General features: G+C 42.0%; 2 protein-coding genes across 2 annotated transcripts in view; both read left to right on the top strand.

The window, feature by feature from the left end:
• The first annotated feature begins 370 nt into the window (after positions 1 to 370).
• LOC133387858 (calcium-activated chloride channel regulator 1-like) lies at positions 371 to 62,637 on the top strand. Its single transcript, XM_061633560.1, has 14 exons — positions 371 to 541; positions 6,512 to 6,652; positions 7,063 to 7,213; positions 8,250 to 8,358; positions 9,244 to 9,412; positions 22,501 to 22,722; positions 30,815 to 31,039; positions 33,833 to 34,010; positions 36,975 to 37,081; positions 44,049 to 44,279; positions 45,757 to 46,027; positions 52,948 to 53,112; positions 56,080 to 56,325; positions 62,079 to 62,637. The coding sequence occupies exons 1-14, from the start codon at positions 386 to 388 to the stop codon at positions 62,522 to 62,524; spliced, it is 2,817 nt and encodes a 938-aa protein (XP_061489544.1). The 5' UTR covers positions 371 to 385; the 3' UTR covers positions 62,525 to 62,637.
• Positions 62,638 to 91,510: 28,873 nt separating this feature from the next.
• LOC133386878 (calcium-activated chloride channel regulator 1-like) overlaps positions 91,511 to 144,179 on the top strand; it is a 55,283-nt gene continuing 2,614 nt past the window's right edge. The window contains exons 1-13 of the mRNA XM_061630649.1: positions 91,511 to 91,666; positions 97,422 to 97,562; positions 97,970 to 98,120; positions 99,184 to 99,292; positions 100,200 to 100,368; positions 113,876 to 114,097; positions 116,043 to 116,270; positions 118,548 to 118,725; positions 120,715 to 120,821; positions 122,736 to 122,966; positions 124,444 to 124,714; positions 136,367 to 136,531; positions 143,202 to 143,447. Coding sequence (XP_061486633.1) covers positions 91,511 to 91,666; positions 97,422 to 97,562; positions 97,970 to 98,120; positions 99,184 to 99,292; positions 100,200 to 100,368; positions 113,876 to 114,097; positions 116,043 to 116,270; positions 118,548 to 118,725; positions 120,715 to 120,821; positions 122,736 to 122,966; positions 124,444 to 124,714; positions 136,367 to 136,531; positions 143,202 to 143,447 — 2,374 coding nt within the window. The remainder of the gene's footprint in view (positions 91,667 to 97,421; positions 97,563 to 97,969; positions 98,121 to 99,183; positions 99,293 to 100,199; positions 100,369 to 113,875; positions 114,098 to 116,042; positions 116,271 to 118,547; positions 118,726 to 120,714; positions 120,822 to 122,735; positions 122,967 to 124,443; positions 124,715 to 136,366; positions 136,532 to 143,201; positions 143,448 to 144,179) is intronic.

Below are 144,179 nucleotides of genomic sequence, written 5' to 3' on the forward strand. Positions count from 1 at the left end.
GCTGTGTGTGCAGGGTTTTTTTCTGTTCAGAAGTGCCTAGCTATAAGACAAATCAGACATTCCACAGTACGACCGTGATTCACTTTATTTTCAACATCTTCAGAAGTGTCTGCAATGTATTTGATGAGCAGAACGAGGAAATGCATGGTCAGATTAATTTACAACATTCTTTAAAGAATTCCCCAACTTGTTATCATGTAACCACAGATGGTATTAACAGTAAGAAACAGCAGAATTTCCTTGGCAGAACAAAGTCCTGTGACCTGTCATAAACCATACGGGGCTTTTCTCTCTGTATCTATCTGTCTATAAAAGCACTGGCATAAGTAACTCTTCTGTGCCATTATTTCTCTCCGTGAGGCTGGAGTAAGTGGCGCAAGAGAAGATGGTGTTTAATTGGTGGCTTCTTCTGTTGCTGTTACAAGTACTATGTGGGGTGATGGGCACCATGGTCAAGCTCAACAATGGTGGGTTTGAAGACATTGTCATTGCAATCAATCCTGGGGTACCTGAAGACAACAAAATTGTTAACAATATACAGGTAAGATTGTTCAATGTTTGTGAATATATTGAATTAGCATCTTATCCATTAGCGACTTTTTTTTCAAATTATGATATGCTAGAAAAATGCTACTAGAAATCTCACTCACTCACTCACACGGCTCATTCAAGTGTGCAAACAGGATCTGGAAGAAAATACTTGTAGAGTGCTTGTCTTCAGTGTTCCAATCTGCTATGCCCCTCTTCAGGATACTCCATTTTATTCCCTCTCCCCAGTACCTTCCCCACAACATTTAATCATCATTCTGCAGTCTGTGAGTACATTCCTCATTAGGCTATTTTTGAGGTGTGTCCCCTTAAGGTTCCCCCAAATTGTTTTATTTCTGCAAGGTTTGGATTGCCCCCAGGTCTGCTGACACCTTCCTCTTGTGAATGGGTGGTGCCATTTTGGCTGCTAAGCAATGACATTGGAAATGAAGGGAATGATAATGGTGAAACGGCAAAGGAACTCTCAAAGCCCAACATGCCGCCCTGTGTGTGGTTTGTTAGCTCTGTGCCAGAACGCTGGCCTATACACTGGGGCAAATTTTGAGCAAGATTTGATTAAAAGATGTAAAAGTCACATCTATAGGTTTCCTTAACTAATCAAAGTGTACTGAGTCTGTGAGCACCAAATTTCAGGATATTATGTGATATGGAAGTAAATTAACTTGAGGGGGGCACAAATCCCTTTCAAATGTCTAAAGTAACCATAGTATCTTACACCATATATTTAGTTTTTTCTTTTAAGACTTTAAAGGCCAGTCTTGAATAAAAATGTTTTTTTGCAAATAAAACAATACAATACAGAATAAAATACAAAGGGTTGGCTTCAAACTAAGTTAGGCTGCAGTCTATACACACTTCTGCATGTAACTCAATTGAACTTACTTCTGAGTGGACATTCACAAAAACATGCTGTTAGTTGCATTATTGAAATTAAAGGGACTTAAGTCATGACTAATTTGTTGCATTGATTTCAATGGGACCTAAGTTCAACAAACCTTGTCTGGATGTAACTCATTGTAAAAAAAAAATAAAAAAAAATCCAAAAACGAGAAGATCAAATCTGCAGAAAACAGCACAGATAAAATTAAGAAATAAATGACCATGGGAAATAAAAACGTATTTGTACGGCACTAAGAAGGTATTAGAGTAGGCACTGGGCAAGCTTTCTTGGGGAGATCATTCCAGAAGTGGGAAGAACCTCCTCCTGCACTTGACTCAGTTCAGATGGCAGTGGTCCCCCGAGGGGGGAGATGATTTCAGTGTACTAGTTTTCAGCTTCCTGCCTAGTGTTGCAGTAGTTCAACTGCTCTGGGATCTTCTTCTTTCTCTCCTGTTTTGTTTGGGATCTTCTTACTTTTTCTCTCCCCTTGCCACACTGACGGAGAAATATACAAATGTCCCACTTCAGACTTTTCTGTTAATCTTCTCTTAGGCTCAGTTGTGTAGTGGCAAATTTAGAACTGCAGGGTCTTTTCATGATAGTCACAGCCATGCCCCCTGCTTCTTTGCTGCTGGACTGAAATGAGATCCTTGTTAATGCCTTTTCCCACAACAACCGATGTCCCTAGGAACCAATAAGTATGACAAGGGTATTAGCTGATAAAAACGTCTTCTCAGTAGCTGACTCACCACCTTTCATTCTGATTGGCTCCAATCGGCAGAAAAGAAGGAAGCATGTTAGAAGACTCTTCTCAGTGGCTCACCCACTCCCCTTTCACGCTGATTGGCTCAGAGGATGTTGGACATATAGGGATCCTGCTGGGGCCCTGCTCCCAAAAAAGTAAAGGGTCTAAGACCCCCTGAGACCCTGGACAACTACACCCCTGCTTAGGCTGATTGAGCAATGCTGAGGAGCCTTTTCATTAAATAGGGCTGATTGTGCACTCTTCCACTGATGTTATTGCACAGGGTAAACTTCCATAAACAATATGGCTTTTTAAAAATGGCCTCATTCTAGACACAGCTTTCCCAACACTTTTCTCCATATCAGGAATATATGATATGCTTAATTCCTGTCAACGTCACACGGTGCTTAGTGACAAATGGGGATCCACAAAAAATGTGCCAGATGCAAGTATGTGGCACACATCTGCCAGCTTCTTGGAGAATGGGTTTAGGGAATTATGCTTCTCCCTCCAAATTCTTAAAGGAATATGCAAGACCTCCAGGTTCAGGAAAGGAGGGCAGAAAAGACCTAAGTGCACATTCTATAAACCTAAATGCACATGCTAGGCTGAAATTCAGTTCAGTTCACATTTAAAGGTAAATTTACCTAATTCACACTTTCTGAAACAATATGCAAATTGAAGCATCCTTCAAAATTTGCCCTTGACCAAATTTTACAATGCAATTCTCCAGCCAAGTAGTATGAATAAAAATGCATATAGCAAGGTAAAGTGTTCATATAAGGGCATATATTAGTTAAAATATATCCACCAGATATTTCTATCAAACTTGAAAAAGCAAGGAAATTGGGCAGCTATAGTGAATGCACCAGGGGAGCAGGAGACCTGAACTCCTCTCTGAGATATTGTACTGCCTTGCACATTTGTCAAAATGCAAACACCATTTGGGTTGGCCTTTCACAGTCCAATCCACTTCCTGTGTAGCTTGGAAGAATTTGGCAATATGTGCCTCTGAGCATATGGTGAGTGGTGGCAACACCTGCAATCAGTCCAAATAACAGAAACAAGACATGTGCTGTGCTGATCTTGTTTTAGCAAGGAGGAAGCAACAAGTTACCAAATTCTTCCAAGCTACACAGCAAGTGGATTGGACTGTGAAAGATCAACCTAAATGGTGTTTGCATTTTTACAAATTTGTAGGGCAGTACAATATCTCACAGAGGAGTTCAGGTCTCCTGCTCCCTTGGTGCATTCACTATAGCTGCCCAATTTCCCTGCTTTTTAAAGTTTGGTAGAAATATCTGTGGGCTATAGGTACATTCAGTGAATTTTTCTGCTTTTAAATCCGGGATGTAAGAAATGGGATCTTGTGCAAGTTTGCTAAGAATTGATTGATCGTTTGCATGTTTATTTAGTTCAGTGGGATTCACTCCCCAGCAATCATACTTAAGATAGGTGAAATTGACGACAGGGGATGGGTAGGGGTGGAGGAGGGAGGGGAGGAAGGGCAGAGGGGAGGAGGGGGATGGGAGCAGGCAGGATGGGGAGGGGAGGAGGAGGGCAGGTTTGATCATTTGTATGCTTATTGAGTTCATTGGGATTTACTCCCGTGCAATCATGCTTAGGATAGGTAAAACTGACCATGGGGAGGGGGGGAGGGCTGCAGGGGAGGAGGAAGAAGGAAGAGGGTAGGGGAAAAAGAATGGAGGAGGAAGGGAGAGGAGAGGGGAAGGAGGGTGTGGAAGGAAAAACCAAAGCCAATTGTGTCCAAGACTGCCAGAAGGACAGTTTATTCAAAGGCAAGAAAAACATACACTGATGTACATCAGGAGAGAGAGTCAGAGAGTCTCTCTCTCAAACCACAAATCTACAGGCTAGTAGGGCCCTGCTTCTTGGTGCCCCGCTTTTTGGCATTCCACTAATATGGTCCCTGCAGTCCAGCTGATCGCGCTGGAGGAGGGAAAGATCAGCTGTAGCGTGCTACAGCTGATCTTCTCTTCTGGTGCGAGCAGACTCTCCCACTCGAGCTGATCACGCCAGAGGAGGGGAAGATCAGCTGTAGTATGCTACAGCTAATCTTCTCCTCCTGGGGGTGGTCAGACTCCCGCACTCCAGCTGATCGCACCGGAGGAGGGGAAGATCAGCTGTAGCGTGCTACAGCTGATCTCCTCTTCTGGCATGATCAGACTCCCACTCGAGCTGATCACGCCTGAGGAGGGGAAGATTTGATCTTCTCCTCCTCTGGCGCAATCAGCGGGTTAGGTTCCAGACCCCCACGCTACAGCTGATCCACTTTCTGGCAGTTTTCGCTTTCCAGCGGGGGTCTGAAACCTAACCTGCCATATGAGTGGGGCCCTGCTGTAGTTATACATGCATTACATGGAACCTCCTAGCTCTATCCAATAGATGGAGAGGTGCTCAGGGCATGTGTTGAGTGCATGCATTCATCACACTCCTGGGTGGTTCTTTACACGTGTCAGGTGTTACATACTCCTAACCCACTGTTTTAGCTGGAAAATAACTCAAACTTTTAACAGAAAGAATTCACATATCTCCGTTGCCCACAGCTTCCCTTTTCCCCCTGCTAGCTGGCATCACACAGAACTTCATTATTTTCCTTTGTGAAGATGTACCTTAAAATGTGATATGAAGCCTCCCAGCTCTTATAAGCAGACATAAGCATATTGATTATAGAATCCTCCTTATCAGAAAGGTCCAAGTTCATTATGCTTTCACAAGGAGAAGGCAGGTCTGATCATTTGCATGCTTATTGAGTTCAATACTCCCATGCAATCATGATTAGGATAGGTAAAACTAACCATGGGGAGGAGGGAGGAGGGGAGAAGGAAGGACGAAGGGAGGGGAGAGGTGAACAGAAGGATGGGGTGGGGGAAGGAGGGAATTGGAAGAGGAGGGGGAAGGGGGAGGGAGGGGCAAAGGAAGGGGGTGGGAAGGAGCAAGAGGGGGTAGGAGGAAGGAGGGCAGGTTTGATAATTTGCATGTTTTTTGAATTCAGTGTGATTTACTCCTGTGCAGTCATGCTTAGGATAGGTGAAACTGACCTGGGGGAGGGACAGGAAGGGGAGGGGCAGGGAGGGGAGGGGAGGGGGAGGGGACTGGGTGGGTGAGCACTGGGCAGAGGGGAAGCCCTTTCCTTTCCAAAAAGAAAACATTGTGAACAGTATTATTGTTTTTCAGTGTTTCCCCCACCTTTTTATTCTACAATAGGCACATGTAGTCTCCCATCCAAATTTAAATCAAAGCTGTTCCTAGCCACATCCATACCAGACCTTTTCTCACTTTAGATAGTCATGGCTTCTCCCAAAGAATCCTGGGAAGTGTAGTTAGTGAAGGGTGCTGAGAGTTCCTACAGATGCCCTGTTGGTCTCAAAGAACTACAATCCATAGAAGAGGGGCTGACTGTTAAGCCATTCGGGCCACTGGAGCTCTGTCAGGCGAATAGGAGTCTCCTCTCAGCACCCTTCACAAACTACACTTCCCATGATTCCTTGGGGAAGCCATGACTGTCTCAAGTGAAAGAAATATCTGGTTGGGTGTGGCCCCCTGGTTAGCCAAGCCAAATAGCTGTGTGTCTGGCTTTTAGAACACTGGCAGTTGGTTCTTACTGAGCATGCCCAATGCTAAATTTCTTAAGTTAATTAAAAATCGGCCGGGCATTTTTTAAACTTTTAAACTGCAGACAATGAAGGCCAGAGTATGGGGCAAGGTCAGTAAAAGGATTAAATGTACTCTGTGAACATGGCTCATTTTTAATTAATTTCAACAAATTAGGAGACCACTAACAAAAAAATCCAACAGGGGTCTGGTTCCCCCCATCTTTTTACTCTTTGAACTCTCGATTCTCTCTGACTGTTTTGTGTATCGCCATGAAAATTTAGAGGGTTGTTAAGCAAAGCATTCCGAGTTCTGAGTCTGTCAGGTTTTGTTTTGAAATGAGCTTATGGGAAGCATCAGAATGGCATGGGGGGTATTTTCAATTTAACATTGCAGAATATGAAAAATCCATGCTGGCTATAGTATACAGCTACTCTTGTGGCTGTATTATAACATGCAAAATGTATCATATTATGCAAAATTGCTTTGCAAAAATGTGTATATTAGGCCAAATTGTTTACAACAATTTGTACATTAGCAGAAATCAACATGATGATTTCTTTTCAAGAGGACTGTTCAAAATAAAATCCATACATTTATGTGGAAATGTGGAGAACTGAAGAGTGGAAAAAATCAGAAACGGAGAGAAACCAAAATCAACATACTTGTCCATCTCTACTAGCCACTGAACACATCAGCATTTTCTTTACTTTTTCTGTTAGGATACGATTAAAGAGGCATCTAATTATCTCTTCAGTGCTACAAAGCAAAGATTTTATTTCAAGTCTGCAAAAGTTATAATTCCTTTAACATGGACACAGAAAGATGTATATAAGAGAGTAACTACAGAAACCTATGATAAGGTAAGTCTGGAATATACTTTAAGATTTAAATGTGCTTCTGGTATTTCAAAAACTATTGGGGCATATGCAAAAAAACTATTGGGGAAAAATTACAAAATAAGACTGTGATCTAATACATACTCACTGTGTTTGTACTCACTTTTGAATACAACTGGACTTTCTTTCAAGTAAACATGCATATTGTTAGGCTGTACACACTTTAATATTCTAGATGTGAGGATGACTATTAGCTTTAATGGCTTTAAAAGGGAATTAGACAAATTCATGGAGGACAGTACTAGCACTGACGATGAACCGTAACAGCTCAATGTAACCTCCAGGTTCTGGAGCAGTATACCTCTGAATATCAGTTTCTGCGTGTGTGTGTGTATGAGACGTGATCTGTTAAACCATGTTCTATTTTATTTTAGGCCGATATCATAGTAGCAGATCCTTACCTGAAATATGGTGATGATCCCTACACCTTGCAGTACGGTGGATGTGGGGAACGGGGGCGATACATTCATTTCACACCTAACTTCCTGACAAATGATAGTTTGCATGATGTTTATGGATCACGAGGTAGTATCTGTTAATTCAGATTAAATTGTCTGTTTTTATTATTAAAATGTTAAACAGCTATGGTTGAAAAGATGATAAAGAAAATAAGAAAAGTCCTGAGAAGCTATGAATAGTTTAATTTCATTTGCTGAATCTCTCTAAAGAATCCTACATTTAGATAACAAACCAGCAGTATTTCCAAGTCAGGTTCATGGTATATTTTCAACCCATAAAAGCTGTCTTGTTGAAGCTAGCTGAACAAGCTCCTGTTTCACTGCAGCAAGGTTACTGTATTCATGTATTTTCCATATCACCCCTTAATCTGAAGCCATTAACAATTGACTTAAAATGTACATAATCATTGAAAGTCCTCTTCTGTGAGAGATCAAGGCTCACAGGGGAAGCCCATCAGTGTTCCACCAAGAGGTCGATGGTATGAGTCAGGGATCCATAGCGCCCAGGGCACATGATCTCGGAGAGCTCCCAGGGTCCTGCTGAGACCTTTTGACTCTGCAGGCATCTATCCCCAAGTGAAGAACTGGCTGGCCGTTAAAGGGCCCTGACTTTATTTTCTTCTTCTTTTTGGCAGGCGTTGTCTTCTGTAGGTCTAGAGAGATATGGGTAATGTGGGAGATTCCTCTTCTGAATCAGAGGAGGGTGGCAGGGTTGTATCTCTGGCTGGGAGGGTCCCAAAGAAGCTCCTGGAAGTTCTTCCCTCAAGAATGGAGCTGGAGCCTCGTTGTCCTCTGAGCTGTCCATTACACAGTGTACTGTCCCCAGGTCTTGACAAGGAACGCTAAATTAAAACTGATCTGTCCGTTGAACAATAGAAATATAATTACTTCTTCAAACAGCAGCCCAACTATTAAAACTACAGCAATCCTCATATTGGAAAGTTGGCTATCCCTTTTATAGATATTTAATTGTTGGTGTGATTGCACAGCTTTTCAAATCTAATTTAGATTTTTTTTGGGGGGCGGGATGTTATAATCACTAAATGTATATTGTAAATTGAAATACTTTTGTCACAATTAGGCTTATTGCTGGCTTTCCACAGGCAGAGTTTTTGTCCATGAGTGGGCTCATCTCAGATGGGGTGTCTTTGATGAATATAACAACAATGCACCTTTCTATAATACTGGGCCACTTAAGGCTGAAGCAACAAGGTACCATCCCAAATGTATATCTCCAATTCATTTAACCAGTCTTTAATGGATGATGTTTGCCCTGGACTTGCTAGTTTGATTGTGGTGTGAACGGTTGTCCAGAGCAGGGATTCTCGAACTGTGGTCCACAAGCTTCGTTCAGGTGGGTTTGTGACTGAAGATGAGAGATGGCACATCCATTGCATTACATAGTCATACTTATTTTTGATTATATTTTATTGCTTCTTTTATTTCTTATGTTCTATATTCATTACAAACAAAGAATAAAATGCAACTAAAATCATACAGTATCAAGCACAGCACATTACAAGTGCTTCACAACAGGCAGAAAAATTATTAAATGGTTCACCAAGACCTTCAGCAATTTTCAAGTGGTCTGTGGGGAAGAAAAATTTGGGCACCACTGGTCCACAGGATTAATTTATGATGTAATAGTAAACAGGAGAGATTTCTCATTAGGGCAAAGTGAAGCAATGTTCTTCCTACCTGTCAGTCCCCCAGTTACTGCCTACTCTCTCTCTACCTTCCCACATAATCATCAATCAGCTCACTCACTCAGAGTGCAATGCCAATTCCACTCGCGCAGCACCAGGGCTTTGTAGAGATGCCACCACATATACAGCCCTGCTGCTCATGGCGGAAGGTGGGGAACAGGATATATATTGTATAATGTAGTATTTTCTTCCAAAACCATTTCCATGTTTTCTCTGGGATTCATCTGGTTAGTTTTGTTTGTCTTAACAGCTTCAAATATATTCTTCTATGAAGCCCTTGTGATTTCTTACAATCTGAAATTCTCAGATTTAGTACAGTCCCTAAGAGATCCATATTTTCTTAATAATTGGCTTTTTAACTAACTATCTCTGTTTCTATTATATTGATTAGATGCTCAGCTGGTGTTACTGGTCAATATATATTCCCACTTAGCCCAGGACAAAACAGAAAATGCAAAGTTGAACGCCGAACACAGCTGTATGAAGTCGGGTGCCAATTTATTCCAGACAAACAGCAAACTACTCCAGCATCTGTAATGTACATGCAAAGTCTCTCTCCTGTAAGTATCATTAATGTCAGTTGGAAGCTATAGGATTCATTCTTATCTGATATCTGCTGTCAAAAATGCAAGATATTCTCTGTGCCCACTTTTTGCTCAATTAAATATGTGTTTGGAGTTTAAATTCTGCCAGTAATAAAACCATAATTTCAAGGTCATGCTGATTATTTCACTAATAAGTGTCAATCTTTGCCGGCTGCACAAAAGTGATTGATGGCACTGTAAAACAATTAGCTGGCAGCTGACCAGGCAGAGGCTGAGTTGTAACTCAGTCAAGGCTTGAGGATAATGAGGGTAAGCAAGGAGGGGTGTAGGGTTTCAAGCTGAACATACCCATTCGTCTTCTAAAAACAAGGTCAGTAGTAAGTCAAGGGTTGAATATTCCAATAAAACAGGTTTCTAGATTCAACAGGGTCTGGCATGGTTGGCGAGGGTCTGACAATGGCATCTGACATTGCTTTCAGCAGGGGGCAAAAGGCCTCTCACTTCCTTTTAAGCTCCCCTCCCTGGTTCAGGTAATAGTAATCCGTCCTCCCAGGAGCTTGTAGCCTTAAATGGCCAGAACGCTTGTGTTGCTCTGCAAGGACAGAGGGGTCTCCTGTTAACTCTCTGAGTCTGACTGAGGGGTTCAGCTGTGTCCTGATTATGGGTACTTCTGAATCTGCTAGGAGGTCTGATGCCACTGAGTTGCTAAGTAACTCAAACTATAGAAGATGGTCCTTTCCGATGGAAATGCTATTGAATATTTTGGGATTAGCTTTTGTCCTCAAAGAATCAAGGCCAGTGGTGTCTGGAAAGAAACAAGATGAATAGGATACTGCAACAGGAAAGCCATGGGACACATATCTCTAGCTGTAAGTGATGATTTAGTTTACCATATTGAAGAAAGCAAACTGCAAGCAAAATGTGGGGAAGGTTACAGAATGAATACTTAAGTTTCCTTGATGCTAAAACTCTGTAACAAGAGGCTTAAAGATCTAAATAATCTCTCAGAACATAAAAGCTCTTTCTTGGGAACAATAAGAGAACTGGAGCAACAGGAGATAAATTTAACTGAGGCAGCTAAGATTGGCCTTTTGCTCAATACTCTGCCTCCAGAATATGAAAGAATAATTAATTTACTTCAGGTTAAGGGAAATGTAAGTTTGAGTTATGTCCAGGAACATTTGCAAGAAAATAATCTAAGAAAACAGATACAAAAAGAGGAAACTAAAAACCAAGCCTACAGACTGACTCAAGGAAAGCAGTGTTTCATTTGTGGAAGTAATCAGCATTGGCTTGTCCTCACCTGAGAAAACAAATTAAGGGCAAATTCCAAGGGAATGAGTCAGCAAGACCAAAAGACAAAGGAGTAAGGGAGAATGCCTCCTCAGGAAGTAATTTTGAAAAAAGTAAAATATGTACTGCAAAAGAAAGAATTTGTAGAGTTTATTTAAACCAAACCCACCACAAGATTTACATAGGCAGTGGGGCAACTTTACATTTCTTCAACAATGTGGATGTTTTCTCAGATATAGATATGGACTGTAAAGTCTCAATTTATCTTGCTGATGAACAATGTATTTATACACAAAGAAAAGGGACAGTTCATTTAAAATGTAAACTGGGTGAGCTGGAGAGCACCAGCGAGGTGTGCATTCCTGGAGCTTACTATGTGCCATCTCTACAGAACAATTTAATGAGTGTAAAAACAGCTACAAGGCAAAGATGCAGAGTTTTATTTAGGAGAGATTTTTGTGTGTGTTCAAAGGCAGAGAATTACTTATGAGAGGACTTTTAAGTAATGAAGATCTTTATGAAGTAGAATATGTGAGACAGCAAGCTAATGCTACTAAAGAATTCTTCATAAAGACTGCATGGGGTTGTGGCATCACAGATTTGTCCACAGAAATGTTGAAAGCATTTCAAAACTTGTGAAAGACAATTTAACAACGAATTTAGACATAAAAATGTGCAAATCGGAGTTCAAGTGTGTTGGTTGTGTTAAAGCAAATGCAGCTAGAGCCACCTACAGGCCATCTGCTGAAGTGCAATAAGAAAACCCCTGGATTTAATCCACAGTGACAACTGTGGATCCTCACCTGTAATGACAATAGGAAGGAATGTTTATTCCTTACTTTTACAGATGATTTTTCAAAAAATGTCTACACTTCCTTGAAGAGAAAAATGAAGTGTTACAAAAACTTGAAGAGTATGTGGCCAGAGTGAGCAATAAATTTGGAAAAAAGCCCAAGACTCTATGCACTGACAATGGCAGTGAATACACAGGGAAAGATATTGAAGAATACCTTAAAGGAACAAGGTATTAAACGTGAAAAAAACAATTCCTTATATCCCAGAACAAAATGGAATGTTAGAAAGGAAAACTAGAAGACTGTTAGAAATAACAAGAAGTAGGCTTCTTCATACAGGATTTCAGAACAAATATTGGGGGAAGCAATCATGACAGCCATTTACGTGCAAATCAGGTTACCTACTAAAGGCAGAGAAGCAATACCATTGGAACTATGGAATGGAACCAAATGAAGTGTAAGGCATATTAGAGAGTTTGGATATAGGGTGTATGCTTACATTCCCAAAGAAAAGAGAGGCAAACTGGACTGCAGAAGTAAAGAAGGAATATTTGTTGGCTATTGATCCTGCCACAGAAACAATCAAGATGTGTAGTATTGCATACTTCAGTGAGAAACAAAAACCAAATACCAGTAAAATGTCAGAAATCAAGCTAGTCATCCCAACAGGAGAAGAAATAGTGCAGCAGTTGCAGCAAAAAGAAGCTGTGACCATTTATTTATTTATTATTTGATTGGTATCGTGCCTTTCCTCCCAGCAGGAGCCCAGGGCGGCAAACCAAATCACTAGAAATACTTTAAAACATCATAAAAACAGACTTTAAAATACATTAAAACAAGCTAGTTTTAAAAACATTTTTAAAAGCTTTGAAGACATCTTTAAAAAAGAAAAAAAGGTTAAAAACATTGTTTTTTAAAAAAAGGTTTAAAAGCATATTAAAAAGCAATTCCAACACAGATGCAGAGTGGGATAAGGTCTCAACTTAAAAGGCTTGTTGAAAGAGGAAGGTCTTCAATAGGTGCCAAAAACAGAGATAGAGCCTAATATTCAAAGGGAGGGAATTCCACAGGGTAGGTGCCACCACACTAAAGGTCCATTTCCTATGTTGTGCAGCATGGAGCTCCTGATAAGATGGTATCTGCAGGAGGCCCTCACCAGCAGAGCGCAGTGATCAACTGGGTATATAAGGGATAAAATGGTCTTTCAGGTATCCTGGTCCCAAGCTGTATAGGGCTTTGTACACCAAAACTAGAACCTTGAACTTGGCCCGGTAGCAAATGGGCAGCCAGTGCAATTCTTTCAGCAGCGGGGTGACATGTTGGCAATACCCTGCCCCAGTGAGCAGTCTCGCCGCCGCATTTTGAAACTTCAAGTGAACCTGAGCAAGAAGGGTGTGCAAGAGCTGATCAAGAGATGAGCTGCTCAAGCAGACCTAACATATGGATGCCACCCAATAGGCTGTCTCTTCTAACCAGAGTGGAGGAGACTCCAGTTGATGAGACACTGAAGGGATGCCAGATACTGAAACAGGTAAATGGCTGCAAGCTGCTGGAGAAGAAACAGAATCTCTTCACAAAAATAAAATATGGACTCTTATAGAGCTACCAAAAGGGAGAAGACCACTGGATGTAAATGGGTCTTTACAACCAAATGAAGTGCAGAAGGAGATATCCAATGCTACAAAGCTCAGCTAGTTGCTACGGGATGCTCCCAAAAGTACAATGAAGATAATTAGAACACTTTTGCACCTTTGGTCCAACATACTTCTATAAGGACATGCCTCAGTATTGCCACCTCAAGGAAGATGCAGGTTCAACATCTGGACGTAAAGACAGCCTTCCTATATGGAGACATTTAAGTGTGCCCTTCTTTCTTGGGGTGGTCATGGTCCCCCTCTTTTGTTTTCACCCTGGGGGGGCAGATTAGGCTGAGAGATGATGCGCAACCTATGGTCACCCAGTAAACTTTGTAGCTTATCTCCATTTTAAAATTTAATTAAAATGATCAGGCAAAGGTTATGAAGTAATGCAGATCCAGATAATAGATTTAAAGCACATCCATGGACTGCCTTTAAGTCGATCCCAATTTTTGGCGACCCTACGAATAGGGTTTTCATGATGAGCGGTATTTAGATGGGGTTTACCAATGCCTTTCTCTGAGGGTAGTGCTCCCCAGCTGGCTAGGGCCTGTTCAGCTTACCACAGCTGCACAAGCCAGCCCCTTCCTTGTCTGCAACTGCCAGCTGGGGGGCAACTGGGCTCCTTGGGACTATGCAGCTTGCCCACATCTGCACAGGTGGCAGGGCACATAACCCCTGAGCCACTCACTGTGGGGGTGATCTTTAGCTGGCCCTTGACACCTAGGAGACACGAGCGGGGATTTGAACTCCCAGACTCTGGACTCCCAGCCAGGCTCTCCTCCCAACTGACCCAACTCACATTTAAAGCACATGACTTACCCCAAAGAATCCTGGGAAGTGTAGTTATAGTTAGTTATAGTTCCCACCACCCTTAACAAACTACAGTTCCCATGATTGTGTGGTGGGATTGATGTGTTTCATAGCTTCAGCTATGGGGCAGTATAGAAATGTAATAAATAAATAAACAAACAAACAAATAAATAAATGCTGAATGTGCTTTAAATGCATGGTGTGGATCTGCCCTAGTATGCATGCATTCATTAGTGAATTGAAAAGAACAATTTTAAAAGATTTTTTTTAAATAGGAGAAGGGTTGTAGCTCAGTGGTAGGGCACATGCTTTGCATGCAAAGGTCCAAAATGCAATCTCTGGAAGAGACTATTGCCTGGAATCCTGGAGAGCCAATGCTAGTCCATGTCATCAGTGCTGAGCTAGATAGTATGAAATGGCCTAAGTCTGTATAAGGCAGATTCCTTCGTGCCTAAAATTGGAAAGAGAACCAAGGGCACAGTGACTCCAAACTGTATTTATGTATTTTATAAACAACATTTATATACTGCTTTATTGTAAAAAAAACCTCAAAGAGGTTTATAGAGGGAATTAAAACAATAAAATTATTGGCAAAAACAGTTAAAGACAGTTAATATAAAACATTCAAAATAATGAAGCCAACAGTGAATTAAAAAAAGATAAAAAACATAGTGGGTTTTTGCAGGTGCCAAAATGAGTACAATGAAGTGCATGTCTCATGTACAGCCTAGGTACTGCCACACTAAAGGATAGATTTCTTACAAGAGCAGAATAGGTACTATCTGTAACATGGAAAACACACCTTGAACTTGGCCTGGTAGCAAATTGGTCAGGCTGGGCTGCATGGGGATTTCTGCAAACTTGGGTGATTGGCTGCCAGGGGTTTTTTAGTTTTGGTTTTTGTGCAGAGCTTGGAAAAGTTACTTTTTTGAACTACAACTCCCATCAGCCCCAGCCAGCATGGTCACTGGATTGGGGTGATGGGAGCTGTAGTTCAAAAAAGTAACTTTTCCAAGCTCTGGGTTTTGGTTAGGAATCCTGACTGGTTGTGGGATGATGAGTTTTCTGCCTTACTCAAAGGAATCTTGTTGTGGTTGGTATGGTATTGCATTTAGGAAATCATCACTATTTTGTTTTTGTTTTTCTGATTGCATTTCATTACCTTTGACCTTACTCCCTTACATCATAGAAGCAACAACAGTGCTTCCAGGCCCTCAGCTCAACCCCCTTAAACCCACTGATGATACACTTTGTTGGTTGCATGATGGTTTGCTTCTTGCCCAATAGTGGTAAAAGAGAATTCACATACTGGGAAATGGCTTTGTTCCAAAGTTGCTGCCTGTGAATTTAGACCAAACCATGTGTGTTTTCTCTGTCAATTATTATTCACTGGAATTGGATTGGCTGTCAAGGTGAGTTTATAGCAGCCCACAGGTTAGACAGAAAGGGTAGAGAATCTTCTTACTCTTACTCATTTCTCAAACCTCTTTCTGAAGTGAAGGGTCAAATATGTAAAGAAGTTTGGAGCAGTCGTGTTAAAAGGTAGGGACAGGGCATTCCAGGCAGGGGGTTGCCAACCCTGCTTGGATATGGGTATCTTTGCTGAGGATCCCTAGTCAAGTTTTACCAACAGGACAATCCAAACCATATCTACCCAGAAGTAGGTCCTATTGAGTTCTTAGTCCCTTAGTAAGTGTGTTTAGAACTGCAGCCTTCAGGGACATCCATCTTTACTGAGTGCTCCCATCTAACATCTCCACAACACTAGGCTCCTTTCTTTCTGCTATGGCCTTCTGGTGCCTGGCCTGGCCTGAGGGCACTTAAGCCCTTCTTGCCACAATCAAGTAGGATAAATTAAATGTTCCCTACCCAGGCTCCACCTTTTAGCTAAGATTGCAATATTAATTTCCAATCGGAGAAATGTTTTTGTTTGAAATGTATGCGCCAAGCAACTTTGATTGGTGCTCCATGTATCATGCATCACTAGGGCCTGCCCCATGACATCACTAGGGCCCACCCCATGACATCACTAGGGGCAATCCCTGAAATCTCAGGCTTTGGGATGCCTCTGACCTGGCAACCCTAACTGCATTCCTTCTCCCCCTGAGCGTGAACTCAGAAATACCATTTCAGAGCAGAGTGAGGCACATATGCTTAGCTTGTCTGTACCCATTTTTTGGCTTTTTAAAGCTTTTTTTTCTTCCAGAGATTCCTCAAGTCATTCTATATCTTCCTCTTGTGTGTGGCTGTTGCCATTTTGGCTACATAAGCATTGGTGCTCTCCTTTGCAATGTGAGATAGAAACAGAGACTGATGGTATGGGAGATAGCCCTGGGAGCAGTGAATAAACAGGAAACAGACAGTGGTATCCGATTAATACATGCCATCAGTGCAAGGATTTCCATTTGTGCAGTGGGACTTCTCCCCTCTCCTCCTCCCCCGTACAACTTCCCCAAATCTGCTCCAGAGGGGGACACAGGGAGATGAGGAGGAAGAGAAGTCCCATTGGACAAGCAGAAATCCTTGTGCTGATGGGATGTGGTTCTTGATGCTAGTTTGGATAAATCCATACTCTTTGGAGATCCTTGTCATTACATTTTTGTGAGGTAAAGGGCAATGTATATCTAGAACTAAAAACACACATAACACTGTGATCTTTTTTGTGTGGCAAACAAAGCTCACCTTGCAACAGCACTTCATAAGGAATGGCTGTCATGAAGTAGGAATTGCTAAGAAGATTGTGATTGTGACCTAATTTTCTTATCTTAAAGCTGTTTGGAAGCTTAAAAGAAATAACAAGCTGTTCTCCCGACCAGAAGCAGTTTGGACACCAAATGAATCAGCCTAAAGAGGCCTTTAAAAGAAATATTTAGAACTCAGCTGTGGATTCCACAAAGCCACGAGCCTTGTAATTGGCATCAGCTTACACCTGGTCATAGAGCTCTACAATGATATTTACAAGGAAAAAATGCCAAGAGCTGGGTATAGCTCCAGGGGATGAGGGAAATTCTCCAGAAACTACCCAAGCTAAAATAACTCAATTTTTTTCTGAAAACCTGATGCCTCTCAATCCATGTCTGCATCATTAAGCGCTCCAAAGGCAAATTCTCACCATCCAAGCCTCCATGATTGGTCATTAGATCGCCAACTAAAAATCAACCCATCTAAGGACGACTTACATGTTAGAAACCTTGCGGAAGAACTTCAGGATGCTGGCTTCAATTGCTCCACAGGCTCAAGGGCTAATAAGTACCCCTCGGAATTAATCACCCTTGATTCCTTCACTGAGCCGCAGGAACAAAATGCCTCACTTTTAGAAAGACCAACTATAAAAGATTCTCCAAATTATTCAGACGCCATTGGCCTCAACTTGCCGTCCCTAGGCTGGGGCATAGCAGTTACAGAAGAACTAGGCCAAATAAAAGTGTTTATTTCCGAAATGAACAACTTACTAACCACCCTAATTAAGGCTATGAGATTGTTTCTATCAGAGAATTTGAATCCTACAGATACTCCTATCTGCGTTCATAGCACTCAGGAAAATTCGCCTCACATGCCTAAATCAAAAGCCAAGGGTACTAAAACTAAAACTAGATGTTCGGCAACACAGAGGAAACAAAAACCTAAAAAAACGAAGAATATCAAAAACCCCAAATTTGTCACAAAAAGGAAGCTGAATTTCAAACCCTTATTCAAACTATTGGAGGCGCCACCTAAAACGCATCAACCATTATCGCCTGAAACAAAAAAAAAACAAAACAACTAATAGTTCTGGACCTTCGAGCCTTAATCTTTCGTGTACTATCTCGAAAAGAGAAATGCCTTCAGCTGAATCTCCTCCTATGCAAGGGAGTAGAGGTCCCCCAGCTCATGTTTCTATTAATTATAAGCAGGCACTATATCTTCCAGCTAGTCCAAATAAGAAATCGGACTGGAAATTACAACTGCTGAGTGATAAACTGGTGGCAACAACTATATTCAAGTCGTCGGAATTTGGACCAACTTTTTCATTAAAAAAGCACCTTGATTCTTGCTTCCAGTTACATCTACCTGATATTTACCAGGAAAGCTATATTAAGCACATGACTAACTTGTTTGCACCGATACCGGATAGACGAGCTATTCTCACCTTTTATTCTGCACATATTGTGGAGCGGATTTATGAGAGAAGAGATGAACTGTTTACCTGTGGTATCAAGCTACAACGATATTTTGTTAACAAGGCTTCACCTAACCCGCTCTTCAACCATCCTCTTCTACAGTTAAAATCTGAAAGGCAAAGGATCCAGGAATGTCACAATGACCAAAGAAGCCAGGTGCATTTATCCGCCCCTGCTTTACACACACAAGGCCAACACAGGGAAACAAAAACATCCCCAGAGAGAAAGTCCCTAAGCCAGGAGGGATTCGTCCCGGAAGAGCATCTCCTCTTAGAATCGTATGGCCGCCTCTCCAAATCTGAACAGGAGGAAATAATTACTGAACTAGGGCAACTTATTCAAATCTTAACCATGGACAGTTTAAACGAGAATGGCGTAGTCTGCCAGACAAGCTCCACATCTAACGCATTAGACTCTACTTACTGTTTACTTACAAAAACGGCCTTCCCCAGCCCCCGAAAATTGACAACACTAAGTAATAAAAATGCTCCCCCATTCAACGATAAAAAATCGAGCCCATCCAGAACCCAACATAGCCTAACGACTTCGGGTTCAGTGACGTCAACGCCTCGCCCTTCTTGGCTAGAGATGCGAATGCTACATCCTGAGGAACAGGGCTCTCCAGACAAAATTTTTAAGACCAAACCCGATCATTCTGAACGAGAAACCGACACTTTCCGAGTCATCTCCAATGTCAGCACACTTACCACACTAGTAAATATCATTACCTCAAGTCCTTGACAGCAGCTACCAATAACAGTCAATTCTGATGCAATCTTGCCTAGTGCCAGACCTGTTATAAGAGATAATACACGGACAACTCTGATAAGGAACTCCTCCCCTCCCCTTTCTATACTTTCTTGGAATATAGCTGGCTGGAAAAGCAAGCTCCGGGACTTGGCCCTCATGCAGTTTCTACAATCCTTTGATGTCATCCTTCTTCAGGAAACCTGGCTAATAGCCGGTGAGGCAATGGTGCTCAAAGGCTATAAATCCTGGCTAAAACCGGCCAATAAAATTGCAGTTAAAGGTAGAGCTAGTGGTGGCTTGGCCATATTGATAGCGTCTAACCTAAACTGCCAAATAATTGATCTTAATATAGAGCCCCCGGGTCCTGCCTTAGCCATGGGCCTGAAGATCCCTGGACTACCGCCCTTCATTTGTGTAAACATTTATATTCCACCTGCAAACTCTATTCACCAAGATTCTCCTTGGCCACTCCTGGAATCATTCTTGGAAGTACTCCAAGATAAGTTTCCATCATATGAGCTTCTCCTTGGGGGAGATTTCAACGCAAGAATGGGCCCAAGCTTCCCAAATGGTATAGATTCTAGTAGTGAGCTAATTGAGGGCCTCCCTATTTCGAACAGACATGCTAGAGACCAATCAATAAATAGATACGGTCTAGCTCTTTTTCAGCTAATTCAAAAATTTGTTTTGATCTGCTTAAACGGCTCCCCTCTGGATAGCTCTTGTGGTTCCTTTACTTATCTGACAGGTGCTGGGGCTAGTTTAGTGGATTATTTTCTAGGCTCCCCTCTCATAATAAACAGAGTCAAAGAATTTAATGTCATTTCACGCCCAGAAAGTGACCATTTCCCCTTAAAGGTTACCTTCTCGGCCACCACAAACAGAAGCCTCCATCCTTCAAAGGAACCTCGTAAAGGTCGCAAACGCCGCAAATGGTCTCAAGAAATAGGGATAAAAGCTCACTGCTTGCTTTCATCAAATCTATTCTCCAATCTACGCCATTTGGCCATAACAAATCCACAGGAGAGCTTAAAGGCGTATGAATTAATAATAGTAGAACTTAGTCCCCAAATCGCGGATTTAACTGTGGTATTAGCCCCTCTTCATCCAAAATCCTGGTTTGATAAAGAATGTAAGATCACTAAAAATCTTCTGATTAAGCAAATTAACTCATTTCGTGCTAATAACTGCCCGGCTACCTTTAAACAGTTAATAACACGTAAAAGAGCTTATAAAATGTTAATTAAATCTAAGAAGCAACTCTTTTACCAGTCAAACTGGAGGGCTCTAGAAAGAGCTACTTGAGAGGGGAACGAGACTGAATTTTGGAGACTCCTGCAGGGGAATTTGGATCCAAGAAATTTTACCCCCATTCCTCCTATTATGCAAGAGGAATGGCTACTGCATTTTAGTTCGATTTTTGGGAGCTTGTCTCCTCCAAAACCTATAGTTATAGCAAAGGTGCTGAATGGTCTTCCATCATGGCCACCGGTCACTACTGATGAGGTCGAAGAGCTGATGTCCCACCTGAGAGCAGGAAAAGCCCCTGGAGAGGACATGATCCCCCCCAATTTCTTAAAACAGGATTCATCCTGGTGGGCCCCTCTTTTTGCCACCCTGTTCACTTATATAAATAATACTGGCAGCATACCACAGGGCTGGTTATCCAGTATTGTCATTCCAATTTTTAAAAAAGGTGATCCAAAGAAACCGGCAAAGTATCGCGCTATAAGCCTCTTAGATGTAGCATCGAAGCTGTATAGTCGACTGCTTCTTAATAAGTTAAGGGAATGGGACCAGGCCAATTCGATAATCTGTAAAGAACAGGCCGGCTTTAGATCTAATATGAGCACAATTGACCAGGTCCTTTTGCTCCACCACTTAATTAAGAAAACAAGATCCAAAGCCTCTCAATCTTTATATATTGCCTTCATTGATTTCTCTGCGGCTTTTGATTCAGTCGACAGGGATCTCCTTTGGCAAAAATTGGCACAAACAAACATAGACCAAAGGTTGTACTGGCTAATTAGGGCCCTTTACCAGTCAAATTACATACAGGTACGAATTGGGACAGATGGCACTCTCTCTACTAGTATCCCAGTGCATAGGGGTGTCAAGCAGGGATGCCTGCTGGCTCCCTTCTTATTTAATTTCTTTATAAATAATATAGTAGAGTCTTTATCATCGCCTTCCTTTTCCCCCCCTCAATTGGTGCTAATAAGATTTCTATTCTTTTATATGCCGACAATGTGGCCTTATGCTCCCTAACAAAGATTGGATTTAGGCAGATGATTCAAAAGCTAGAGGAATATTGTCACAACCAAAATTTAATGATCAACCAAATCAAAAATTATGGTATGTGGCAAATTTAGTAAATCAAAAAACAACTGGTCTATTAATGGGGTCCCAATAGAACAGGTCTCCACCTTCAAATATCTAGGTATCCATCTTTCAAATAACCACTCCTGGACCCCCCAGATTAAGGCGGCGGCGTTGCTCGGCACGCGAGCCCTAAATTTAGCAAAAAGATTCTTCTTTTCTCATGGGGGTCAACTTGTTCCCCCCATGATTAAAATATTAAAAGCCAAAATACTTCCAAAGATGCTGTATGGCGTTGAATTATGGGGAGTCCCAATGCAATCAAATTTGGACTCTATACAGAATGGTTTTATGAAGTATATCCTTGGCCTTCCCAAGAGATCTCCGGCAGACCATATCAGAGCCGAGCTTGGGTTGCCCTCTGTGGTGGCCTGTATTGATTTAATTTTCTTACGATACTGGCTCCGAATCTCCAATATGGATGACACAGCCCTAGCAAAACAATGTTGGCAGGAACAATTGCGATCGGGTGGGTGGGCGATGAATGGACAATCGATTTTATCTAAATATAATCTCACACTAACCGAATTAAAGGATTTAAGTAATGCTGCTCTCCGTAAATGGATTTTCATCGTGCATCCATAATATCGGCCCCATTCTCAATTTGGTTCCCATGTATCAAACTTAACCATCAGTTGTCAAACTACCTAGATAAAATCAATAGAATCCAAATTAGATGAGCTTTTACAGCCCTTCATTTTCAACTAATTCCCACAGCCTATTTAGAAGGCCGGTTCCGTGGCATTCCTAAGACCCAGCGCCTATGTATATTCGGATGCGAGGCAATTGAGGAGATTGTCCACTATCTATTTCATTGTCCGCTATACGCAGAGCCAAGGCAGAAATTTTTATCTCACTTTTTAACTTCTTTAGATTATTTATCTGAAAGCGAATTGGTCATTTCGCTCCTAATTGATAATTTTAACTCAGTGACCTTAGCGGTCGCCAATTTTGCCTTGGCAGCTCAAAAGCTGAGAGAGTCCTTTGTAAAAGGGCTAGAAGCGTTGCCTTAGATCTAATGATACAGCTCCTTTTGTATGTATGTTCTTTTAAACTATTTATATATGTTGGTATGTCTTTTGCACAAGGCTTATGGCTAAATATGCAATAAATTATGTACATGTATATCTAGAACTAAAAACACACATAACACTGGTCTTTTTTGTGTGGCAAACAAAGCTCACCTTGCAACAGCACTTCATAAGGAATGGCTGTCATGAAGTAGGAATTGCTAAGAAGATTGTGATTGTGACCTAATTTTCTTCTCTTTTCCTTAGGTTACTCAGTTCTGTGATGAAAGTAACCATAATATTAAAGCAACAAATATGCAGAATAAGCTGTGCAATTACAGGAGCACATGGGAAGTAATTATGAACTCCACTGACTTTGTCAGTTCATCTCCAATAAATGTTTCTCCGCCCAACCCCACCATCTCCTTGCTGCAAACACGGGACAGAGCTCTGTGTCTGGTTCTTGATGTTTCTGGAAGTATGAGTTCGGTAAGTCTGTGTTTCCCATGTCCAGAAGAAATATTTCCAGATAGCTCCAAAATGATGGAATTAATGTCAGTAGTCAAAACAAATGTTAAAACAGAATTAGCGATTCTGTAATAAATGGTATTCTTTGTTAGAAATAGTGAGGCTAAATTTTGCTTTATCTGATCAGATATTTACCTGCTCTACCTGATTTGCATATTTATCAATCTACAGTAACTAATTCACCCTGGAGAAATGTTCTAGGGGAGGGGTGGCACCCTGCAGTGCAGGGGTGGGAAACCTACCTCCGGGCCAATTGTGGCCCTTCAAGTGGTCCCATTTGACCCTTGAGGCCATTTCTCCCAAACCAGGCCCATCTGCCCATAAACAACAACAAAAACAATCTTCCGGGGTTCTCATATTGCAGGAAGCTTTATCAGATGCACATGGCTGCCTGCTGCAAACCTTCACAGTAAAGACATGGCAGATCTGGAGGAGTTACACAGCTCCTGGGAGGGTAGGGCTAAATGTGTGTTCCTACAGTCCTGCTCTACCCATGTTCCATGTAACTAAATAACTGCTGTGTGTGTTATGTGCCTTCAAGTCAAGAGCACAGTGGGGAGGAGACCCCTCTCATAGGGTAGCCATAAATCGGGATCGACTTGAAGGCAGTCCATTTCCATTCAGGAATCATCAAGATCCAATAGCATTTTTTATAAACTACCCTGTTCAGATCTTGTAAGTTCAGGTCTGTGGCTTCCTTTATGGAATCAGTCCAACTCTTGTTTGGCCTACCTCTTTTTCTACTCCATTCCGTTTTTCCCAGCATTATTGTCTTTTCTAGTAAATCATGTCTTCTCATTATATGTCCAAAGTATGATAATCTCAGTTTCATGGTTTTAGGTTCTAGTGACAGTTCTGGTTTAATTTGTTCTCACACCCAATTATTTGTCTTTTTCGCGGTCCATGGTATCCGCAAAGCTCTCCTCAAACACCATATTACAAATGAGTTTATTTTTCTCTTATCCACTTTTTTCACTGTCTAACTTTCACACATCCATATATAGAGATCGGGAATACCATGGTCTGAATGATCTTGACTTTGGTGTTCAGTGATACACCTTTGCATTTGAGGACCTTTTCTAGTTCTCTCATAGCTGCCCTCCCCAGTCCTAGCCTTCTTCTGATTTCTTGACTATTGCCTTCATTTTGGTTAAGGACTGTGCAAAAGTACTGATTATCCTTGACAAGTTCAATGTTCTCGTTGTCAACTTTAAAGTTACATCAATCTTCTGTTGTCATTACTTTAGTGTTTTTGACATTCAGCTGTAGTCCTGCTTTTGTGCTTTCCTCTTTAACTTTCATCAGCATTTGTTACTAATATTTCTCCCTCCAATTTTCACACTTCCTTCATCCAATCCTGCTTTCTGTATGATATGTTCTGCATATAGATTAAACAAATAAGGTGATAAAATACACCCCTGTCTCACACCCTTTCCGATAGGGAACCAATTGGTTTCTCCATATTCTGTCCTTACAGTAGCCTCTTGTCCAGAGTATAGGTTGAGCATCAGAACAATTAGATCCTGTGGCACCCCCATTTCTTTTACAGCATTCCATAGTTTTTTGTGACCTACACAATCAAAGGCTTTGTTGTAATCTATAAAGCACAGGGTGATTTTCTTCTGAAATTCCTTGGTCCATTCCATTATCTAACGTATGCTTGCAGTATGATCTCTGGTACCTCTTCCCTTTCTAAACCCAGCTTGGACATCTGGCATTTCTCACTCCATATATCTTAAGAGCCTTTGTTGTAGAATCTTGAGCATTACTTTACTTGCATATTAAGGCAATAGCTTGATAATTACTGCATTCCCTGGGATCCCCTTTCTTTGGAATTGGAATGTATATTGAACATTTCCAGTCTGTGGGCCATTGTTTTATTTTCCATATTTGTTGACAAACTTTTGTCAAACTTTAGACAGACTCAGTCTCAGTAACTTGTAGCAACTCTATTGGTATGCCATCTGTTCCTGGTGATTTGTTTCTTCCAAGTATTTTAAGAGCTGCTTTCACCTCATTTCTGGTTCTTCATCATACGCTTCCTCTGTGAATGAATCTGTCGTTCTTGCATCTCATTTATATAGTTCTTCAGTGTATTGCTTCCGTCTTCCTTTTGTTTTATCTTGGTCAATCAGTGTGTTCCCCTGTTGATTATTCAACATCCCTACTCTTGGTTTGAATTTCCATTTCATTTCTCTAATCTTTTGGAATAGGGCTCTTGTTCTACCTTTTTTGTTATCCTCTGCTATTTCTATATAATAACTATTGTAATAGTTCTCTTTGTCCCTATGTACTAGTCGCTGTATAGTTGCATTTAGGGTTCTAACTGCTAAAAACTATCTGTTCACCTGTTGTGAAACAGTCAACTCAGAAGGAACAGGAAAGGGGGAGGCATGAGTTTCAAGCACCTCTGCAGTCAGAAGGAGCAGAGTTGGAGATTGTTGTGTCTGAGCGGGATAGTGGAGGAGAGGAACAGCCTGCTCTTCAGCCAGTTCCCATGAGCAACGCTCTTGCAGAGGAGCAGATCGTGCCGTCCCCAGTCGATGCACAGGACCAGGGGGAGGAAGCTTCAGAGTTAGAACCAGCTCCTCCTTTCCCAAGCAGTTCCCATGAGGAATCCAGTGTGGCGCCGCCCGCTGACCTCGAGCCTATTGCTCAAGAGCAGGTGTCTTCTGATGAGCAGTTGGAGGTGCGCCCCCTATCCCCCCATTCCTGTCGCCGCGAGAAACGGACAGGGCAGAGACAGGAATTACGAAGGAGTCAGAGATTACGTTCGAAGACATTTCCTATTTAAGCCAGCCGCTTTCAGTGGGGGGTCGTTGCGTCAACTTCCTTCACACGTTGCAGAGCATGCCTAAAGTATAGTTAGGGACTTTAGTAAGTTAGTGTAGGTTTTCCTATGAAGCGCAATGCTTTTGATGTATCTATTACTCTAATAAAATGAGATTTACTCACACACACGCACCCGCCTCATTCTTTCGGCTCTGGACGGGACAGATTGACGCAACCACCATCCCTACTCAAAGCTGTTCCCATGGCAGATGACATGGACCAGAACGGAGCAAGAGGGGGAGTACCTATCACCATGGAAGCCTTGTATGCCGAGATCCAGAACCTCCGAGTGACTACACAAGCCCTACAAGCCGAGAACCAAAACCTCAGAACCGTAACACAAGCCTTGCAAGTGGATAACCAGAATCTCCGTGCCTTGGTTGCTCAAGTCCAGGCTGCGCCTCTCGGGGTGGCAGCCCCTGTGAAATCTCCAGTGGGGCTCCCCATGCGATACGGGGGCCCAATGTGAGTTGTACATTCAAGTGCGCAGAGCTGAGTTCCCATCGAATGATGCGAAGGTGGCGTTCATCATCAGTTTATTGGAAGGGGAAGCGGCAAAATGGGCCACCCTGTATTTGATTCGCAACGACCAGATATTGCGCCAGTTGGACGCTTTCAAGAATGCTATGGGGGACATGTGCCGAGACCCTCAGAGGAAGGAGACGGTGGCTCGCCAGTTAGGAACCCTGAGACAAGGGAAGGGGTCTGTAGGACAATACACAAATGCTTTTCGAGTTTTGTCTCAGGAGACGGAGTACAATGACCCAGCCTTGATGTACTTCTACAGAAATGGACTGAGTCCCGAAGTGTTGGATGAACTGGCATGTGCCACACACCCCGACTCACTGAGGGGTTTGATTTAACTGAGTTTGCAGATAGACAGCCGCTTAGAAGGAAGAAAGTTGGAGCAAAGAATGGAGCCATCTCGAAGTCAGGTTGCTGCTCCACTGCCTCGCGCGTGCCCCGTGCCCAATCCTGGCATCCCTACTGTCATGGGAGAGGAGCCCATGCAGATTGGGGGGGCTAAACCGCGATTGACAGAGGGGGAGATGGAAAGACGCTGAAGGGAAGGACTGTGTCTCTATTGCGGAAAGTCGGGACACCTTGCCAGAAATTGTGCAGCCAAAACCGGAAAACCCCAGCCGCCGGAAAACTTCAAACCCCAGCTCTCGTAGAGGCTAGAGAGTTGGGGGGAGCTACAAACACTGAGCCTCCGTTATGACCCCTTCCCTCCCAAGGGGCCCTTCTGTTGCCCATTTGCATCACTCTACCCTCAGGCGCGAAGTTCTCAGCCAAGGTGATGATCGACAGCGGAGCATCCTCCTGTTTCATAGATCGAGAGTTGGCACTGCACCACGCTATTCCCACAAGAGAACTGGATCAGCCGTTGGTGGTAGAAACTGTAGATGGCCGGCCCCTGAAGTCTGGGGGGGTGACTCGGGTGACTGAGTCAGTGGAGGTGAAGATCCCCGGGCATCGAGAAGATCTGTCGTTCTATGTGGCGTCCTTGCTGTGTTTTCCGGTGGTGCTGGGTATGCCTTGGCTGGTTAGGCACAACCCCACAATTTTTTGGGATGAAGCTGTGGTGGTTTTTACCTCCAAGTACTGCCATCAACATTGCCAGCCTGAAGGAGAGCCACAGGTGTTGGCAGGGACCTCACCCTCAGGGGAGATATCCTTACCGGCCAAGTATGAGAGTTTTCGAGACGTCTTCGATAAAAAGGAAGCGGAGCAACTCCCTCCACACCGGCCCTATGATTGTACTATCCATTTAGTGCCTGGAGCACGCATCCCCGCCGGGCGGATTTACTCGCTATCTTAACCAGAGTTGGCAGCGTTAAGAGAGTTTCTGGACGCTAATTTGAAGAAAGGCTTCATTCACCCTTCACAGTCCCCAGCTGGTGCACCCCTGCTGTTTGTGAAGAAAAAAGGGGGGGAACTCCATCCCTGTAATGATTATCGAGCCTTAAACCAGCTCACCATCCCTAATAGCTACCAGCTGCCGCTCATTAGGGAAATGTTGGAGAGGTTGCGTTCCGCCAAAATTTTCACGAAACTGGACTTGAGAGGAGCTTACAACTTGGTGAGGATTAAGGCGGGCCATGAATGGAAAATGGCTTTTAAGACCCGTTACGGTCAATTTGAGTATCTAGTAATGCCCTATGGGCTGTCGGGAGCACCTGGAGTCTTCCAAAATTTCATGAATGACGTATTCCGGGACTTTGTGGACCATTTCATGATAGTTTATCTGGATGATATTTTGATTTACTCAAATACTCTTGAAGAACACGACTCACACGTGCACGCAGTGCTACAGAAGTTGCGAGAACACTGTCTTTATGCGAAGCTGGAAAAGTGTGGGTTTGACCTAACAACGTTGGACTTTCTGGGATATAGGATCTCTCCAACAGGAATAGAAATGGACCCAGACAAAGTTCGTTGTGTGCTCACGTGGCAACCCCCCAAGACAAAGAAGGATTGCAATGCTTCTTGGGCTTTGCAAATTACTACCGTTGTTTCATAGCCAGCTACTCCCATCAGACCGCACCACTCACGGATTGCCTGAAGGGCTCAGGGCCTTTCCAATGGACAGAAGCTGCACAAGAGGCTTTTGAAAGCCCGAAGAGACGGTTTGCTACCGAACCCATTCTACAGCATGCTGACCCGGCGCTCCCTTTTGTGGTTGAATCTGATGCGTCAGACGTAGCGCTCGGAGCGGTTTTGTTACAACAGAGTCAAAAAGGGGGAGAGCTGATGCCTTGTGCCTACTTTTCCCGAAAGTTAACAGACTCTGAACAAAACTACACTGTGTGGGAAAAGGAGTTGTTAGCCATTAGAGATGCCTTTGAAGCCTGGAGACATCATCTGGAGGGAGCGCAGCATGAAATTGAGGTGCGCATAGACCATCGTGATCTGGAGAGTCTTCATACCGCCCAAAAACTTAATCAGAGGCAAGTGCGCTGGGCTCAGTTCTTTGCGCGGTTCCATTTCAAAATCCATTACATCTCCCAAGCACAGAATAAGCGGGCTGATGCCCTCTCGAGGAAGCCAGAATTTCTGAGGAACCCCACCCCAAAACCTTTACAGTACATAATCCCTCCCGAGCAGGCAGTAGTAGGAGCCTGCCAAGACTCTTGGGAAGCTGAAGTGCGGGAAGCGCAGCAACAGGACCCTTTCGCACAGGAGCAGCGGGTCGGAGAGAGCGTGTTACCCCAGGCAGAACAGAAAGACCTTATATGGAAGGATGGCATACTGCACCATCAGGAAGCTATTTATGTGCCCCCCGGAGAACTGCGAGTGAGGATATTACGCCAGTGCCATGACGCCCCCACAGCAGGCCACTTTGGGGTTTTAAAGACCATTCAAGCTGTCACGCGGGAGTTCTGGTGGCCCAAAGTGAAGAAGGATGTGGAGCATTACGTTCGCTCTTGCCCCACTTGCATGAGGGCGAAACATGCCACTGGGAAGCCGCCGGGGCTACTGGAACCCCTCCCTTCTCCCGAGGGACCTTGGCGAATGATTACTATGGATTTTATAACAGACCTTCCACCCTCGCAGGGGAAAATCACAGTTTTGGTGGTTGTTGATGCCTTTTCAAAAATGGCACACTTCATTCCGTGTGTGGGGCTCCCAAGTGCTCAAGACACGGCCAAGTTATATGTGCAACATGTGTATCAGCTGTACAGTCTGCCAGACAGCCTGGTTTCGGATCGGGGCACACAATTCACCTCCTGTTTCTGGCAAGCGTTGTGGAAGTTACTGCAAAGTGAGCTGAGAATGTCCTCTGCCCATCATCCCCAAACGGACGGGCAGTCCGAGAGGGTCAATGCAGTGTTGCAACAATATTTACGTTGTTTTGTGGGGTATCAGCAGGACAACTGGATGTCTTACCTACATTTAGCAGAATTTGCCTATAATAATGCTGTGCATTCGCACACACAGCAGACTCCCTTCTTCGCCAATTTTGGATACCACCTCCGAGCCTTCCCTACCCCAAAAGAGTCTCCCAGTCCCTGCCGCTGAGGATTACTTGCAGGAACTGCACGCTATGCAACAGATACTCCAGGAACAATTAGAACAGGCCAAAGTGGATTACAAGCACTCAGCTGATCAGCATCGGAGGGAGGGAGGGAGCGCTCAGCTGATCAGCACTCTATGTGGGGTTACCCTTGAAAACGGTTCGGAAGTTACAACTGGTACAGAATGCAGCGGCGCGTCTGATTGCAGGCAGCCGCCGTAGAGATCACATCACTCCTGTGTTGAAGGAGTTGCATTGGTTACCGGTTGTGTACCGAACCCAATTCAAGGTGTTGGTTTTAACCTTTAAAACCCTATACGGTTGTGGCCCAGCCTATCTGAAGGAGCGCCTCCAGCATCAACAGGAATGCCGCTCAACAAGATCAACCTCAGAGGGCCTTCTCTGGATCCCACCAGTCAAAACAGCTAGGCTGGTGAGGACTCGAGAGAGGGCCTTCTCAATAGTGGCCCCCGCCCTCTGGAACTCTCTCCCTAGTGACCTACGCCATGCCCCGTCTATAATGAGCTTCCGCAGGACCCTGAAGACTTGGCTTTTTAGGCGGGCGTGTGAGATGGGCTAGTTTTCTACTGTTTTTAAATTTTAATTGTTTTATATACTGTTTTATCTTGTACGTCGCCCAGAGTGGCTGGACAACCAGCCGGATGGGCGACTAACAAATTTAATAATAAAAAAATAAAATAATAAAACGAGATTTACTCACACACACTCACCCGCCTCATTCTTTCGGCTCTGGACGGGACATCACCACAGCATTGGCACAGGATATTAGGGGTTAGGGTTCTAACTGCTAAATAACTGCTAAGCAAATAAAAACACTAGCTCAAGATTCTGGGATCGAGTTGATATTTGATTAGCAGAAAACAACATATAGACATCTATAAAATAGCAACAAAAATATAAATATTATCCAAGAACATAATCCATGGGGCAAGCACCCTTGAAATGGACAGTGGTCTTGCTTACCTCCCTTTCATTTCTATGGAGCCTGTGCAGGATAACTTCCAGATGGATTGTGCCCCACATCACAACCTGGCTGAGGTTCTTTAGGAAACTCATAGATATTATGGACTTGCCTATATTGTATTCATAGATGTTTATCAACCTGTATTTTCAAGTATAATGATCTATTTATATTTGCTTTCTGGAATGCATTGACAGTGCATGTTTTTTATTCATATGCAGTCTGATCGCATTGGTCGACTGAAGCAAGCTGCAGAAATATTCCTCCTACAGATTATTGAAATGGGCTCCTGGGTTGGAATTGTCACATTCAATGGTGCAGCAAACATTCAGACTTATCTGCGACAAATCACCAGTGACAGTGAGCGGCAAACACTTGCAGCCTATCTGCCTACCACAGCTAGTGGAGGAACTAGCATATGTTCTGGAGTGCGGACAGGATTTCAGGTGAAGTAGAAATTTTCTGCTTTGTACTTTCTTTGGGTGATGCAATGGGAAGGATTGGGCCCACCAGAGGCATCCAGAGTGAGCAAGAAAGGCAGCAAATATGCTCTGCTTCTGCAGCAGCAAAACTATCCCTTCACTACAGCATTGGCACAGGATATTAGGCTCTTGATACTGAATCATAATTAGTGCTAATATTGTGTTTTTTAAAAATTAGGATAAAAACTTTTTATCACTTTTTGAGCTAATGCACAGTCTCTCCAAACCCAAACGTTACTCAGTCTTAGACTAAGGCTGCAATCCTACAATACAGGTCAGAGTAGGGAACCTCCAGCCTGTGGACCAAATTTGGCCCGGCATTGGTCCCAATTTGACCCGTAAGGCCATTTTCTTCCAAACCATGCCCACCTGCTCCACGCTTGCCATCATCAGTAATATAGTGGCAAATTCAGAGGCAGAAGGTCCATTCATGATAGTCACACCATGCCCCCTCACAGTCATGCCCCCTTTTCCACTTTCCCTTGTCTCCCTTGCTCTCCATGTCATCTTGCAAATCCACATTCCATTACAACAGATGTCCCTAGGACTAGGAGCCAATCAGCATGAAAAGGGAGGCTGTATGTTAACTACTGAAAAGGGCCTTCCCAGTAGCTGACTCACCTCCTTTCACTCTGATTGGCCCCAGTCAGCACAAAACAACCTTCTCAATGACTAATATGGTCCCCTTTCATACATAGGGACATGGCTGGGACCCTGCTCCCTCCAAAAGTAAATGTCTATGATCCCCATGACCCCGACTACACCCAGGACTACATCATATGGGACATCAGGTGTGAGGTAGAGAGACACGGCTAGATTTGGCTGCACAATCAGGTTTCCCACAGGCAACTTGATTGTATAGCCAATGGCTGTAGAAAACAGGTTTGCCAGATGGCTGTTGAGCTCTTGGAAAGCACTGTGCAAAAGACTTTGACTGTTCGGCGGGACATCAGGTGATGGACAGGTAGGCTGTCCTGCCCACCAGTCAAAGTTGCACATGGGGAAGGGACCAATAAGGATCTGGCTGCCAAGCCAAAAAGGTTCCCCACACCTGCTATAATACTTACCTGGGAGTAAATCTCACTGAACTCAATGAGATTTACTTTTGAGTAGATATATACTGGATTGCATCTTGTAGAATGGAGAATTTCTTTTATAAAAACAAACAATTATTATTATTTCCTTGATTGAACTAGTTCCGTTATCACTAGGGATGTAATTCACTCTCATATTTTGTGCAGCTGTTCGACTATTACTGTTACTGTAACGATGGTGTAATGGTCTGTTACATAGTTAATTTCATTATGCTTTTATATTTTATATTATTTACAATACTGTTGATGTTATCTCCATGTTTCCTGGTTGTTTTTATTCACATGTTTATGAGCCAGGCCACTTCCCATGAAGTAGCCATCTGTCCTCAGGGTTATTTTCTATCTCAGACATGAACAATGAAAGGACAGGTTTTTTTCCCCTGCAACACAATGAGGCTTGAACAGAATTTTGTTTTAATATTTTGCTATGATATGGTGATGAAGCTGAATGCAATGATCCCATGCGGTGTTCATGTTAGGGGTCAAATCACCATTTAGAATGTCACTTGTGCATCTTTCTCGTAACAATCCTGCAAGGTAGCATTGTATGTTTCAGTTCAGAAGTTGAACTGAGCATCATGGTCGTATGTATATTTCTTATATCAAACTACCTACTCTCTTAGCACACACTGGTTATTTTGGGTAAAGCAGGTATTTCTTTTTTTTTAAAGGAATGAATCAAAAAGTGATTATGCTTGGTGCATTTCTTTTAATTTTGCTTCCATGCCTCCCCTTCTACACCTTACCCTAGCGTGCTCAAATGTTTTACTTCAGACAACAGACTTCTAACCATCTTTGATTGTGAAGCAAATACATGAGCCATTTCATTGACTGAATTAGCAAAACAAAGAAATTAATGTTAATGGAATAAAGTTATCATTATAGATGGTCTCAGTTCATTAACAACGTCATAAAGTTCACCAGGATTTTTTTTAAAAGGTATCAACGAAAGCTGTAGCAGCTGCAGTACTGACATCTGATCCACGCAGATGGCGAATGATTACATCTGAATCAGCACCCATGCCCAAAACTTTCAGAATACTTCTCAATCCCAAGTTGTCACCCAACTTACTCAGAAGACAGGGACACCCAGAGGAGAACCCCCTAGTGATGACCTCAGTGACCACCAGGCAGGCTGATGTGTGGGTCCTAAGCTGTGAAGGTTGGCTGGAAGAAGCTATAGCATGTCACTGTGTATTCCCAGCAATGGTAGTACTATGGAAGCTGTCTGCCTTCTCTCCCTCTTCATACCGAGGCCTACTGCAGACATTATTTCCAGGGGAATGGAGCTGCTATGGCTGTTGTAATGGAAGACCATCTAGAGAGAGGAGTGAGCCAGCCACTTTGCACAGACCACTTTGCACCAACTGCTTCAGCCCATATTCTCTACCTATTTAAAGTAGTGAAGTAGCAAATGCTAATGCTTCCCTTAACAATACATACTGCACCCATCTCACCAAAGTCTGCTTCTGTCACAAGTAGGAAATTAGTCCATGTGTATGTTGTACAAAAACAACACACCTGCTGAGCTTTTACAGATGTTTCTCCTGCAGTTTAAGCCCAAACAGTTGGTGATCATTATAAGCCCAAACAGTATTTCGTGGCTTCTACATGACTTGTTCTAATATTCCTGCTAACATTTTAAATGCTTTTTTCCACACAGGTGTTTAAACAAAAGTATCAAAGTACCGAAGGCTGTGAAATTGTGCTCTTGACAGATGGAGAAGACGCAGGCATTGGCTCTTGCTTTAAAGAAGTTGAAAGTAGTGGGTCTATCATTCACACTATTGCTTTGGGACCAAGTGCTGCAAAAGAACTAGAAGCGTTGGCTGACGTGACAGGTATGTGAGTAAGCAAAATGTCAAAATCTTTCAAGACTCTTTTTTGCTGCATAGTGGCAGCTGGTGTCTTCCAAAAAAAGTAAGTTTACTACAAGGCCCAGCTACCCTGCCAAGCTACTCTCATCTACAATATTCCTTTTGCCTACTCCACCAATGGAAACTCTTATTTCAGCCATGACAACTAAATGAGATCTTCCTATTCAGAAGCATTATATGCCTGAGTACTCAGGGAAAACCTTTCCACATCATGTTCTACTTGGAAGATTCCAAAAGGCATTTGGATGACCATTGCTGGAAACAGAATGTGGGCTTAGATGGAGGCAAGTGATTGCGCAAGGACGTAAACTGAGGGCCAAACTAGATGCTGTTACTGAGAAGCCTGCCCCTGGCCTCCATATAGAAAACTCTCTGCCTTCTGTCTCTCCTCCTTTGGCTGTGTCCACACAACAGCATTAATGCAGACACGGGTCACTATTGCTGTGTGCAAGTTTGCATGCATTCGCCCACACGAGCACTTGCAATCTTATGCCTCCAAAATCTATATCGATGTTTCCTGTCCACACTAGTGAATGGTGCTTGATGGGATGTATTTGCAGTGTGTTGTCGCCCCCTCCCCTCAATTAGTACTTGGAAACCTGAGGTCCATTGTGGGCATACATGCAGGTATTTACCTGTGCATGTACACCTTTTAACTTTTTTAAAAATACAAGTTTTAGATTTGCACAAAAGAACAGGAACTTTTTTTATATATATATAGAAAATAAGGGTTGCCGCTTCCATTTCTGAGAGAGAGACAGGAAGAGAAGGGGAGGCCCTGCTTTGACTTGGGATTTGTAGATTGAGTAATTGAAAACTGGTCACATCTATGTAAGCTGTATAACTGGGGAGGGGAACCTCTAATGTGTGGGCCACCCTTGGCCCACCAAGCCTCTCCATTTGCCCTGTGAGACCATATTCCTGAAACCATACACACCTGTCTACACCTGACATCACATCAGCCATGGAACAGGTAGAGATGTGGCAGCAGAAAGCAGGATTGAACTCCCCATACATCAGGTGAGTTCAATCCTGCTTGGGCAGCATCCCTTCCACCCACGTTGGTGTTGCCCAACTGTCAAAGTTGGCCTGCCAGGCTGGGGGAGAGAAAGATGTGGTCTGTTTGGCCAAAAATGTTCCCTACCTGTTGTATACTGCAGTCATTTCCAGGATGGCTTATTCCCCCTCCCCCTCTGCACTCCAAGCCTGTGCTAAGCAGGCATCTATAGTGCTCTTGCTTGCTCTGATGCACAAAGCTATGCAGGCTGCGTTGTTTGAACTGGTGAGGTTAAATCTAGCTAGAAAGAGAGGGGGCTTTTATTTTGTTTTTGAAACACGATATACCAGATTTACACATGAGAGCCGTCATAATTTTTTTAAAAAAATGGGTGTTGCTCCAAGTCAGGCATGGATTTGGAGTCGTTCCTACCTCCTGTACTTGCAAGGGCAAATTTTATTTTTAATACAGCTGTTATTTGCAAGAGCAGTTCGGCATAAAAGAGCTGATAGACTGTGAACCTGCCTTTAGCAACAAGGGGGAAAAAGGCAGGCTGCATCTTTTTCTTTGGGCTGATGGAAATGAAATGGAAGTAGGAGGTGTGGCGTTAGATGGTACCCAGCAAAACGTCACCACACATGTAAATAAACCTGCCCACACAATGTTTTTCAGTGCATCCACAGTAAGCTAATTTGTGATTTACACTGGATTTTCGTCCCTTACTGGATTATCTATGGATTCGGAAAATCCAAATTTGGCAGGGGAAAGTGTAATCTGCTACATAGATGAGGATGATGTTGTGTGAATACCACACACAACTTCAAATCCATATTAAACTCTAAAATGGATGACCCTCTATCTCTGCATTCGTAATTAAGCTGTTGGTTCCAGCAGCAAGGGTGTGGTGGCCTGTGTTTTGCCTATCTTTTAACTAACTGCTTTTACCATTTTGTAACCTTGCATACGGACAACCATTCAATTGAATATAGAATTGTGCGCTAAATAGTTTTCCCAGAGTGGCTTAGAATCAAAATAAAGATTCAACAAAACAATAGTAACACATTTAAATGTTATTTATTTCTGCATTATTACAATGAAAAACAGCAGCAAAAACTCAGTTCACTTTCTTTAACTCACACACAGCACATTTATTTAACCCATGGAGCCAAGTCATATACATGTTAGTTAAGGAGTGAATTTGAAGGACAATAAATTGGGGGAGTGATGTTAGTAAGGATATTAATTTGGGGAAATTAATTAATTTAAAATGCCTTTATATAGAGATTATTTGGTAATAAATAAGGAGAACTGAAGTGATTTGGATCAGGATCTATTTGGAAATTAACTGAGGGTGAATTAATTGAAGACGTGGGGTGATCTGGGGTAGGGTGCAAAGTAATTCAACAACCTATCTGGGATGACTTGGATGGGAAACTAGTTGGCTTGTCTTTTGGGACATTTAAAGTCTAAATTTACTTCTATGCATATGAATTAGCATTGGCAAATTTGTATCTAAGGGCCTGTCCCCCAAATCTGTTAAGTACCTAGCAGTACCCCTGACCTCTCTTTTAAATAATCCATACCTAAGATTTCAAATAAAAGTTTCTTCTAACCTTTGAATGTCTTGCCAGTTATAACAACTCATTTAGAGGAGCTGAGAAAGTGAGGTTTCTGATACCTTTTATTACATACTTCAGTAAAGGAAAATATAATTCTGTTCTCAAAAAAATCACAGCCCCTGATCCAACTATAGATATGTGCAGTAATAGGTTGCTAGATATTTACAGTCCCTAACATTAAAAACCTGCACATACCACTCAGAACTGTACTTGTGCAACCACACAATAGTGTACTATTACAAAATATAAAAATGTATCACATTTTATCCCACCTGACAGATTATTATAATTATTCTTTGAATCACATTTCAGGAGGTTTGAAATTTTCTGCCACTGACAAATTGGATTCCAACAGTCTCATAAATGCTTTCACTGGAATTGCTTCGGGAAGTGGAGATTTCAGTCAACAATCTATTCAGGTTTGCATTGTGAAGATTTGAGCACAATAATAATTGCTATAATTAGTCACTGTTGAAAATTAAAAACAGCACAGAGTGAAATCAGTTCTAAAGTCCATATTTTGCTGCTATTGTGCAGGGAGAGACCCAGTCTGAATTAGGGTTGCCAGGTCGGAGCCATCCAAAAACCTGAGAAAATGGGGGTGGGCCCTAGTGATGTCACGGGGCGGGCCCTAGTGATGTCACGGGGCGGGCCCTAGTGATATCATTAAGCATGATACATTGTATCAACCACAGTTGCTTGGAGCATGCCATTCAAAAAAAATTCTCTGGAGATTAAAATAGAAATCTTACCTAAAATAGGGTGTAAAATAAGGTCATTCTTTCTCACAAGCTTAGGGTGATGCAAAATGGAAATGGACTGCCTTCAAGTTGATCCCAGATAGGGTCTTCATGGTAAGCAGTATTCAGACAGAGATGGTTTACTATTGCCTTCCTCTGAGTCTGAGAGGCAGTGACTGGCCCAAGGTCACCCAGTGAGCTTCATGGCTGTGTGGGGATTTGAACCCTGGTCTCCCAAGTCACAGTTCAACACCTTTAGGGAACATTTAATCTAGCTTCCTTGCTTCTGGCAAGAAGGGTTTACGTGCCCTCAGGCCAGGCCATTATTGGAAGAAAGGAGCCTAGTGTTGCAGAGATGTTAGATGGGAGCACAGATGGATGCTCCTGAAGGCAGCAATTATAAATATGCTTATTAAGGAACTAAGCCCCATAGAACTCAACAGGACTTACTTCTGAGTAGATAGTTTGGATTGTGCTGTTAGTAATGCTTGACTAGGGATCCTCTGCAAAGACATCCATATCCAAGCAGGGTTGACAACCCCCTGCCTGGAATGCCCTGCCCTTATCTTTTAATGTGGCTGCTCCAAACTTCTTTACAGATTTGACCCTTCACTTCAGAAAGAGGTCTGAGAAATGTGTAAGAGAAAGAAGATTCTCTACCCTTTCTGTCTACTCTGTGGGATGCTATAAACTCACTTGGACAGCAATCCAATTCCAGTGAGTAATAATTGACAGAGAAAAAACACCCATGGTTTGGTCTACCTTCACAGGCAGCAGCTTGGGAACAACAACTGCAGCCACACTTTCAAATATGTGAATTCTCTTTTACCATTAGTGGGCAAAAAACAAACCATCATGCAACCAACAAGGCACATCATCAATGGGTTTTAGGGGTTTAGTTGACCACATGGAACCACTGTTGTTGCTTCTATGGATGTAAGGGAGGAGTGTCAAAGGTACATGAAATGCAAACAGAAAATGAAAAAAGACAGTGATGCTTCCCTAAATGCAATACCATACCAACCACAGCAACACATACCAAAGGGTCAGCGTAACCCTTCAACTTCTAGGTAGAACTCTTACTAGGACATTAGGGACATTTCTTGGGAGGTGCAGTTCTGATGCCTTCTAGTTTACTTGCTTCGGGCAAGAAGGGTTTACGTGCCCTCAGACTTGGCCATTATTGGAAGAAAGGAGTTTAGTGTTGCAGAGATGTTACATGGGAGCACAGATAGATGCCCCTGAAGGCAGCAACTGTAAACATGCTTATTAAGGAACTAAGCCCCATAGAACTCAATAGGCCTTACTTCTGAGTAGATAAGGTTGCAGCCATGTTAAGAACAAGGGAGGACATTCTAGGCAAAACAGACAAATAATTGGGTGTCCGAACAAATTAAACCAGAACTATCACTAGAAGCTAAAATGATGAAACTGAGGTTATCATACTTTGGACACATAATGAGAAGACACGATTCACTAGAAAAGACAATAATGCTGGGAAAAACAGAAGGGAGTACAAAAAGAGGAAGGCCAAACAAGAGATGGATTGATTCCATAAAGGAAGCCATAGACCTGAACTTACAAGATCTGAACTAAATAGGACTTACTTCTGAGTAGATAAGGTTGCAGCCATGTTAAGAACAAGGGAGGACATTCTAGGCAAAACAGACAAATAATTGGGTGTCCGAACAAATTAAACCAGAACTATCACTAGAAGCTAAAATGATGAAACTGAGGTTATCATACTTTGGACACATAATGAGAAGACACGATTCACTAGAAAAGACAATAATGCTGGGAAAAACAGAAGGGAGTACAAAAAGAGGAAGGCCAAACAAGAGATGGATTGATTCCATAAAGGAAGCCATAGACCTGAACTTACAAGATCTGAACTAAATAGGACTTACTTCTGAGTAGATACGGTTGCAGCCATGTTAAGGACAAGGGAGGGCATTCTAGGCAAGCAGTTGGCAATCACAATTATACAATTACTTCTAGTATTAAGGTAAAGGTAAAAATGTGACAGAAATAAAACCAATAGCACCAGGTTATAAACAATTTTTTTATTAACAAACACTATCTTTAAGAGAACAAAGGCAGGTTACATCACCAATCAATCTAGTCCCAACTAGAGTAGAGACCCACTGAAACAATGAAATTGCAGCTGGTTTTAGACATTTATCTCTCTTACAAAAGAGAAGTGGATGACATCCAAGGGATGTTTTCAACCATTATAAACATTATAAACAGTATTACTCTTTATAAAAGAAAAACAGAAAGAATGAACAAGGTGCTTTCACTGTAGGAACTGGTGTTAAATAACTAAACAGGCTGAGTTTAGAATTTGTACTTCTCATTTGAAACACAAGCTTTAAGCAACCTTTGTTCTTCCTTCACATATTTAAAAAACTCAGCACAGTTCACGCCGAAGTTTAATTTGACACAAAGCTCTGCTTTAACAAGGTAAGGTAACATACGGTTCCTGTTGTCAGTCCATACATTGCCCATTAGTGAAAACGCTCTCTCCACGAAAGCATTGCTTACTGGGATGGCAAACACTGCACTGACAACCTTCACCAGAATTCTTGATCTGATGCTCTTTAGCAACTGCACCCATTTCTCATCCAGAGGAAGATCAGATGTTCTGACCTCAGGCACAAACTTTTTAACCAGGCAAAGTTCATCAAAAAGTCCATCAACAGCCGAAGCTCTCTGGGAGGTTTACAGTAACTAAAAACATTAAAAACAAATATACAAATTTAAAACACATCTTTTAAAAACAATTTAAAACACAATTTAAAAAATTTAAAACAATTTATAAGCAAAAGTTATTATTAGACAAAAATTACTAAAGAAATTGAATATGGTTTATCAACAATGAGCATTTGACAGCTTTTATAGTAGTGTCAGTCTCACAATTAACCAGTATAGTTGTCTAAACAAGTCTACCTTCTGAGACTTTTGAAACTACATCATGCAAGAGACAAAAGTAGGGCACATACATTGACCATGGTGGGGGATGCTGAAGCTGAACTCAACATTACTCTTCATTTAACATGGATTCCACCTAGTTTGGAGTATGGTGAAACTCAGTGGGATCACATGGCAGGTAAGTAAACTGACTCCTTCCTTCCCTGGTCAATGAACAAATTGTTCAAGAAGCAGTGTATCATCATGTTTTGGGATGTTTTATTACAATGCCCAATACTAAGGTTGTAACCATATGTAACAACTACTTTTGAATAAAAGTGGAGAGGATTGAGGTGTATGTCATCCTATGTGCTAGCCTGCAGACTTAAAGATGTACTTTTAACTCGCCAACAATTAACTTTAGACCAGAAAAAGATCGTTCAATTTACTTTTTTATGGTTAAAGTATGTAGAAACCGCAATTAAAAAATAAGAAAAAAAGGGGTGGGGGAATGTTGCCAAAGCCATATTGCTCTAATAAAATTATGGCTCTATAAAAATGCAGCTTTCAAACAGGCCAGTTTCTTTCTGTTTTGATAATATTGAACATCTGACAGCTGGTAGTACACATGCTGTCATCATTCAGGGTTTGCAGACAGCAACAGATAACAGAAAGCTTTTTAAAAAAAAAGAAGGGGAGAAGAAAACACAGACTATAGACTGTCTTGCAAAGTTTAATACATGAATTCAGATATGAAGCTAAAGTGGGGAATTCTACAGCCAGATTTAAATCTAACCTGGCAAGAAATAATTAAGTCCCTGGAGGATGGAAGCACTTAAAAACACACAGTAACACAAAGAGGAGAGAAGAACACAGGAGTCCTGCAGAAACAAATCCTTTCTGCCCTTAACTCTACTCTTCTTATGGCCCATGTATTTGTATGGAGGCAGCCCCGAGCTAACAAATCCCCAATTTTAGTTTAAGGCAAGGGTCAAGCACAGTAATACCCCAAGAAACATGCTTTCACCACCACGGCTCAGCCCAGAAATGAAGAAGTAAAGACAGTATCGCCGAGCATGTGCAAAGTTATTTCAATAAACAGCGCTTCAAGCACCTGAGATTAAGTTAAAGAGTTGCAGGTGCGAGAGTGTGACATCCAAACAGGCCCTCAAAGCCTTTCAGCACGCTTCCTTAACAGACGTACCAGAAGTGGGCCGGTCAGCCTACCTCCGAACCGGCTGGACTAAGGAGGAGGAGCCGGCCCAGCCTGCCCTCCACGGCTCCTGCTGAGGCTGAGCCTGCAGGCCGCCGCGTCGGCCCTGTCTCGGCAGCGGTTGCTAGGAGACGGGCATCGCGGCTTGTCAGCCTCAGCAGGAGCCATGGAGGGCAGGCCGGGCCGGCTCCTTTTTAGCCCCGGAGCCGGTTCCTCTGCTCTGGAAAGGACAGCTGCCGGCTTCACCCCTCCTGCTGTGGGCACCCCTGGGCAGCAGCGGCCGCAATGGGCCCCCCCAGCGGCGCCAACAGCAGGAGGGATGAAGCAGCCGGCTGTCCTTTCTGGAGCAGGAGAACCGGCTGGACTAAGGAGGAGGAGCCGCCCCGGCCTGCCCTCCACGGCTCCTGCGCTGAGGCTGCCAGGCAGGCCGCAAGCCGCATGGGATGGGCCCCAGCCCCCGTCTTGGCCGGGGCTAAGAGGGAGCCGGCCCAGCCTGGGCTCCACTGCCACCCCACCACTCGCCTCAGTCCACCCACGGCAGCGGCTGCGGCTGCGGCCGCGATCACGATCCCCCCCACCAGAGACTTCAGCAGCCTGAGCCCCAGGGCGGGGAACTGGCTCCGGGCCGGCCGGGGCTAAGAAAGATGGAGCCAGGCCGGCCCAGCCTAGCCTCCGCTGCTGCCACCGCTCGCCTCCACCCACCCATGGGCCATCAGATCACCCTCACACGCCCGGGCCCCAGCCACCTGTATGTTCTCTCTGGGTGGTGGCGGGAGCGGGGAGGGGCTGCTGCTGGAGGAGTCCCTCCCTCACTGTGTCGGCTGCTCAAGTCCTGCCTGCGGCCTGCCTGCCTGAAATTGTAAAGAGCGGAAGTTGGCCTGCCGCAGCCCAACGTATGTGTGGTCAATCGCGCATGCGTGGCTGAGGGGGCCAATAAAAAGCCGGAGATCCACCTTTTAAATTGAAGTATAGCCGGAGGCCGGACACGGCCCCCTTTTGCCGGACTCTCCGGCAGATTGCCGGAGACCTGGCAAGCCTAGTCTGAATTCATAAAGAAGAACAAACTGCAGAGGCAGATTTTGGCAGAGTTGCAACAACATTTTAAAATTTACTGATCTCATTTCAATTGAATGTGTAACCGTACTTAATTTTTCTCTATTTTTCACTTTCCCCCCTCTATTTGAGCAAATACCAGATTGAGGAATGGATTTCATCAGGAAATCGCTTAAGAGGAAAGGTCTGAAAAACACACATCCCAGCACAATCTTCCCAGTCCAGATTGTATCTCACTGGCTACTCTGCTAAGTAAAGTGGCAGAGCAATCCAAACTATAGGAAGCTAATGTAATTTGTGCTGCCCTAAACTAAGCCAGAGTACATTGCTCCTATTCCAAACACCTTTCAGGAGCAGGCTATTGCCAGATTAGCCGGCCCCCGAGCTTTGCGGAGGGAAAATGAGTCTTTAAAATGGAATTTCACTTACACCACCTTTTTGCCAGTGTAACTTCCACTGGGTTTCTAGATGATCATGGGACTCAGTTGAAAGGGGTGTGCAATGGGGATAAGTCTATCCTGCCCCGCCTCTGTCACAACTCCAGAATCCCCCTTTTTCTGGAGTTACCCTGGCCTCAGCTGAGCCTTGGCTGAGGCCCAACTGAGCCAGGATGGAGGATTTACACTGGTGTATCTCCAGCTGAGCTGGGATGAGGGACTTTGCCAGCATAGCTAGAAATCTGCCAATTCCACACACACACACACCCCATCCTGGCGGATCTTGGGTTTGGATTGCTCTCCACATTAGGAGATCTTATCAGGGATCTAACTTGCCTTATCTAGTGTGGTCCTAAAAGTCTTACAGCATACTGAGTGCACATTTACTTCTGCTTGTGGAATTAGATTTGCGTCTTCCAGTTTCAACCTTTTGATTGCATTTGGTCAGAGTCTGTTCTAGTTTCTTATGTGCTACTGCTAATGAAAGTGCTTCATGTAGAATCCAAACATCGCATTGAACATGCTGCAAAACTGTACCTGTTTTTTACACAGGACTTTTGTATATTTGTTTTAAATATTTTTATCTGCCTTTCAGTGTAAAACCTCCGTTGTGGTATGGAGTGGGTAATGTTGTTGAGCTGGACTTGCAATTGCTCCCAGCTGTTTAGATGTAGCTGCTCCTCTACCTTCCTCTCTGCCTTTGTGAACAATGAGATTGTGTAGAAAACAGTTTTCTCATCGTTGCACAAATGAAGGTCTGTATGGGACAAGGCAAATCTCCTCCAGGCTATATTTGCATTCTTAGTCATGGCTGAGTACTATTTATTTATTTATTATTTGATTTATATCCCGCTCTTCCTCCCAGCAGGACCCCAGTATTATGCATTTTTTGCTCAGCAGAACTATCCACTGTGAATGCAGCTGATTGACACAGAATTCTTTACATTTTATGAAATGAAATAAGCCATTTGCTTTGAATTGATAAAACCTTTCTGATACATCAGAGTGCTTACTTTCTCCTTTTCCCCAACAGCTTGAAAGTCAAGGACAAAGCATTGGTTCCCTGATGGCGCTGAATGGTGTAGTATCTATTGATAAAACGGTGGGAAATGACACTTTCTTCGTAGTTTCATGGAGTGTGGCCATATATCCTCCAATGATTATTCTGACAGATCCCAAAGGAAAAAACTATGTTAATCAAGACTTTGTAATTGATAGCACCAACCGCGGAACAGCACGACTCAACATTGCTGGAACTGCAAAGGTAAAAACTGAGCTCTCTTTAAACTTCTCTAGGCATCTAACCCTACAGAAGGAACGTGGGAGAAATTTGATTCAGTTCTCATTTAAAGGTGAATTTACCTAATTCACACTTTCTGAAACAATATGTGAACCAAAACACAGCCATCCTTCAAAATGTGCACTTCTCATGAACTTTGCAATGCAGTTCTTCAGCCAAGTAAGGTGTCTGAAAATGTGTATATTAGGCAAAATTGCATACAAACATGTATATTAGGAGAAAGTCACACTAAGATACAGATGAATTTTCATGCAGACTTCTTGTAAAAAAAGATTTTTGTTATATTTATTTGTTGCTTACTACAAATGTTTTTGTCTCAAAGTGACTTACAATTTTAAAAATAATCCAATACAAAATTTAACATACATCAAAAAATAAAAGAATATTATTAACTAAAAGTGCGCATCTTACAATAACATAAAAAGGGACACATCCTACCCCACCCAACTAAAAGATAGACACCAATTAGGAGCAAAATGCCTGGGTGAATAAAAATGTCTTGATAGCAATGGTGCCAGGTACTCCTATCTGGGAAGAGCATTCCACAGTTGGGGAGTCACCACTGAAAAGACCCAATCTTCTGTTACCACCCTCCACACCTCCCTCGCAGGGGGCACACAAAGAACAGCTTCAGATGACAAACCCAGGGTCCAGGTAGGTTCATGTCAAGAGAGGTGATTCCTAAGGTATTGGGGTCCTGAGCCACATAAGGCTTTATAGAAAACCAGAACTTTGAATTGAACCTGGAAATTAACTGGCAGCCAAAGCAGTCAGGCCAGGATCAGTGTTAGAATCATAGAATAGTAGAGTTGGAAGAACATAAGAACATAAGAAGAGCCTGCTGGATCAGGCCAGTGGCCCATCTAGTCCAGCATCCTGTTCTCACAGTGGCCAACCACGTGCCTGGGGGAAGCCCACAAGTAGGACCCGAGTGCAAGAACACTCTCCCTCCTGAAGCTTCCGGCAACTGGTTTTCAGAAGCATGCTGCCTCTGACTAGGGTGGCAGAGCACAGCCATCATGGCTAGTAGCCATTGATAGCCCTGTCCTCCATGAATTTGTCTAATCTTCTTTTAAAGCCATCCAAGCTGGTGGCCATTACTGCATCTTGTGGGAGCAAATTCCATACTTTAACTATGCGCTGAGTAAAGAAGTACTTCCTTTTGTCTGTCCTGAATCTGCCAACATTCAGCTTCTTTGAATATCCAAGAGGAAACCCTGCCCTTCTTCCCTTTGACCTTGCCTTTTTGCAAAGCTGGGGATTTAAGATAATCGTATGCCCAGCATAGCACTGTTTCCAGTGCCCACTCTTTTTGGTATCTTAAAAAAACCCAAACTGTATCTTGATCAAAAGATAATCATAAATAAAAGCAATAAAACTGCATTTATAAAAATGACTTAAATATTGAATATTCTTCTCTATTTCAACACTTGATTTGCAGACAGGAGACTGGGTTTACACAATTAAGAATACCCATTCAGCAGCTCAAGTCCTATCCATAGTAGTCACCACTCGAGCAGCATCTGCATCTGTGCCTCCAGTGACTGTGAAGCCCTATATGAATAGGGATACCAATAACTATCCTAATCCAATGGTTATTTATGCAGAAGTCAGCCAAGGATTCTTGCCTGTTGTTGGTGTAAATGTCACAGCCACAGTTGAACCAGAGACTGGAACACCTGTAGAGCTAGAGCTTCATGACAATGGTTCAGGTAAGTTTATTTTGAAGCATTTATGGCAGAATGCATTTTAGAATTTTTTCAAAAGTCAGTTTAGCATATAAAATTGTCTTACACTGAATCAGAATATTGGTTCATGCAGCCCAATATTGTCTAATCTGACTGGTAGTGGCTCCACGAGATCTCTGATAACGATCTCTTCAAAAGAAGCTGCTTTTCTTTATTTATGCTCTTTATGAACCCACCCTATGCCAAAAAGAGACCCAGAGAAGGGTAAGCACAGAGCATAGATAAAATCCACGCAAACAACCAATATGAAATAATCAGCTTCTTAAATGAGTCTCTATGCTATATTTTTGTAAGATGTTATGCTGTGACGCTGTCATGAGATTATGCTGCTTGACATGCGGGCATGATGGCAAAGCATCTTACCCCCAAAAAAGAGATGGTGATGTAAATGGCAGCAGTGACAGGAGGAGTGGCAATGGGGCAGGAGCGGCGGTGGGGGGCGAGCAAGCAGCAGCAGGAGCGGCAAGGGAAGCAGTGGATACGGGGCTGCGGTGAATGTCTGGGAGGGCAGTTGGGAGAACTGCCAGTGGGTGGGGGGAGCTTTGGTGACCCATGGGGGAGAGAAGGGGGGAGCGCTTTGGCAACCTGTGGGGGGAGAGAAGGGGAACACTTTGAAGTGCTATTGTCTCCTCCATTACCTTTTATCGTGTGCCATTCCGTCCTTGAGAGAAAACAAAAAGATGTAATTCCTCCCAGGCCTGCTTCCTGAAGTACAAGCAGCGAATAGCCCCATTTGTATGTTCTAATTTTCCACGCACAATTAGAACTGCATGAAGAACTGAGGAAACAAGTGCGCTAGCACTGCCCCATGGTCATCCTCTCCATCAGCCATGAGTTGGTGGCACACATCTGCGGCAGGGCTCTTCTTCTGCTTGTGTAGGCTCCTCGCACATTTTAAAACCCTGGAAGATCAGAGTTCTAAATTGTGCAGGAAGCCTGCACTAGGAGAAAAGGCTCCCCACTTATTTATTTATTATTTGATTTGTATCCCGCCCTTCCTGGTAGGAGACCAGGGCAGCAAACAAAAGCACTAAAACACTTTAAAATATCTTTAAAACATCTTTAAAAACTTCTAAAAAGCTTTAAAACATCTTTTTTTAAAAAAAAATCCTTTTTAAAAAAGAAAAGAAATAACTTCAGAAGTTATTGCCCTAACAGAGGGCAACTGAAGGGTGGAGCTAGCACACTTGCCCCTGCTCTACTTTACCACATGAATAGACCTAATCCTGGAGACAAATGGGGCATCTAGACCATTGGTATGGTACTACTTTATGACTTGCTTCTTTCTACAGTTATTGTGTGCACATTAATCTGCTTTAACCTCTTTAATTACCTATAAACAAAGTGGTTTAGACAGACCAAGGGTCATGAATGCTAGCATTCATGGCATTCAAAGAGGTTTAGGCATAAGAACATAAGAAGAGCCTGCTGGATCAGGCCAGTGGTCCATCTAGTCCAGCATCCTGTTCTCACAGTGGCCAACTAGGTGCCTGGGGGAAGCCCGCAAGCAGGACCCGAGTGCAAGAACACTCTCCCCTCCTGAGGCTTCCGGCAACTGGTTTTCAGAAGCATGCTGCCTCCGACTAGGGTGGCAGAGCACAGCCATCACGGCTAGTAGCCATTGATAGCCCTGTCCTCCATGAATTTGTCTAATCTTCTTTTAAAGCCATCCAAGGTGGTGGCCATTACTGCATCTTGTGGGAGCAAATTCCATACTTTAACTATGCGCTGAGTAAAGAAGTACTTCCTTTTCTCTGTCCTGAATCTGCCAACATTCAGCTTCTTTGAATGTCCACGAGTTCTAGTATTATGAGAGAGGGAGAAGAACTTTTCTCTATCCACTTTCTCAATGCCATGCATAATTTTATACACTTCTATCATGTCTCCTATGACCCGTCTTTTCTCTAAACTAAAAAGCCCCAAATGCTGCAACCTTTCCTCGTAAGGGAGTCGCTCCATCCCCTTGATCATTCTGGTTGCCCTCTTCTGAACCTTTTCCAACTCTATAATATCCTTTTTGAGATGAGGCGACCAGAACTGTACACAGTATTCCAAATGCGGCCGCACCATAGATTTATACAACGGCATTATGATATTGGCTGTTTTATTTTCAATACCTTTCCTAATTATCCCAAGCATGGAATTTGCCTTTTTCACAGCTGCCGCACACTGGGTCGACATTTTCATCGTGCTGTCCACTACAACCCCGAGGTCTCTCTCCTGGTCGGTCACCGCCAGTTCAGACCCCATGAGCGTATATGTGAAATTCAGATTTTTTGCTCCAATATGCATAATTTTACACTTGTTTATATTGAATTGCATTTGCCATTTTTCCGCCCATTCACTCAGTTTGGAGAGGTCTTTTTGGAGCTCTTCGCAATCCCTTTTTGTTTTAACAACCCTGAACAATTTAGTATCGTCAGCAAACTTGGCCACTTCACTGCTCACTCCTAATTCTAGGTCATTAATGAACAAGTTGAAAAGTACAGGTCCCAATACCGATCCTTGAGGGACTCCACTTTCTACAGCCCTCCATTGGGAGAACTGTCAGTTTATTCCTACTCTCTGCTTTCTGCTTCTTAACCAATTCCTTATCCACAAGAGGACCTCTCCTCTTATTCCATGACTGCTAAGCTTCCTCAGAAGCCTTTGGTGAGGTACGTTGTCAAACGCTTTTTGAAAGTCTAAGTACACTATGTCCACTGGATCACATCTATCTATATGCTTGTTGACACTCTCAAAGAATTCTAATAGGTTACTGAGACAGGACTTTCCCTTGCAGAAGCCATGCTGGCTCTGCTTCAGCAAGGCTTGTTCTTCTATGTGCTTAGTTAATCTAGCTTTAATCATACTTTCTACCAGTTTTCCAGGGACAGAAGTTAAGCTAACTGGCCTGTAATTTCCGGGATCCCCTCTGGATCCCTTTTTGAAGATTGGTGTTACATTTGCCACTTTCCAGTCCTCAGGCACGGAGGAGGACCCGAGGGACAAGTTACATATTTTAGTTAGCAGATCAGCAATTTCACATTTGAGTTCTTTGAGAACTCTCGGGTGGATGCCATCCGGGCCCGGTGATTTGTCAGTTTTTATATTGTCCATTAAGCTTAGAACTTCCTCTCTCGTTACCACTATTTGTCTTAGTTCCTCAGAATCCCTTCCTGCAAATGTTAGTTCAGGTTCAGGGATCTGCCCTATATCTTCCACTGTGAAGACAGATGCAAAGAATTCATTTAGCTTCTCTGCAATCTCCTTATCGTTCTTTAGTACACCTTTGACTCCCTTATCATCCAAGGGTCCAATTGTCTCCCTAGATGGTCTCCTGCTTTGAATGTATTTATAGAATTTTTTGTTGTTGGTTTTTATGTTCTTAGCAATGTGCTCCTCAAATTCTTTTTTAGCATCCCTTATTGTCTTCTTGCATTTCTTTTGCCAGAGTTTGTGTTCTTTTTTATTTTCTTCATTCGGACAAGACTTCCATTTTCTGAAGGAAGACTTTTTGCCTCTAAGAGCTTCCTTGACTTTGCTTGTTAACCATGGTGGCATCTTCTTGGCCCTGGCGGTACCTTTTCTGATCTGTGGTATGCACTCCAGTTGAGCTTCTAATAGAGTGTTTTTAAACAACTTCCAAGCATTTTTGAGTGATGTGACCCTCTGGACTTTGTTTTTCAGCTTTCTTTTTACCTATCCCCTCATTTTTGTGAAGTTTCCTCTTTTGAAGTCAAATGTGACCGTGTTGGATTTTCTTGGCAATTGGCCATTTACATGTATGTTTAATTTAATAGCACTGTGGTCACTGCTCCCAATCGGTTCAACAACACTTACATCTCGCACCAGGTCCCGGTCCCCACTGAGGATTAAGTCCAGGGTTGCCGTCCCTCTGGTTAGTTCCATGACCAACTGGTCTAGGGCATAGTCATGAAGAATATCTAGAAATTTTGCTTCTTTGTCGTGACTGGAACACATATGCAGCCAGTCTATGTCTGGGTGGTTGAAGTCACCCATTACTACCATATTTCCTAGTTTGAATGCTTCCTCAATTTCATATCTCATCCCCAGGTCTCCCTGAGCATTTTGATCAGGGGGACGATAGATTGTTCCCAGTATTAAATCACTCCTGGGGCATGGTATCACCACCCACAACGATTCTGTGGAGGAGTTCGCCTCTTTTGGGGTTTCGAGCTTGCTGGATTCAATGCCTTCTTTCACGTATAGAGCGACTCCGCCACCAATACGTCCTTCCCTGTCCTTCCGATATAGTTTATATCCAGGGATAACCGTATCCCACTGGTTTTCTCCATTCCACCAGGTCTCTGTTATGCTCACTATATCAATGCTCTTCTCTAAGACCAAGCACTCCAGTTCTCCCATCTTGGTTCGCAGGCTCCTAGCATTAGCATACAGGCACTTGTAAGCAGTGTCTCTCTTCAAGTGTCTTTGGCACTTGTGGTTAGGCCTGTGGTAATTTTGCTCTTCTGAATTTATATCCTGTGCCCCTGCTCTCACAATGCCTACTTCTAGGCCTACCCCTTTTAAAATTTCATCATTTCTTTGGTTTTTATCCCAGGGGGAGGTTTATTCCGAACCGGACCTTTCTCAGCTCCTGTCGGGTTTCCCCCCTCAGTCAGTTTAAAAGCTGCTCTGCTACCTTTTTAATTTTAAGTGCCAGCAGTCTGGTTCCATTCTGGTTCAAGTGGAGCCCGTCCCTTTTGTACAGGCCCGGCTTGTCCCAAAATGTTCCCCAGTGCCTAACAAATCCGAACCCTTCCACCCGACACCATCATCTCATCCACGCATTGAGACTGCGAAGCTGGGCCTGTCTGGCTGGTCCTATACGTGGAACCGGTAGCATTTCAGAGAAAGCCACCTTGGAGGTCCTGGCTTTCAGCATCCTACCTAGCAACCTAAATTTTGCTTCCAGGACCTCACGGCTGCATTTCCCCATGTCGTTGGTGCCAACGTGCACCACGACCACTGACTCCTTCCCAGCACTGTCTACCAAACTATCTAAACGACGGGCGATATCCGCAACCTTCGCACCAGGCAGGCAAAACACCTTGCGGTCTACACGCCCATCACACACCCCACTGTCTATGTTCCTAATGATCGAATCACCCACTACAAGGATCCCTCCACCCCCTGGAGATATATCCTCGGCACGAGAGGATAGCTGCTCATCCCCCAAGGAATGGGTCCCTTCTAAGGGATCGTTTCCCTCTTCCTCAACTGGATGCTCTCCTTCCCCGAGACCATCGTTCTCCATGATAGCAGGAGAGCTATCGTCGTTGGAGTGGGACACAGCTATAATGTCCCTGAAGGCCTCCTCCACACACCTCTCTGCCTCTCTCAGTTTTTCCAGGTCCGCCACCTTGGCCTCAAGGAAATGAAGTCGTTCCCGGAGAGCCAGGAGCTCATTGCACCGAGAGCACACCCACGACTTCTGTCCAACAGGCAGATAGTCGTACATGCTGCAGGCAGTGCAAAACACTGGAAAGCCCCCACACCCCTGCTGGCTTCTTACCTGCATAGTTTTGTTTAAGGTTTATTACGTCAATGGGTTGGAGACTGCGGTTTAGTTGAGGTCAGGGAACAGACGGGCAGAGTGGGAGGCCCTGGCCTCCTCGCCCTGCTGCCGAACTCGCTCTGCTGCTTAACTCGCCTTGACGCTTTGTCAGCTGGGGCCTTGACGCTTTGTCAGCTGGGGCTGACCATCATGAATGCTAATTCAAACCTTAACAATATTACCTGGCTTACCTTGCAGCTGTCCCTATTAGCTGAGATTAAATCTTCTCCTTGGTATACCTTTCCTCTCCAACAATCTTGTTTTTAAAGCAGCAACCGGACATTTTTTGTTTTGCACTACTCTGCTATCTCTGCTATGGATTCACCAACTGAATTAGGATAATCACTTTTTGCAGTGGCTCAGTGTTCCTCAGGTGTAAAAGGATCTCTACATGATATAAATTCATTCTCTATGTGGCATAAATTCATAATTCCTTAAATATACAGTGCATATGTTTATGTATTATATGTATTTGACTTACCTTGTAGCATGCCGTTTGCCTGGAGCCATTGTATATCAGGCTACATACTAATTCCATGCATAGAATGTCTGTGAAATGTTGGACAGTATGGTGCCTACCAATCTCAACAGAGGGTTAGTTATAGGCTTATTAAATGTATACATTAGGACTTTTTTAGTGGGAAGCAAAATGATTTACATCCAAAGTAAAACATGTACTTATAAAACTACATAAACATTAAAAACAGATTTAACAGTACAACAGCATATCATTGTGCTGCACCAATGTCAGGGAAAACAAAAACTTCTTTGCCTCAAACTGAAATAATGACAAGGTTGGTGCCAGGTAGGCCTCCCTGGGAAGAGCATTTCATAAATGAAAGCAGCTACAGAGAAGGCCCATTCCTCTTGTTGCCAGCCTCTGGACCTCTCTCAGGTATGCCACAAAGAGAAAGACCTCAGGAGATGATCTCAGGATATGGGCACATACATATGGGAAAGGCATTTTCTAAAATATATTTATCAATGGCACCCACCAAGAGTGGTTGATAAATCTCCTGATTTTGCTAACTACCTGTGACTGCACAAAATACAGCTTGTCAAGCATGTGGCAGGCCACAATACATGTTAATATGTGATGTTTGTTTTGGTGGATCATAAGTTGAGTTGGTCTGTGCTGTACAGATACACACTGGTCCCGGATGACTATATTACCACATTCAGAATCAGATATTCATTTATTTCCATAAAAACAGGAGCAAATACTCTGATACAAACACCTCCTACATAGGTTATGTAGTGGTTTTTAATGACCAGCAGTGAGATGTTTGCTTTGGATGTTAAGTTTTAATATTTATGTACTCAGGTGCTGATATTATCAAGAATGACGGAATCTACTCCAGGTATTTCACATCATTCAAAGTAAGTGGCAGATACAACATCAAAGTGCAGGTCCAAGGGAAAGACAAGACTGTCCGACGGGGCCGTAGGCAGAATCAAGCTCTCTACGTACCAGGTTATGTAGAAAATGGTAAGGATTCATTATGACATAGCATTATGGTGATATGTTAGCTCCAGATATTTTAGAGCATGACACGTACATCTTAAGAGGAACACAGCCCTGTTTCTGCCATCCTCCTCCCCATCATTGTCTTTATGTAGATCTCGATTTAATATGGACACCTCTCTGTCACACTCACACACATGTATGTCCACATCCTTGTCTCCAACAATATTCTAATTATCTGTGTGATTCCTACCTTGCTGGGTTTATGAATGTGTTATTGGATTAATGAAACAACTCCCCAAATTCTTGAAAGTCTTTAAAATATTACTATGGCCTCCCTCTTTTGTCTAACTTACACTTCTGGTGTTTTACATTCCCTTCTGTTTCCATTATTTGCCAGCTCAAAATCTAGATAAAGTTGCCTTTGTTCTGCCATAGGAACTCTAGGCAATCATATGTAGCACAGCCTAGTGATATGCTATGTGTAGTGGTGGTTGGGCAGGAAACAGTCATATGATTGGTTGGCCCACACAGTTGTGGTATTTATATCCAAACAGTAGCTGCAGGGGGATAACAGAATGCGGAAATGGCTCAGTGTATGAACTGGTCCATGCTGAGAAGGTAAGCATAAAATGGTGATTTTAATGCATTTTCGTGATCTTGGGGTTGGATGGAGAACCAAGAAGTATCTGTCCATTGTTATTGTTGGTTGTTTATTCTGAACCTATTACTAGGCAACACACAAAAATCTAAGACATGGCCTTTGATGACTATAGGCTTAAAATCTAATGAGGCAAACCTGCAAGAAAAGGGAATTTTAAGGGAAGAGCTGTAATACACCAAATGCTGATCAGGAAGAACAAAAAAGGCACCATTACAAAGGAAGAGAAAAAGGCTATGTTAATTTCTGGAACATAGATTCAAAAGGCGCCAAACATATTAAAGTAGTGCCTTCCATGCATATTGTAATAGGAAGATCCAGATAATGGCTTAAAATATGCATACAATGTGCAAAAACCATTTACATATGTTTAAATGTGCTTAGAAGATGCTTAAAAATTAATGACATGGTCTATAAGTCTGCTGTATGCATAAGAGCCAAACAGTAAAACAGGAGTAGTTTGAAACTGCCCCCCCTTCCCCCCCTCTTCTCCTGACTAAAGCTGTAATTTTCCTGAGAAACAACTGGAATAGACAAAGCATTACTTTCTCATGAAATTGAGTACAGTACAAGACAACAGGTCTGGGCAGATAATTAGTATGTCAGATAAATAGTCGAAGTGAAGGAAGAGGAAATCTTTATATGGTGAAGTTCAGCTGACTAGTTGAGAAGGAAACACTCTTTTGGAACTTCTGATGAGAGCCGGATTAGAAGTAGCAAAAAGCAGATAGACCATGGGAACATGCCTTCCTATAGAAAAGAAAGTGTATAAAAAGTCAGGTTTCATAGCACTCAGGGCCCCTCAGCTCGCTAGAGTGGGGGGTCAAAGAAAGCAGGGGAACCATCCATCTGTGCCATCCATAACATCTGATGGGTAATGTATCATGACATTCCTATGTCCTTTGTACTTTGGCTCTGTTTAACTCAGTCCTTCAACAATTGCAACTTGTTTTAATTAAGATGTGCCTTTAGCGTCTTATACTTTGATGTTCAATGGATATCCAGCAATTTGTTTTATGCTAATATATATATTTCTATTTTTCTGTTTCTGCAATGATGGCTGCAGCCACCTAGAATGCATTTTATTAGTTGCAGTGTGCAAGATATGAATAAATAGCATCTATTATAAACACCATTCTGCTGTCTGAAGTCTGACTCGCAAATAGAAAATTTCTGGTACCTCCCAAGACTCAAAAATTCTTGAGTGAGGTCTCCTCTTTTCTTTTCTCCGCCTACACTAAACTACTGCTGTTGATAATCTGTGATCTTAGGCAGAGCTTGGAAAAGTTACTTTTTTGAACTACAACTCCCATCAGCCCCAGCCAGCGTGGCTACTGGATTGGGCTGATGGGTGTTGTAGTTCAAAAAAGTAACTTTTCCTAGGTGACCTAACGTTCGACATACAAGGACTCTGTGTAGATACGGGGGTAGGGAGAAAGCAAGAACCCTCGACCCTGTGCATTCACTGACAAGGGTGTAGCCTTACCGGTAACAATATGGAGCAGCAAAGTAAAAATTCAGTGAGTTATATTCAGTTGGTGTTCCAACGCTGGAAAAAGGCACAAAAATGTAGCTTTTCCCAATATGGAATCATTGATGTTTTACATCATAGTAATAATTTGACACGAATGCTGATGAAAGTAAAAGAGGAAAGCACAAAAGCAGGACTACAGCTGAACGTCAAAAAGAGTAAAGTAATGACAACATAATATTTATGTAACTTTAAAGTTGACAATGAGGACATTGAACTTGTCAAGGATTAACAATACCTTGGCACAGTCATTAACCACAATGGAGACAACAGTCAAGAAATCAGAAGAAGGCTAGGACTGGGGAGGGCAGCTATGAGAGAACTAGAAAATGTCCTCAAATGCAAAGATGTATCACTGAACACTAAAGTCAGGATCATTCAGACATGGTATTCCCAATGTCTATGTATGAATGTGAAAGTTGGACAGTGAAAAAAGCAGATAAGAAAAAAATCAGCTGATTTGAAATGTGGTGTTGGAGGAGATACCATGGACTACGAAAAAGACAAATAATTGGGTGTTAGAACAGATCAAACCAGAACTATCACTAGAAGCTAAAATGATGAAACTGAGGTTATACTTTGGACACATAATGAGAAGACATGGTTCACTAGAAGAGACAATAATGCTAGGAAAAACAGAAGGGGGTAGAAAAATAGGAAGGCCAAACAAGAGATGGATTGTTTTGTGTTTGCACAGAAGGAAATAAATCAAACAGACTTTCAGAATAATGAGAAAGTTGGAGGACTATATAGTCACATTATATGACACAGCTTTTTTCCCTTTTCATATTTTTTGTAGGCGTAATAAAAATGAACCCCCCAAGACCTGAAGTCAGTGAGGATGAAATCCAAGCAAACCTAGGGAATTTCAGCAGAGTAGCATCAGGTGGTTCTTTTGTAGTAGCAGGCGTTCCTCCTGCAGGTAGTCCCTCAGATGTCTTTCCACCTTGTAGAATCACTGACCTTGAGGTAGAGCTAGCGGATGATGATGATGAATTCCTTTTGTCATGGACAGCTCCTGGAAATGACTATGATACAGGAAAAGGTAAGTGTGAAATTCTGCTTTAATCAACCAATACGAATCCTTTGCTTAGAGAAATATGTATTTTTGGAATAATAAGGTGGAGAAGCCAACCACCAGTTTTATTTACACTAATATTATCTCCCTGCTAATGAAAATGGCTTTCATCCCAGAGGAAAATTGGGTTATTTTTGTTTGTCTGTGAAGTTTTGGTTTGTGCTGTACTCTGTTTATGTTTCTTAGTAAGTTTAAACAATATCAGCCTAGCATTAGAAGGCATCATCTCAAAGCCAAACTAGATGTGATATTTGTCACATAGTTTACCCTAGTTATTATTTCACAAATAGCTGGAGTTTGAGAGAGGGAAGTTGAATTGGAACCATAGTGTGTACATGTGGATGTGTGTGGAAGTATTTTCTTTAACCCTTTGCAGTCCATATCAGTATCAGCACCCCCCCCCATCCTGTACCTATTATCCACAATGGAAAGAAAGCTCCCATTGGTTTCAGATTAGAATTAAATTAGCAGAAATCTCAAGGGTACACCAGGATCAAGAGAAATATATCTTCATGGTCTCCCAGTGGAAGGATAGGCCAGAATGAACCCCACAGGAAACAAGTTTCTGGGAAAGTTTCTGCTCTGAATTTTAAAAGGCAGGAAATACATTTGCAGGGGGGAAAGAAAGTTTATCTATCTGTTATTTCCTCCTTTTATTATCAGATGTGAAACATTAAATTTTTGCTTAATTGTCTTGTACTTTTTAGAATAGTCATATATGGTCAATTAATTTTCATTTATGCAAAAAGAAATATCCAGTTTGGCTGCAGGCCTGGTGCAAGACATTGCACCGAGGCAAGTGGGGCCTCTGTTTCTACCAACTCCCTTCTCCTTTTCCCACCCCCATCCTCCTCTTTGCAGACACAGAGCTGCCATTCTCCTTCTTGCCCCATGTCCACCATTCCTGCACCTTCTCTCCTCCTTCCTCCCTCCCCCCTTTTGCTGTTGCATTAGCAACAGCAGCAGCACCAACAGCTTCTCCTCCCTGCCCTCCCCTCCCCTCCCAACACACTTTGAGAAAGGGCCCAGGGGGACCTTCTCCAGAGCCAGGCATTCTGAGTGAGATGACCAAGAGAATGCCTGTGCTGCCATCCTGCAGTTTGCAGCATCTAGAACAGGACATTTTTAAAGGAATTGTTACTAGGTATCCATTTCTACATTCAAATGACTTGCACTGACATTTGGCTTGAGGCCAAAGTGGTTCAAACTAACAACAGGGAGTGAATACAACCTCACAAGTGCACTTACACAAGTTACTACCCTAGAAAAACTATTACTAGCCTGCCCACCCACCAGTAAACACATGAATGAAAAAGCACGTTAAAATTAAAAATGGCTGCTTATGATCCATGCCCTAGTGTAGCAGAAATCCTGTAAAAAAAAAAGAATGAAGATGGAGAATCAGACATCACAGTGAGAGAGATTTTGTTAAGAACCCTAAGAATTATTGTGTAATGTGCCCCTATGTTCTACTGTTTCTATTCAAGTTCTATTCTGTTCTATTTCACACATCTTGTCAGTGTTTCAGTGGCTTCCAATCTGAATTTGTGTTCTTATTTATTTATTTATTTTATTTATTTATATCTCACCCTTCCTCCCAGCAGGAGCCCAGGGCAGCGAACAAAGCACCAAATACACCATAAAAACAGACCTTAAAATACATTAAAACAAAATGTTAAAAACATTTTTTAAAAAAAGCTTTAAAAACATCTTTTAAAAAGGGTTAAAAACATATTGTTAAATATATATATATTAAAAAGCAATTCCAGCACAGACGCAGACTAGAATAGGTCTCAACTTAAAAGGCTTGTTATAAGAGGAAAGTCTTCAAAAGGCGCTGAAAAGATTTAATCAATCTTGATACGTTGATTAAATTTTATGTGTCCGTTTGTGTTCACTGGGTGTCCAAAAGCTAGGACTGGGTGTCCCTTTGGACACACAAGTATTAGTTGAAAAATGCCTTGAGCTACGAAGGCTTTTAAAACTTTTTTTTTAAAAAAAGCTTTGCAACATGTTCTAAATTTAAAAGTCTTTCAGCCCACTGCAGCAGTGGTGGCACAGACATTCATCCAGCCACTTCACCCAGATGATCTGGCTCTGAAGAAAAAATAAAGCCCTTAACACTTTCTAAGAACAAGGCAGGTTTGGCAGGGAGGGAGATATGAAAGCAGCCGTGGAGAGCTTTGCCTTGCCAGGTGGGCAATAATGAGGCAAGGAGGGTGCTGCCAGGTTTGTGTGTCACAATTTACCACCCATCCCAACACCAGCCACTTGAGACAACTGTCTTATTTCCCCTTATTATTGACCTGGCCCTGTCTGCAATTCTATTTTTTTTACTTTCTGCAATCCCAGAGGTGCCTGGTACACAGAACTCAGTAATGAGGAGAGAAAAAAGCCTGCTTTGTTGTAATTGTGTAGGATCTGTGCCCATTGCATAAGTGGAATGGGAAGACTAAGAGATTCACTGGAAGGCAATGAACACTACATATTCTTAAAATGAAAAGGTTAAACATACAGAGCATTTAGCTGAAATTTCCACATTGGTTTTCTCTTATTAAAGTAAGAGTGCCAGTCTTCTACTAATAATGATGGAGTAGGATTGGGGAGTGGGGGGTATGAAAATCCCACTTCTTGAAATCTCTAAGTTTTAGTCTGTCTGGATTTTTTCTATGCATCTAAAACTTAGGTGAATAGAATTTGTTTTACCACATAAACCCAACATGGCACCCATGGTATCATGCCCCCCTCCGCCTCTTCCACTGTTTTATTAAAATTGAGGTGTTAGACCTTTTTTGTTGTTGATGGGGTGTTGCCTGATTGGGGGGGAGGGAGAGGGATTTTGCCTGCCTTTTTGGTCTGCCTGGTTTTTAGGTATGTAGGTGCTTTGCCTGTTTTGCTGAGGGGGGATGGATTAAACAGTGCCAGGTTTTTTTCCCTGTGGAATGGGCGCTTTCTGGTGCCCATGACGGTGTTTCTTAAGCTTCCAAGTGTGTCCCTGGGCCCAAAAAAGGTTGCGGGAATCCCTGACATAAGCCGTGCTTTTACACTAACATGGAATTACAGCTAATCTCAACAAGTCTACTGGTAGCCCACATAAACCAGGAGCATGCCCTGAACATTCTCTAGTATTGTTTGCAACATGCAAAAATGCAATGACAAATGTGCATTCCAAACCAATGTGGAGAGATAGGAAGTCTGAAATGCGCTGAAAGAGATTCTTGTCACTAGGGATGGAAAAATCTCTCTGTTTTTGTTCAATTAGTTTCTCATATTTCCAAGCTTAAATTCAGTTTGCCACATTTCTGCAGTACTCTTTTTTTAAGTCCTAATGAAAATTCTTCAGCATTTTATTGCAAATTTCTCCTAACACACACATTTTATATGCCACATTTTTCAATAGATTTCTCCTAATATAATGCATTTTTCTATGTTATTTTCAGATATTCATTGTTATGCATACTTTCCCTTAATATATGCCTTGTTGTAAACATTTAGTTGGAGAACTGCATTGCAACATTTTGATAAGTGTGACTTTCAAAGGATGAAAGGATGGCTGTGTTTTGGTTCTCAGATTGTTTCAGAAAGTGTGCATTTGATAGATTCAGATATAAATCATCATCATCATCATGGTTTATTTGTATGCTGCCTTTCCATAGTAATCTATACTCGAGGTAGGGATGGGGTTCGCTGCATGGTGCCGATCTGCAGCATTTCGATAGTCCATTGTTTCTTTACTGGTCCTTTTTTTACCAGTCCTTTTTTTGTTTCTGCTTTCTCTGGCACTTGCCGATTCGATCTGTTGCGCGCATTTTGGGTGATTCGATCCGCAGGGGTTTTTTTTCAGGTTGCAAAGATTACATAATTGTTTTTGTAGATTGTAGAGCCACGAGAGTGTTTTTATACTATAGTAAGCATGGGTTTTTCACATCCTGCAATGTTAAGTTGAAAATACCCCCATGCCATTCTGATGCTTCCCATAAACTCATTTCAAAACAAAACCTTACAAAATGTATAGTCCTAAACTCAGAAACGCTTGCTTAACACCCTCTAAATTTTCATGGCAATACACAAAACAGTCAGAGAATCGACAGTCCAAAACTTAAAAAGAGAGGGGGGGGGGAAACCAGACCCACTTTTGGACTTTTTTCTGTCAGAGTTCTTATAATTTGTTGAAATTAATTAGAAATCAGCCATGTTCACAGAGTACTTGTAATCCTGTTACTGACCTTGCCCCATACTCTGACCTTCATCTTCTGCAGTTTAAAAGTTAAAAAGAATGCCTGGCTGATTTTTAATTAATTTAAGAAATTTAGCATTGAACTTAATCATAATGTTCGCCATGCTCAGTAAGAACCAACTGTCAGTGTTCTAAAAGCCAGACTCACAGCTGCTTGGCTTCCCTAATCAGGATGTCACACCCACACCAGACTTTTATTTCACTTTAGACAGTCATGGCTTCCCCCAAAGAATCCTGGGAAGTGTAGTTTGTGAAGGGTGCTGAGAGGAGTCTCCTATTCTCCTGACAGAGCTCCACTGGCCAGAGAGATTTAACAGTCAGCTACTATGATTGAAGCTCTGTGAGGGGAATAGGGCATCTCCTAGCAACTCTCAACACCCTTCACTAACTACACTTCCCAGGATTCTTTGGGAGAAGCCATGACTGTCTAAAGTGAAATAAACATCTGGTGTGAATGTGTGGCCAGGGACAGCTTTGGTTTAAATTGGGTTGAGAGGCTACATGTGCCTGCTGTAGAATAAAAAGTTGGGGGAAATGCTGAAAGCAATGATACTGTTCCCGTCTTTCCCCTCCTTCCCCTCTCCTTTCCTGCTCCCTTCTTCCTCTCCTCCCCCTTCCTTCTTCCTCCTCCCCTGCCCACTCCAGGCCTCCGTCCCCATGGTCAGTTTCACCTATCCCAAGCATGATTGCATGGGAGTAAATCCCACTGAACTCAATAAGCATGCGAATGATCAATCCATTCTCAGCAAACTTGCATGGGATCCCATTTCTTACCTCTCAGATTAAAAAGCAGAGAAATTCACTAACGAGCAAAAAACCTTGCAGTTTAAGAATGTACCTATAGCCAACAGATATTTCTATCTAAAAAGCAGGGAAATTGGGCAGCTATAGTGAATGCACTAGGGGAGCAGGAGACCTCACTCTGAGGTATTGTACTGCCCTACAAATGTGTCAAAATGCAAACACAATTTGGGTTGGTCTTTCACAGACCAATCCACAGCTTTGAAGAATGTGGTAAGATGTGCCTCTGAGCATATGGTGAGTGGTGGCAATACATAATTCATTGTTGTAAAGCAAAACTCAAGTAGTCCAATCATAAGTTAAAGAAAACATTATAAGAAACATACAATAAATTGAAACACCAGTATAATTCCTAATAAGATCCAACAATACAATACAAAAACATAACAGCCCAATAACAGCAAAATATCCCAATAACAGCAAAGATAACTGACCAGCAGAATTACACTTTGGCCCAAACAGAAGCCCCTAAACAACACCCCTCAGTCAAGATGGTCTCTGGCAACTTCAGGTAGTAGTAGCTTTTATAGCTGCAGCCAGTCAGGGCCCCATCCTCCCAAGGTGGTCTCTGTAACTATGAACTGAATCAAATGTCTCCCTTGTTCCTGTTGCTGTTAGCTTTGATCCATGACTGAAGACAGAGATCCTAATGCATGCCTGTTGTGTGTGCTTTACTTTGCAGCTGAAAGATATGAAATAAAAATGAGTGAAAATCCCTTGGAATTAAGAGACGCAACTTTTCACACTGCCACTTCTGTGAATACTACTGATTTGACAACTGAAGTCGCTGGGGTCAAACAATCCTTTCGGTATAAGCCAGAAAACTTTGCAAAAGAAAATGGCACCTCAATCTACTTTGCGATTCGTGCCATGGATGACAGCAACAATGTTGGAGAAGCATCTAATATAGCAAGAGCAGTTGTGCTTCTTTCTGCACTGCCAAGTACTCCCTCTAGTCCTTCTACTACTCACACTACTTCCTCTAATGCAAAAACCAGTGTGTTAAATACTATTACTATAATTACGATCATTGTATGTGTTTCTGTAATTATTATTTGTGCAATTGTTAGTATAACAATTTGTGTTTTACATAAGCGAAGAAACAGAAGTCCTGAGACTGGAATGTAATGCTGCTGCTGCTGCCGCTACCTTAACTTTAAACAACAAATTATTAATTTTTTCAGGAAAAATTCACAGTACATCTAACTGCATTGATACAAATACAAAGAAAATAAATGAAAAGTACAAAATACTTCTGTGATATGAACATATCATTACCAGAGCAGGCGCTGAGGGCCCTGTGGTCCACAGGGGCCCCTGAAGGGCCCCTCATTAGGGTGGGGGAGTAGCACTCCCCTTCTGCAATGTGTGGCAGGGTCCCTGTCGCAGATCGCAGGGTGGGAGCTGCCCGCCTGCCCGCCCACACCTGCTCGCTCATTCACTCGCTGGCCACCCCCACTGAATTGCACCCTTAGTTTTCCCCCACTGATTTATAAGATCGTATTCTTTATATAACTTTTCATAATTATTCTTATGAAGTTTGTCCAATTTAATAATTATTTTAATACCAAGATGCCTTATTGCAGGGATTCCCAAACAGTTTTAAAAGGGGTAGGCCTAGAAGTAGACATTGTGAGAGCAGGGGCACAGGATATAAATTCAGAAGAGCAAAATTACCACAGGCCTAACCACAAGTGCCAAAGACACTTGAAGAGAGACACTGTTTACAAGTGCCTGTACGCTAATGCTAGGAGCCTCCGAACCAAGACGGGAGAACTGGAGTGCTTGGTCTTAGAGGAGAGCATTGATATAGTGAGCATAATGGAGACCTGGTGGAATGGAGAAAACCAGTGGGATATGGTTATCCCTGGATATAAACTATATCGGAAGGACAGGGAAGGACGTATTGGTGGCGGAGTCGCTCTATACGTGAAAGAAGGCATTGAATCCAGCAAGCTCGAAACCCCAAAAGAGGCAGACTCCTCCACAGAATCGTTGTGGGTGGTGATACCATGCCCCAGGAGGGACTTAATACTGGGAACGATCTATCGTCCCCCTGATCAAAATGCTCAGGGAGACCTTGAGATGAGATATGAAATTGAGGAAGCATCCAAACTAGGAAATGTGGTAGTAATGGGTGACTTCAACTACCCGGACATAGACTGGCCGCATATGTGTTCCAGTCATGACAAAGAAGCAAAGTTTCTAGATATTCTAAATGACTATTCCCTAGACCAGTTGGTCATGGAACCGACCAGACTTAATCCTCAGTGGGGACAGGGACCTGGTGCGAGATGTAAGTGTTGTTGAACCAATTGGGAGCAGTGACCACAGTGCTATTAAATTAAACATACATGTAACTGGCCAATTGCCAAGAAAATCCAACACGGTCACATTTGACTTCAAAAGAGGAAACTTCACAAAAATGAGGGGATTGGTAAAAAGAAAGCTGAAAAACAAAGTCCAGAGGGTCACATCACTCAAAAATGCTTGGAAGTTGTTTAAAAACACTCTATTAGAAGCTCAACTGGAGTGCATACCGCAGATCAGAAAAGGTACCGCCAGGGCCAAGAAGATGCCAGCATGGTTAACGAGCAAAGTCAAGGAAGCTCTTAGAGGCAAAAAGTCTTCCTTCAGAAAATGGAAGTCTTGTCCGAATGAAGAAAATAAAAAAGAACACAAACTCTGGCAAAAGAAATGCAAGAAGACAATAAGGGATGCTAAAAAAGAATTTGACGAGCACATTGCTAAGAACATAAAAACCAACAACAAAAAATTCTATAAATACATTCAAAGCAGGAGACCATCTAGGGAGACAATTGGACCCTTGGGTTATAAGGGAATCAAAGGTGTACTAAAGAACGATAAGGAGATTGCAGAGAAGCTAAATGAATTCTTTGCATCTGTCTTCACAGTGGAAGATATAGGGCAGATCCCTGAACCTGAACTAACATTTGCAGGAAGGGATTCTGAGGAACTGAGACAAATAGTGGTAACGAGAGAGGAAGTTCTAAGCTTAATGGACAATATAAAAACTGACAAACCACCAGGCCCGGATGGCATCCACCCGAGAGTTCTCAAAGAACTCAAATGTGAAATTGCTGATCTGCTAACTAAAATATGTAACTTGTCCCTCAGGTCCTCCTCCGTGCCTGAGGACTGGAAAGTGGCAAATGTGACGCCAATCTTCAAAAAGGGATCCAGAGGGGATCCTGGAAATTACAGGCCAGTTAGCTTAACTTCTGTCCCTGGAAAACTGGTAGAAAGTATTATTAAAGCTAGATTAACCAAGCACATAGAAGAACAAGCCTTGCTGAAGCAGAGCCAGCATGGCTTCTGCAAGGGAAAGTCCTGTCTCAGTAACCTATTAGAATTCTTTGAGAGTGTCAACAGGCATATAGATAGAGGTGATCCAGTGGACATAGTGTACTTAGACTTTCAAAAAGCGTTTGACAAGGTACCTCACCAAAGGCTTCTGAGGAAGCTTAGCAGTCATGGAATAAGAGGAGAGGTCCTCTTGTGGATAAGGAATTGGTTAAGAAGCAGAAAGCAGAGAGTAGGAATAAATGGACAGTTCTCCCAATGGAGGGCTGTAGAAAGTGGAGTCCCTCAAGGATCGGTATTGGGACCTGTACTTTTCAACTTGTTCATTAATGACCTAGAATTAGGAGTGAGCAGTGAAGTGGCCAAGTTTGCTGACGACACTAAATTGTTCAGGGTTGTTAAAACAAAAAGGGATTGCGAAGAGCTCCAAAAAGACCTCTCCAAACTGAGTGAATGGGCGGAAAAATGGCAAATGCAATTCAATATAAACCAGTGTAAAATTATGCATATTGGAGCAAAAAATCTGAATTTCACATATACGCTCATGGGGTCTGAACTGGCGGTGACCGACCAGGAGAGAGACCGCGGGGTTGTAGTGGACAGCACGATGAAAATGTCGACCCAGTGTGCGGCAGCTGTGAAAAAGGCAAATTCCATGCTAGGGATAATTAGGAAAGGAACTGAAAATAAAACAGCCGATATCATAATGCCGTTGTATAAATCTATGGTGCGGCCACATTTGGAATACTGTGTACAGTTCTGGTTGCCTCATCTCAAAAAGGATATTATAGAGTTGGAAAAGGTTCAGAAGAAGGCAACCAGAATGATCAAGGGGATGGAGCGACTCCCTTACGAGGAAAGGTTGCAGCATTTGGGGCTTTTTAGTTTAGAGAAAAGGCGGGCCAGAGGAGACATGATAGAAGTGTATAAAATTATGCATGGCATTGAGAAAGTGGATAGAGAAAAGTTCTTCTCCCTCTCTCATAATACTAGAACTCGTGGACATTCAAAGAAGCTGAATGTTGGCAGATTCAGGACAGAGAAAAGGAAGTACTTCTTTACTCAGCGCATAGTTAAAGTATGGAATTTGCTCCCACAAGATGCAGTAATGGCCACCAGCTTGGATGGCTTTAAAAGAAGATTAGACAAATTCATGGAGGACAGGGCTATCAATGGCTACTAGCCATGATGGCTGTGCTCTGCCACCCTAGTCAGAGGCAGCATGCTTCTGAAAACCAGTTGCCGGAAGCCTCAGGAGGGGAGAGTGTTCTTGCACTCGGGTCCTGCTTGCGGGCTTCCCCCAGGCACCTGGTTGGCCACTGTGAGAACAGGATGCTGGACTAGACGGGCCACTGGCCTGATCCAGCAGGCTCTTCTTATGTTCTTATGTTCTTATTAGGTGATCCACAGCATGACCAAACATTAAATATTTATATTGATTTTAATTGTATTTTTATTGCTTTTATTTCTTATGTAAGTGATAACCAGCCTTTTTGGACCATGGGGCACATTTCAAATTTTGAGAGAGTCCCAAGGCTACCAGTCACAAAATAGCTGCCATGGGGATGTGGCATTGCATTCTGTGAAATGCAAATTGTAATACGTTAAAATACAATATAGAAAATAAAAGAAGCAATAAAAATACAATGCAAGATCATGTTGCATCTAGCACAGCACATTATAATTGCTACAATGGGCAGATAAATCATAGTCTTCCTCAGCAATTTTCAAGTGGCCCATGGGGAACAGGTTTGGGAACCACTGCCTTGTTGGATTTTGTTGCCAACTGTATGAAAAATTCTGTCAACGCTATTTTCAGATTTTATCTTAAGTTTTTATTATCCTCTGAGTTTACCTGTTATTCCTTTCTTGAGGGGAAAAATGTGCTTTAAAGGTATAGTGAGTATGCTGCCTATCTCTCTAGCACAGGGGTGGGGAACCTTTTTTCAGCCCAAAGGCTGCATTCCCTCATGGATCACAGGCCAGCGGTGGGCGGAACAAGAGGCAAAAAATGGGTAGAGCAACACATGTAATGTATACCTTGGTACACTAGGCTGTATTCCAGCCACACAAAAGCCAGTAGGTTTTTCTGCAAAAATACCTGTTATCTTCATCCTCCATCAAAGCAAGCAAGAGCCATTGTCATAGTTCAAGGACATATCTTAGCCAGGCAAAAGCACTTGAGGAAGGCATGGAGCAGGCTGGTGAACAGTATGGCCTGAGGAGGAGCCATGGCCTAGGGAAGAGTCCCAAAGGATGTATACAGAGGTCTGGAGGGTCACATTTTGCCCTCAACCCTGAGCTTCTCCAGTCCTGGTCTACTGTTGATGCCCCAGGAATGGTACTGCTGTTGATGCCCCAGGAACACCCAGATCTGATGCCCATATTCTCCATGTTTGCATGCATGAAGCTTTGGCATAAACAAAGTATGAGGAAAGAAATGGAGCATCCTATAGTTAGCCTATGCCCACTTTCCTCATGCCCACCTCACTCTAATTTCCAAGTGGCAGTGCAATAATGCACAAATGTTCCAGAAAGCAAATGCACACTGGGAAATAATTACACAAGCCTATTACAAAAGTTATAAAAATCATGATTTTTTAAAAAAGGATTTCTGACGATGCTCCTACTTTGAAGACCAGCTACAAGGCACATTCACCTCTTACTATAAACATTAACTATAAATCACAATATTTGACAACTGTGACAATCTGGTAGGCTGGACTGGACTGGACTGCCTACAAGTCGATCCTGATTTATGGCGACCCTATGAATAGGGTTTTCATGGTAAGCGGTATTCAGAGGTGGTTTACCATTGACTTCCTCTGAGGCTGAGAGGCAGTGACTGGCCCAAGGTCACCCAGTGAGCTTCATGGCTGTTTGGGGATTCGAACCCTGGTCTTCCAGGTTGTAGTCCAACTGTGATAATCTGGTAAGCAATTATACTATATTTCTATAGAGGAGAGTTTTAGAAGCCTTTACCAAGCTTAGCTTCTGTATGAGAATCTTCATAACTCATAGGCTGTCCTATCAGGGTTTCTACGTGCCTTAACCCAGGTACAGTGGTAATATACAAACCAAAACTGGGTTAGACCTGTGAGTTTGATAATGGTACTTCAATCTAGCAGCCCCCACCATTCAAACATATTAACAGAGGCAGCTGGAGCAGGAAGAGAATGAATGAAGTCTGTAGGATAACTAAGACTGCTGACTCGTTCCTGCAAACTCCAGCAGTACTAAAATATATGTTTTTCTTTTTGCCCACATTTCGTATTTCATCAAATAAAGCTAGTAGAGAAACTCAGTCTGACCACTTGGATTAGTCTGAATTTCTTTTGTTTCCTACCTATAAGGCAAGTTTGAAACTGCTACTGTGACAACAGAAGCTGCTAGAGTCTAACAATCCTTTCAGTAGAAGCCAGAAAAATTCACAAAAGAAAATGGCACCTCAATCTACTTTGCGTTTTGTGCCATCAATGACAGCAACAATGTTGGAAAAGCATCTAATATAGCAAGACCAGTTATGTTTGATTCCCCATATCCTAGTACTACTCCAGTTCTGGCCTACGTTTACACAACTTCCTCTAATGTGTTCTATTGTTCGTAATAATGTCACTGTATTTGTGTGATAATAGTATGTGCTTCTGCAATTATTATTTGTGCTACTATTATAAATATAAGCAAAAAACAGAAGCCCAGCAGTTCTGAGACAGGGATGTAATAATAATAATACCTTAACTTTTAAGAGTTGTGTATATGTGTTATGTACCTTCGATTATGACTTATGGCAACCCTATGAATCAGCGACCTCCAAATAGCATCTGTTGTAAACCACCCTGTTCGGGTCTTGTAAGTTCAGGTCTGTGGCTTCCTTTATAGAATCAATCCATCCCTGGTTTGGTCTTCCTCTTTCCCTACTCCCTTCTAGTGAATCATGTCTTCTCATTGTGTCCAAAGTATGATAACCTCAGTTTCATCATTTTAGCTTCTAGTGATAGTTCTAGTTTAATTTGTTCTTACCCCCAATTATTTGTATTTTCACAGTCCATGGTATCTGCAAACCTCTCCTCCAACACCACATTTCAAATGAGTTGATTCTTCTCTTATCCTCTTTTTTCACTGTCCAGCTTTCACATCCGTACATAGAGATCGGGAATACCATGGTCTGAATGATCCTGACTTTGGTGTTCAGTGATACATATTTGCATTTGAAGACCTTTTCCAGTTCTCGCATAGCTGCCCTCTCCAGTCATACCTTTCTTCTGATTTCTTGACTATTGTCTCCATTGTGGTTTATGACTGTGCCAAGGTATTGATAAATCCTTTACAAGTTCAATGTCCTCATTGTCAACTTTAAAGTTACATAAATCTTCTGTGGCCATTACTTTAGTCTTCTTGACGTTCAGCTGTAGTCCTGCTTTTGTGCTTTCCTCTTTAACTTTCATCAGCATTCGTTTCAAATCATTATTGGTTTCTGCTAAGAATATGGTATCATCTGCATATCTTAAATTATTGATATTTCTCCCCCCAATTTTCACATCTCCTTCATCTTGGTCCAATCCCACTTTCCATATGATATGTTCTGTGTATAGATTAAACAAACAGAGTGATAGAATATACCCCTGTCTCACACCCTTTCCAATGGGGAACCAATCGGTTTCTCCATATTCTGTCCTTACAGGAGCCTCTTGTCCAGAGTATAGGTTGCACATCAGGACAATCAGATGCTGTGGCACCCTCATTTCTTTTAAAGTATTCCATAGTTTTTCATGATTTACACAATCAATGGCTTTGCTGTAATCTATAAAGCATAGAGTGATTTCCTTCTGAAATTTCTTGGTCTGTTCCATTATCCAACGTATGTTTGCAGTATGAATCCAGCTTGGATGTCTGGCATTTCTTGCTCCATATATGATAAGAGCCTTTGTTGTAGAATCTTGAGCATTACTTTACTTGCCTGGGATATCAAGGCAATAGTTCAATAATTACTGCATTCCCTGGGATTCCATTTCTTTGGATGTATATTGAACTCTTCCAGTCTGTGGGCCATTGTTTAGTTTTCCATATTTCTTGACAAATTTTTGTCAAAATTTAGACAGATGGAGTCTCAGTAGCTTGTAGCAATTCTATTGGTATGCCATCTGTTCCTGGTGATTTGTTTCTTCCAAGTATTTTAAGAGCAGCTTTCACCTCACATTCTAAAATTTCTGGTTCTTCATCATATGATTCCTCCATGAATGAATCTGTCATCTTTGCATCTATTTTATAGAGTTCTTCAGTGTATTGCTTCCACCATCCTTTTATTTCATCTCGGTTAGTCAGTGTGTTCCCCTGTTGATTATTTAACATCCCTACCCTTGGTTTAAATTTCCCTTTAATTTCTCTAATCTTTTGGAATAGGGCTCTTGTTCTACCCTTTTTGTTGTCCTCTTCTATTTCTATACAATAACCATTGTAATAGTTCCGTTTGTCCCTACGTACTAGTCGCTGTATTGTTGCATTTAGGGTTCTGACTGTGCTTCTATCTCCTTTTGCTTTTGCTTTCTTCTCTCTTTAACCATTTTAAGAGTTTCTTCAGTCATCCATGGAAGTCTTTCTCTCTTTTTAACGAGAGATATTGTCTTTTTGCATTCTTCCCTGATAATGTCTCTGACTTCTCTCCATAGTTCTACTGGTTCTCTATCAGCTAAGTTTAAAGCCTCCAATCTGTTCATTATTTTATTATTATTACTATTATTATTATTATTAGTAGTAGTAGTAGTAGTAGTATTTTATTTGTATCCCGTCGTTCCTCCCAGCAGGAGCCCAGGGCGGCAAACAAAGCGCTAAAAATACTTTAAAACATCATAAAAACAGATCTTAAAATACATTAAAACAAAACAGCATTAAAAACATTTTAAAAAACAACTTTAAAAAAGTGTTAAAATATTAAAAACATATTAAGCAATTCTAACACAGACGCAGACTGGGATAGGTCTCAACTTAAAAGGCTTGTTGAAAGAGGAAAGTCTTCAAAAGTCGCCAAAAAGATAACAGAGATGGAGCCTGCCTAATATTCAAAGGGAGGGAATTGATCTTATTTGATCTTTAAATTCTTCTGGGATGTTATTTAGATTGTATTTTGGCATTATGATTGCTTTGTTCTTCTTCTTTAGCTTTACTCTGATTTTCAATATGACCAGTTCATGATCTGTACCGCAGTCTGCTCCTGGTCTTGTTTTTGCAGAAAGTATGGAACTTCTGCTTCCAATTATATAATCAGTTTGATTCTCATGTTGACCATTTCTTATATTGACCATTTGGTGATGTCCACGTATACCATCGTTACATGAATATTAAAACAATCTCCTTCAATAGATTATGGTCTATTTCATGCTTTTCAAAAATTCTAAACGATATTATATACATACATAGCTTGAATAATAGAATAATATTCTCTGTGGTAAACACACTGAAGGCTAGGTTACTTTATTGTTGTATGTTAATACTCTTCTCTCATATTTTACTAATGAAAATTAGAACAGTTTTCTGTTTTTCACATCAAGGATCATTGCCACCCTCTGCCAAACACAATGCCATATGATTGCACATGATAGAATCTACCAATTTAATCCAAGCTTTAGTAGCAATAAATAAATGTATAGCATATTGTGATTTTATAGACCAATATCTTTGCTTTAAAAAGCTTTAAGTACTTGTCAAGCTAAATTATTGCAGTAGAAGATTAGCTAGATGACTATATAAAAGTAATGTAGAGGTAGATTAGTATGTCAAATGTCTTGTTATTTCAATGATCAATTGTTTAAACAAAATTTTAAACCTGATCACTTCTAATTATTTGGGAGGACGGAATCTCATACATATCAGACTTAACCAGCATCAAGGAAATGTCTGGGCAAAAGCGGCGGGACATAGTTTTCTTGAACTGAAGCATTAAAATATATATACAAATTCCAAATTGGCAGTAAGCAGCCTGGTCAGCTTTGCACCTCATGATCTAAAAGGAGATGTGGATTAGAGAAAGCAGAAACAGAAAGTAAGGGAAAGGAAGGAGAGTGTGTGAGGCTATCTAAGAGAAATGAACAGTACCCCATCCTTAACATTACAACTCAATTGTTTCTTAATCCAGAAAATGTAACACCCACCATGTCTTGCTCATTGCCATTAATGCAGGACTGTGCATTCTACACAGAAGTAAGTATCATTGTCTTCAGTAGGACTTAGTCCCAGGTTAGTGATTGCTGTTTAAAACTGATTAGAAACCCTAGTCCACCTATAAAAATGCACTGTAAAAGTTGTGTTGCTGCTCTTTTTTTACTTTTTTGACAGACCCCCTGACAAATTGGTTAGGGGAGGATGGTGAAAGATGATTAAAGAAAGCGATAGAAAGGGGAAGACTAGGATAAACAGAAGGGGGAGACTGCCAGATTTCTGCAATATTATCAATGCTTGCTTTATTATAAAAGGAAAAGAAACTGAAGGTTACACACACACACACAAATATTTAGTGGAAAGGGAGAGACTCAAGAAAAAGTTTGTCAGAGATACAATTTCCAGAGGGGTAGCTAGCTGTGTTAGTCTGTTGCAGCAAAATATAAACAAAATTTTCAGTTGTAATTAGTGAAGAGGGGAGGACTGGTTCCAGTTCTGCAAATACAGTCCAGTCTTATATATTTCTTTTGCCTATTACATGTTGTTAAATATTTTTTTAAAAAAAACACACACCCAACATTTGTCGTTCACTACAGTTTAGAAAACACTGCCTTGCTTTCCTCCTGAAAAGTGTACAAACTTTTAGGCACATCTCAGTCATCCTAAACACACATACTTGAAAGTAAGCCCCACTGAAGTCAGCAGGACTTGTTTCAGAGTAAATGTGCATAAGATAGCAATGCTAGCAATAATATTTTCACTGGTTTTATATATAAATTGGATATTATGGATTTATCCAGGGACATTATCTTTAGATCTGATATTCTGTGTGTTTAATCTTGTGCCAACGTCATGCAGGATGGCTAGTATTTATACTTCACTCATTTCTGAGATAGCAGGGACTAAATAATGGAACAAATAATGGAAACCCAATGCAGTTGCTAAACATTAATCCATGTACAAATATAGCCTTAATAAAATCTTAATACAATATAATGCTTCCTGGCTTCTTGATAGCCTATTTCAATATAATGGTATAAAAATACGATTCTGGGCGGCTGTGACTTCCCTGTGCCTTCGTGTAACAGGTCCTGGAGAAACTAACAAATGAAATAGCCCCAAATTTTGGCAATCTTATTATTTTGCAGGTGATGAAACAGATGCAAAGATTAATTATGCTACAACAGGAATATTTTGTAGATTCACTAACAGGCAAAAAACCTTGTGGTCTAAGAACATACCTCTAGCCAAAAAATTTCCCTGCTTTTTAAAGTATGATAGAAATATCTGTTGGCTGTAGATATTGCTTGTTAGTGAATTTCTCTACTTTTTACTCGAGGAGGTAAGAAATGGGATTCTGTGCAAGTTTGCTGAGAATGGATCATTTGTATGCTTATTGAGTTCAGTGGGATTTATTCCCCTGCAATCATGCTTGGGATAGGTGAAACTGACCACAGGGGATGGGGAGGGGAGGAGGGGAAGTGGAGCATGCGGGAGGGGGAGGAAGAAGGCAGGTTTGATCATTTGCATATTTATTGAGTTCAGTGGGATTTACTCCCATGCAATCATGCTTAGGATGGGTAAAACTGACCATGGGGAGGGAGGTCTGGAGTGGGCAGAGGAGGAAGAAAAAGGACCAGGGAAGGGGAGGAGAGGGAAAAGAGGGGAAAGGCAGGTCTGAACATTTGCATGCTTATTGAGTTCAGTGGGATTTACTCCCATGCAATCATGGCTAGGATAGGTAAAACTGTCCACGGGGGGGAGGAGGGGGGATGGGAGAATAGAGGGAAGGAGGAAGGGGAGGAGAGGGGAGCAGAAGGAGGGGAAGGGGGAAGGAGGGTATTGGAAGGGGAGGGGGAAGGGGTGAAGGAAGGGGGAGGGAAGGTGCAAAAAGGAGGTGATGGGAGGGAGGAGGAGGGCAGGGCAGGTTTGATAATGAACAAAAAAGAAACTAACTGAGGAAAGACAGCATTTGACTGGAGATCTAAGGCAACCATGCCAGAAATAAAGCCTTCTCACAAAGAACTTTATTTATAAGACCCAGTGAAAGGGGATAAATTGTGTGACCTGAGAAGAAGCAACTGTTACTGGAGAACTTGACATCTAATAGCAAAGAACAACAAGAAGTTCAGGAACTTGCAACTACCCAGCCAGAGAGTGTCAGTGAGTTAGCTAAGCAAAGAATACATTTGACTGCAGATCTTGAGGCAACTTTGGATGATATTCAAAATGTATATTGTTGTGCTTCAGAAGGACCTCTGTTTGTACAACCTGGTGGTCCCTATCTCCACCATCTTAAGGTCTCCTGCTCCCTCAAAGTACCCTACAATTGCTACGCCATATGCTTGAAGCTGCCTTCCAGTAGACCCTGTGATGCTACCTTTCATTCTTCCTTCATATCCCTCCTCAAATCCCACCTCTTCCATAAAGGCTTTGACACCACCCCCTAGTTCTTCCATGCTCTTCTGTAACTAAGCTTAAGCAGGTGTAACTGAAACAACTGCATATTGCTTTCCTGTTTACCCCTGCCTTCACTTTCTTTTCATTCTTCTGTTGTTTTCCCTGTGCTTAATTTTAAATTGTAAGCTCCTTGGGGCAGGGACCTACCACTTCCACTCTATAAAGCACCTCCATGCACACCAACGGTGCTGTGATAATACATAACAATTTATGCAATGTTGTTTAATTTAAGATGTTAAATTAGGTTAGCTTATTTGTATTGTTTTACATAATGCTCTATAGATTGCGTTTTTGTACTTATTGATATGATTATTTCTACTGGTTTCTAATATGTTTTGAGTTGTTATTGTTCATTTGACATGTTGTGAGCCACTTTGGGCACAATGTTGTGAAATAAACAGATGATGATGATGATTTGCATGCTTGTTGAGTTCAGTGGGATTTACTCATGTGTAATAATGCTTACAATAGATAAAACTGACCATGGGGAAGGGGACAGGGAGGGGGGAGGGGAAGGAGGAGGAGGGGGAAGGAGGGGATTGCAAGAGGATGGTACAGGGGAAGGGAGGAGTGATAGAAGGGAGGGAAGGGGCAAGAGGGAGGGGATAGGAGGGAGGAGAAGAGGAGGGCAGGTTTGATCATTTGCATGCTTTTTGAGTTCATTGGGATTTACTCCTGTGCAATCATGCTTAGGATAGGTAAAATTGATCTGGGGGAGGGGAGAGGAGAGAGGAGGAGGTTGGGTGGGTGGTCAGCACTGGGCATAAGGGAAGCATTGTGAACAGTATCATTTTTTTTCAGGGTTTCCCGCACCTTTTTATTCTACAGCAGGCAGCCTTCCACCCAAATTTAAACCAAAGCTGTCCCTTGCCACATTCACACCAGACCTTTATTTCACTTTAGATAGTCATGGTTTCACCCGAAGAATCCTGAGAAGTGTAGTTAGTGAAAGGTGCTGAGAGTTGCTAGGAGATGCCCTGTTCTCCTCACAGAGCTTCAATCATAGCAGCTGACTGTTAAATCACTCTGGCCAGTGGAGCTCTGTCAGGAGAATAGGAGACTCCTCTCAGCACCCTTCACAAACTACACTTCCCAGGATTCTTTGGGGGAAGCCATGACTGTCTAAAGTGAAATAAAAGTCTGGTGTGGGTGTGACACTCTGATTAGGGAAGCCAAGCAGCTGTGAGTCTGGCTTTTAGAACACTGACAGTTAGTACTTGGTGAGCATGGCCAACGTTATGATTAAGTTCAATGCTAAATTTCTTAAATTAATTAAAAATCAATCAGGCATTTTTTTAACTTTTAAACTGCAGAAGATGAAGGTCAGAGTATGGGGCAAGGTCAGTAATAGGATTACAGGTACTCTGTGAACATGGCTGATATTTAGTTAATTTCAACAGATTATGAGAACTCTGTCAGAAGAAAGTCAAAAAGGGGGTCTGTTTTTTCTCTCTCCTTTTACACTTTGAACTTTTGATTCTCTCTGACAGTTTTGTGTATCACCATGAAAATTTACAGGGTTCTTAAGCAAGCATTTCTGAGTTTCTATAAACTATAAGTTTTGTAAGTTTTTGTTTTGAAATGAGCTTCTGGAAGCATCAGAATGGCATGGGGGTATTTTCAATTTAACATTGTGGAATGCAAAAAATGCATGCTGACTATAGTATACAGCCACTTTTGTGGCTGTATAATTCATATCTGCATTCAAATATTGAACATGGTAGAAAACACCCTCAGTGTTTTTTTTTGTGGCTGGTTGTCTTTGGACTAAACACATTGCTTTTGCAAAAGCTATCTTGGTTGCTAGTATTAACTCATTTTTGTTGGCAAATAGAAAAATCACTCCCCCCTTCTGCCTGGCTTGGGGAGAATGGAGGTGTTGTCCCACTAGAACACAGCATCTCTCCAGTGGGGCCAACTTCCACCTTCTTGCCACCAAACATGCAGGCAGGCACATAGCTTGGAAGTAACTCGTTACAAATAACGAGTTACTCGTAATGTATTACTTTTTTGAGTAATGCATGGGTGACTTCATTACATTTTACTTAAGAACATAAGAAGAGCGACTTCCGGGAAGGGTGACTTAGCCTGTGCCTGCTTTTGAGACGGGCTCCTGCCTCAAAAGAAGCTTATTCAGATATATCAGTCAGATTTTTTTTTTTTTTTTGACTGATTAAACTTCTCCCGGGTAGGGAGAAACGAAGAGATTAACCTCAAAGCCTATTTTTGTTGGGACGACCAGATCTCATTAATTTATGGGACGAGGTCCAGCCGACGAAGGTGGGACGGATTTTCAACAACAAGCTCTATCTGATAAAGCGAACGTTCATCTTATCTTCTAAGAGAGAACGCACTAACAGGCAAGCACCCTTCTTTCTATATTTTTCTTTTACTTGACTTAAATTGTTGCTGTTTAAAAGAGATTTGCCAGATTGATCGGTTTTTGACATCTCACTGGGGAGCCATAACTTCTCTCTGCTACTCACTAATTAATAGCTTATCTCTGTTTTTGTTGCAAAAAGCTGTCCTGGATTTGCATTTTAAAGATATACACAGAAGAGGGATTTCTATTCCAGATTTTTATTTTGAAGAATATTATATTGTCTGAGACTACTCTCTTTTTGGTCTATTTTATTTTGACGAATCTGTTTCCTGACGACCGCCATTAATTGTTTCGATCCTGGGAACTGCATTTTGTTTACTTAAGCATGGAGAGATAAGGCTGTCTGCTCTGTTTATACTGTGATGTCACCAAGTTTGGAGTATTAACCCAATTGTTGCTGAAATAAGAAGTGGTTTTCCTATATTTTTCTTTTAAAATGGCAATTAAGAAAGTGGCTGAGAATCTGGAAATAACTATGTTTCAGAAAATAATGGATGAGATTGAGATAACGAAACAAAACCTGCGACAGGGTTGTAAGGAGCTGAAAATTGAATTGAGTAAAATGAAGCAGGAGATTAAAGATATAGGGGTCCCTGTGAGAGAGGTGACCCTGGAAGGGGTCCCTGTGAGAGAGGAGACCCCGGAGATTGGAACAAACGTGGAACAGGAAAAAGATTTGGAGTCTATGGACTTTAGAAACAAAATCTATTGCTTGGAGACACAGGAGATTAAAGACATAGGGGTCCTTGTGAGAGAGGAGACCCTGGAGACTGGAACAGGGGTCCCTGTGAGAGAGGAGACCCTGGAGACTGGAACAGGGGTCCCTGTGAGAGAGGAGATCCCGGAGATTGGAACAAACGTGGAACAGGAACAAGATTTGGAGTCTATGGACTTTAGAAATAAAATCTATTGTTTGGAACTCAATGTTATCTCTGAAGAAATTAATGAAGATTCTAGAGATAAAGTTATCAATGGCATGGATAATCTTCTGGACTGGATTGATGTGATGGAGCCCAATATAGAGAAAATCTATGGAATTAACTGCAGCCATGTGACAATGGAAAAACTTTCAAGAGATGACCCAGTGTATTTTGAAAAAAAGAACAGAGATATGATTTTACAGCAGTATTTCAGCAACCTATTCAGAATGGATGGCAAGAAAATATTTGGGATAGAGGTAATTCCCATCAGACTCTTACTATATGACTATGGTTTTGACAGCAAGATTATTATGGAATACTGATAATGGAAGATTGGATACTGAAATTACTGGACTTAACAAGACTACTGAAGATGGAAGATGGAAAATGGAACTAATAGGGATAATAGAACAATGGCTACTGAAATTACTGAACCTAACAGATTCTGATGTGATGGATTAATTGAAATGTTTATTTTGACTATGGTTATGACAATAAGATTATCATAATTAGTAATGAGATGGATTAATCGATATGCTTATCTGGAAAAAAAATTGATAGATATATTTCTTAAAGAATTGAAACCTCTCTTTGACTTTTTGTGGAAAGAATAAAGTAATGTTTATGAGATTTGATGATTAAGTAAGATAACTACTGGAGGAAAGTGATTTTATAATATGACTTAAGAGACAGGATTGTTATATATTATAGACTTATAACTGATTTGATCTTTGACAAATGGGAAGTCAATATTTTACTCTTTATTTTTTATTTTTGTTTTTTTTTCTTTTTTTTTTTTTTGTTTAACTATTTTTGATTTTGTTTTTTGTCTTTGAATGTTTTATGATTTCGTCTTGTATGTTTTATGAAAATCTGAATAAAAATTATTGAAAAAAAAAAAAAGAACATAAGAAGAGCCTGCTGGATCAGGCCAGTGGCCCATCTAGTCCAGCATCCTGTTCTCACAGTGGCCAACCACGTGCCTGGGGGAAGCCTGCAAGCAGGACCCGAGTGCAAGAACACTCTCCCATCCTGAGGCTTCCGGCAACTCGTTTTCAGAAGCATGCTGCCTCTGACTAGGGTGGCAGAGCACAGCCATCATGGCTAGTAGCCATTGATAGCCCTGTCCTCCATGAATTTGTCTAATCTTCTTTTAAAGCCATCCAAGCTGGTGGCCATTACTGCATCTTGTGGGAGCAAATTCCATACTTTAACTATGCGCTGAGTAAAGAAGTACTTCCTTTTGTCTGTCCGGAATCTGCCAACATTCAGCTTCTTTGAATGTCCATGAGTTCTAGTATTATGAGAGAGGGAGAAGAACTTTTCTCTATCCACTTTCTCAATGCCATGCATAATTTTATACACTTCTATCATGTCTCCTCTGGCCCACCTTTTCTCTAAACTAAAAAGCCCCAAATGCTGCAACCTCTACTCATAAGGGAGTTGCTCCATCCCCTTGATCATTCTGGTTGCCTTCTTCTGAACCTTTTCCAACTCTATAATATCCTTTTTGAGATGAGGCAACCAGAACTGTACACAGTATTCCAAATATGGCCGCACCATAGATTTATACAACGGCATTATGATATCGGCTGTTTTATTTTCAGTTCCTTTCCTAATTATTGCTAGCATGGAATTTGCCTTTTTCACAGCTGCCACACACTGGGTTGACATTTTCATCGTGCTGTCCACTACAACCCCGAGGTCTCTCTCCTGGTCGGTCACCGCCAGTTCAGACCCCATGAGTGTATATGTGAAATTCAGATTCTTTGCTCTAATATGCATAATTTTACACTGGTTTATATTGAATTGCATTTGCCATTTTTCCACCCATTCACTCAGTTTGGAGAGATCTTTTTGGAGCTCTTCGCAATCCCTTTTTGTTTTAACAACCCTGAACAATTTAGTATCGTCAGCAAACTTGGCCACTTCACTGCTCACTCCTAACTCTAGGTCATTAATGAACAAGTTGAAAAGTACAGGTCCCAATACCGATCCTTGAGGGACTCCACTTTCTACAGCCCTCCATTGGGAGAACTGTCCATTTATTCCTACTCTCATTCTTAACCAATTCCTTATCCACAAGAGGACCTCTCCTCTTATTCCATGACTGCTAAGCTTCCTCAGAAGTCTTTGGTGAGGTACCTTGTCAAACGCTTTTTGAAAGTCTAAGTACACTATGTCCACTGGATCACCTCTATCTATATGCTTGTTGACACTCTCAAAGAATTCTAATAGGTTACTGAGACAGGACTTTCCCTTGCAGAAGCCATGCTGGCTCTGCTTCAGCAAGGCTTCTTATTCTATGTGATTAGTTATTCGAGCTTTAATAATACTTTCTACCAGTTTTCCAGGGACAGAAGTTAAGCTAACTGGCCTGTAATTTCTGGGATCCCCGCTGGATCCCTTTTTGAAGATTGGCGTCACATTTGCCACTTTCCAGTCCTCAGGCACGGAGGAGGACCTGAGGGACAAGTTACATATTTTAGTTAGCAGATCAGCAATTTCACATTTGAGTTCTTTGAGAACTCTCAGGTGGATGCCACCCGGGCCTGGTGATTTGTCAGTTTTTATATTGTCTGTTAAGCTTAGAACTTCCTCTCTCGTTCTGCCCTATATCATCTACTGTGAAGACAGATGCAAAGAATTCATTTAGCTTCTCTGCAATCTCCTTATCGTTCTTTAGTACACCTTTGATTCCCTTATCATCCAAGGGTCCAATTGCCTCCCTATATGGTCTCCTGCTTTGAATGTATTTATAGAATTTTTTGTTGTTGGTTTTTATGTTCTTAGCAATGTGCTCCTCAAATTCTTTTTTAGCATCCCTTATTGTCTTCTTGCATTTCTTTTGCCAGAGTTTGTGTTCTTTTTTATTTTCTTCATTCGGACAAGATTTCCATTTCCTGAAGGAAGACTTTTTGCCTCTAAGAGCTTCCTTGACTTTGCTCGTTAACCATGCTGGCATCTTCTTGGCCCTGGCGGTATCTTTTCTGATCTGCGGTATGCACTCCAGTTGAGCTTCTAATATAGTGTTTTTAAACAACTTCCAAGCATTTTCGAGTGATGTGACCCTCTGGACTTTATTTTTCAGCTTTCTTTTTACCGGTCCCCTCATTTTTGTAAAGTTTCCTCTTTTGAAGTCAAATGTGACCGTGTTGGATTTTCTTGACAATTGGCCATTTACATGTATGTTTAATTTAATAGCACTATGGTCACTGCCCCCAATCGGTTCAACAACACTTACGTCTCGCACCAGGTCCCTGTCCCCACTGAGGATTAAGTCCAGGGTTGCCGTCCCTCTGGTTAGTTCCATGACCAACTGGTCTAGGGCATAGTCATTAAGAATATCTAGAAATTTTGCTTCTTTGTTGTGACTGGAACACATATGCAGCCAGTCTATGTCTGGGTGGTTGAAGTCACCCATTACTACCATATTTCCTAGTTTGGATGCTTCCTCAATTTCATATCTCATCCCCAGGTCTCCCTGAGCATTTTGATCAGGGGGACGATAGATTGTTCCCAGTATTAAATCACTCCTGGGGCATGGTATCACCACCCACAACGATTCTGTGGAGGAGTTCGCCTCTTTTGGGGTTTTGAGCTTGCTGGATTCAATGCCTTCTTTCACGTATAGAGCGACACCACCACCAATACGTCCTTCCCTGTCCTTCCAATATAGTTTATATCCAGGGATAACGCCCACCACCCCCTGCTCTCTTGCCCTCACCTGCCCCCCTGCTCACTCCCTCACTCGCTCTATTATCCCTCACTCCCCCCGCTCTCTCACTTTATGTATTTTTTTTTAAAAAAAGTGGTCTTTAGTTGTGACTATTAGTTTAGGTGGCTGACCCAGTAGGGCAAATCCTAGTTTTCTTTGTATAATTTGAGGTTCAAGTTTGTTTTTAAAACTTATATGGATATATGGAAAGATCCCACACCAAATCATTTCTTGAAGAAATGACTACAGTTTCAGAACACACACACATCTTAATTAGAGCAAATTGTCCCTGATAGAACAAACATTCTGCTAAAGATTGGAGTGGGAAGGGAGAGTTTAATTTCCAATGCCATGAAGAGGGGAAGGCTATTCAAAAACTGTCTTCAAATCACACGTTTGAAGTGGTAAACTAATAGGATTGGGCAGGAAATAAGCCTGATTAGCATTTTGCAAGTAATAGTGAGCACAAAAGATATATTAACAATAAAAGTCAAGATTTATTGTCTACAATGGAAGTTGACATTTGTGTAGGGGGGAAAAGGTAAATTGAATCCATTAAAATGACATTAAATAAATTAGGATACTTGTTCGCTTGTAGATTGCTTATCACTTTGTTTTTAGGAAATATGGGTGAAGCACTCAAGAACACAGTTGGTGTGGAGGGATAACAAAGATTTTGATGGCCTATGACATGTTTATGTGTGTTATCCTCTTGCTGTTTTTAATTCACATCACAGCAGTCTCCTCTTGTAAAAAAGAGGAATATGTTAGGTTGTCTCAGACAATTTATATTAATATCCTAAGGGGCTTTCGTGTGCAAGATTCAGTTGCATTCTTTTGTAGTGCATATGGAAGGCTTGTGGCTTTTGTTTCTTTGCTTTCTGGAAAAATGAAAAATGCAATTGACTGGGCTATGAAGCTACTTTCCCACAGACGCACACACACACGAGATCAGAGTAGTGTGTTTGGTCTGCTGCTACTTCCATATTGGTCAAGACAAGAATGAGCACATTTTGTTTGTCTTAAAATAACTGTTTTAACAACTGGTCTGTTTCTGGGCACAATTCAAAGTGCTGGCCTTAAACTTTGAATCCCACAACAACTTGGGAGCAGCAAACCTAAAAGAATGACTTTCCGTACATGAAAGTACTCAGATATGAAGATCTTGTCTGACTGAGGGCCTTCTTGAGCTCCTCCCATCTTTAAACAGGACCAGGGTGGACAAGAGCCTTTCCTGTGATACCTTGTTATTCTACTACCTTCTCTGTGTGTGTGTTTATTTTTAACATTGGTTTATGCTACTTAGATGTGCAGCAGCCAAGGCCAACACCTTGTAGGCATTTTTTTAAAAAAGTAACTGAAATGTAACTGTAGTGTAATCAGTTACTTTCAGAGCAATGGTAATTGTAACGGTAATTACTACTTTTTTGGGCCATGTAGCTGTAACTGTAATTTATTACTTTTTAAAAGTAATCTTCCAAGCTCTGGGTGAGCAGCAGACTGACAGATTCCTCAATAACAGAAATCAACTGAAAGCCACCAAATTCTCAGAAATAAGTTCTTTTGAATTCAATGGGGCTGAGCAGGAGCCAATATTACAGCTACTGTCTTTGTGATGACAAGCGGCCCAGTCCCAACCCTGGAGCTGGCTCAGTGATCATCCCTGAATCGGCCCTGATTGTCCTGCTCCCCTTCTGCTGTGGCCACCATGAACAACAGGGCTTTGGATGCAGCTGTGGCCCCTCCACTCTGCAAAGCCCCACAGGCAAGGGGCGAGAGTTAGGATGTCACCCTAAGACTGCAATCCAAATCCCATTTACCTGGGAACAAGCCCCATTGAATTCAAAAGGACTTATTTCTGAGTAGACATGAGTAGGATTGTGCTGCTAGGACTGCAATCCTCTGAGCACTTTCCTATAATTAAGGAATGGCTTGGCATGAAAGTGCTTCTTTATATTATTTCTGACAACTGGCTTATTCATTGTTGTTTTTAAATGGCTCCATCTGGTGAGTGGTATAAAACACACACACACCATTATTTCTCTAATTTGAGGAAGAGGTCAATAGATTCATTTGCAAATATTCAACATATGCTGGGAAAAACCTTTCCCCTTTTTTTTCAGCTGCAAGTTATGAAATAAGAATACGGGAAAGCCCCCAGGAATATAGGGGAAAATTTGAAAATGCTGCACTCATGCATATTTCCAGCCTGACACCTCAGCCAACTGGTTCCAAGGAAATATTTGTGTTTCAACCAGAAGCTTTGCAAACATCACATTAATGTATGTGGCTGTTCACACATGAGAGCCAGTGTGGTGTAATGGTTAAGGTGTTGGACTATGACCTGGGAGACCAGAGTTCGAATCCCCACACAGCCATGAAGCTCACTGGGTGACCTTGGGCCACTCACTGCCTCTCAGCCTCAGAGGAAGGCAATGGTAAACCCCCTCTGAATACCGCTACCATGAATACCACTACTATTCATAGGGTTGCCATAAGTCAGAATCGACTTGAAGGCAGCACATTTCCATTTTCACGCAGTTGATAAATCTTACCTGCACCTATGCAGGCACTTACTCTTCCTCAGAAGGATAGTCTCACTGCTGCCACCTGAATGATGTCTTGACAACAGAGCTAACAACATGTGGGCTGTTGTTGTTGGCTGCTTCTTGCCTTATTCTAAATGCGGTTCTATGGGCCTTGAAGAAAGTCCATGGAGTAAGTATAAGGAGAATAAGGCAATACCAATACTTAGAATAAAGCAAGAATAAACTGAATATTGGGCAATTCAGGAGTACATACTTACTCAGTTCATAAGGCTAGCAATGGCTACTGGCCAGTATCGGAGGCAGTATGCATTTGAATATCAGTTTTTGGGAAACAGGAGCAGGAGAGTGCAGTTGCCCTCATTTTTGTGCTTGTGGGCTTCCCTCCGGCATCTGGTTGGCCATTGTGAGAACACAATGCAGAACTAGAGAGGCTTTTGACCTGATCCAGCAGGTGCATTCTTAGGTTCATATACATCAGTTTCTTAACTATGGAGGAAGAAGGGAATATACCTTTTTGCCCTCTTGCAGGCAAGGCAGAAGATGCAGCTGGGGACATTTTATTGTCTATAGGCAGCAATGGTAAAAAAATCCCCAAAGCTGATTTTTCTCAATGTGAGGTTGCTAATTGCCTCTTCTCCCAGATCACAGCATGGTTATCCTTTCAGCAAAGTGTACAGTGTATATTATTGTGGATTTTAGTGGATATGAAAAGATATTATTTTTAATTTCTCCAAAACTAGAAGTAAAGCTTCCTGGACAGAATCTGGGTAAATTTATTAGTTGTTTTTTTAAAAAAGGTTTACCCTCAACATCCTCATAGTCCCAGTGTTGTATCCCTAAGGGAAGATTCTCAGGTCCCCTATTTATATATTATTTATTTATTTATTTATTTGCATTTATATTCCACCCTTCCTCCCAAAGGAGCCCAGGGCAGCAAACATAAAAACCAAAATGTAACAAAGGAAGGAGGGGAAAGCTGTTTAAAGCATTCTAAAATCACGTTTAAAACATTTAAAACATAACTACACACAAACACAATTTTTTTTACAATAAAAATATTCTAAACATGCTAAGCACAGTTAAAACATTCTAAAACAGTTAAAATATTCTAAAAGCACAGTTAAAAACATTCTTCCACCAGTGATCTTTGCATTACCCAGAGTGGTCCTGTTCAGCCATGAAATGCCTAGGTAAACAGCAATGTTTTCAAATTCTTTTGAAAGTCAAAAGTGATGAAGGCATATGCACCTCACTGGGAAGGGCATCCTACAAACAGGAAGTCCCATCCACATGAGTGGTTTTGCGCATGTGGTCACATGGTTCAAATGTACATCTCTGGACTTTGAGGTGACATCATGCTAAAAAACTCCCCTGATTCAGAGCATGGAATGTGAAAAATGGGGGCTTAGAGAGTCTAAGATATACTGTCTCTCTTCCTCTTCGAGAACAGCCTCATTCAGTCAACCCTGTCACTTTTGGTGGGAACACAGCCTTGTCTCCCTCACTGACAGGCCAATCCCTAGTTCTCACATCTATCAAGTAAAGACATCTCTAATGTAAAAGGCAAATTCACCACTTTCCTCTTCTAGAGAAGAAAGTAAAATTACTAGTAAAGTACAAGTAAAGTACCAGTGCTGGGGAAAAATGTAACACCCTGGATTTTAGGAGTGCTGAGAAGAGATGCATATAGATCCTGTAGCAGTTAGAGTTAGGGTGGAAAGCCCATGAATCATATCTGGGCCTCTAGAAGGGTTTTTTTTTGCCCCCAAGGAGGGCAATCATTTTTAAAATTTCAGTGAGCTGTATTCAGCTAAATTCTACTCAGAGTAGACCCATTGGAATTAATGGACCTAAGTTAATCATGTCCATTAGTTTCAATGGGCCTACTCTAAGTATGACTAGCATTGGAGACAATCCCAGTGAATTTAAAATGGAGTAAGGGAGTAGGGTGCTCATAGCTGAGTGAATTTAATAAGGAATATGGGAAGAAATGTAGGATTTAGCCACACCCAGTTGTTCATGGGTCAGCACTGCCCTTTGGCTGAAAAAACTTAGCCACCCTTGAGTAGTGCCAAGATTGGCCATTTACTTCAGGGGGAAATGCAGGATATAAATTCAATAAATTAATAATATGATAAAGTTGCTTGTCCTAGAGCTTTAAAATACAAGAGGATTTTAAAGTTTAATTTAAATAACTAACTTTGACATAACTGCTGCTCCTATCTAATTATGAGGAGAACCTCTTTGGATTAGGCAGAGGAGACCAGAAACAGAGCTCACCTGATGACCAGCATGATCTCTTGTGGTCTAAGTTGCAGGATATGGGAGGATTTTCTTTTCCCCTACAACTCCTCTCATTGTACTCCGGCCAGTAAATATTTCACAGCAGGTCTTGGATGCCACAAAACCAAAAAACCTAATGACTATCCCAGCCATGTTCTTCTGCTGGCAGCTAGCAAGTGTATACCAAATAAGTGTATACCAAACTCCCTCCTCCCAAGCTGATTGGCTTTTTATTGTTTTATGCAAATGTGTTTCTTGGAAGATCACCAGTTTTAAAAGTACAATGGATTAACTTGAACAGAAAAAATATTTTAAGGGGTGGGTGTGTATGTGTGCAGTAACCTTTATGGAATATTTTATTTGAATGTAATATTTTTCACAGAATGATTTATTATCATATAATTGAGGCAGCCTAGAAAGTCTTTAAAATAAAATCTGTGCTTCATATACTTAGGTGGTTTAAGTTATTGGCCTTAGGGGAGGAACTAGGCCTTCTTCAGTAGTCAGATATGTCAGTTTTTCTTCAGACTGTGCAGCAGACAGAACTGGGGAATGTACAGGATGGCCACTTACACATTGCCAAAAAGAAAAAAGGAAATGCATCACTAATTTGTATAAAATCTGCACATACTTATTCATAGGGTCGCCGTAAGTCGGAATCGACTTGAAGGCAGTACATATACATTTTTATGTATATAGATGCAAATGCAGTAATAATTATTGTAATATGAAAAGAAGTACTATACATCTCTCCCTCATTGTAACCAGGTGACTTGTGTGCCTGCTCAGTCTCCTGTTCAGGTGCCGACTAGGCAACTCCAGGGTCTCTGCTGTCCCTTCTTAGAGTTTGTTTTTATCTTTAACCCAGACTCAGAATGGACAGCCTTTCAGATAGAAGACTGTCTTCTGTAAAATAAAGTGCATGGACATCCTAGGAATGTGGAACCTCTGAGGCAAGCACACTCCAGCACACTAGGACTAGAGAGAGGGCTTTTTCGGTGGTGGCCCCCACTCTCTGGAATTCCCTCCCGTTCGATCTTCGGCATGCCCCTTCCCTGGATACCTTCCGCCGAGCCTTAAAAACGTGGCTGTTTGGACAGGCCTTTGGGACCGCCGGGATGGGCTAATTACATACTGAATGCCCGTTGTTGTGTACTGCATATGTTGTTATTTTTGTTACTGCTGATTATATTGTATTTTATTGTATTTATTGTATTTTATTGTATTTTATTGAAATTTAATATGTACGTCGCCTAGAGTGGCTTCGGCCAGATAGGCGACCTAAAAATTAAATTTACATTTACATTTACATCCATATGAACTCCCTTGTAAAGACTGGGGACTGATGTATTGCAGTGACTATACTCTGCCATATGCTTTAGTGTGTTCTACTGACATCATCACATCTAGCTTGGCCCTTAGTGTGACAGCAAAGGCAGAATTTCAAAGTCCTGTGCAGGAGTACCTCCTTACTCAGTGAGAGGTCATGTCAGAATAATACTGTTCTTAGCCTGTATAGATGGATTGCTGTAAGGAAATAAAAGACAAACCCTTTGCACAAATCTGTTTGTACAGTGTGTACAGGTTTTTAAAGTGCATAAATGAAACCAATTCCAAATCTTGTTTGGTTGCTTATATTTATTTACTGGACCACCGCCTTTTAAAATTAATTGGGAAACCCTGAAGAAGTATATTGTTTACTTTGTGAAAATACAGATAGCAGCATGACACAAGGCTGCCACCAAAAATGACACCCCTATTTTGTTCTCCCTATCTCCCTCCCTACACCTGTGAGTAACATTTGCCTCATGTCATGATGCCAATATGCTGTATGTTTCCCTAACCTGCTAGCAGCAGCTGGTGATGTGAAGTGGGGGCAGGGAAAGACATCACAATGTCACAGCAAAGGTTAAGGAATACTATATAACATCATTATGTCACGGCACAGGATGAGGAGGGGAAGAACCCAAAAAGGGGTGCTAATTTCAACAGCCATTTCTTGTCACTTGTAACACATCTGTAACATTTCTGTGTCATCCTGGATAGCTCTTCAATGACCTGTTGCACCAGCAGTGATTCATAAGCACCACCACAACATACACTCTGCACCAGGGATGGGGAATCTCAGGACCAGGGGCCAAATGTGGCCCTCCATACCTTTCAATCTGGCCAGGCCCAGCCTCCAAGAGGTCTTCTGTATCTTTAAAAGTTGTGCAGGGGGAAGGGAGAATTCCACCTTGTGGTTTTTCCCATTACAGCGTTGCAAGAACACCTGCACTTGGCTGACTTTCTCTTCTCCTAAAGATACAGGATCAGTCTCAGGCCTTGAACCTGGCAACCCTATGTCCAAAGTGTCACACTTCATAGACTGCAGTATGCTTGAATTACATAATCCCTAGTAATTTCCTCACTTGCACCCAGTAAGTGTAACCTCTGTACTTCTAACCAAGGTTCACTGTGTTATCTAACATATAAGTGGTTGATGAATTCTATTATATCAAAGCTCTTATTGACACTATTATATTAAAGTTGGTTTCTCTTTAAAATGAACAAACATCTTTTAAGTATTTGTTTCAGCCAAATGGTGGAAATGTCTGTGTTGTATTAGAGACTTAAATGGATTACCCAGGGGAGATGGGCCCATCCTAACAATAGTTCTGATCCTTCCTTGGGGAATGGTTGTAAAAACTGGTGTTGGGAGTGCAACGCCTGCACTGACAGCCAGTTTGTTTCTGGGTATAATTCAAAGTGTTTCTGATTACCTTTTAAAGCCCCCAATTGGCTTGCATCCAGGAAACCTAAAGGACCACCTCCTCTCATATCAGATTGCCTGCTGCCTAGTATCTGGTGCAGAGGCTTTTCTTCCTGTGATGGATTAGTGGTGAGTAGATAGAAGCCTATACTTTTGATTTATTTATTTAATTAATTTATATCCTGACCTTCCTCCCAGAAGGAGGCCAGGGCGGCAAACAAAAACACAAAAAGCACTCTAAAACATCCCCAAAACAACAGATTTAAACATATTAAAACAAAACATCTTTAAAAACATATTAAAAACAAAGCTTCTCAAAAACATCCTTAAAAGACAACTTTAAAAACATCTTAAAAAGCAATTCCAACACAGATGCAGACTGTGCTAAGGTGTCTACTTAAAAGGCACGTTGAAAGAGGAAGGTCTTCAGTAGGTGCCGAAAAGATAACAGAGATGGTGCCTGCCTAATATTTAAGGGGAGGGAATTCCAAAGGGTCATTGCTACAACATTAAAGGTTGGCTTCCTACGTTGCGTGGAGTGGACTTCCTGATAAGATGGTATCTGCAGGAGGCCCTCACTTGTAGAGCACAGAGGTAAGACTATCTTTCTGGTATCCTGGTCCCAAGCTGCACCTTGAACTTGGCATGGTAAGTAATGAGCAGCCAGTGCAATTCTTTCAGCAGTAGTGTAACATATTGGCAATACCTTGCCTCAGTAAGCAGTTGCATCACCACATTTTTCACCAGCTGCACTTTCCAGACCCTCCTCAAGGGCAGCTCCACATAGACCTCATTACAATAATCCAGCCTGGAGGTTACAAGAACAACATTGGTCAGGCTATCTGGGTCTAGAAACGGCTGCAGCTGTCTTACCAGCTTAAGCTGGAAAAAGGCACTCCTAGCCTCTGAGGTCACCTGGGCCTCTAGTGACAAAAATGGATCCAGGAGCACCCCCAGACTATGAACCTACTCTTTCAGAGAGAGTATGATTCTACATCCAAAGCAGGCAATTGATCAATTATTTGGACTTGGGAACCACCAACCCACAGTGTCTCCTTGCTGGGATTCAGACTCAGGTTATTGCCTCATCCAGCCCACCACTGAGTCCAGGCCCTGGTCCAGGACTTTCGCAGCCTCTCCTGATTCAGATGTTACAGAGATTTGGGAGGTAGCACCCAATTTCTTCAAACCTATGAGGTAGAGACCTTTCTAATCCAGCAGGCTTTTGACAAAGCTTTGATTTTAAGATTTGTTATGACTGCCTTTACTGCATTTTCCTAATGGTGTGATTTTACTGTGGTGATGGTGGTGGTGGTAATGATGATGATCTTTTATTAGATTTTTTACCTGCCCTTTGTCATAAAGTCCCAAGATGTAAATGTACTGCCTTCAAATCGATTCCGACTTATGGCAACCCTATGAATAGGGTTTTCATGAGGCGGAGAGGCAGTGACTTGCCCAAGGTCACCCAGTAAGCTTCATGGCTATGTGGGGATTCAAACCCTGGTCTCCCAGGTTGTAGTCCAACACCTTAACCACTACACCACACTGGCTCTCACCATAAAGTCCCAAGGTTATAATAATTTAAAAATACAGTGTTAAGATATGTTCAAATAATTTACAATCAGAAGAATGGGGTGTCAAAGGTCAGGGTAAAGAGATGTGTCTTTTGCATATGACTGAAACTATACAATGAAGGTGCCAGACAGACCTTGGTATGCATTTCACAGCTTCGAGGCTGTCATAGAGATTGCCAGGTTGCCACTCAGGCTACCCTCCCCAAATGTCTAGGTCGCCACCCCTGAACTTTGGAGGGCAACAGAACAACCAAAATATTGTAATTTTAACTGTTGCAAGCTGCCTTGAGTGATCCATAGGTTTGAAAGTTTCTTGTAAATAAGCAAAGATGCTGCATCTGTTTGTTTTTCTCTCATGGAGCTAATAGCAGAGAGGAGGATTGGGAAAGTCGTGGGAAGAAAGGATTAACCCCCCTCTCCTGCCCAGAGTGCAACAAAAAAGCTTTATGGACCTGTTCTTTAGAAAGGAAAGGAAAACTGGGCGTCATAATTACAAGATTTCACACATTATGTCTAGTTTTGCCCTAAGTTCTCTAAACTTCCACAGTATTCAAAGAAACCACTTTTGCTGATCTTACTAGAGATTTGGTATGTCACCAAATAACAGACAATCTTCCATCACCTGGCTGAGTGTGCAGGTTTTTTTCTGTTCAGAAGTGCCTAGCTGTAAGACTAATCAGACATTCCACAGTACGACTGTGATTCACTTTATTTTCAACATCTTCAGAAGTGTTTGCAATGTATTTGATGAGCAGAACGAGGAAATGCATGGTCAGATTAATTTACAACGTTTTTTAAAGAATTCCCCAACTTGTTATCATGTAGCCACAGTAACAAACAGCAGAATTTCCTTGGCAGAACAAAGTCCTGTGACCTGTCATAAAACATACAGGGCTTTTCTCTCTGTATCTATCTGTCTATAAAAGCACAGGCATGAGTAACTCTTCTGTGCCGTTATTTCTCTCCGTGAGGCTGGAGTAAGTGGCGCAAGTGAAGATGGTGCTTAATTGGTGGCTTCTTCTGTTGCTGTTACAAGTACTATGTGGGGTGATGGGCACCATAGTCAAGCTCAACAATGGTGGGTTTGAAGACATTGTCATTGCAATCAATCCTGGGGTACCTGAAGACAACAAAATTGTTGACAATATACAGGTAAGATTGTTCACTGTTTGTGAATATATTGAATTAGCATCTTATCCATTAGTGAGTTTGTCAAATTATGATATGCTAGAAAAATGCTACTAGAAATCTCACTCACTCACTCACGCAGCTCATTCAAGTGTGCAAACAGGATCTGGAAGAAAATGTTGGTAGAGTGCTTGTCTTCAGTGTTCCAATCTGCTATGCCCCTCTTCAGGATACTCCATTTTATTCCCTCTCGCCGGTACCTTCTCCACAACATTTAACCATCATTCTGCAGTCAGTGAGTACATTTATTCCTCATTAGGCTGTTTTTGAGGTGTCCCCCCTTAAGGTTCCCCCAAATTGTTTTATTTCTGCAAGCTTTGTATTGCCCCCAAGTCTGCTGACACCTTCCTCTTGTGAATGGGTGGTGCCATTTTGGCTGCTAAGCAATGACATTGGAAATGAAGGGAATGATAATGGTGAAACAGCAAAGGAACTCTCAAAGCCCAACATGCCGCCTGGTGTGTGGTTTGTTAGCTTTGTGCCAGATTACTGGACTGTACACTGAGGTAAATATTGTGCAAGGTTTGATTAAAAGATGTGTCACATCTATAGGTTTCCTTAACTAAGCAAAGTGTACTGAGTCTGTGAGCACCAAATTTCAGGATATTATGTGATATGGAAGTAAATTAACTTGAGGGGGCCACACATCCCTTTCAAATGTCTAAAGTAACCACAGTATCTTAGACCATATATTTAGTTTTTTCTTTTCTTTTAAGACTTTAAAGGCCAGTCTTGAATAAAAATATTTTTTTCAAATAAAACAAAACAATACAGAATAAAATACAAAGGGTTGGCTTCAAACTAAGTTAGGCTGCAGTCTATACACACTTCTGCATGTAACTCAATTGAACTTACTTCTTAGTGGACATTCACAAAAACATGCTGTTAGTTGCATTGTTGAAATTAAAGGGACTTAAGTCATGACTAATTTGTTGCATTGATTTCAATGGGACCTAAGTTCAACAAACCTTGTCTGGATGTAACTCATTGTAAAAAAATAATTTAAAAAATCCAAAAACGAGAAGATCAAATCTGCAGAAAACAGCACAGATAAAATTAAGAAATAAATGACCATGGAAAATAAAAACGTATTCGTACGGCACTAAGAAGGTATTAGAGTAGGCACTGGGCAAGCTTTCTTGGGGAGATCATTCCAGAAGTGGGAAGAACCTCCTCCTGCACTTGACTCAGTTCAGATGGCAGTGGTCCCCCGAGGGGGGAGATGATTTCAGTGTACTAGTTTTCAGCTTCCTGCCTAGTGTTGCAGTAGTTCAACTGCTCTGGGATCTTGTTCCTCTCCTGTTTTGTTTTGGGATCTTTTTCCTTTTTCTCTCCCCTTGCCACACTGACGGAGAAATTTACAAATGTCCCACTTCAGACTTTTCTGTTAATCTTCTCTTAGGCTCAGTTGTGTAGTGGCAAATTTAGAACTGCAGGGTCTTTTCGTGATAGTCACAGCCATGCCCCCTGCTTCTTTGCTGCTGGATTGAAATGAGATCCTTGTTAATGCCTTTTCCCACAATAACTGATGTCTCTAGGAGTATGACAAGGGTGTTAGCTGATAAAAAGAGTCTTCTCAGTAGCTGACTCACCACGTTTCATTCTGATTGGGTCCAATCATCAGGAAAGAAGGAAGCATGTTAGAAGACTCTTCTCAGCAGCTACCCCCCTTTTCATGCTGATTGGCTCATAGGATGTTGGACACATAGGGATCCTGCTTCCAAAAAGTAAAGGGTCTAAGACCCCACAGGACCCTGGACAACTACACCCCTGCATAGGCTGATTGAGCAATGCTGAGGAGCCTTTTCATTAAATAGGGCTGATTGTGTACTCTCCCACTGAGGTTATTGCACAGGGTTTGTTGTTGTTATGTGCCTTCAGTTCAATTACGACTTATGGTGACCCTATGAATCAGTGACCTCCAAGAGCATCTGTCATGAACCACCCTGCTCAGATCTTGTAAGTTCAGGTCTGTAGCTTCCTTTATGGAATCAATCCATCTCTTGTTTGGCCATCCTCTTTTTCTACTCTCTTCAGTTTTTCCAGCATTATTGTCTTTTCTAGTGAATCATATCTTCTCATGATGTGTCCAAAGTATGATAACCTAGACTTCCATAAACAATATGGCTTTTTTAAAATGGCCTCATTCTAGACACAGCTTTCCCAACACTTTTCTCCATATCAGGAATATATGATATGCTTAATTCCTGTCAATGTCACGTGGTGCTTAGTGGCAAATGGGGATCCACAAAAAATGTGCCAGATGCAAGTATGTGGCACACATCTGCCAGCTTCTTGGGGAATGGGATTTAGGGAAGTATGCTTCTCCCTCCAAATTCTTAAAGGAATATGCAAAGCTTCCAGGTTCAGGAAAGGAGGAAGGCAGAAAAGACCTAAGTGCACATTCTATAAACCTAAATACACATGCTAGCCTGAAGTTCAAATCAGTTCACATTTAAAGGTAAATTTACCTAATTCACACTTTCTGAAACAATATGCAAATTGAAGCAACCTTCAAAATTTGCCCTTGACTGAATTTTACAATGCAATTCTCCAGCCAAGTAGTGTGAATAAAAATGCATATAGGAAGGTAAAGTGTTCATATAAGGGCATATATTAGTTAAAATATACCCTTCAGATATTTCTGTCAAACTTGACAAAGCAGGGAAATTGGGCAGCTATAGTGAATGTACCAGGGGAGCAGGAGACCTGAACTCCTCTCTGAGATATTGGACTTCCCTACAAATTTGTCAAAATGCAAACACAATTTGGGTTGGCCTTTCACAGTCCAATCCACTTCCTGTGTAGCTTGGAAGAATTTGGCAATATGTGCCTCTGAGCATATGGTGAGTGGTGGCAACACCTGCAATCAGCCCAAATAACAGAAGCAAGACATGTGCTGTGCTGATCTTGTTTTTGCAAGGAGAAAGGAACAATATTAAGACACTTGATATAGTTCAGATACAGTAGGGCCCGCTCATACGGCGGGTCACGTTTCAGACCCCTCCTAAAAGTTTGACAGAAATATCTGTTGGTACAGGTATGTTCTTAAACCACAAGGGGTTTTGTTTGCCTATTAGTGGATTTCTCTGCTTTTTAATCTGGGAGATAAGAAATGGGATCCTTTGCAAGTCTGCTGAGAATGGATTGATCATTTGCATGCTCTCCTGCAATCATGCTTGGGATAGGTGAATGACCACAGGGGAGGGGGAGGGGAGGAGAGAAGGAGGAAGGGCAGAGGGGTGGAGGGGGAGGGAAGCAGGCAGGATGGGGATGGGAGCAGGCAGGATGGGAAGGGGAGAAGCAGAGCAGGTTTGATCATTTGCATGTTTATTGAGTTCAGTGCGATTTACTCAAGTGCAATCATGCTTAGGATAGGTAAAACTGAACATGGGGAGGGAGGGGGGGAGGGCTGCAATGGAGGAGGAAGAAGGAAAAGGGGAGGGGAGAAAGAATGGAGGAGGAAGGAAGAGGAAAGAGGAAGGGGGGAAAGGCAGGTCTGGTGATTTGCATGCTTATTGAGTTAAATGGGATTTTCTCTCGTGCAATCATGGTTAGGATAGGTAAACTGACCATGGGGGAGGAGGAGGGGAAGGGGAGAGGAGAAGAGAGGGAAGGAGGAAGGGAGTGGAGAAGGGAGCAGAAGGAGGGAATTGGAAGGGAGGGGAGAAGAGGGAGGAGGGGAGGGCAGGTTTGATCATTTGCATGCTTTTTTAATTCAGTGAGATTTACTCCTGTGCAATCATGCTTAGGATATGTGCATCTGACCTGGGGGAGGGGCAGGAAGGGAAGGGGGAGGGGAGGAGATTGGGTGGATGGGCACTGGGCAGAGGGGAAGCCTCTTTCCTTTCCAAAAGGAAAACATTGTGAACAGTATCATTCTTTTTCAGGGGTTTCCCCATCTTTTTATTCCACAGCAGACACATGTAGCCTCCCACCCAAATTTAAACCAAAGCTATCCCTGGCCGCATCCACACCAGGCAGTCATGGCTTCTCCCAAAGAACCTTGGTAAGTATAGTTAGTGAAGGGTGCTGAGAGTTGCTAGGAGAGGCCCTGTTCCCTTCACAGAACTTCAATCAGAGCAGCTTACTGTTAAAAGAGTCGCCTCTCAGCACCCTTCACAAATGACACTTGCCAGGAGTCTTTGGAGGAAGCCATGACTGTCTAAAGTGAAATAAAGGTCTGGTGTGGGTGTGGCCCCCTGATTAGGCAAGCCTAGCAGCTGTGACTCTGGCTTTTAGGACACTGACAGTTGGCTCTTACTGAGCATGCCCCTGCTTATCATTCACTCCAATGTTTAGTTCCTTAAATTAATTAAAAATCAGCCAGGCATTTTTTTTTAACTTTTAAACTGCAGAAGATGGAGGCCAGAGTATGGGGCATGGCAGTAATAGGATTACAGGTACTCTGTGAACATGTCTGATTTTTAATTAATTTCAACAAATTATGAGAACACTGACAGAAAAAAGTACAACAGGGGTCTGGTTCCCCCCCCCTCTGTTTTTATGTTTTGGACTCTCGATTCTCTCTGACTGTTTTATGTATCACCATGAAAATTTAGAGGGTTGTTAACAGGCCCAGCTCCAGCAGTGGCACAGGTAGGGCACTGGCAGACGGCCCAGCAATGCAGAGGGGCCCTTCACTGGCCCCAGCGGAATGGATTCTGCTGCTTGTTGCCAATCCTATCCTATTCTAATGGACAGGAAGTGTTTCCCCCACACACCGCTAGTTTATCTTTTTATCTGATTCATGAAAGTGGAGGGGAAATTGACGGGTTAATACTATGGACTTGAAAAGCTGAGCCCAGAGGGTCTCCTCAACTTGGCAACTGTCTCATTCAGTGCTGATGTTGGGATGGTCTAGGCTAGTTGCTTCCTAATTTCTGTAGTATTAATCCCTTAAATGTCCTCCAGCAGAAGGGCAGAAGGAAAGAGCGGTGGCAGTTGCTCCAAGCCAGTCTGGACCATGAAGGGGCAAAGGACGAAGAGGAGGCTTCCTTACATGGTATGCTCTGCTGCAGGGCAAGCAACAGGGCCTCCAGAGCCATGGCAGGGATGCCCCTGATGAACTTGAGGAGAGAGGTCTGGCATTCCTTCTCTCTCTCCCCTGCCTGATTCCTCTGTCATCCCAGTCTTTCTGTTCGCGTTTTGTTTTACTTTAAAACGGCGAGGCCAAGTGGGAGGAGGAGTGTGGTTTGAGGAAGAAAGCAAGAGGACAAGGGCCCCCCTGATACTTTGCCCATGGGCCTCTAGAAACCTGGAGCTGGCCCTGGTTGTTAAGCAAGCGTTTATGAGTTCAGGACTATAGGTTTGTAAGGCTGTGTTTGGTAATGAGTTTATGGGAAGCATCAGAAGGGCATGGGAGGTATTTTCAATTTAACACTGTGGAATGCAAAAAAATCCATGCTGACTATAGTATACAGCCACTCTTGTGGCTGTATAGTAACATGCAAAATGCATCATATTATACAAAATTGCTTTGCAAAAATGTGTATATTAGGCACAATTGCTTACAACAATTTGTACATTAGGAGAAATCAACATGGTGATTTCTTTTTCAGAGGGCTGTTCAAAATAAAATCCATAAACTTATGTGGAAATGTGGAGGGCTGAACTTAAGATTGGAAAAATCAGAAGCAGAGAGAAACCAAAATCAACATAGTTGTCCATCTCTACTAACCACTGAACACATCAGCATTTTCTTTACTTTTTCTGTTAGGATATGATTAAAGAAGCATCTACGTATCTCTTCAGTGCGACAAAGCAAAGATTTTATTTCAAGACTGCAAAAGTTATAATTCCTTTAACATGGACACAGAAAGATGTATATAAGGGAGTAACTACAGAAACCTATGATAAGGTAAGTCTGGAGTATACTTTAAGGTTTAAACGTGCTTCTGCTATTTCAAAAACTATTGGGGCATACGCAAAAAAACTATTGGGAGAAAATTACAAAATAAGACTGTGATCTAATACATACTCACTGTGTATGTACTCACTTTTGAATACAACTGGACTTTCTTTCAAGTAAACATGCATATAGTTAGGCTGTACACACTTTAATATTCTAGATGTAATGATGACTATTGGCTTTGATGGCTTTAAAAGGGAATTAGACAAATTCATGGAGGACATTCTAGCACTGACTGTGAACCAGAACAGCTCAATGTAACCTCCAGGTTCTGAAGCGGTATATCTCTGAATATCTGTTTCTGTGTATGTGTGTGTGAGACTTGATCTGTTAAACCATGTTCTATTTTATTGTAGGCCGATATCATAGTGGCAGATTCTTTCCTGAAATATGGTGATGATCCCTACACCTTGCAGTACGGTGGATGTGGGGAACGGGGGCGATACATTCATTTCACACCTAACTTCCTGACAAATGATAGTTTGCATGATATTTATGGATCACGAGGTAGTATCTGTTAATTCAAAGTGTCTGTTTTTTTGGAAAGATAATAAAGAAAATAAAAAAGTCCTGAGAAGCAATGAATGGTTTAATTTCATTTGCTGAATCTCTCTAAAGAATCCTACATTTAGATAACAAATCAGCAGTATTTTCAAGTCAGGTTCATGGTATATTTTCAACCCATAAAAGCTGTCTTGCTGAAGCTAGCTAAACACACTCCTGTTTCACTTCAGCAAAGTTACTGTATTCATGTATTTTCAGACTGTGCACTGTGACTGCCATTTCCATATCACCCCTTAATCTGAAGCCATTGACAACTGACTTAAAATGTACATAATCATTGAAAGTCCTCTTCTGTGAGAGATCAAGGCTCACAGGGGAAGCCCATCAGTGTTCCACCAAGAGGTCAATGGTATGAGTCAGGGATCCATAGCGCCCAGGGCACATGATCTCGGAGAGCTCCCAAGGTCCTGCTGAGACCTCTTGTCTCTGCAGGTATCTATCTCCAAGTGAAGTCTTTTACATGTTGATGGGATCTATAGTGGATAGAAGAGCTGACTGTTAAAGGGCCCTCACTTTTTTCCTTCTTTTTTTTGTGGCAGGCGTTGTCTTCTGTAGGTCTAGGGAGATATGGGTAATGTGGGAGATTCCTCTTCTGAATCAGAGGAGGGTGGCAGGGTTGTATCTCTGGCTGGGAGGGTCCCAAAGAAGCTCCTGGAAGTTCTTCCCTCAAGAATGGAGCTGGAGCCTCGTTGTCCTCTGAGCTGTCCATTACACAGTGTACTGTCCCCAGGTCTTGACAAGGAACGCTAAATTAAAACTGATCTGTCCATGGAACAGTAGAAATATAATTACTTCTTCAAACAGCAGCCCAACTATTAAAACTACAGCAATCCTCATATTGGAAAGTTGGCTATCCCTTTTATAGATATTTAATTGTTGGTGTGATTGCACAGCTTTTCAAATCTAATTTAGATTTTTTTGGGGGGCGGGATGTTATAATCACTAAATGTATATTGTAAATTGAAATACTTTTGTCACAATTAGGCTTATTGCTGGCTTTCCACAGGCAGAGTTTTTGTCCATGAGTGGGCTCATCTCAGATGGGGTGTCTTTGATGAATATAACAACAATGCACCTTTCTATAATACTGGGCCACTTAAGGCTGAAGCAACAAGGTACCATCCCAAATGTATATCTCCAATTCATTTAACCAGTCTTTAATGGATGATGTTTGCCCTGGACTTGCTAGTTTGATTGTGGTGTGAACGGTTGTCCAGAGCAGGGGTTCTCGAACTGTGGTCCTTGGACCATGAATCATCCTCAAGCTTCGTTCAGGTAGTTCAGGTGGGTTTGTTACTGAAGACGAGAGATGGCACATCCATTGCATTATATATTCATTTTGATTTTTAATTATATTTTGTTGCTTCTTTTATTTCTTATGTTCTATATTCATTACAAACAAAGAATAAAATGCAGCTAAAAATCATACAGTATCAAGCACAGCACATTACAAATGCTACACAACAGGCAGAAAAATCATTAAATGGTTCACCAAGACCTTCAGCAATTTTCAAGTGGTCTGTGGGGAAGAAAACTTTGGGAACCACTGGTCCACAGGATTAACCTATGATGGTGATAGTAAACAGGAGAGATTAGGGCAAAGTGAAGCAATGTCCTTCCCACCTGTCAGTCCCCCAGTTACTGCCTACTCTCTCTCTACCTCCCCACATAATCATCAATCAGCTCACTCACTCAGAGTGCAATGCCAATTCCACTCTCACACCAGCAGGGCTTTGTAGAGATGCCACCACATATACAGCCCTGCTGCTCATGGCGGAAGGTGGGGAACAGGATACATATCATATAATGTAGTATTTTCTTCCAAAACCATTTCCATATTTTCTCTGGTATGAATCTGGTTAGTTTTGTTTGTCTGAACAGCTTCAAATATATTTTTCCATGAAGCCCTTGTGATTTTTTACAATCTGAAATTTTCAGATTAAATGCAGTCCTTAAGAAATCCATATTTTCTTAATAATTGGCTTTTTAACTAACTATCTCTGTTTCTATTATATTGATTAGATGCTCAGCTGGTGTTACTGGTCAATATATATTCCCACTTAGCCCAGGAAAAAATAGAAAATGCAAAGTTGAACGCCGAACTCAGCTGTTTGAATCCGTGTGCCAATTTATTCCAGACAAACAGCAAACTACTCCAGCATCTATAATGTACATGCAAAGTCTCTCTTCTGTAAGTATCATTTATGTCAGCTGGAAGCTATAGGATTCATTCTTATCTGATATCTGCTGTCAAAAATGCAAGATATTCTGTGCCCCCTTTTTGCTCAAATAAATATGTTTTTGGAGTTTGGAGTTTAAATTGTGCCAGTAATAAAACCATAATTTCAAGGTCATGCTGATTGTTTTACTAATAAGTGTCAGTCATTGCTGGCTGCACAAAAGTGATTAATGGCACTGTAAAACAATTAGCTGGCAGCTGGCCAGGCAGAGGCTGAGTTGTAAGTCAAGGGTTGAGGATAACGAGGGTAAGCAAAGAGGGGTCTATGGTTTCGAGCTCAACATACCAGTTTGTCTTCCAAAAACAAGGTCAGTAGCAAGTCAAGGGTTCAATATTCCAGTAAAGCAGGTTTCTAGATTCAACGGGGTCTGGCATGGTTGGCGAGGGTATCTGACATTGCATTCAGCTGAGGGCAAAAGGCCTCTCACTTCCTTTTACTTCAGGTAATAGCAATCAGTCCTCAGACTCCCAGGAGCTTGTAGCCTTAAATGGCCAGAGCACCTGTGTTGCTCTGCTACTTACAGGCGTCTTTGCTCTGCAGGGGCAGAGGGGCCTCCTGTTCACTCTCTGAGTCTGACTGAGGGGCTTTAGGTGTGTCCTGATTATGTTCTAGAGGTGGGGGTCTGGAGCTGCATCTTGGGTGATTCCACATGTTCCCTTTCCTGGGTCTGCTGTGCAAATCAACTGCTCCTCATCCTCCTCTGCGGACTCATCCGATGGAGGCATGACAATAAGATTCATTAGGTTTTGGAGAAAAAATGTTCCAAAATTAATGATATTGACCCAGTAGTTCAAGGAAAAACTGGTTCATAAAATTGTCCCATTCCAGATTTTGTTCCCCCACATAATTTCACTGATTCTTCTTGGGAGAAAGTCCCATTGAACCCATGACGCTTATTTCTAATTAGACGTGCAGAGAGCTCCACTGTTAATTTATTTCTCCCTCCCCTGCAAAAGTAACATAGGACACCTTTAAAACCTTCTTTTAAAACATCTGTGTGTGTGTGTTGCAAGACAAAATGTAAAAAATGTTTTCCCTGATAGTCCAGCGTTAAGAAATAGGGTTGCATAGAATGGCACACTGTGACTTTATATCCTTAATAAGCCTGCTTCAATCACTACTGTTTCTTTGTAAGGTTATTTAACACTGGAACTCTTGAATAAAATGAGCTCCTGGAGGAAGAATCCATTAACTGTGTAACACAGTGTGTTTCTCTGTAGATAGTTAACTGCTGTCTACTATGTTAGTGACCTCCAGTGAGTGGCAGCCATTTTGTATGGTGGTCACCATTTTTAATTACCACAAAACATCTCAGAACAGGGCTTTTTGAGAAAATGAAAATGGTGGCAGGTCTCATTCTCTTCCTCTTCCAAAGAATCCCTGAAATAATGCTGAAAGAAAACAGCTAATTTTGAGATTGATAAAGTGGCTGGGAAATAACCATTGTCAATTCAGTTCAGGTATTTTTTTATCTCTTGCTCCTTTCCTTCCTCGTCTGATTCCTTCTCCACCTAACTTTGTATTTCTGCATACCTTGGTGTTCCCTCTCAAGCCTGCTGATACCTTCCTCTTGTGTGTGGATGCTGTTGCTTTCGTTACATTAAAGACTCACATTCAGAGAATTCAGTTTGTTATTGCTATGCAGGACTCTGCAACAAAAGGTTGCATGTGTGTGCTGGAGGGCACATTAAACCTCCCTGCTGTTGGGCAGGAGATTGCCTAGAGTGAATGGCCAGGTAGGCAAGCTGGTGAATTCATGGGTGAATGGGCAAGCAGGGGTGAGTGAATAAACTGGGGGTGGAGGAAAGTTAGTTAATGCTCAGTTGGTAGGTAGGTGGCTAGCTGACAACCAAGTGCTTCTCAGCTGGTTGGTCCAGTGTACACTGTTGGAAGTTTCACTTCCATCAATGCATTGTCTCACTGAATCTATTGGCCATCAGGGGCAATAGATATAGTTAGTCAGTTGAAAGGGCCCCTGCTTGAATTCTCTCCTTGTTACTTTCCTAAAGTTTAAGCATGCCTCTGATTGGCTAGACTGATATTCTCAGGCTATCATCACTTCCAGGTCCTCCTCCTCCGTCCCTACCATTTGAATTCAGCTAGTGTAGATGATTAGGCTTTTCTATCCATGTGAACTTTCTTAATAAAATGAGTTTATTTTTGTTTAAGATAAACACCACTCTCTTTCATATTCTTTTTATATCTCTAATGAACTCTGCTTCAGAAAGGAACTCTCTTCATAGGTTTATGGGCCCAGACATAATGGGATATTTATAAAAGGAAAAAGAAAAAGGAGTCTGTGGAATCTGTAATAAACAGATTAGATAAGAAAGGATGGCTACTTCTGAATCTGCTAGGAGGTCTGATGCCATTGAGTTGCTAAATAACTCAAACTACAGAAGATGGTCCTTTCAGATGAAAATGGTATTGAATAATTTGGGGTTAGTTTTGTCCAGAGATGTCTGGAAAGAAACAAGATGAATGGGATGCTGCAAACAGGAAAGCCATGAGACACATATCTCTAGCGGTAAGTGATGATTTCGTTGACCATATTAAAGAAAGCAAACTGCAAGTGAAATGTGGGAAAGGCAAGTTTTTCAACAAAACACAATGAATACTCAAGTTTCCTTGATGCTAAAACTCTGTAACGAGGCTTAAAGATCCAAATTATCAGCACATATGAGCTCTTTCTTGGGAACAGTAAGAGAATTGGAGGAACAGGAGATAAATTTACCTGAGGCAGCTAAGATTGGCCTTTTGCTCAATACTTTGCCTCCAAAATATGAAGGAATAATTAATTTCCAGTTAAGGAAAAACTTTTGAGTTTTGTCCAGGAACATTAACAAGAAAATAATCTAAGAAAACAGATACAAAATGAGGAAACTAAAACTGAGCCTACATACTGACTCAAGGAAAGCATTGCTTCTTTTGGGTGCTTTCACACTGCACTTTATTCCGTTATTCTGACAATTTATTTCCTGTTAATTTGCGCATAAAATTTGAGCGTTCACACGACATAATGGGTAGCTCCGGAATTCTGGTGGAATGTAGTGGAAGTTTAGCGCTAATTTCCGCAATAAATGATACCAGAAAAATTCCGATAGCAGGCTGGGAACCCGGAAGATTGCAGGAATTTTGTGCTAGCTGCTGCTGCTGCTCACGTGATAGCCTTCCCAGCATACAGTGCGTTCCCGCCCTTACCAACAGCCCTCCTAGCATGCAGCCTTTGCGTGCTGCTGCGCTGCCACCGCCACGCCTCCAAGCCGATCCCAGCTGCTCCTGAGAGAGCAGCCTGTGCTGCTGCTGCTTGTGCTCAACCAGAGCCTCTGCTGCTGTGCTGCCGTGCCTCTCAACTGATTGCGATCATGCCTCTTTCAAACCCCCCCACGCACCAAAAGAACAGGCCTCAAACCAAAGGTAGGTGAAGACCTGCTCATCCGGTATCGTGTGAGGCTGAATGAAGGGGGGGGACAAAAACTCTGCTCTGTGCTCTGTGTGTGAAAGACTGTTGCGCAAAATGCTGGTATAACAGGTACCGCAGTGTGAAAGGGATTTTTGAAATCCGGAACGAAGCGCTACCTTTTTAATCCGTTAAACTAGCGCTATTAGCCCCATGTGTGAAAGCAGCCTTTGTGGAAGTAAGCAGCAATCGAAAAGTGCTTGCCCTCACCTGAGAAAACCCTTAAGGGCAAATTCCAAGGGAATGATTCATCAAGACCAAAAGACAAAGGAGTAGGGGGAAATGCCTCTCCAGAAAATAATTTTGAAAAAGGAAATAAAGTATGTACTGCAAAACAAATAATTGGTAGAGTTTATTCAAACCAAACCCACAACAAGATTTACATAGACAGTGGGGCAACTTCACATTTCTTCAAAAATTTGGAAGTTTTCTCAGATATAGATATGGATGGTAAAGTCACAGTTTATCTTGCTGAAGGACAATGTATTTACACACAAGGAAAAGGGACAGTTCATTTAAAATGTAAACTGGGTGAAAAGAGTCTGTGTGTGTTAGAATTACTTTTAATATGTCTTTTAATATGTTTTTAACCCTTTTTTAAAATATGTTTTTAAAGTTTTTTTAAAAATGTTTTTAACTTTTTGTTTTAATGTATTTTAAGGTTTTTTATTTTGTTTTAAAATGTTTTTAGTATTTCTGTTTGCTGCCCTGGGCTCCTGCTGGAAGAAAGGGCGGGGTATAAATAAAATAATAAATAAATAAATAAATAAATAAATAAGAGCACCAGTGAGGTGTGCATTCCTGGAGCTTACTATGTGCCTTCTCTACAGAACAATTTGATAAGCTTAAAAACAGCTACAAGGTGAGGATGCAGTATTTTGTTTAGGAGAGATTGTTTTGTGTTCAAAGGCAGAGAACTACTTATGAGATGACTTTTAAGTAATGAAGACCTTTATGAAGTAGAGTGTGTGTGATGGCAAGCTAATGCTACTAAAGAATGTCTTCATAATGATTGCATGGGGTTGTGGCATTGCAGATTTGGCTACAGAAATGTTGAAAGCATTTCAAAACTTGTGAAAGGTAATTTAAGAATTTAGACATTAAAATGTGCAAATCTGAGTTCAAGTGTGTTGATTGTGTTAAAGCTAATGCAGCTAGAGCCACCTAGAGGCCATCTGCTGAAGTGCAATTGGGAAAACCCCTGGATTTAATCCACAGTGACATCTGTGGATCCTTACCTGTAATGATATCAGGAAGGAATGTTTATTTCCTTACTTTTATAGACAATTTTTCAAAATATGTCTACACTTACCTCCTTAAAGAGAAAATGAAGTGTACAAAAACTTGAAGAGTATGTAGCCAGAGTGAGCAATAAATTTGGGAGAAAGCCCAAGACATTATGCACTGACAATGGCAGTGAATACACAGGGAAAGATACTGAAGAATACCTAAAGGAATGAGGCATTCAATGTGAAAAAACAATTCCTTTTACCCCAGAACAAAATGGAGTGTCAGAAAGGAAAAAATAGAACACTGTTAGAAATGACAAGAAGTATGCTTCATGATAGTGGATTTCATAACAAATTTTGGGGAGAAGCAATCATGAAAACCACTTACTTGCAAAACAGATTACCCACTAAATGCAGAGAAGCAACACTACTGAAACTGCGGAATTGAACCAAACCAAGCGTAAAGCATATTAGAGTGTTTGGATCTAGGGTGTATGCTTACATTCCCAAAGAATGGAGGCAAACTAGACTGCAGAAGTGAAGAAGTAATATTTGTTGGCTATGAATTGGGCTGCAAAGGCTACAGAATAATTGATCCTACCACAGAAACAATCACGGTGCGTAGTATTGCATACTTCCATGAGAAACAAAACCCAACTACCAGTAAAATGTCAGAAACAAGCTAAACATACCAACAGGAGAATAAACCATGCAGCAATCGCAGCAAGAAGAAGAGGCTGTGAAGTTTGAAACTTCAAGTGAACCCAAGCAAGAAGGGGGTGCAAGAACTGATCAAGAGTTGAAACACTCAAGCAGACCTAACAAAGGGATGTCACCCAATAGGCTGTCTCTTCTAACTAGTGTGGAGGAGATACCAAAGCCCTCCAATTGGTGAGACATTGAAGGGATGCCAGATACTGAGAAAGACAAATGGCTGCAAGCTGCTGGAGAAGAAATAGAATCTCTTCACAAAAATAAAACATGGACTCTTACAGAGCCACCAGAAGGGAGAAAGACCATTGGATGTAAATGGGTCTTTACAACTACACATGGTGCCAAAGGGGATATCCAGTGCTACAGTGCTAGGCTAGTTGCTAAGTACAGTGAAGGTTATTATGAGAGGGGATGACTGGGATGGGAGCAGGCAGGAGGGGGAGGGGAGGAGAAGGACAGGTGTGATTATTTGCATGTTTATTGAGTTCAGTGTGATTTACTCCCATGCAATCATGCTTAGGATAGGTAAAACTGACAGGGCAGGAGGGCTGGAGTGAGCAGGGGAGGAGGAAGAAGGGAGGGGAGGAGGAAGGGAGAGGGGAAGGAGGGGAAAAGCAAGTCTGATCATTTGCATGCTTTATTCAGTTCAATGTGATTTACTCATATGCAGTCATGGTTAGGATAGGAAAAACTGAACATGGGAGGAGGGGGGAGGAGGGGGGAGGAGGGGGGAGGAGGGGGGAGGAGCGTATTGGAGGGGGGCAGAGGAAGGGGGAGGGGATGCCAGGTTTGATAATTTGCATGCTTATAGAGTTCAATGGTATTTACTTCCATGCAATCATGCTTAAGATAGGTAAAATTGACCATGGGGAGGAGGAAGGGGAGGGGGAGGAAGGGGAAGGGGAAGGAGGGGATTGGAGGGGGATGGGTATGGGAGGAGGGGCAAAGGGAGGGGGAGGGGCAAGAGGGATGGGATAGGAGGATGGGTTTGATCAGTTGCATACTTTTTGAGTTCAATGGGATTTATTTCTGTGCAATCATGTTTGAAAATGGAAATGGACTCTCTTCACATCAACCAGACTTATGGCTACCCTTTGAATAGGGTTTTCATGATAAATGGTATTCAGAGGTGGTTTACCATTGCCTTCCTCTGAGGCTGAGAGGCAGTAACTGGCCCAAGGTCACCCAGTGAGCTTCATGGTTGTGTGGGAATTTGAATCCCAGGTCATAGTCCAACACTGACCTGAGGGAGGGGTGGGGAGGAGGGAGGGGAGGAGGAGATTGGATGGGTGGGCACTGGGCAGAGGGGAAGTCCCTTTCCAAAAGGAAAACATTGTGAACAATATCATTGCTTTTCAGCATTTTCCCCACCTTTTTATTCTTGAAGAAGCTAGCTTTTTTAAATTTATAGGAGAGAAAGTGAGTGAAGGAAAGAGAACAAAACCTCAAAATCTGGAATTCCACTCGCTGGAAAAGTGCAATAAGGTACAGAAATTGGCTGGTGATTTGTGGCAGTCATTTGTTGGCCTGTGTTCTGCTCCCTGTACCATTTTAGTAGATAGTCTCTTAAATAAATAAGTGCAGAGGCTGTGTGTTAGAGGTGTGTGAGAGGTTGCTGAAATGCATAGCGTCAGGGAATGTGGCCCAGCACTTCTGTGGATGAGGGTTCTTTGTGAAGATTGTCAAGATCTTCAAGGCTGTATTGGGTGTCAAGCCTGCTAACTGATGGCTGAATTTGAGCAGATCTCCCAGATGGAAACTTCGTCATGTTTCAGAGGGACTCAGACTTTGTTGCTTTTGTTTTCACGGCTTGTCTACTTTGGGGTATCTTATGAACATTATGTTAAATTGTTATCTGTATCGTTATTTATCTGTATTTTATCATTATTGTTTTCAGAATTTTAATGTCTGTTATATTTGTATGCCTATTTTGTACGTCGCCCAGAGTGGCTGGATAGCCAGCCAGATGGGCGACTAAGAAATTCAATAAATAAATAAATAAATAAATACAGCTGGCACATGTAGCCTCCCACACAAATTTAAACCAAAGCTGCCCCAGGTCTTTATTTCACTTTAGACAGTCATGGCTTCTCTCAAAGAATCCTGGGAAGTGTAGTTAGTGAAAGGTGCCGAGAGTTGCTAGGAGATGCCCTGTTGCCCTCACAGACCTTCAATAAGAGTGGCTGACTGTTAAACCAGTCCGGCCACTGAAGCTCTGCCAGCAGAATAGGAGTCTCCTCTCAGCACCCTTTACAAACTACACTTCCCAGGATTCTTTGAGGGAAGCCATGACTGTCTCAAGTGAAATCAAAGTCTGATGTGGGTATGGCCCCCTGATTAGCCAAGCCAAGCAGCTGTGAGTCTGGCTTTTAGAACACTGACAGTTGGCTCTTACTGAGCATGCCCGACATAATTGGGTTCAAGCCAAAATTTCTTAAATATATTAAAAATCAGCCAGGCATTTTTTTAACTTTTAAACTGCAGAAGATGAAGATCAGAGTATGGGGCAAGGTCAGTAACAAGATTAAGGTACTCTGTGAACATGGCTGATTTTTAATGAATTTCAACAGAATATAAGAACTCTGAGAGAAAAAAGTCCAAAAGGGCTCTGGTTTTTCTTCTCCCTTTTTAGACGTTGAACTCTCTATTCTCTCTGACTGTTTTGTCTATCACCATGAAAATTTACAGGGTTGTTAAGCAAATGTTTCTGAATTCAGGACTATAGGTTTTGTAAGGTTTTGTTTTGAAATGAGCTTAGGGTAAGCATTAGAATGGCATGGGGTATTTTTAATTTAACATTGTGGAATGTGAAAAATCCACGCTGGCTATAGTATACAGCTACTCTTGTGGTTGTATAATAACTATTGTAATTATTCTCTTTGTCCCTACGTAGTAGTCGCTAGGGTTGCCAGGTTCCTGGCCTGAGACTGATCCTGTATCTTTAGGAGTAGAGAAAGTCAGCCAAATGCAGGTGTTCTTGCAACACTGTAATGAGAAAAACCACAAGGTGGAATTCTCCCTTCCCCCTGCACAACTTTTAAAGATACAGAAGACCTCTTGGTTGCCAGGCCTGGCCTCCAAAAGGTCTTCTGTATCTTTTGTACTTTTTACTCATTTATGGTTTTATGTATTCTATATAATCTTGTTTAACCATGCTTTTTCTATGTACTGATCTTTGATCGAAATAAATTCTAACTAAGTCTCAGGCCAGGAACCTGGCAACCCTAGCAGTTGCTGTATTATTGCATTTGGATTGCAGATTAGTCCTTGTATTACAGGCATCAAATTTTACTTGCCTTAACCAGATTGATACTTCCTTGTACTGTAAAGTGTCATCCCCCCCCCAAATTGGTACAGGTTCAAGACTTCAGCCAGTCCTTTTCTTGCCTAATTAGTGCAGTCCTATACCAAATTTGATTTACCTGGGAGTAAGCTCCATTAGATATAAAGAGACTTCTCACTAGACATGTACATATTGTACTGTAAGTTAACTATACAATTATTTTTAACAAGTGACTGTTTGCAACTCTCTGCATTTACCATCGAGAGGGAGATTTTTTTTTTTAATTTGCACAAAAGAATGTCCAGGGAATACCTTCCTCAGAAGACAAAGATGCATCCTGGTTAGGGTTGTCAGGTCTCTGGTTTTTGCCTGAAGACTCTGGTTTTGTGGGGTCCTTTCTGGGTCTCCAGGTGAATCGCCTTAATTTCCAGACTCTTAGCTTTCATTTTTTTTTAAATTAACTTTCTAGGTGGTCGGTTCAAGAGATATAAACCAAAATGTCAGCCGTGCCCCCAACTTCTGTTAGTACCGGCTCCTCTAATCCCTGCCCTTCCAGGTTTTTAGCTAATAAATGAAGTTAGGGCTGTGATTGACAAGATTTGTTGACCCCAGGCAATACCTAAACCCTATTTCAAGTTGTGAGAACAGTTTCCTTTTCCTGCTTGTCTCACATTAAAGCAAAGATACAGCTTTCAGCAGCATAAAGAGTACTTCCTGTGTACAAGATTGGGACTTGCTTCTGAGTAAATATGCATAGGATTGCACTACAACAGAAGGTCACAAAAGGATCTTAGCGGGCATACACAGTAAACAATTTTAGTTACAATTATAATAAAAGTGTACATGCAGGGTTTTTTAATTACTTGCAAAAAATGGCATATTATACATTTTATCTTTCAAATAATTTTTGAACAGAAGTTTTAAAAACTGTACATGCTTCAATGTTATGCTTTTCTAATTAAGGAGTCAAACAAGTTTAAATTTTACTGGATTGTTGAAGAGAGCAGTTTATTTGTCTTATTCATAACCTGTTTTGAAGATCTTCCCAATTTGGAGCATTTCTGGGAGTAAAGCTGTAATGCTAATTCCACATACCTGGGACTTAACCCCATTGAATTCAGTAGGACTTACTTTTGAGTAGACATGGTTAGGATTGTGCTGAAAATCAGTGGGACTTTTGAGTGAACATAGAAAAGGATTGTGTTGTAAATCTTTCTCTCCCCCTCTGATCATTTTTTTTTAAAAGCAGTTAGGCAGGGCTTACTTAGGTGTCACTGCTTTTGTTTGGCGGGAAACTTTTTTAAAAAAAGTTCTGCAATGGCCAACTTGTTTTGACAATAAACTATTATATGGGGTGTATGTATTTTTTCATCTCAAGTGTGTGCATGTATGGAATATTTCCAACAAGCCTGTGAGGTAGGGTTGGAAACCAAGGCAACTCACAACAAGAAATAAAGCCATTTAAAATCCAATAATCATAAAACAGTTGTAAAACAGCTTAAAGTGGCAGGATTCTGAATTTTGGATTGGGTGAGTAAAGTTCCTTATCACTGAATTGCAGTCCTGTGCATGCTTCCCTGTTTGAGTAAGCCCCATTGGGGCTTGCTTATGAGTAAACACGCATAGGATTGCACTATAAGTATCTTTACAGGTTGTGTAAATAATAAACATCTTTGACATTCATGCTTATATAAATATTTCTTCATACTTTTTCTTGACATGTATCTGATTTCACACTATGATTGTAAATTATTTACAAATTATTATTTCCTCTACATTTTAAGTGTGCCCTTCTTCCTCAGGTTGGTCATGGTGCCCCTCTGTTGTTTTCACCCTGAGGGGCAGACTAGGCTGAGAGATTATGTATAGCCCATGGTCACCCAGTAAACTTTGCATCTTATTTCCATTTTAAGATTTAATTAAAATGATTTATATGCAGGGAAACTTTATGAAGTAATGCAGATCCACTTAAAGCACATCCAACTCGCATTTAAAGTGCATGACTTCCCCTAAAAAATCCTGGGCAGTGTAGTTCCCCCCAGAGCTTGAAAAGGTTACTTTTTTGAACTACATCTCCCATCAGCCCAATCCAGTGGCCATGCTGGCTGGGGCTGATGGGAGATGTAGTTTAAAAAAGTAACTTTTCCAAGCTCTGGTTCCCCCTTACAGTTATAGTTCCCACCACCCTTAACAAACTACACTTCCCATGATTCTGTGGAGGGATTGATGTCCTTCAAATGTATGTTGAATGTGCTTTAAATGCATGGTGTGGATCTGCCCTAGTCTGCTGTGCTTTTCAATTGATTAATGAATTAAAAAGAACAATTTTAAAAGATACTTTTTAAAAATAGGGCTGTAGCTCAGTGGTAGGGCACATGCTTTGCATGCAAAGGTCCAAAATTCAATCTCTGGAAAAGACTATTGCCTGGAATCCTGGAGAGCTAATGCTAGTCCATGTCATCAGTACTAAGCTGGACAGTATCAAATGGCCTGAGTCAGTATAAGGCAGATTCCATTGTGCCTAAAAGTGGAAAGAGACCCAAGGGCACAGTGACGCCAAAATGCATTTATGTATTTTATAAACAACTTTTATATAATGCTTTATTGTAAAAAAAACAAAAAACACCCTCAAAGTGTTTTATAGAAGCTATTAAAACAATAACATTATTGGCAAGAACAGTTCAAGACAGGCATTTAAAAACATTCAACATAATGAAACCAACAATGAGTTATAAACAGATAAAAAACATAATCTATATGCCTGGGTAGGCTTTTAGCAGGTGTCAAAATTACAATGAAGTGCATGTCTAATGTCAATAGGCAAGGAGTTCCAAAGCCTAGGTGCTGTCACACTAACTAATCTATTTCTTACAAGAGCAGAACAAGTACTAGGTAGCACCCGTAACATGGAAAGCACACCTTGAACTTGACCTGGTAGCAAATTGACAACCAGTGCAGATTTCAGAGCAGAGGTATTATGTACTGATAGGGTCTCATTCATGTCAGCAATCTTGCTACAGCGTTCTGCACTAACTGCAGTCCCCAAGTCAGGTTGCACTGCATGGGGATTTCTGTAACCTTGGCTAACTGGCTGCCAGGACATTTTTAGTTTTGAGTATTCGTTAGGCATCCTGACTGGTTGTGGGATGCTGAGTTTTCTGCCTTACTCATAGGAATCTTGTTGTGTTTGGTATGGTATTGCATTTAGGAAATCATCACTGTCTTTTGTTTTTGTTTTTCTGTTTGCATTTCATTTACCTTTCACCTCACTCCCTTACATCCATAGAAGTAATAGTGGTTCCATGCCCTCAGCTCAACCCCCTTAAACCCACTGATGGTACACCTTGTTGGTTGCATGATGGTTTGTTTCTTGCCCAGTAGTGGTAAAAGAGAATTCACATACTGGGAAATGTGGCTGCAATTGTGGTTGTGCCCAAGCTGCTGCCTGTGAAGGTAGACCAAACCATATGTGTTTTCTCTCTGTCAATTATTACTCATTAGAATTGGGTTGGCTGTCAAGGTGAGTTTATAGCAGCCCACAGGATAAACAGGAAAGGGCAGAGAATTTTCTTCTCTTACTCATTTCTCAGACATATTTCTGAAGTGAAGGATCAAATCTGCAAAGAAGTTTGGAGCAGCCATTTTTAAAAGGTAGGGGCAAGGCATTCCAGGCAGGATGTTGCCAACCCTGCTTGGATATGGATATCTTTGCAGAGGATCCCTAGTCAAGCTTTACCAGCAGCACGTTCCAAACCATAGCTACTCAGAAGTTAGTCCTGTTGAGTTCTATGGAGCTTAGTAAGTGTGTTTAGAATTGCAGCCTCCAGGGACATCCATCTTTACTCCTGAGTGTTCCACAGCATTAGGCTCCCTTTTTCCTTTAGCAGCCTTCTGGTGACTGGTGAGGGCACTTAAACCCTTCTTGCCAGAAGCAAGTGGGCTAGATTAAACATTCCCTACGCAGGCTCCATCTTTTACCTAAGATTTCCATTTTAATTTCCAATCAGAGAAATGTTTTTGTTTGAACTGTATGCTCCAAGCAACTGTGGCTGATGCTTAATGTATCATGCTTAATGACATCACTAGGGCCTGTCCCATGACATCACTAGGGGCAACCCCTGAAATCTCAGGCTTTGGGATGCTTCTGACCTGTCAATCCTAACTGCATTTCTTCTCCCCTGAGTGTGAACTCAGAACCATTTCAGAGGAGAGTGAGGTACATGTGCTTAGCCTGTCTCTACCCATTTTTTTTACTTTTTAAGGCTTTTTCTTTCTTTCAAAGATTCCTCAAGTCATTCTATATCTTCCTCTCATGCGTGGCTGTTGCCATTTTTGCTACATAAGCATTGGCCCTCTCTTTTGCAGTATGAAATAGAGACAGAGACTGATTGCATGGGAGATAGCCCTGGGAGCAGTGAATAAATGGGAAACAGACAGTGGTATCCAACTAATGCATTCCATCAGTGCAAGGATTTCCACTTGTGCAGTGGGACTTTTCCCCTCTCTTCCTCCACCACGCACCTTCTCCAAATCTGCTCCAGAGACACAGGGAGAGAAGGAGGAGGGGAAGTTCCACTGGACAAGCAGAAATCCTTGTGCTGATGAGATGTGGTCCTTAGAGCTATTTTGGATAAATCCATACTCTTTGGAGACCCTTGTCATTACATTTTTGTGAGGTAAAGGGTAATGTATATGTAGAACTAAAAGCCCATATAACACTCTGTAATGTTTTTTTGTGTGGCAATGAATGCATTTTCTTATCTTTTATTTAGGTTACTCAGTTCTGTGATGAAAGTAACCATAATATTAAAGCAACAAATATGCAGAATAAGCTGTGCAATTACAGGAGCACATGGGAAGTAATTATGAACTCCACTGACTTTGTCAGTTCACCTCCAATAAATGTTCCTCCACCCAACCCCACCATCTCCTTGCTGCAAACACAGGACAGAGCTTTGTGTCTAGTTCTTGATGTTTCTGGAAGTATGAGTTCGGTAAGTCTGTGTTTTCCAGAAGAAATATTTCTAGATAGTTCCAAAATGATGGAATTAATGTCAGTAGTCAAAACAAATGTTGAAAGAGAATTAGCATTTCTGTAATAAATTGTATTCTTTGTTAGAAATAGTGAGGCTAAATTTTGCTTTACGTGATTGGATATTTACCTGATTTGCATATTTATCAATTTACAGTAATTAATTTGCCCAGGATAAATGTTCTAGGGGATGGGTGGGCACTCTGTAGTGCAGCGGTGAGGAACCTCCTGCCTCCAGGCCAAACATGGTACTTCAGGGGGTCTCATTTGACCCCTGATGCCATTTTTCCTAAACCACGTCCATCTGCCCATAAACAACAACAATAATAATCTTTCAGGGTTTTCAAATTGCAAGAAGCTTTATCAGATGTACACAAATGCCTGCTGCAAACCTTCACAGTAAAGACGTCACGGATCTAGAGGAGTTACACAGCTCCTGGGGGGTAGGGCTAATTGTGTGTTCCCATAGCCCTGCTCTACCCATGTTCTGTGTAACTAAATAACTGCTAAGCAAATAAAAACTCTAACTCATGATTCTGGAACTGAGTTGATAACCTACTAGCAGATAATATATAGACATCTGTAAAAGAAATGGGGGTGCCACAGCATCTATTGTCCTGATGCGCAACCTATACTCTGGACAAGAGGCTACTGTAAGAACAGAATATGGAAACCAATTGGTTCCCCATCGGAAAGGGTGTGAGGCGGGTGTATTTTATCACCCTATTTGTTTAATCTGTATGCAGAACATATCATATGGAAAGCGGGATTGGACCAAGATGAAGGAGATGTGAAAACTGGAGGGAGAAATATCAATAATTTAAGATATGCAGATGATACCATACTCTTAGCAGAAACCAGTAATGATTTGAAATGAATGCTGATGAAAGTTAAAGAGGAAAGCACAAAGCAGGACTACAGCTGAACGTCAAAAAGACTAAAGTAATGACAACAGAAGATTTATGTAACTTTAGAGTTGACAACGAGGACACTGAACTTGTCAAAGATTACCAACACCTTGGCACAGTCATTAACCCAAAGGGAGACAATAGCCAAGAAATCAGAGAAGGCTAGGAGTGGGGATGGCAGCTATGAGAGAACTAGAAAAGGTCCTCAAATGCAAAGATGTATCGCTGAACACTAAAGTCAGGATCATTCAGACTATGGTATTCCTGATCTCTGTGTATGGATGTAAAAGTTAGACAGTGAAAAAGCGGATAAGAGAAAAATCAACTCATTTGAAATGTGGTGTTGGAGGAGAGCTTTGCACATACCATGGACTGCGAAAAAGACAAATAATTGGGTGTCAGAACAAATTAAACCAGAACTGTCAGTAGAAACCAAAATGATGAAACTGAGATTATCATACTTTGGACACATAATGAGAAGACATGATTCACTAGAGAAGACAATAATGCTGGGGGAAACAGAAAGGAGTAGAAAGAGAGGAAGGCCAAACAAGAGATGGATTGATTCCATAAAGGAAGCCACAGACTTGAACTTAGAAAAACTGAACAGGGTGTTTTATAACAGATGCTCTTGGAGGTCACTGATTCATAGGGTCGCCATAAGTCGTAATCAACTTGAAGGCATATAACAACAAAATAGCAACAAAAATATTATAAATATTATCCAAGAACATAATCCATGGGACAAGCACCCTTGAAATGGACAGTGGTCTTGCTCACCTCCCTTTCATTTCTATGGAGCCTGTGCAGATTAACTTCCAGATGGATTGTGCTCCACATCACAACCTGGCTGAGGTACTTTAGGAAACTCATAAATATTATGCAATTGTCTATATTGTATTCATACATGTTTATCAACCTGTATTTTTAAGTATAATAATCTATTTAGATTTGCTTCCTGGAATGCATTGACAATTCATGTTTTTTATTCATATGCAGTATGATCGCATTGGTCGACTGAAGCAAGCTGCAGAAATATTCCTCCTACAGATTATTGAAATGGGCTCCTGGGTTGGAATTGTCACATTTAATGAAGCAGCAACAGTTCAGACTTATCTGCGACAAATCACCAGTGACAGTGAGCGGCAAACACTTGCAGCCTATCTGCCTACCACAGCTAGTGGAGAAGGAAGAAGCATATGTTCTGGAGTGCGGTCAGGATTTCAGGTGAAGTAGAAATTTTCTGCTTTGTACTTTCTTTGGGTGATGCAGTGGGAAGGATTGGGCCCAGCAGAGGCATCCAGAGTGAGCAAGAGAGGCAGCAAATATGCCCTACTTCTGCAGCAGCAAAACTATCCCTTCACCACGGCATTGGCACAGGATATTAGGCTCTCGATACTGAATCATAATTAGTGCTAATATTGTGTTTTTTCAAAGTTAGGATAAAAACTTTTTTATCACTTTTTGAGCTAATGCACAATCTCTCCAAACCCAAACATTACTCAGTCTTAGACTAAGGCTGCAATCCTACAATACAGGTCAGAGTAGGGAACCTCCAGCCTGTGGACCAAATTTGGCCAGGCACTGGTCCCAATTTGACCCATGAGGCCATTTTTCCTCCACACCATGCCCACCTGCTCCACGCTTGCCATCATCAGTAATATAGTGGCAAATTCAGAGGTAGCAGGTCCATTCATGATAGTCACACCATGCCCCCTCACAGTCATGCCCCCTTTTCCACTTTCCCTTGTCTCCCTTGCTCTCCATGTCATCTTGCAAATCCACATTCCATTACAACAGATGCTGCTAGGACTAGGAGCCAATCAGCATGAAAGGGGAGGCTGTGTGTTAACTACTGAGAAGGGCCTTCCCAGTAGCTGACTCACCTCCTTTCACTCTGATTGGCCCCAGTCAGCACAAAATGACCTTCTCAATGACTAATATGGTCCCCTTTCATACATAGGGACCTGGCTGGGACCCTGCTCCCTCCAAAAGTAAATGTCTATGATCCCCATGACCCCGACTACACCCAGGACTACATCATATGGGACATTAGGTGTGGGGTAGAGAGACACGGCTAGATTTGGCTGCACAATCAGGTTTCCCACAGGCAACTTGATTGCATAGCCAATGGCTGTAGTAAACAGGTTTGCCAGCTGGCTGTTGAGCTTTTGCAAAAGATTTTGACTGTTTGACAGGACATCAGGTGATGGACAGGTAGGCTGTCCTGCCCACCAGTCAAAGTTGCCCATGGGGGAAGAGATCAATAAGGATCTGGCTGCCAGGCCAAAAAGGTTCCCCACACCTGCTATAATATTTACCTGGGAGTAAATCTCACTGAGCTCAATGAGAATTACTTTTGAATAGATATATACTGGATTGCGCCATGTAGAATGGAGAATTTCTTTTACAAAAACAAACAATAATTATTATTTCCTTGATTGAACTAGTTCAGTTGTCACTAGGGATGTAATTCACTCTCATATTTTGTGCAGCTTGTGGTCTGTTCGACTATTATTACGTCCCGGTCTGTAAGTCACATTTAGTTAAATTAGGTTTCTTTCATCCCAATCCACTATAGTTACAAAAACCAGTTTTGTCTCCTGTAACAACAGTGTAATGGTCTGTTACATAGTTACATAGTTAATTTCATCACGTTTTTATATTTTATATTATTTACAATACTGTTGATATTATTTCCATGTTTCCTGATTTTATTCACATGTTAATGAGCCAGGCAATTGCCCATGAAGTAGCCATCTGCCCTCAGGGTTGTTTTCTATCTCAGACATGAACGATGAAAGGACAGGACAGGGTTTTTTCCTCTGCAACACAATGAGGTTTGAACAGAATTTTGTTTCAGTATTGCCCAAAACTTTCAGAATACTTCTCTATCCCAAGTTGTCACCCAACTTACTCAGAAGACAGGGACACCCAGAGGAGAACCCCCTAGTGATGACCTCAGTGACCACCAGGCAGGCTGATGTGTGGGTCCTAAGCTGTGAAGGTTGGCTGGAAGAAGCTATAGCATGTCACTGTGTATTCCCAGCAATGGTAGTACTATGGAAGCTGTCTGCCTTCTCTCCCTCTTCATACCGAGGCCTAGTGCAGACATTACTTCCAGGGGAATGGAGCTGCTATGGCTGTTGTAATGGAAGAGCATCTAGAGAGAGGAGTGAGCCAGCCACTTTGCACAGACCACTTTGCACCAACTGCTTCAGCCCATATTCTCTACCTATTTAAAGTAGTGAAGTAGCAAATGCTAATACTTCCCTTAACAATACATACTGCACCCATCTCACCAAAGTCTGCTTCTGTCACAAGTAGGAAATTAGCCCATGTGCAAAAACAACACAACACACCTGCTGAGCTTTTACAGATGTTTCTCCTGCAGTTTAAGCCCAAACAGTTGGTGATCATTATAAGCCCAAACAGTATCCCGTGGCTTCTACATGACTTGTTCTAATATTCCTGCTAACATTTTAAATGCTTTTTTCCACACAGGTGTTTAAACAAAAATATCAAAGTACCGAAGGCTGTGAAATTGTGCTCTTGACAGATGGAGAAGACGGAGGCATTGGCTCTTGCTTTAAAGAAGTTGAAAGTAGTGGGTCTATCATTCACACTATTGCTTTGGGACCAAGTGCTGCAAAAGAACTAGAAGCGTTGGCTGACATGACAGGTATGTGAGTAAGCAAAATGTCAAAATCTTTCAAGACTCTTTTTTGCTACATAGTGGCAGCTGGTGTCTTTCAAAAAAGTAAGTTTACTACAAGACTCAGCTACCTTGCCAAGCTACTCTCATCCACACAATATTCCTTTTGCCTGCTCCACCAATGGAAACTCTTATTTCAGCCATGACAACTAAATGAGATCTCCATATTCAGAAGCATTATATGCCCCTGAGTACTCAGGGAAAACCTTTCTACATCATGTTATACTTGGAAGATTCCAAAAGGCATTTGGATGACCATTGTTGGAAACAGAATGTGGGCTTAGATGGAGGCAAGTGATTGCGCAAGGACGTAAACTGAGGGCCAAACTAGATGCTGTTACTGAGAAGCCTGCCCCAAGCCTCCATATAAGACAACTCTCTGCCTTCTGTCTCTCCTCCTCTGGCTGTGTCCACACAAGAGCATTAATGCATACACTGGTCACTATTGTTGTGTGCAAGTTTGCATGCCTTCATTCACATGAGCAGCTGCAATTTTATGCCTCCAAAATCTATATCAATGTTTCCTGTCCACACTAGTGAATGGTGCTTGATGGGATGTATTTGCAGTGTGTTGTCGCCCCCTCCCCTCAATTAGTACTTGAAACCTGAGGTCCATTGTGGGTGTACATGTAGGTATTTACCAGTGGATGCACAGCTTTTGATTTTTAAAATTATTTTTAAATACAAGTTTTAGATCTGCACAAAAGAACAGGAACTGTTGTTTTAGCAAATGAGGCAAAAAAGAGAAGGGGAGGCCCTGCTTTGACTTGGGATTTGTACATTAATTGAAAACTGGTCACATCTATGTAAGCTGTATAACTGGTGAAGGGAACCTCCAACCTGTGGGCCACCCTTGGCCCACCAAGCTTCTCCATTTGCCCTGTGAGGCCATTTTCCTGAAACCATACACACCTGCACCATACCTGACATTATATATGCCATGGGACAGGTAGAGATGTGGCTGCAGAAAGCAGGATTGAACTCCCCATGCATCAGGTGAGTTCAATCCTGCTTGGGCAGTATCTCTTGAGCACTAAATAGTTTTCCCAGATTCAAAATAAAGATTCAACAAAACAATAATAAATAACATGATTAAATGTTATTTATTTTTGCATTAGTACAATCAAGAACAGCAGCAAAAACGCAGTTCACTTTCTTTAACTCACACATAGCACATTTATTGAACCCATGGAGCCAAGTCATATACAAGTTTGTTAAGGAGTGAATTTGAAGGACAATGAATTGTGGGAGTGATGTTAGTAAGGATATTAATTTGGGGAAATAAATTAATTTAAGATGACTTTATATAGAGATTATTTGGTAATAAATGAGGAGAACTGAACTGATTTGGATTAGGATCTGTTTGTAAATTAACTGAGGGTGAATTAATTGAAGACTTGGGGTGATCTGGGCTGGGGTGCAATTCAACAACCTATCTGGGATGACTTGGATGGGAAACTAGTTGGTTTGCCTTTTGAGACATTTAATATCTAAATTTACTTCTATGCATATGAATTAGCATTTGCAAATTTGTATCTAAGGGCCTGTTCCCCAAATCTGTTAAGTACCCAGCAGTACCCCTGGCCTCTCTTTTAAATAATCCATACCTAAGATTTCAAGTAAAAGTTTCTTCTAACCTTTGAATGTCTTGCCAGTTAGAAACAACTCATTTAGAGGAATTGAGAAAAGGAGGTTTCTGATACCTTTTACTACATACTTCTATAAAGGAAAACATAATTCAGTTCTCACAAAAGTCACAGCCCCTGATCCAACTATAGATATGTGCAGTAATAGGTTGCTGGATATTTACAGTCCCTAACATTAAAAACCTGCACATACCACTCAGAACTGTACTTGTGCAACCACACTTGGGTGCACTACTATAAAATATAAAAATGTATTACATTTTATTCCACCTGACAGATTATTATAATTATTCTTTGAATCACATTTCAGGAGGTTTGAAATTTTCTGCCACTGACAATTTGGATTCCAACAGTCTCATAAATGCTTTCACTGGAATGGCTTCGGGAAGTGGAGATTTCAGTCAACAATCTTTTCAGGTTTGCATTGTGAAGATTTGAGCACAAACAGCAGTCTGTTATTATTATAATTAGTCACTGCTGAAAAATTAAAAATAGCACAGACTGAGATCAGTTCTAAAGTCTGTATTTTGCTGCTATTGTGCAGGGAGAGGAAAATGAAATGGACTGCCTTCAAGTCGATTCCGACTTATGGCAACCCTATGAATAGGGCTTTCATGGTAAGCAGTATTCAGAGGTGGTTTACCATTGTCTGACTCTGAGGCTGAGAGGCAGTACTGGCCCAAGGTCACTCAGTGAGCTTCATGGCTTTGCGGGGATTTGGACCCAGCCAGAATTCATAGAGAAGGACAAACTGCAGAGGCAGATTTTGGCAGAGTTGAAACAACATTTTAAAATTTAACGATCTCATTTCAATTGAATGTGTAACCGTACTTAATTTTTCTCTATTTTTCACTTTCCCCCCTCTATTTGAGCAAATACCAGATTGAGGAATGGATTTCATCAGGAAATAGTTTAAGGGAAAAGAATTAAAAAACAGAAAACCCAGCATAATCTTCCCAGTCCAGATTTATCTCACTGGCTACTCTTTGCTAAGTAAAGTGGCAAAGCACTCAAATTACAGGAAGCTAGTGTAATTTATGCTGCCCTAAATTAAGCCAGGGTACATTGCTCCTACTCCAAACTCCTTTCGGGAGCAGGCTACTGCCGGCTGAGCCAGCCCCCAAGCTTTGCAGAGGGAAAATGAGCCTTTAAAATGGACTTTGACTTACACCACCTTTTTGCTAGTGTAACCTCCACTGTGTTTCTAGATGATCATGGGACTCAGTTGAAAGGGGTGTGCAATGGGGATAAGTCTATCCTGCCCCGCCTCTGTCACAACTCCAGAATCCCCCTTTTTCTGGAGTTACCCTGGCCTCAGCTGAGCCCTGGCTGAGGCCCAGCTGAGCCAGGATGGAGGATTTACACTGGTGTATCTCCAGCTGAGCTGGGATGAGGGACTTTGGCCAGCATAGATAGAAATCTGCCAATTCCAACCCCCCCCCCATCCTGGCTGATCTTGGGTTTGGATTGCTCTCTACATTAGGAGATCTTATCAGGGATCTAACTTGCCTTATCTAGTGTGGTCCTAAAAGCCTTACAGCATACTGACTGCACATTTACTTCTGCTTGTGGAATTAGATTTGTGTCTTCCAGTTTCAACCTCTTGATTGCATTTGGTCAGAGTCTGTTCTAGTTTCTTATGTGCTACTGCTAATGAAATAGCTTCATGTAGAATCCAAACATCGCACTGAAACATGCTGCAAAATTGCAGAGCTTGGAAAAGTTACTTTTTTGAACTACAACTCCCATCAGCCCCAGCCAGCATGGCCACTGAATTGGGCTGATGGGAGTTGTAGTTCAAAAAAGTAACTTTTCCAAGCTCTGCAAAATTGTACCTGTTTTTTACACAGGACTTTTGTATATTTATTTGAAATATTTTTATCTGCCTTTCAGTGTAAAACCTCCATTGTGGTATGGAGTGGGCAGTGTTGTTGAGCTGGACTTGCAATTGCTCCCAGCTGTTTAGATGTAGCTGCTCCTCTACCTTCCTCTCTGCCTTTGTGAACAATGAGATCGTGTAGATAACAGTTTTCTCATCGTTGCACAAATGAAGGTCTGTATGGGACAAGGCAAATCTCCTCCAGGCTATATTTGCATTCTTAGTCATGGCTGAGTACTATTTATTTATTTATTATTTGATTTATATCCCGCTCTTCCTCCCAGCGGGAGCCCGGTATTATGCATTTTTTGCTCAGCAGAACTATCCACTGTGAATGCAGCTGATTGACACAGATTTCTTTACATTTTATGAAATGAAATAAGCCATTTGCTTTGAATTGATAAAACCTTTCTGATACATCAGAGTGCTTACTTTCTCCTTTTCCCCAACAGCTTGAAAGTCAAGGACAAAGCATTGGTTCCCTGATGGCGCTGAATGGTGTAGTATCTATTGATAAAACGGTGGGAAATGACACTTTCTTCGTAGTTTCATGGAGTGTGGCCATATATCCTCCAATGATTATTCTGACAGATCCCAAAGGAAAAAACTATGTTAATCAAGACTTTGTAATTGATAGCACCAACCGCGGAACAGCACGACTCAACATTGCTGGAACTGCAAAGGTAAAAACTGAGCTCTCTTTAAACTTCTCTAGGCATCTAACCCTACAGAAGGAACGTGGGAGAAATTTGATTCAGTTCTCATTTAAAGGTGAATTTACCTAATTCACACTTTCTGAAACAATATGTGAACCAAAACACAGCCATCCTTCAAAATGTGCACTTCTCATGAACTTTGCAATGCAGTTCTTCAGCCAAGTAAGGTGTTTGAAAATGTGTATATTAGGCAAAATTGCATACAAACATGTATATTAGGAGAAAGTCACACTAAGATACAGATGAATTTTCATGCAGACTTCTTGTAAAAAAAGATTTTTATTATATTTATTTGTTGCTTACTACAAATGTTTTTGTCTCAAAGTGACTTACAATTTTAAAAATAATCCAATACAAAATTTAACATACATCAAAAAATAAAAGAATATTATTAACTAAAAGTGCGCATCTTACAATAACATAAAAAGGGACACATCCTACCCCACCCAACTAAAAGATAGACACCAATTAGGAGCAAAATGCCTGGGTGAATAAAAATGTCTTGATAGCAATGGTGCCAGGTACTCCTATCTGGGAAGAGCATTCTACAGTTGGGGAGTCACCACTGAAAAGACCCAATCTTCTGTTACCACCCTCCACACCTCCCTCGCAGGGGGCACACAAAGAACAGCTTCAGATGACAAACCCAGGGTCCAGGTAGGTTCATGTCAAGAGAGGTGATTCCTAAGGTATTGGGGTCCTGAGCCACATAAGGCTTTATAGAAAACCAGAACTTTGAATTGAACCTGGAAATTAACTGGCAGCCAAAGCAGTCAGGCCAGGATCAGTGTTAGAATCATAGAATAGTAGAGTTGGAAGAACATAAGAACATAAGAAGAGCCTGCTGGATCAGGCCAGTGGCCCATCTAGTCCAGCATCCTGTTCTCACAGTGGCCAACCACGTGCCTGGGGGAAGCCCACAAGTAGGACCCGAGTGCAAGAACACTCTCCGTCCTGAAGCTTCCGGCAACTGGTTTTCAGAAGCATGCTGCCTCTGACTAGGGTGGCAGAGCACAGCCATCATGGCTAGTAGCCATTGATAGCCCTGTCCTCCATGAATTTGTCTAATCTTCTTTTAAAGCCATCCAAGCTGGTGGCCATTACTGCATCTTGTGGGAGCAAATTCCATACTTTAACTATGCGCTGAGTAAAGAAGTACTTCCTTTTGTCTGTCCTGAATCTGCCAACATTCAGCTTCTTTGAATATCCAAGAGGAAACCCTGCCCTTCTTCCCTTTGACTTTCCCTTTTTGCAAAGCTGGGGATTTAAGTTAATCATATGCCCAGCATAGCACTGTTTCCAGTGCCCACTCTTCTTGGTATCTTAAAAAAACCCAAACTGTATCTTGATCAAAAGATAATCATAAATAAAAGCAATAAAACTGCATTTATAAAAATGACTTAAATATTGAATATTCTTCTCTATTTCAACACTTGATTTGCAGACAGGAGACTGGGTTTACACAATTAAGAATACCCATTCAGCAGCTCAAGTCCTATCCATAGTAGTCACCACTCGAGCAGCATCTGCATCTGTGCCTCCAGTGACTGTGAAGCCCTATATGAATAGGGATACCAATAACTATCCTAATCCAATGGTTATTTATGCAGAAGTCAGCCAAGGATTCTTGCCTGTTGTTGGTGCAAAAGTCACAGCCACAGTTGAACCAGAGACTGGAACACCTGTAGAGCTAGAGCTTCATGACAATGGTTCAGGTAAGTTTATTTTGAAGCATTATTGGCAGAATGTATTTTACAATTTTTTCAAAAGTCAGTTTAGCATATAAAATTGTCTTACACTGAATCGGAATATTGGTTTATCTAGCCCAATATTGTCTAATCTGACTGATAGTGGCTCCACGAGATCTCTGATAACGATCTCTTCAAAAGAAGCTGCTTTTCTTTATTTATGCTCTTTATGAACCCACCCTATGCCAAAAAGAGACCCAGAGAAGGGTAAGCACAGAGCATAGATAACATCAAATTAAATACAATGAAATGTCCATGCAAACAACCAATATGAAATAATCAGCTTCTTAAATGAGTCTCTATGCTATATTTTTGTAAGATGTTATGCTGTGACGCTGTCATGAGATTATGCTGCTTGACATGTGGGCATGATGGCAAAGCATCTTACCCCCCAAAAAGAGATGGTGATGTAATTGGCAGCAGTGACAGGAGGAGTGGCAATGGGGCAGGAGGGGCAGTGGGGGGCGAGCAAGCAGCAGCAGGAGCGGCAAGGGAAGCAGTGGATACGGGGCTGCGGTGAGTGTCTGGGAGGGCAGTTGGGAGAACTGCCAGTGGGTGGGTGGGAGCTTTGGTGACCCATGGGAGAGAGAAGGGGGGAGCGCTTTGGCAACCTGTGGGGGGAGAGAAGGGGAACACTTTGAAGTGCTACTGTCTCCTCCATTACCTTTTATCGTGTGCCATTCCGTCCTTGAGAGAAAACAAAAAGATGTAATTCCTCCCAGGCCTGCTTCCTGAAGTACAAGCAGCGAATAGCCCCATTTGTATGTTCTAAGTTTCCACGCACAAATAGAACTGCATGAAGAACTGAGGAAACAAGTGCGCTAGCACTGCCCCATGGTCATCCTCTCCATCAGCCATGAGTTGGTGGCACACATCTGCGGCAGGGCTCTTCTTCTGCTTGTGTAGGCTCCTCGCACATTTTAAAACCCTGGAAGATCAGAGTTCTAAATTGTGCAGGAAGCCTGCACTAGGAGAAAAGGCTCCCCACTTATTTATTTATTATTTGATTTGTATCCCGCCCTTCCTGGTAGGAGACCAGGGCAGCAAACAAAAGCACTAAAAACACTTTAAAGTATCGTTAAAACAGACTTTAAAATATATTAAAACAAAACATCTTTAAAAACTTTTTTTAAGTTTTGAAAACATCTTTTTAAAAAATAAAAGAAATAACTTCAGAAGTTATTGCCCTAACAGAGGGCAACTGAAAGGTGGAGCTAGCACACTTGCCCCTGCTCTACTTTACCACATGAATAGACCTAATCCTGGAGACAAATGGAGCATCTAGACCATTGGTATGGTACTAATCATAGAATAGTAGAGTTGGAAGAACATAAGAACATAGGAAGAGCCTGCTGGATCAGGCCAGTGGCCCATCTAGTCCAGCATCTTGTTCTCACAGTGGCCAACCACATGCCTGGGGGAAGCCCACAAGCAGGACCCGAGTGCAAGAACACTCTCCCCTCCTGAAGCTTCTGGCAACTGGTTTTCAGAAGCATGCTGCCTCTGACTAGTAGCCATTGATAGCCCTGTCCTCCATGAATTTGTCTAATCTTCTTTTAAAGCCATCCAAGCTGGTGGCCATTACTGCATCTTGTGGGAGCAAATTCCATACTTTAACTATGCGCTGAGTAAAGAAGTACTTCCTTTCGTCTGTCCTGAATCTTCCAACATTCAGCTTCTTTGAATGTCCATGAGTTCTAGTATTATGAGAGAGGGAGAAGAACTTTTCTCTATCCACTTTCTCAATGCCATGCATAATTTTATGCACTTCTATCATGTCTCCTCTGACCCGCCTTTTCTCTAAACGAAAAAGCCCCAAATGCTGCAACCTTTCCCTTGATCATTCTGGTTGCCCTCTTCTGAACCTTTTCCAACACTATAATATCCTTTTTGAGATAAGGTGACCAGAACTATACAGAGTATTCCAAGTGCGGCCACACCATAGATTTATACAACGGCATTATGATATCGGCTGTTTTATTTTCAATACCTTTCCTAATTATCCCTAGCATGGAATTTGCCTTTTTCACAGCTGCCACACACTGGGTTGACATTTTCATCATGCTGTCCACTACAACCCGAGGTCTCTCTTCTGGTCGGTCACCGCCAGTTCAGACCCCATGAGCGTATATGTGAAATTAAGATTTTTTGCTCCATGCATAATTTTGCATTTGTTTATATTGAATTGCATTTGCCATTTTTCCGCCCATTCACTCAGTTTGGAGAGGTCTTTTTGGAGCTCTTCGCAATCCCTTTTTGTTTTAACAACCCTGAACAATTTAGTGTCGTCAGCAAACTTGGCCACTTCACTGCTCACTCCTAATTCTAGGTCATTAATGAACAAGTTGAAAAGTACAGGTCCCAATACCGATCCTTGAGGGACTCCGCTTCCTACAGCCCTCCATTGGGAGAACTGTCCGTTTATTCCTACTCTCTGCTTTCTGCTTCTTAACCAATTCCTTATCCACAAGAGGACCTCTCTTATTCCATGACTGCTAAGCCTATAAGGCCATCGAGTCCTGCTCAATGCAGGAATCCAAATGAAAGCATAACTGACAGATGGCTATCCAGCTGCCTCTTGAATGCCTCCCATGTTGGAGAGTCCACCACCTCCCTAGGGAATTGGTTCCATTGTCATACAGCTCCAACAGTTAAGACCTTTTTCCTGATGTTCAACCGAAATCTGGCTTCCTGTAACTTGAGCCCATTATTCCATATCCTGCACTCTGGGATGATCGAGAAGAGATCCTAACCCCCCTGTGTGTGACAACTTTCACGTACTTGTAAGGCTGCTATCCTATCTCCCCTCAGTCTTCTCTTCTCAAGGCTAAACATGCCCAGTTCTTTCAGTCTCTCCTCATAGGGCTTTGTTTCCAGTCCCCTGATAAGCCTTGTTGCCCTCCTCTGAACGTGTTCCAATTTGTCTGCATCCTTCTTGAAGTGCGTAGACTAGAACTGGACGCAATATTCAAGATGAGGCCTAACCAGTGCTGAATAGAGGAGAACTAGTACTTTACGCGATTTGAAAACTATACTTCTGTTCATGCAGCCTAAAATAGCATTTCCCTTTTTTGCAGCCACATCACACTATTGGCTCATATTCAGCTTGTGATCAACTACAATTCCAAGATCCTTCTCACATGTCATATTGCTGAGCCAAGTATCCCCCATCTTATAACTGTGCATTTGGTTTCTTATTCCTAAGTGTAGAACTTTGCATTTATCCCTGCTGAATTTCATTCTGTTGTTTTCAGCCCAATGCTCCAGCCTATCAAGTTCCCTTTGAATCTGGCTTCCTGTAACTTGAGCCCATTATTCCATATCCTGCACTCTGGGATGATTGAGGAGAGATCCTAACCCCCCTCTGTGTGACAACTTTCACGTACTTGTAAGACTGCTATCTTATTTCCCCTCAGTCTTCTCTTCTCAAGGCTAAACTTGTCCAGTTCAATCAGTCACTCCTCATAGGGCTTTGTTGCTAGTTCCCTGATCATACTTGTTGCCCTTCTCTGAACCTGTTCCAGTTTATCTGCATCCTCCTAGTGCGGTGTCTAGAACTGCATGTTATATGATCAAACCTCCCACCTCCAGTCAACCATCTGGCTGTTGAGTTCTGCATTAGTTGCAGTTTGCTAACAGCCCCATGTAAAATGCATTACACTAATCTAACCTAGAGATTACTAGAGCATAGACAAGAGAAACTAGATTATCCCTGTCCAGATAGGGTCACAGCTGAGCCACCAGACAAAATTGATGGAAGGCACTCCACATCACAAATGCTACCAGTGGCAGTAACGTATCCAGAAGTAGCCACAAACCACACACTTCTCACTTAGAGGGAGTATACTCCCATCCAGAACAGTTTGAATCCCACTTATCTGGTCAAAGGAACCATCCACTAACAGTGCCTTAGTCTTATCTAGACAGAGTTTCAGTTTTTTGGCTGTCATCCAGCCCATCAATGAAGCAAGACGTTGGTGTAGCACATCCACTGCCACACCTGCTGGTGTAAAAGAAATAAAGTTGTGTGTCATCTGCCTAATGATGACAACACACTTCAAATCTGCTCAGTGGTTTCATGTAGATGTTAACCAACATGTATGATAAAACCTATCCCTGTGGCACCCCACACTGGAAGGTCCATGTGGCCAAGTAGCATCCCCCAAGCACCACCCTCTGCAGATGGCCATCCAAGTAGGACTGAACCATCGGAAAGTGGTACAACCCATTCCCAATTTGAACAGCCACTCCAGAAGAATGCTATGGTTAATGGTATTGAAAACTGCTGAGAGATCAAGGAGAATCAATAGGGTTGCACTCCCCTTGTCTCTCTCCCAACAAGGGTCATCGTATAGGGCCATCAAGGCACTTTCCATGCCAAACCCAGGCCTAAACCCCAACTGAAATGGATCTAGAAAATCAGTCTCATTCAAGACAGCCTTGATCTGTTTAGTGACCACCTGCTCAAGAACTTTGCCCAAGAAGGGGTGTTAGCAACTGGTTGGTAGTTACGTTTTCTGGATTCAGGGTAGGCTTCTTAAGGAGTGGTCTCACCACCACCTCCTTTAAGCAGGCAGGGCCCGTTTCTCTCAAAAAGAGGCATTAATCACCTCCCTGGCCCAATCAGCTTCCCCTACTTTACTAGATTTTATCAACCATGAAAGACAAGGGTCCGGAGCACACGTGATCACCTGCACCAATCCAAGCACCTTGTCCATGTCCATGAGCCACACCAGCTGAAGCTCATCCAACAAAACAGGACTAAACAGTGTTCTGGAATCAAGGTCCCAGTAGATGCAAACGACCTTATCGTCAAAATGCTTCATAAACAAGTCACAGGGCACCACTGTCAGATCTACTACCACCTTTGGGCCAGAGTATAAAAGGGCTTGTACTACCTAGAAAACCTCAGCTCGACAGAATAGTGAAGGTGGAATGAGGCAGCAAAGTACTTTTTCACTGTCTTCATTGCCACTGAGTAGGCTCAATGATGAGCCCTCACTAGTGTCCAGTAGTACTTGTCTGGAGTTTTCTTCCACTTACATTCAAAGCCATATCCCTGCTTGTTTCATTGCCCTAAGCTCTGGTGTAGAACAAGAAGCCAGTCAGGCTCCATCAAGTGGGAGGGGGCACTCATGGGCAATCGCATCAATACCCTGTATCATCTGCATATTCCATAGATCATCCAGGGCTTCACCAACACCAGTCGTATAAGCTGGAAAATCCCCCAGAGCCATCTGGAAAGCAAGTGGATCGATCAGCCTCTGAGGGCAGACCATCCTAATAAGTCCCTCACCTCTGCAGAGAAGGAAAGCCAACTGAAAGCCTAAACCTCAGCAAGAAGTGATCTGACCATGACAAGGGACTGGTGTTAAAATTCCCCATGTTCCAATCACTATCTTCCTGCTTGGTCAAGAAGACTAGATCTAGAATGTGGCCTGCCACATGTGTTGGTCTGGTGACATGTTGGGCAGCCCCATAGTTGTCATGGTGGCCATGAAGTTCTGAGCTGCCCCAGAATTAGTTGTCACAGTATGAATGTTGAAGTCACCCAAGACTAAAGCCTTGGGGTCTTCAACACCATCTCCAAGACCGCGTCTGTCAGCTCAGTAGGGGAAACTGCTGGGCAGTGAGGTGGTCAGTAAACCAGAAGAATCCCTCATCTGTCCCAATTAACTATTGCAAGGTACAAACACTCTAGATCCCCACTCAATCTGGAGAGAGAGAGAGAGAGAGAATTCCGATAGATTATAATGACTCTCCCTCCCCAACCCTGTTGCTGCACAGAGTACCCATGTGGGCAAAGCTGAGTAAGACCAATTCCACCATCCTCACCCACCCGGGTCTCAGTAATACAAGCCAGGTTGGCCTTCTCATTCACAGTCATATCGTCAATGAGGGAAATCTTATTTGAAACTGGCCTGGCATTTAATAGCAGCATCCGCAGACCAGAGGGCTGGCTGATAGAACAATTCAAATTCCTCTGGTTAGGGAAGGGGCTGGCACACAGCACAGCCACTAACTGTGTCATGTCCCCTTCACCTGGCAGGCACCTTCTCTCACACCATACCTCACCTTACCCAAGATCACTGCGATTGGGTCCCCCTAAGCTCTCCCCAACTGAGCCTGTCACAGATGCATGTTTCTTTTATTTATTTATAGTATTCTTAGCCCACTCTTCATTGAATATCAACAGATCAAGCCTCTAGCTGAGGCACATGCTGACCCAGGTGTTATATCCCCAAGTCCCTGGAAGTCAGCCCAAGTGCAGTTGTCAGTCACAGCAGTGAGGGGTGGGCTCTTCTGCAGCTGTCAGGCAAGAGAAGGTGGAAAAGCAACAGCTGTACAGAGCAGGGAGTGGCTGGGAAAGTTCACCTGCTCCTAGATGGTCCTGGCTGCTGACTCCTAGCTGAAAGTCACGCCTCTAACTAATGTGGAAATGTGGAGACCTGAACTTAAGACTGGAGAAATGAAAAACGCAATTTGCCCACCCATATGCTAGAGATACTAGGCCCATTCCTTTTAGAAAATAGGCAAATGCCTGTCTTATTGACGATCTCCCTCCATTTTTGGAGCTACAGTTATGCTAGCAAAGGTTTGTGTCACTACAGCTAAAGTGGTACGATAAGATTATTGATTGATTGCTGTAAACCGCCCAGAGAGCTTCAGCTATGGGGGGGGTATACAAGTGCAATAAATAAATAAATAAAGATTATACACCTAGGGAAGAGCCATTCACTTCCTGAAGTCCTCAATGTAGCATTTTGTAACTGGCTTCAGTATTCCAAATTAGCACTTTCCCCACCCCCATCATATGATGAGGAAGGATGTACCGGCAGAATCCAACGCCACAAAACTGTTCAAGATGTGTTTTAGGGCCCCTTCACAGCTGCCACTCAAATCTGTGCCAGCTTCCCTGAAGCTGAACCTCGCCTGGGAGTTGCACAAGCTTCTCTCTTGGCTCCCGGAACCTAATGCTTGTTTGGGAAGTGAGGAAACCTGCCTGCTCCTGCCCACATGAGATACCTAGAGCAGCATTTGCCAGTGTTTTGGTAGGCAAGGTGTCCTTTTTTCCAAATCGAACTTCAAGGCCCACTTCACCCTTGTACTCCAAAAGGTTTACTTGCTTAAGAGCAAAGATTACCCATCCTCACTGGAGCTCACCCCCTCTCTTGCAGTGCTCTAATTAAAGGGAGGAAGGCCAGAATAGTGAATACTGCAGCAATGCAGAGGGCAGCATCCTCTGTGGCTATTTTGGGCTCACAGGAGCCTTTAATTATTTATTGTGTGTCTTTTCTGTGCCAAATGAATAATTCTCTCATGGCACACTTGTGTGCCCCGGTCCACAGTTAGAGAATTTATCATATTTGGATCCCATCCTTCTTGCAAGAAGCTCGGGGATTTCCTCATTTTACTCTTAAATTTATATCCTGTCCTTCCTCCCAAAAGGAGCCCTGGGTTGCACTTTTATCCACAAGCAACAGTCTTGGATGTTTCCAGATAAAGGGCTCCTGCTCATTGCTCTTCTGTTGTAAACTACAAGGAGAATTGCAATTGACTGTCTGCACTAATGGAAATGTTCCCCTTTTATCCTGTACTGTCTGCACTAGCAGGGATGCTATAGCTGTGTCCAACTCAGCCAAGCAGCTAATTTTCAGTGATTTCCCCCTTCCATCAGTTATTTTAAAAGTCATTTACTAAATTGTGCTATATTACTTGCTTGAGTGATATTATACCCTTGTGTGCATGTAATATTAATTTCTTTGGGGGTAAATTAGGTGATAGGGTGAGATGCTGGAGAGGAACAGAGGGGTCTGGGCTCAGACTCTGAGAGGTGGCTGGTCCATGAGGGAGGAAGCAAACTGAGGGAAGGAAAAGCCTGATCAGTCTCTCCTGCAAAAGGCTTACTAATTTGACTCCACTATGCAGCAAAAGAGAGATCAGCTGCTAGATGGCATAGTTGCCTGCTTACTATGCTACAACCAACAGGGAGAAAAGTTTGTAGGGGTGACAACTCCTTTTTTTTTTTTTTACAAAAAAGGGGGCCTTCCCAGACAAGCAAGAAAAGGACTTTCGTCAGTTTCATTCCATTTTCACCTCCAAGAGGAAACCCTGCTCTTCTTCCTCTTTTTGCAAAGCTGGGGATTTGCAAATGAAAGAAAACACACATAAACATAGATGATATTATCAGGTCCTGTTATAGAAGCCCATGAAACCATATTTGTTACACTTTAAGGTAACACAAGATTATGTTTTCATTTCCTAGTTCATCATATGCCCAGCAGATCACTGCTGCCAGTACCCACTGCTTTTGGTATCTTAAAAAAACCCCAGACTGTATCTTTATCAAAAGATAATAATAAATAAAAGCAAGAAAACTGCATTTATAAAAAATGACTTGAATATTCTTCTGTATTTCAACACTTGATTTGCAGGCAGGAGACTGGGTTTACGCAATTACGAATACCCATTCAGCAGCTCAAGTCCTATCCATAGTAGTCACCACTCGAGCAGCATCTGCATCTGTGCCTCCAGTGACTGTGAAGCCCTATATGAATAGGGATACCAATAACTATCCTAATCCAATGGTTATTTATGCAGAAGTCAGCCAAGGATTCTTGCCTGTTGTTGGTGTAAATGTCACAGCCACAGTTGAACCAGAGACTGGAACACCTGTAGAGCTAGAGCTTCATGACAATGGTTCAGGTAAGTTTATTTTGAAGCATTTATGGCAGAATGTATTTTAGAATTTTTCCAAAAGTCAGTTTTCAAAAGGCATTTAGCATATAAAATTGTCTTACACTGAATCAGAATACTGGTTTATCTAGCCCAATATTGTCTAATCTGACTGATAGTGGCTCCACGAGATCTCTGATAACGATCTCTTCAAAAGAAGCTGCTTTTCTTTATTTATGCTCTTTATGAACCCACCCTATGCCAAAAAGAGACCCAGAGAAGGGTAAGCACAGAGCATAGATAAAATCAAATACAATAAAATATCCACACAAACAACAAATATTTTTATTTGTTTACTATTTGATTTATATCCCACCCTTCCACCCAGCCCAGGGTGGCAAATATGAGATAATCAGCTTCTAAAATGTGTTTCTATACTATATTTTTGTAAGATGTTATGCCGTGATGCCATCATGACATGTTGCTTGACATGCGGGCATGGTGGCAAAGCATCTTACAAAAAAAAGATGGTGATGTAAGTGGCAGCAGTAACAAGAGGAGTGGCAGTGGAAGTGGGACGGGCAGTGGGGGTGAGCAAGGAGCAGCAGGAGCAGCAAAGGAAGCAGCGGATATGGGGCTGCAGTGAGCATCTGGGGGGGCAGTTTAGAGTGGGTGGGGAGAGCTTCAGCAACCCATGGGGGGAGAGAAGGAGGAATTGTTCAAAGTGCTACTGTCTCCTCCATTACCTTTTATCGTGTGCCATTCCGTCCTTGAGAGAAAACACAAAGATGCAATTCCTCCCAGGCCACCAGCTCCCTGAGATACAAGAAGCGAATAGCCCCATTTGTATGTTCTAATTGTCCACGCACAGTTAGAACTGCATGAAGAACTGAGGAAACAAGTACACTAGCACTGCCCCATGGTCATCCTCTCCATCAGCCATGAGTTGGTGGCACACATCTGCGGCAGGGCTCTTCTTCTGCTTGTGTAGGCTCCTCGCACATTTTAAAACCCTGGAAGATCAGAGTTCTAAATTGTGCAGGAAGCCTGCACTAGGAGAAAAAGCTTTCCACTTCAGAAGTTATTGCCCTAACAGAGGGCAACTGAAGGGTGGAGCTAGCACACTTGCCCCTGCTCTACTTCATCACATGAATAGACTGAAACCTGGAGACAAATGGAGCATCTAGACCATTGGTATAGTGCTACTTTATGACTTGCTTCTTTCTACAGATATTGTATGCACATTAATCTGCTTTAACCTCTTTACTTATAATTGAAGAGGTTTAGGGAGACCAGGGTATATAATCATGAATGCTAATTCAAGCCTTAACAATGTATGCCCCTATCTTGCAGCTGTCCCTATTTAGCTGAGATTAAATCTTCTCCTTGGCATACCTTTGCTCTCCAACAATCTTGTTTTTAAAGCAGAAGCTGGACATTTTTTGTTTTGCATAACTCTGCTATGGATTCACCAACTGAATTGGGTTACTCACCTTTTGCAGTGGCTCAGTGTTCCTCAGGTGTAAAAGGAAGTCTACATGATATAAATTCATTCTCTACATGGCATAAATTCCTAATTCCTTAAACGTAGAGTGCATACGTTTTTGTATTATATGTATTTGACTTACCTTGTAACATGTGGTTTGCCTTAGCTGCATAAACTGAAGCCATTGTATATCAGGCTACATATTAATTCTGTGAAATACCTGTGAAATGTTGAACAGTATGGTGGCCTACCAATCTCAACAGAGAGGGTTAGTATTAGGTTTATTAAATTTAACAATGAGCAACTACTGATAGGGACTGTTGTGTTAGTCAGTAGATGAACACAAAATGAAAACTTGTGAAGAAAGAAAACATTTTTAAAAGCTAGGATGGAGGACGGCGTTTTTGGGAGTCACGAAGATCAGGTCCTGAAAAAGCTGAAGAAGAGCCAATTTGTGTCCTTTCAAATTGAGACTGTCTTACCTCCGGAGCAGAGCATATCTAGTATAAAAAACCTGGCTGTATGAAGTTCTCTGATCATGACTCATTTAAATGTTTTTTTCCTTTTCTTTTAATAATGTTATTTATTTAATTTTGAGAATTGCATTATTTTATTGATGTATGTATTGCTATATTGTATTATTGTATTTATATATTTTGATTGCTTTATTGTATGTACACCGCCCAGAAAGCCCTTGGGCTTAGGGCGGTATATAAATAAAATAAAATAAATAAATAAATAAATATTGGGACTTTTTAAGTAGGAAGCAAAATGATTTATATCCAAAGTAAAACATGTACTAATAAAACCACATAAACGTTATTAAAAACAGACTTAACAGTACAATAGCATATCATTGGTGCTGCACAAATGCCCCGGAAAACAAAAATTTCTTTGTCTCGAGCTGAAATAATGACAAGGTTAGTGCCAGGCAGGCCTCCCTGGGAAGAGCATTTTATAAATGGAAGCTGCTATAGAGAAGGTCCATTCTCTTGTTGCCAGCCTCTGGACCTCTGTCAGATACACCACACAGAGAAAGACCTCAGATGATGATCTCAGGGTATGGGCACATTCATACGGGAAGGCATTTTTTTAGATACATTTATCAATGGCACCCACCAAAAGGTTGATAAATCTCCTGATTTTGCTAACTACCTGCAACTGCAGAAAATACAGCTTGTCAAGCATGTGGCAGGCCACAATACATGTTAATATGTGATGTTTGTTTTGGTGGGTCATAAGTTGATTGATCTGTGCTGTACAGATAAAGTATTAACACACTGGTCCTGCATGACTCTATATTACCACATTCAGAATCAGATATTCATTTATTTCCATAAGAATAGGAGCAAATACTGTGAAACAAAACACCTCCTTCATAGGTTATGTAGTGGTTTTTAATGACCAGCAGTGAGATGTTTGCTTTGGAAGTTAAGTTTTAATATTTATGTACTCAGGTGCTGATATTATCAAGAATGACGGAATCTACTCCAGGTATTTCACATCATTCGAAGTAAATGGCAGATACAACATCAAAGTGCAGGTCCAAGGGAAAGACAAGACTGTCCGACGGGTCCGTAGGCAGAATCAAACTCTCTACGTACCAGGTTATGTAGAAAATGGTAAGGATTCATTATGAAATAGCATTATGGCGACATGTTAGCTCCAGATTTTTTAGAGCATGACATGTACATCTAAAGAGGAACACAGCCCTGTTTTTGCCATCACCCTCCCCATAATTGTCTTTATGTAGATCTCGATTTAATATGGACACTTGAGTACACATTTCTATCACACTTGCAAACATGTATGTCTACATCCTTCTCTCCAACAGTATTCTAATTATCTGTGTGATTCCTACCTTGTTGGGTTTATGAATGTGTTATTGGATAAATGAAACAACTCCCCAAATTCTTGAAAGACTTTAAAATATTACTATGGCCTCCCTCTTTTGTCTAACTTACACTTCGGGCATTTTACATTCCCTTCTGTTTCCATTATTTGCCAGCTCAAAATCTAGATAAAGTTGCCTTTGTTCTGCCATAGGAACTCTAGGCAATCATATGTAGCACAGCCTAGTGATGTGCTATGTGTAGTGGTGGTTGGGCAGGAAAGCATTATATGATTGGTTGGCCCACACATTTGAGGTATTTATATCCAAACAGTAGCTGCAGGGAGATAACAGAATGGGGAAATGCCTCAGTGTATCAATTGGTCCATGCTGAGAAGGTAAGTATAAAATGGTGATTTTAATGCATTTTCGTGATCTTGGGGTTGGATGGAGAACCAAATAGTATCTGTCCATTGTTATTGTTGGTTGTTCATTCTGAACCTATTACTAGGCAACACACAAAAATCTAAGACATGGCCTTTGATGACTATAGGCTTAAAATCTAATGAGGCAAACCTGCAAGAAAAGGGAATTTTAAGGGAAGAGCTGTAATACACCAAATGCTGATCAGGAAGAACAAAAAAAGACACCATTAAAAAGGAAGTAAAGAAAAAAAGGCTATGTTAATTTCTGAAACATATTATTATTATTATTTATTAAATTTATATACCGCCTGACTAGCAATAGCTCTCTGGGCGGTGAACATAAAATACAATAGGATAAAATAATAATAATAATAATAATTTAATTTTTGTGTCGCCTATCTGGCCGAAGTCACTCTAGGCGACGTACACAATTAAATTCCAGTAAAATTACAATTTAAAATACAGAGCAAATACAATACAGCATCATAAAACAGTGTATGAACAACGGGCATTCAGTAATATTGATAAAGATTAGCCCACCCCGGAGGTCCCGAAAGCCTGTTCAAAAAGCCAAGTTTTTAATGCTCGGCGAAATGCATCCAGGGAGGGGGCATGTCGAAAAATACAATAAATAACACAATATAATACAGCATAATACAATCCACATCAGTGCAGTAGTATCTTTAACTTTTGATCAATTTAGATTAAAATGCTTCGGAGAATAAGAAGGTTTTAACCTGGCGCCGAAAGGAAAGCAGAGTCGGCGCCAGGCGTACTTCCTCAGGGAGACTATTCCATTGTTCGGGGGCCACCACTGAGAAGGCCCTAGATCTTGTCATCACCCTCCGGGCATCCCTATGAGTTAGAACCCGGAGGAGGGCCTTCGTAGCAGAGCGTAGTATACGGGCTTGTTCATATCGGAAGAGGCGTTCCGCAAGGTAACGTGGTCCCGCACCGTATAAGGCTTTATAGGTTAATACCAACACTTTGAATCTAGCCTGGAAACATATTGGCAGCCAGTGTAAGCGGGCCAGAACAGGTGTTATATGCTCGGACTGCTTAGTTCTTGTTAGCGTCTGGCTGCCGCGTTTTGCACTAGCTGTAGCTTCCAAACTGTCTTCAAAGGTAGCCCTATGTAGAGCGCATTGCAGTAATCCAAACGCGAGGTTACCAGAGCATGTACCACCGATGTAAGGTCCTCTTTACTCAAATAGGGACGTAGCTGGGCTACCAACCGAAGTTGGTAGAACGCATTCCTTGCCACCGAGGCTATTTGAGCCTCAAGTGACAGGGAAGAGTCTAGTAAGACTCCCAGACTACGAACCCGCTCCTTTAGGGGGAGTGTAACCCCATCCAGGACAGGGTATATATCCACCATCCAATCAGAGAACCCGTCCACCTACAGCATCTCAGTCTTGTCTGGATTGAGCTTCAGTTTGTTAACTCTCATCCAGTCCATTGTTGCGGCCAGGCAACGGTTCAGTACATCGACAGCCTCACCTGAAGAAGATGAAAAGGAGAAGTAGAGCTGCGTGTCATCAGCATACTGGTGACAACGCACTCCAAAACTCCTGATGACCTCACCTAACGGCTTCATGTAGATATTAAAAAGCAGGGGGGACAAAACTGACCCCTGCGGAACCCCATATTGGAGAACCCACGGTGTCGAGCAATGTTCCCCGAGCACTACCTTCTGGAGACGACCCACCAAGTAGGACCCACTGCCAAGCAGTACCTCCAACTCCCAACTCCCCGAGCCTCTCCAGAAGGATACCGTGGTCGATGGTATCAAAAGCCGCAGAGAGATCAAGGAGTATCAACAGAGTTACACTCCCTCTGTCTCTCTCCCGACATAGGTCATCATACAGGGCGACCAAGGCTGTCTCAGTGCCAAAACCGGGCCTAAAACCCGATTGAAATGGATCTAGATAATCGGTTTCATCCAATAGCGCCTGGAGGTGGCCAGCAACCACTCGTTCCAAGACCTTGCCCAGGAATGGAACATTCGCCACTGGCCTGTAGCTGTTAAAATTGTCTGGGTCCAAGGAAGGCTTTTTCAGAAGTGGTCTCACCACTGCCTCTTTAAGGCAGCTGGGGACCACTCCCTCTCGTAAAGAGGCATTTATCACTTCCTTGGCCCAGCTACCTCTTCCATCCCTGCTAGTTTTTATTAGTACCGAAGTGGTTGCACGTACCTGTCCAAGCACCTTGTCCACGTCCTCAAGCTGAACCAACTGGAACTCATCCAACAAAACATGACAAGGCTGTGCTCTGAACACCTCACTAGGATCAACTGCTATAACTTGAGAGTCTAAGTCCCGGCAGATGCATGAGATCTTGTTCTGGAAGTGATCGGCAAACTGATTACAGCGGGCCTCCGATGATTCCACCGTGTCCGGAGGGTTTACATGAAGAAGCTCCCGGACAACTCGGAAGAGCTCCGCTGGGCGGCAGAGGGATGATTTAATAGTGGCAGCAAAATGACGTTTTTTAGCTGCCTTCACCGCTCCTACATACAGCTTAGTCGAAGCACTAAGCAGCGCATAATAGTATCCGTCGGGAGTTCGCCTCCATTTCCGCTCAAGCCGCCTCCTATCTTGCTTCATTGCTCTCAGCTCCGGAGTATACCATCGAGCTGTATGAGCTCTACACAGGAGAGGGCGTGCAGGAGCGATCGTGTCAACAGCCCGAGTCATCTCTGTATTCCACAGAGCGGCCAGGGCTTCAACAGGAGTGCCAGTCCTATCAGCCGGAAAATCCCCTAGAGCCCTTTGAAAACCTTCAGGATCCATTAGTCTCCGGGGGTGGACCAATTTAATAGGTCCCCCACCCTTGCAGAGGGAAGAGGCTACTGAAAGTCTAAACTTCAGCAAGCAGTGATCTGTCCATGACAAAGGGAGTGTTGTAAGACTCCCCACATCCAGATCACTATCCCTATGCTCAGTAGCAAAAACAAGGTCTAGAGTGTGCCCCGATACATGCGTTGGACCACTAACATATTGAGACAGCCCCATGGCTGTCATGGAAGCCATGAAGTCCTGAGCCGCACCAGACAAAGTAGTCTCGGCATGAATGTTGAAATCCCCCAGCACTAATAGTCTGGGGGATCTCAGCAATACCTCCGAGACCACTTCTGCCAGCTCAGTTAGGGAAGCCATTGGGCAGCAAGGTGGGCGGTACACCAAAAGGATTCCCAGCCTGTCCCTCTGGCCCAACACAAGGTGCAAACACTCCAGGCCAGAAGTTGCATGAACATGGTGCTTGGTGAGTGAGATGGAACTCTTATAGACGACAGCAACCCCACCTCCCTGACCCTCAGATCTACCATGATGCTGAACCAAGTACCCCGGTGGGCAGAGCTGAGAGAGACCAACTCCTCCCTGCTCACCCACCCAGGTCTCAGTTATACATGCCAGATCGGCTGCCTCGTCCACAATCAGATCGTGGACGAGGGAGATTTTATTATACACCGATCTGGCATTTAAGAGCAGCAACTGGAGATCTGAGAGTTGGCTGAGAGGACTACTAACGACCTTGCGGGTGTGGGAAGGACCGGAACAAGGCACAGCCACAACATGTCTGGGCTGCGTTCCCCTTACCTGGCACGTCCTTCTCACAACGCCATACCTTCCTTTGCCCGTCACTACGGCAATTGGGGCCCCCTCAATTCTCCCCGCCTGATAAATAAAGCTCTCTCCGAAGCACATAGTAAAAACTTAAATATACAACAATTATATGAATAAACAACCATGCATACAAACATATAAACATACACACTCACTCACACATACATTCAATAACCAGCCACCCATTCATCTCAAACCAGATCAACACACCAACGTAGTCCCGCACTCTGTGCGCGTAGGAGCCGGCTCCAAGATCTCTCTTGAACAGTCAGATGACAATGGTGACAAAAGACATAGGCCACCAACAGGAAGCAGCAACCGCAGCGGCAATGATGGAAGAGCATAAACACAGCCGTGAAAAACACCAGCAGCAGCAAAGGAACAAAGTCGCAACCGCCACGGGGCACAGGCTGCAATGCAGGGTGAAGCTCCTAGTGCCAAACATATTAAAGTAGTGCCTTCCATGCATATTGTAATAAGAAGATCCAGATAATGGCTTAAAATATGCATACAATGTGCAAAATCCATTTACATATGTTTAAATGTGCTTAGAAGATGCTTAAAAATTAATGACATGGTCTATAAGTCTGCTGTATGCATAAGAGCCAAACAGTAAAACAGGAGTAGTTTGAAACTGCCCCCCCCTTTTCCTCCTCTTCTTCTGACTAAAGCTGTAATTTTCCTGAGAAACAACTGGAATAGACAAAGCATTACTTTCTCATGAAATTGAGTATTAGACAACAGGTCTGGGCAGACAGTCAGTGTGTTAGATAAACAGTCGAAGTGAAGGAAGAGGAAATCTTTAAATGGTGAAGTTAAGCTGACTAGTTGAGAAGGAAAGACTCTTTTGGAGCTTCTGATGAGAGCCTGATTAGAAGTAGCAAAAAGCAGATAGACCATGGGAACACACCTTCCTATAGAAAAGAAAGTGTATAAAAAACCAGGTTTCATAGCACTCAGGGCCCCTCAGCTTGGCTATAGTGGGGGGTCGGAGAAAGCAGGGGAACCATCCATCTATGCCATCCATAACATCTGATGGGTAATGTATCATGACATTCCTATGTCCTTTGTACTTTCAACAATTGTAACTTGTTTTAATTAAGATGCGCCTTCAGCATCTTATACTTTGATGTTCAATGGATATCCAGCAATTTGTTTTATGCTAATATATATATTTCTATTTTTCTGTTTCTGCGATGGCTGCAGCCACCTAGAATGCATTTTATTAGTTGCAGTGTGCAAGATATGAATAAATAGTATCTATTATAAACACCGTTCTGCTGTCTGAAGTCTGACTCCTAAACAGAAATTTTCTGGTACCTCCCAAGACTCAAGAATTCTTGAGTGAGGTCTCCTCTTTTCTTTTCTCCGCCTACACTAGACGACTGCTGTTGATAACCTGTGAGCTTAGGCAGAGCTTGGAAAAGTTACTTTTTTGAACTACAACTCCCATCAGCCCCAGCCAGCATGGCTACTGGATTGCGCTGATGGGTGTTGTAGTTCAAAAAAGTAACTTTTCCTATGTGACCTAACGTTCGACATACAAGGACTCTGTGTAGATACGGGGGTAGGGAGAAAGCAAGAACCCTCAACCCTGTGCATTCACTGACAAGGGTGTAGCCTTACCGGTAACAATATGGAGCAGCAAAGTAAAAATTCAGTGGGTTATATTCAGTTGGTGTTCCAACGCTGGAAAAAGGCACAAAAATGTAGCTTTTCCCAATATGGAATCATCCATGCTCACTCTCAACTTGCTGCTTTCAGTCTAGATTATTTGTAGATTCTACCATCCACTCAGGTAGATGTGGTTACATGATATGTTTGAAAACCTTCCCATTTATTATATTACGCATTTAAAAACCCTCCCTTTGCTATCTTAGCATGTACCCACTCACAATTTTGTTGGGCAGGTGTGGATACACACACACCCATTGGTGGGAATGCCTACATCTGTTTTCAAGTGGACACTGCGGGGTCCTAGACAGCCGCTAAAAGTTGAAGGGAATAAGCAGGAAGTCCAAGTAGAAGAAAATTGCCATAATTGATTATAGAAAGAAGAAACTAGATAAGCACTCAAAGTGGATGAGTCATGATTTTATTTTAGAAAAAAATGACAAGTTATCAGTAATAGATATTTGAGGAACTAAAGAAGGAGCAATTGAAGATAGGACAGCAGATTTACTCAGTAGATTGAATTATACAGCATCACAATGGATGGTGAACAGGATGAAGTTGGATAGAAGAAAAAAGATATCTACTGCAGATTAATAAAGAAAACTATTATGATTTTATATACATCTTACTTTTGTGTTTGCACAGAAGGAAATAACACATCAGAATAATGAGAAAGTTGGAGTTCTGTAGTCACATTATATGACACAGCTTTTTTTCTTTTTCCTGTTTTTTGTAGGTGTAATAAAAATGAACCCCCCAAGACCTGAAGTCAGTGAGGATGAAATCCAAGCAAACCTAGGGAATTTCAGCAGAGTAGCATCAGGTGGTTCTTTTGTAGTAGCAGGCGTTCCTCCTGCAGGTAGTCCCTCAGATGTCTTTCCACCTTGTAGAATCACTGACCTTGAGGTAGAGCTAGCGGATGATGATGATGAATTCCTTTTGTCATGGACAGCTCCTGGAAATGACTATGATACAGGAAAAGGTAAGTGTGAAATTCTGCTTTAATCAACCAATACGAATCTTTTGCTTAGAGAAATATGTATTTTTGGAATAATAAGATGGAAAAGCCAACCACCAGTTTTATTTACACTGGTATTATCTCCCTGTAACCTCCTTGAGTAGTGTTATACTGATACTCTGGGAAGAGAGATTTCATCTTTGCTGGTCCACTCCAGATTGAATTGCAGGGAGAATTGGGCATGTTTTAGGATGCTGAAAATGTGTTTCATCCCAGAGGAAAATTGGGGGTTATTTTTGTTTCTTTGAACTTTTTGTTTGTGCTGTACTCTGTATATGTTTCTTAGCAAGTTTGAACAATATCAGCCTCTAAGTCTAGCATTAGAAGGCATCATCTCAAAGCCAAACTAGATGTGAAGTTTGTCACATAGTTTGACCTTGCATAGTTATTTTTCTTTCACAAATAGCTGGGGCTTGAGACAGGGAAGTTGAATCAGAACCATACTGTGCATATGTGGGGTGTGTGGGGGAGTATTTTCTTTATCAACCCCCCCATCCTGTACCTATTATCCACAATGGAAAGAAAGCTCCCATTGGTTTCAAATTCGAATTAAATTAGCAGATATCTCAAGGGTACACCAGGAATCAAGAGAGATATATCTTCATTGTCTCCCAGTGGAAGGATAGACCAGAATGAACCCCACAGGAAACACCAGGACACACGCTGCTGGGAAACAAAAGAGTAAAGGGCCTGCTC

Source organism: Rhineura floridana, chromosome 6 (assembly GCF_030035675.1).
Source record: "Rhineura floridana isolate rRhiFlo1 chromosome 6, rRhiFlo1.hap2, whole genome shotgun sequence".
NCBI classification, from domain to species: domain Eukaryota; kingdom Metazoa; phylum Chordata; class Lepidosauria; order Squamata; family Rhineuridae; genus Rhineura; species Rhineura floridana.

Coding starts and splice junctions, on each gene's coding strand:
- LOC133387858 (XM_061633560.1), top strand. CDS start 386: ATGGTGTTTAATTGGTGGCTTCTTCTGTTGCTGTTACAAGTACTATGT. Junction 7,214..8,249: donor TGATGTTTATGGATCACGAG/GTAGTATCTGTT, acceptor GGCTTTCCACAG/GCAGAGTTTTTGTCCATGAG. Junction 31,040..33,832: donor GAGTGCGGACAGGATTTCAG/GTGAAGTAGAAA, acceptor TTTTCCACACAG/GTGTTTAAACAAAAGTATCA.